The sequence below is a fragment of the Sturnira hondurensis genome, unplaced genomic scaffold (genome assembly GCF_014824575.4).
Source record: "Sturnira hondurensis isolate 20B ecotype Veracruz unplaced genomic scaffold, ASM1482457v3 Scaffold0002039, whole genome shotgun sequence".
NCBI classification, from domain to species: domain Eukaryota; kingdom Metazoa; phylum Chordata; class Mammalia; order Chiroptera; family Phyllostomidae; genus Sturnira; species Sturnira hondurensis.
The window spans coordinates 866,869-984,215 of record NW_028074670.1 but is presented as its reverse complement, the minus strand read 5'-3'; the positions used below and the strand labels follow the sequence as shown (position 1 = coordinate 984,215).

The following is a 117,347-nucleotide window of genomic DNA, read 5'->3' as shown; positions in this document are numbered from 1 at the left end:
TAGGTCCCAACAGAGCCCCTGCGAACAGAGCGCCCTGGGCCGCCCTGACTCTCCTTGTCTGCCCCTCCCTTTGCAGAGCCCTCCGGATGCTGAGGATCCACCCAGGACAATATCCCTGAAGGTTTCCCAAGGTGCTTTGGCCCATGCAGCATTTCCACAGGACTGTGGGTGGATGTCACAGGATGAAATGTGCAACAGGCCTGCACAGCCCCCCCACCACACACACACACTGTGGGCTGGTGAGCTCATGGAGGTCCCCTCGGCCTGTCCCAGGAATGGCCATCAAGCCCCATGCTGTCCTTGTAAAAGAGAAGGTAAATAAAGGCAGCTAGCATGTCAGGGGACCACACAGGGAGGGCCTGGGGAGGTCTCCCAATGTCTCAGAATGGCTGCCTCCTTGTCGATGAAACAGAGGGTGGAAGCAGGTCGTCCCGGCAGTCCACTCTAGCCTGAATCTTAAACATCGCTGTTATGATGCTTTCTGGCTGTGCAGGGAATGGGATTCTGGGAGCTGGGCTGCAGAGAAGCGGCGTCAACTGCTTATTTACAGATCCTTGAGTGCTAGTGTATTGGGTTTTATGGCTGAGATAAGCACCCCAGCAAATTCCATCACACCGCCACTTCCCTAGGAAGCCAGCTACGTGCGAGGCACTCTACCAGGGGCTCTGAAAGAAGTGCAGAAGTAAAGTGGAAATCTTACGTCCACGTCGAGCACCATGTGAGACAGGAATGCTGGGCCACACTGGGTCTGACACTAAGCTGTCTGCGACTTATGCCTTTGCCGTTGCTGCCTTGAGGGTCTCAGCCAACAGAGGCAGGTGCAGCCCAGACTCCCCCTGGCTGCAGCAGCCTATGCCTGAAGATGAGGCCACAGCAACGGCGACAAGGCCCATCTCACTGGGTTCCACCTGCTCTTGTGGGTGCCTGTCCAGTTTCAAAGTGCCACGGTATTTCTGGACTTCTGTGTGCGCATGCACGTGTGTGCGCGTGCACGTGTGCTACAATTGAGATATGTTACCTTTGAGGCTCTTCTGTGGTTTCCAAGTGGCAATGCTCACCTTGAGCTTGGGAGACAGGCAAGCTAGAAAGAGGTATTTGTTATGTACTCAGACAACAGCACTGAAGCGTGGAGGTTGGGAGTTGGCCAGAGGAGAGGGTGTTGGAAGCAGAGAACATGAGCAAGTCCCCAGGATTCAGAATCACCTTAGACTAGAGATGGGGGGAGAAGGAAAAGTCGGAGCAGAAGGCACACCTGGAATAATCTGGGAGATGGAAGAACAGCGGGTGTGCAATGACCTGGATGTCAGGTTAGCCGAGGGAAGGAGGGAAGAGGTGACCATGGCAAACACTGCAGGGCAGACACAAGGATAGAGACTGAGAAAAGCCACTGAATTTGGCAGCAAGCTGTGGACAGAAACCTGGCTACAAGAAGCCAGGGAATGAACCAGCAGTAAGAACATTTACACAGCGTTGTGGGCTGAATTGTGTCCCCCAAAAGCTGTGTTGAAGTCCTAATCCCTGCTACCCCTGAGTGTGACCTTATTAGGAAATGGAGTATTTACAGATGGAATCAGTTAGGTGCAGTCCTTAGGATGAGCCACTGATGTGATAATTTCAGAGCTGGTTACTGGAAGTCACTTTCCTGAGCCTTTCACTGTAAAGGTGAGGCAAAAAAGGCCCGCAGAGGAATTAGGGATGAGCAACAAATTTACAACACTGGTTAGTGGAGGAGTCCTCTCTCAGGAGTTAGTATTTTGTGATTTGTGTGTGTGTGTGTGTGTGTCTTTAGGAACAGTGTAAGCATGAGGGCAAAACCCTGTCTTTGTTACCCTTATCCTTGGGAAATCACCTGAGTGCAAGGTGAACACTTCTCCCCCTGGTGGCCCCTACCTGAATTACAGGCAGAGTCCTGCCACGGAAAGAACCCAGGAGACACTGGGGAGTGGAGAACAAGTGCCCCCACCTCCTCCACTGGCCCGAACCAGCTATTCAGCGACTGGTTTGTTCTTTGTCTTAGTCCTCAGGGACTTGGGATGTTAGGTGCCCGTTCCCCTCCCCATATCCCATTCTGTGCTCCCCCGCTCCCCCAGCTCTCTTTCCTGTGACAAGTATAGTAACTAGGAAAAAAGTTACAAGCAAAACTTGTGAAACTTGACCAGTACTGGTTCTGGCCTCCACTTCTTTGAAGACTGTGAGTGGAAGGACTGGCCCACAGACATGAAATGCAGGACCAACTTTTTCTTTGACTTGGAGAGGTGAGTCTCCCCAGCCTCACTTGCTGCTGCCCCCACCTCCGCCATTCTTCCTGGCTCTTCTTTCCCTGTGACTTCTTCCCCAGGGTGGCCACTTGTCTTGGCCAGAATGTCAGCCAAAGCAGAATAAAGCATCGACTGGACTCCGAGGAACGTCCTGTTGTCCCCAGGCCAACTGCCGGGAGGATCCCCTCTGGGAATTGATCACAGTCACGTCTGCGATGCCAAGAAGGAATTGATGTGTCCTCACCAAGTCTCCGTGTCAGTGTTAGAGGCAGGTTTAAAGCTTGAAGAAGTCAGTTTAGGACAAAAAACAAAGAAGAAATTCTACTCTCTGCTCCAGTGATGAAAACATTCTTCAAGCAGTCTGCTGACAAAGCATTCTTACGGCCAAGACTAGAACTTCTCAGAGCCGACAGGAGACTGAGTCTAATACCGGTTACCAGTTGCCCTGGGGCAAACTACCACAACCTCAGCACTGAGAACAGCAGACATGTGATGTCCAGCACAGTTGCTGAAGGTCAGGGATCCAGGAGCTCCATTGCTGGTGGTTCTGGCTCAGGGGTGGTTCTCACAAAGTCACAGGCAGCTGTCAGCCAGACCTGTGGTCATCTGAAGGCTTGACTGTGACTGGACAATCCACATCCGAAATGTCTCCCTCATGCATTTGTTGACTGGAGGCCTCTCAGATCTTTGTCATGTGGGCTTCTCCGTGGGGGTGACTTGAGTGTCCTCATGACATGGCAGCTGGCTTCCTCCAGGACAAGTAACCCACAAGGCAGCAGGACAGGAGCCTTGTCTTATAACCTAGCCTTGAAAGTGATACGTCACTTCCGCCGTACTCCAGTGGTCACATAAGCCAACCCTGATGTCCTGCGGGAGGCGACTACACAGCGGCATGACGATCAGGAGGCAGGGGTCATCTGGGCACCAACTTTGAGGCTGACTACGTTTCAGGTGGTGAACTGATTGGAACCTGTCACTCCAGTGTAAGGACTAGAACTAAAACTAGAATTACCAATGAATACTGTTCACCAGTCGTTCATCAAAATTCTCCTCTAATTAAGGCACTGAAACTCTGTGATTTTTAAAGCAAATGCTTTTTCTGGGAAGAGTATGATGGCATCAACCCAAAGGCCCATCACCATCAGAAAACACCGGACAATCTCCAGGAGAGCAAAGCCTGGTGGTGCAGCGGTCTTGGCCAGGCTTCACTTGCCTTTCAGGTGGCCTGCCCCAACCCTGCTAGTCTCTGGAATCGGAGGGTCTGGGTTTCAATCCTGGGNAGTCGTTCATCAAAATTCTCCTCTAATTAAGGCACTGCAACTCTGTGATTTTTAAAGCAAATGCTTTTTCTGGGAAGAGTATGATGGCATCAACCCAAAGGCCCATCACCATCAGAAAACACCGGACAATCTCCAGGAGAGCAAAGCCTGGTGGTGCAGCGGTCTTGGCCAGGCTTCACTTGCCTTTCAGGTGGCCTGCCTCAACCCTGCTAGTCTCTGGAATTGGAGGGTCTGGATTTCAATCCTGGGTTCCAATCCCAACCCCAACACGCAGTAGTTCAGGGACCTCGGGTATATTACTTAGCCCATCAGAGCCTCACTTTGCTCTGATGAAACAGATCATCTATGAAACAGATCAACCCTAACCTTATCAATTGCTCATGAGGATGATGGAGATAGTGCTATTGAAAAGTATTCTGCGGGTGCTAGTTACTGCTACTGTCCATGGCTGTCTCTGACCTCCCTCCATCCTGCAGAGCACCCGTGCGTGGCAAAGGACATGGAGAAGGGAGGGCTCACTTCACTCCGGGGTTTGTGGCTGAGAAAATGCGAATGAAAGGCTTCCATTCTCCATTTGGCAGGAAAGGGAATGAGCTACTAAAAACACTTCTCTCCCTGGCTGGTGTGGCTCAGTGGATTGAGTGCTGGCCTGTGGAACCGAGGGCTTATTGGTTTGATTCCATTCAGGGCACACGCCTGGGTTGCAGGCCAGGTCCCCGCTTGGGGTCCTGAGAGAGGCAGCTGATTGGTGTTTCTCTTGCACATTGATGTTTCTCGCCCTCTCTTTCTCCCTCCTTTCCTTCTCTCTAAAAATAAATAAATAACATCTTTAAAAAAACACACATCTCAACACAAGTCCTGAGCTTGCTTATCCTCTCCTGGGCCTACAATAGTGTTAACTGAATGTCTGGACCCTAGGGGGTCCTAGTTCTAGAGGCTTCACATAATCAGCTGAGAGGGGGTGTTGTCTGCTTTCCCCTGTAGTTTTGCAGGAGGGGCTGACTCCACACAACCCTAGTGCTGATACTTGGGAAGAACACAGGACACGGCAGTGAATAAGGGGTCTGAACCCCTTCCATATTGGGTCTATATCTCTTTCCTCCTCTGTCTTTAACACGAAAGGCTGAGTCTAGTTCTGAGCCCATTCATATATTCATCGTTCATTCTTTCATTCTTTATCGGTTGTCCACTCTGCACCAGACACGGCATGGATGAAACCACAGTAACCCTAGTACCCACCCCATGGAGCCCATCTCCCAGTGGAAGGATATGAACAGGAGTTTAGAGGCAGGAAGAGTTAAACTGGTTCATAGAGATCTGGAGGTGGGCCTTCAGAATCAACCTGGGAAAAGGGGCAACGTAAGCAGAGATAAAGCTCTTTCTGCACCTCCTCTTCCTCACCTGTAAGAACTAGGCTATTGGTTTTGTTCTGGTCTCCTTGGCCTTGAGACACTGGGCGGCTGGTGGGGTGGGTATTGGCCTGGTGATGGGTGGGTGGGGCACTAAGCAGGCTTCGGAAGGTCCTGGAGAGAACTCCAGGTCTGCTGAGGAGGGCAGACCCAGGAGATTGAGGTGAATGTGGGGTCAGAAACCAAGGTCCTACTCTAGAGTCTCCAGGTCTGTCTCATCCTCTAGCTAGACCATGAGCACCTGGAAGGGAAGGAGTCTGTTCTCGCCAAGGTGCACCCTTCCTCTCCTTCTGAGCAAGGCTGGGTGGGCCCCGGAGACCAGATGGCCTGTGTTTAGAACATCCTTACGACCTTTGGGAATCTGCCTGATTTTTCAAGCATCAGAATTTTTTTTAACACTAACAAGGGTCTGGTATGATTGGCAGTTTGCGTCCTGCCTTCCTGTGAACCCCTTCAGGTGAATTCTTACTGACATCACAGTTCTTTGTGTACTCGCCAACACGCAACACTGTTTCTCCAGTCAGGCCTTAGTTCTTTCTGGGCGGGACTTGTGACTCATTCTGAGATACCACAGGAACTCAGTCCGGTGGACGGCAAACAAAGGTCATGGGAAAACATCCACTATCCTCATGGATTCAGATGCTTGTGGAAGACTGGCTTTGCAGGACCAATGGAGATGTGTCTGTAACATGCTTCCTAAAGGGGGCCTGGGGGCTCAAGGAGGGTCGGGGAGGTAGGGCAGAGAGACTCGAGACCCGGTGGCTTGACCACAGCTCAGGGACGGAGTGGTAGGGATGGAGGGGAGAGAAGCTGGGACGCACAGGGATGTGGCGCTCCAGGACCACAGCGAGGGCTCTGCGGGGCTGTCCTGGGATGCCGCACAGCCACGCTCAGTGAGCCACCTGATTCATTCTGAAATGAGGCTGTCTAAGGAAAAGAATCCCATGCAAATGAAGACTAAATGCTTTTAATTAAAGGAAGGAGCCTGGAGACCAGCTGGTGTGAGGAGGGAACTGGAGCAGGTCAAGCTGTGCTGCCAGGAGAGAGGAAGCCGCTGGACCGCAGGGCTCACCCTTTCCTCCTGGCCCTAATGAGACACCAGTCCTCCTGCCCACCCGCCATCATGGTGGGGGTGAAGCCTAGTGCAGGGAGAAAGGAAGGCCCTTCTGTGCTTTGGAATAGCTCCGACTCGGCAGATTGGCCCAGTGCCCGGTGGCCCAACTCCCAAGGTAACAGCTAGGGGAATCTTTTAGAATCCAAATTACTTTATCTTATCATCAGAGCCCATAACAAGCCCTGTGCCCTGCGCTTTGATTATCTTATGTCATTTAATCCTCATGCAGCCCCAGAAATTATCTCCCTTTCACAGGTGAGGCAAGTGAGGCCCCAAGGCTAAGTCTAATGGCAGAGCAGAGCCTCCACGACCATCCGACTCCGCAGCTCAAGGTCTCGGGCCTTTTGTTCAGACATACGGGCACCAGGATGGCGCCTGGTGGAAATGGGGTGCATGCAGCCCTGGGACAGCGCGTGTAAGGGTGCTCAATACTTGTCAAGGCCCTCCCTGGCCCAGACTCCCCTTCACTTGGTGGTGGTGGAGGATGGTTCCCCTGGAGGACGACTCTGAGAAGACAAAACTCTGGGCACAGAAATCCCCTGTTGGGCCCCAAAGGCCAGGCTAACAGGCAAGAGCATCTGGGTGTCTGGGTCCTGGCTTCCTGACCAGCTTTTCTGCGACAGATGAGGTGGAGAAGGTGAGTGCTGTTTACCATCTCCCTGGCTCTTGATGGAAAGGTGGAAAGAGGATGGTGGCAAAGCAGAGGCAGGTCTCTGAACCCGTGACAAGTCCCCAGGACCCAGGTGGTCTGCTTTACCTTGAGGTACCACGTCACCTTGAGGTCCGTGATTCAGACGCTCCCCCTCTTCGCGTTCACTGCACACCAGGCACTCGAGACCTTGCAGCGTACCCGGCAAAGGAATGCTCCTTATCCACCTGCCCGTTGAAACCAGGATTGCTGTGGCCAGTAGGCCGAGTGCCACCTCACCGTGTCATCTCCATTAGAGTCACCTGTCATGACCATGTAAGCAACCCAAGCAGGGCAGTCCCTTACAGTCACCGAATGGCCTGTGGAGTGAAGCCCGCCAGTGAGCTTTGCCTGGGGTCTGCCTCGTGCAAAGCCCAATATGACTCTTCACTCCTGAAAGGACAGTGACAGAAGCACTCACGTTGTGTGGGACGCTGTTTCATGTGTGATCATCCACCCTCCGGTATGACAGACATCTTCATCCCTGTTTCACAGATGAGGACACAAGGCTCAGAGAGGTCAGGTGGCCCAGGGCCACTCAGTTTCAGGTGAGAAGGCTGAGATGGTCTCCCCGACACCTTAATCTGACCTCTGCCCCTCTGAGACCTCTGCCCCTCCCCGTGCCCTCTGAGACCAGAAGGGCCACCCAAAGTTCAGTGGCCACATCCGTGCCTCATGGCCTGTGGTGGACCGGCTCCGTGAAGGAAGATCCCCCTCCAGGAGTTCACACTGAGTGCCTGGACCTGGCCGTGCCAGGAGGAGGGCCTTGGATATAAGAATCAGAGTCAGAGACCCACAGCCTTCACCGCCCACAGCAGGTTTGGAGGACAGTGATTAGCGTCCTGGTGTCGCCAACAGTCCAACAGCCGTGCTCTCCTCAGTGTCTGCCCCCTTCATGGGCCTGATGCTGAGAAAGGCTCACCGCCTCTCCGTCTCCGCCCTGCCTGTCCCAGGGTCTCAGAGCAGGCCCCTCCTCCCCGGGGCCACTGCACAGCACCCTCCCCAGTATGGGGCCCCAGTCAGTCAGGGTTCCAAAAAGGTCTGGCAGTGATGGACTGGGGCGTGGCTTGGCCAGGGAACCTGCGTGTTGAGCACAATGACCTGATTGTGCGGCTTGTCCAACTCAGCAGTGCTCAGGTGGTCACATGACCCCCGGCAGCAGGCGCTGTGACCTTTGCCCAGAGTTCTGGGGCCTTCGATGGCAAGACTGAGTGCCAAAAAGGAGAGGGGAGGTCTGGCTGTCTCCCGCTGCCCTGGGACCCGGGCAGCCACTCCCTCTGTACGTCTTCCTGACCCTGGTCAGGACGTGAGCCCGCCTTCCCCCCCAGATCCTGTCAGAGGCTCCTGGGCTGCCCAGAACAAAGAAGAGACATGCAGACACTGTCCCCAGGTAAATGTGAAGGCTACTGAGTTTCTGCTTCAACCACCAGCTACCAGAATCCAACAAGAGGCACACACAGCTGAGACTTTGGCCCAGTGTGTGCCCAGTGCTGGGATGCATGCTGTCACAGTGAGGTCATCGAGTTGTCCCTGCCACTCACATTCTTTCCAACAGACATCTGTCAGGCCCCAGAAGAGTTTCCTGAGCACCTCCAGTGTGCCAGGCATGGCGCTAGGCACAGAGGACACAGCAGTGACCCCTCTACTTGCATGCGGGGAGACAGGTGGTAAACAAGTAAGTGACTCGTATGACATGTCCGATGGTGGAGAGAAATAAGCTGAGTAACAGGAGACAGGGCTGCAGCAGTGTGGCTGGAGGTTCTCTGAAAAGGTGAGTTGAGCCAACACTTGGAGGTGGGGGGCGAGCACCAAGCTAATGGGGAAGGAGCAGCAGCATAAGGGCCCAGAACAGGAACAAGCCTGGTGCATGTGAGGACAGCAGAGGCCAGTGTGGCTGGGGCAGAACAAAGAGGGAAGAGGAGGGAGAGGGGAAGGCACAAGAGAAGAGAGCGGCATGGGTGATGGAGCAGGACTTGGGAGGCAATGTGAGAAATCTCCATGCTCCCAGCATGCATGCCTCCCAGCACTGGGCACACACTGGGCCAAAGTCTCAGCTGTGTGTGCCCCTTGTTGGATTCTGGTAGCTGGTGGTTGAAGCAGAAACTCAGTGCTCTAGGCAGTCTGAGAGTGAATTGGACTATCTTAGAGTTTTGTGCCTGCTCTAACACATAGAATGATGCATTGTATTATACGCACTATTCTGCATTATTATATAGAAGACACAATAGCAATGTGTGGGAATATGCATAGGCTCTGACAAATGCATGAAATGAGATAATGGACAGGACAGCATTTATTCACCGTGAAGAGGTATATCAGTCTACAGTATTGTTTCAACCTATGGGGTTTCAAAGTGCTTTCACAACCAGGAGTGCACAGGAGCCAATCCACAAGGATTAAGAAGGAAGCTGTCCTTCAGCACTTTGTGTGGTAAATGAGAAAACACAGTGTGGAGATGATTTTTGCTGTGCTGTGACCGGAGGGCCAGGGTGCTGTCTGCCTTCTCTGGTCCCACCTGGACAGAGGCAGGGACTCCAAGACCCAGGTGCGGTGCGTGACCTCCTCACGGTCCTGAGCCTGGGACCCCACCTTGCTGACTCTCAGCCAAGACTTTTCAACTGCCCTCTACAGAGGCAGGTATGTCTTGGGTGACTTCCTGCCCCCTCTTCCTTCTGGTCAGCCTTTCTCTGCTGCTCAGCCTCAGGGCTGCAGCGGTGGACAAGTTTAGGCCCCGCCTCCACTGTGGGCAAGTTTAGGCCCCGCCTCCTCCCCACCCTGTCCGCACGGCCCAGCTGTGCCCTCTGGGTCCTGGACGGGCACCTCCCTCCCATTGTCTGGTCTGACACAATCAGACAGGAACTTCTCCTGGGCTACGGGAGAAGAGCCAGACCTGCCTGCTTTGGCTGCCACTTGGGGGGGCCCAAGCTCTGAGCCCTCCAGAGGGCAGAGCAGGGCCAGCGCTTAAACTGGATCTGGTTTACACAGCACTGCGTCCTTTCAATACCAGACTGATGATGACGCTGGCAGTGCATGGCTGGCTCTGACCACCTTCCCACCACCCCATGGCCACCATTGCTTCTCCCACCCCCTGAGGGAATTATGGGAACACAGCCTCCCCGTTGCAACCCATTCTCCACACTGTAGCCAGGAAAACTTTCTAAAGCATAAGTCTGGTCATTCCTTCCTCCTAATAAAATCCTTTTACACACTCCCCTTCGCTTTTTAGGGTAAAGTCCAGATTCCTCAACGTGCCTACAAGAACACTGGGATATAACCCTGCACACTCTCCCAGCCCCAACTCTCCGCCCCCACCATACCCCCCTCCACACACACAGCCTGTAACTGCACTACCGTGAACTCCGTTCCCTAAATGTGCTTGGTGCCCCCTGGCTGCCGGACCGTCACGTGCAGTCTTTCCCCCCATACCAGAGTATTCTGTATTCACCTCCTCCCAGCCCTCTGTCCACCTGGTTGGTTCCACCTTTTCCTTCTGGCCTCTGCTTTGAGGTCCCATCTCAACAGCCACGACTGTGAGGTGCCCTGATCTGTGAGGTCAGGGACACACCTCCTGCTGGCCACTGCAGCCCATCACAGCATGTCACACACACCCCTGCAAAGGCTTGTCTGTTTCAGGATGACATGACTATTTTGGTCACCACTGTGTCCCCAGGTCCTAGCAGAATGCCCAGCACTTAGTAGATGTTCAGCAAATGTTTGTACAGTGACACACACAGAAAAGAAGGGCGGGAAGGTGAGGGAGTGAGGGGGAAGGGGAGAGGAGAGAAGGACTGCCCCAGTGAGGAGACCCTGGCACATGGCATAGTCATAATTGTCCAAATTCATCATCCCTCATGTTTCTCCGTTTCCTAACAGTTTACAAATCCCTTCCATACCACCCTGCTGATAGGTGTGAATAACACGACTTTTTTAAAACCGAGGAACCTGAGGATCAGAGTGGGTGAGTGGCTTTCCTGAGGTCACACAGCTCAGAGCCAGGTCTCTCTGACTTTGAGCTCAAAGCTTCTCAGGTTCTGGAACAGAGACTGAGTCCCAAGCATGGGGGTCCAGCTCTCTCTTGTACCCTGAAGGAGATAGTATAATGCTGGACTCGGTCACCCGATTTGACCTGCGAAGGTCGCCTTGGGTGATCAGGGCTGAGGTCACACTGTCTGCTCCTTGGTTAGCTCTGGGTAGTCAAGGATGGTCTCAGGGTGAAGGGCATTCCCTCACCAAGATGGCTGCCCGAACTTCTGTGCACCAGCGTCATGGCCTGCAGGACTGGGGAACCTCACCAGCTCCCACTTCTTACCTGCTCACCTTCCATCTTCAAAGGTGTATTCGAGAGCAATAAAACAAGAAGGCAGACTAGGCTTGAGGGAGTCCATTTCTGCTATTCAAAGGCGCCCACCCCGTGCTTCCCATTCCGTTTCTCATTTCCGACTTCCCCAGGAAAGCACTCACACATGTGCACAATGAGTTCACTGCAGAACAACTTTTACAAGAAAAAGCCAGAAGGGACATGTGCACGGAAAAGGGGGAGCTTCGGAAACGTCCTGCCCCCACGTGTGGAACTCTGATGTGGAAGCTGGAAGAGCAGGTGGACCCCTGTCCTGACGCAGGAAGACGCTCAGGGCATCGCTAAGGGAGTGAGCGCACCTCGCAGCAGAGCAGGGCTGGCGTGCCACTGCTCCCGTGTGCGCCACAGGCACGCCCCAAAACAGAGGCCCCGTCCCCACAGGAATGGACAGGGGACGGGACAGGAAAGGTCTGCAAGGGCGAATGCCGAATAATAACAGGGTTACCTCAGGCTAGGGCTGAAGGAGGAAGACATTTATCACCACTGTGTGAATTACTCATGATACATTATGTGTATAAGCTAAAAAGAAATAAATGAAAACAGAAAGAAAACTGGGGAAGACTGTGGCTTCTCAATGAATCAGAAAGTGGCAGTTAGGTCCCACGTCGCCCTCCAGGCTGCTGAGCCCACCCGCCCTCCCAGGAAGGATGCCATGTTGTGACCCTGCTCTGTGGAGCTCTGGGGACACTCTCTGGGAGGCGAGGTGTCCAGGCAGAAAGCAGGTGCGGGCCCCGCACACAGTCTGGGGCGCTCTGAGGAGTCTGGGGCGCTCTGAGGAGTCTGGGGGGCTCTGAGGAGTCTGGGGTGCTCTGAGGAGGCCGGGCGGGGTGCACAGCCAGAGTGGGGAGTGGCTCTGTGCTCTGGTCGTCCATGGAACCCACAGGTTCGGTTCTCTCCCTCTCCAGTGGCTTTCCTGGAGCTATTACTACGTCTGGGCCCTGGAAACACCCTCTGGGTGTAGAGAGAATGCTCTGGCTCGGGGTCCAGCTGAGCCTGGGTTCAATCCCAACTCTGCTGGCGCCAGACTGGCCCAGAGCAACCTCTACGGGCCGCTTGCCTCAAATTCAGCCTCACTGGGTGTCGTGGAAAATAAGTGGGGTTATACTTGAGGCACTCGACGTACCTCGTGTTTAATAATACTTAGTAATAGTAGTAGAGATGGCTGCTGTTATCAGAAGGAAGTGAGCGCAGTACGCAGCTTTCCCTCAGGACGAAGGCGTGCCTACTATCCCCAGATGTGGGCCCTGTGGCCCCAAGGGTGGCCCTATGGCTGCGTATGGGGCCCAGAGACAAAACATGGGCGCAAGGCCCTAAATCCTCAGGGCTGCTCCTGCAGGTGCAGGGGGGTGGGGCTGTTTGTCTGCAGCAGGAGGCAAGACGTCTGACTGGGAGGCAGCCTAGGCCCAGGATCACCATGCTCAGATGTGAAGCCTTCCTTGGGGACAGGCAGCCAATCCCACTCCCCAGCCACCAGGATCCCAGTCCCTTCCTCAGGCCCCTGCACACTGCCCAGGGTCAGGGGAGGGCAGGCTCTATTCTGGGGTTCGTGCCAAGAGCAGGGACCTCTGGCATTCCAAGGCCTCGGAGAACAAAGCCAGCCCTGAGTCTGGCGAAGAGCCCTGTGCCTGGGTTTTTCCTTGGCGCCTCCCCAAGAACAGCTGTCGGGAAGGCAGCCCACTCAGGTGGCCAGAGTTGGCTGGGAGAGTCCCCGAGTCCTGCCCCTGGGGGCTGGAGGCAGGGCTGGGCTGCGGGGAGGCGTTCCTGCAGAGTGAGCTGTTCCACTCTCCTGGTGCTGGGCAGTGCTCTAGCCACCAGGGTCTGACCTCACCCTGGCCACTCCCTGGGTTCCAGAACCTTCTTCCTGTAGGGAGGGGCATAGGCACTGGGAAGGGAGAGATTAGGCTGGGAGAACAGAATGCCCAAAGCTTAAGGCCTGGGTCACCAGTGCTCATTAGGACTTTGAGTCAACTACCCACCAGCTAAGAACCTTGGACATTGTCCTTATTTTCCTGGGGCTCTGTTTTCCCATCTGCAAAACAGGTCGAAAAAGGACCTAGCTCATTATCTGTAACTTAAGAAAAAGAAACTATTACTGACCTTTGTTATCTCCTCTCTACATGACCCCTTTCCTCTCCGGTCACCTTCCTCCCTGCTCCCCAGTGAGGGTCTCTCCTGCACAAGCCTGGGAGCAGCAGTCTCCACCTTGCAGCCCAGGTGGCGGCCACCAAGGCACCAAAGGTGGGCAAGGAGCTCAAGACAGGCAGGCCCAGGACACCTCTCCAGCCCGACACCAACTGGACAAATGCCACCAGTGGCTTTTTCCAAAGTGCTCCCCACAACCAGAGGCCCTTTCCTTTCACCTGCCAGGACCTGTATTTCTATTTCTGGGTTTTGAATGCCTGAGGGGAGGAGGGGAGGAGCACAGGATAATTAATGATTGATTCTCTGGCATCACCAGCAGGAGGCCTGGGGGCAGGCTGTGGATGTTTCCTGAGGTGTGGGGACCTGGTGGAAATCTCGTGTGGCTGTGGCACAACTGGGCAGGTCAGAGGGGAGAGGGTGCCCTGAGCCCTTCTGCCCTCTGCAAACCCCTGCCGCCTGAAGGCTCTGCCCTGTGGTGCCCCTTCTGCCTTCGGCTGTGCTCCCTCTTTCTGGGTCCCCTCACAGACACCCCTGCCCCCATGCAGCCCCCACACCCACCCTGCACCTACTCCCACTCACTGGCCCTTTCCCGCCAACAGGAAATCACCTGTCCATCACCTAGGGCTCAGTCGGCTCTTTGAAAAACTCACAGTGCTTTGGGGAAAGGATTAAAGGAACCGACTTCTACTGCAAAATTCGAGAGCAGTTTTAACTCTGCCCTTTTGGAAGTGCTGCCCTGCCTTTGTTGTCTCATAATAATTAACTTTGTGCAGAGCCGCAGCTTCCAAACCGCTTTCGCATCCATAATTCCTTTCACCTCACAGCAAAGCTAGGACAGGCCTGTCCTCGCCACTCCTACCTGCACCCACATCCTAAAGAAGAGGGAATGGGGGCTCCGAGGAAGGCAAGAGCCCATCCCAGGGAGCCAGGGCCCAACCACTCACCTCCCAGCTCAAAGCAGGAGTGGCCATCTCCTGCCCAGAGAGTGCACTGGAGTCCCAGGAGGTGCTCACCTGTGGTGCGGGGCAGGCGGGTGACCCAGAAGGGTTCTTGGGGGCAGAAACCTTCCCCCAAGGCTGGCCTTTCCCCGGGAACCTGGGCCAAGGGGGAGAGGCCCATGGTCCACGCTGGAGTTCGGGGGCCAGGCAGCCGAAGCCAGGAGGCAGGATTCCAGATGCACTGTTGAACGCCGCCCCGTAGTCAGTGTAAACTTCGAGCTGCTTGAAAAAGACGCCCCACCACCTGCTTCCCAGCTCCATCAGCTAGATGACCGGCTCATCCTGGTCTGCCTGGGACGGTCTGTGTTGGCACCCAACTCCCACATCCAGGGAACAATCGCCCTCTGCCTTGCCCCTGACGACCCCTCCCACCAGCTCCGTGGATTTCAGCTGAGCCTCAGAAAAAAGACCATCTTTAGAAGGCTCAGCAGATCAACCTAAAATTAGAAAACCACTGGACTTAGGCCATTTGTTGCCTGGGATGGATATTAAACTCTTTGAATGTTAACCTGGAAAGAATATTCATTTCCACACAGAAACACTCAGATCTGTGGCCAGATCTGTCAAAATTTTAAGGGCAAGCCAGAGTTACTTTCTCTTCTCTATTTATTTTCATATTGACAACTAAATCAATTTTCTGGGAAAAAACACTGGGTTAAAAAATTGTAACTTGACTTTAACCACAGGTTGCTGGTCAACAGTCTCGGCAGCAGAGGCTTACAAGTATCGAGTCTGCAAAGGGCCCGGGAAGGCGTTGATTCTAAGAAGCGTGTTCTGACTTTCCCATCAACCCGAGAGTCTCCTACTCAGGACGCTAAATTTACCTCAAAATTTTAAGTAACGTCAAAGGAAAGCTTGAAATTTTCATTCTTAACTAAGAATCATGGTTCTTTTTTTAAGTTTTGGGGGGGGGAACATGATAAAAGGGATACACACACACCCTCTCTATATATAGTTTTATATATATATAAAATCTCAACCTCGTCATTTTGCAGACAAGGAGGCTGGCCCAAAGCAGGTGGGGTGCTGTTAATAACCAGCACCTTCTTGGCCTTCGTGGAAGAGAACTAGGATAGGCAAAGCCCCCAGGCCTGTTCCCCGCTGAGCCCAGGGAGCAGGGCCAGAGCAGGGCAGTGGGGTCCCTGAGTCCCTCCTGCCTGTGGCTCCAGAAGGACTTCTCTGCTCAGCTGCCCCCTGTCACCTGCAGTCTGGGGAAGGGCTGCTCTCAAGGTGTGTGCAGGTAGCTTTTGTACACTGAAGTTTTCATATTAAAATGACTTTTTAAAGATGAGCTTACAAATGGGATGGGAACAGAACGTTTTGATGACTTGCTGGTTTTTTTGTCCTTTGAGAACCTTTGCCAAAAATGGGGGGGTGGGGTGGGGAAGGAGGAGGCTTGTTTTGTTCAGGGGAGAAGAGCATGAGCAAGACAGAGGCCTGAGTTCCAGCACAGCTGGTACCTCTCAGTCCCTCAATGGGAGACCCCTCTGAGGTTTGCAGAACAATCCACGCTCCACGCTGCCCTACAGAAGCAGGTGGTGGGACCGATGCCGTGCAAGGCCCACTTCCGTCTCAGCGTCCCTCGAGCTGCTCCCTGTGGTCCGACCAGAGAGCAGTCTCTGCACACCTGGAAATACGGAGCCACCGCAAATGACAACGTCAGAGAGACTTTTAAAACAATGAGCACCTACTGCTTTGTTCAGAGACATGCACAAATGTGAAGGATACATTTAGGGTCATATGTATTCTTTTTTTCACAAAATGATTAATTTCTGCTAAATTGAGAAATGAGAAAGTTTGAGTGGGAGGAGCAAGTGGATTAGTCTGAGAGATATAAAGTTTTTTTAATTAAGAAAAATTGTGTGACTTCACACACACACACACACACACAGAGACTGAACAAACTGTCTTCAAGGCCCCTTCGCCTCCCTCTCACTCCAGCGCCTCTGCCCCCCCTGATTCAGAGCGGCCTCTCCAGGCAGCACAGCCCCTGGGGCCAGGGAGCACGGCTGTCCTCTCAGCTATGACCCTGAGCCCAGGAGCCTGGCCTGAGAGCGAGGGGGCATCCAGCCTTGCCTGCCTCTACAGTGTTGCCTGTGCCCCACTTCTCTCCCTGAAAGATCGCCTCCACTGAGCGATCCTCAGCCCCACACGAGAGACCCTTCCTACCCACACCCAGGTCCTCGCCTCCCCAAGGCTGCTGGCTCCTGCAGAGGAGGCCAGAGCTCCGCCGGTCCTGTCCCTTTCTAGCACCCTTCCACACCGAGGTGGAATCTAGACCCTCACTGCCAGTCCTCCGAACACTTCTCCCAAGTTCAAAATCCTCAAGGAGCAAGAAAGAGGGCTGAGAAGGCTGGTGCTGTGTGTGTGTTGGCAGAGAGGGGTACTTGTGAGACGGCTGTGCGACCATTGTCATTAACCTAGCAGTGTGAGTGTGTGGGCCCGGCCTGGTGGTGAGGAGGGAACGGCTCCTCAGGGTCCTGCCCTGGAAGAAGTCCACACCAGTGGTGAGCTGGTGAGCAGGTGAGCAGCTTCTGCCTTAAGAAGCAGACTTAGAAACCAAAGTTCCCTCCTGTGAGAGAAAAGGCCGCTTGCCTGTGAGGAGAAGAGGACGGGGTGTTTATAAAGCAGCTGCGCCTCTCACGTCGCTGGGAGGGCACAGAGACCCTCGTGCCAGGCCCTGAGGTCTCCATCTCCCAATCCTTGAATACCCCCAGGCCTGTTGAGTTAGGACTCGGCTGCCTCCCTCTCCTCTCCGCTGGAAACAGAAGCTCCAGAGAATGTTTCTAACTCCTGAGTCCACTCAGCCATGTCCCCCTTGCAAAATCCTCCCCTTCCCGCACCCCCCTGCACCCAGCCAGCCAATCGGCGGGCCGCGAGCCTCTCCAGACCCTTGTCTCAGGGCCCTGGCGGGATAAAACCGGTGGCGATGCCTGGCGGATGGGAACAAACTTGGGACCGAGGAGAAACGTGGGCCCAGGGCACCCTCGCGGCGGACCCAGGCACTGAGGGCCCGAGGCTGCCGGCCAGGTATGCTGCGGAGGGCTGGCTGAAAGCTGACTACGGGAGAGGGTTGGTTCGAGAAAGAAGGGGTCCCAAGAAGCCTTTTCCCTCCCAAGTTAAACTGGGTGAGGCTGGGGCGGCAGAGGAAGAGGGCACCGGGGCTGGAGTTGGGACTTTGGTGGCAGACCCCCAAGTATGTGCTAGGCCAGGCTGAGGTTGCCCACTCTTCTCCTAAACCCTTCTACTCTGGCCACGCTAGGAAGGCCAGGGGGACAGGGCCTGGGCGGAGGTCTAAGGCAGCAGACATGCTCTCATGCCCCTTTCCCTGGGTCTGCAGGGCAGCGGTGCGGCGGATGCGGCAGGGACCTGCGTGAGGACTCCCTGAGCCCGCCGCGGGCCGCGAGCGATCCTCCGCGATGCCTCACAACTCCATCAGATCCGGTAAGGACGCGCGTGGCCGGACCCCGAGACCCGCGCCGCTGTGCGTCTGTGCGTGCGCTCGGGTCGGCAGGGCTGGGGGCGTGCGCGCCGGGCTCGCGGGTCCCTCCTGCGTGGGGACGCAGCTGGGGCGCCTCGGGCCTGTCTCCCAGCTGCGACCGCCGCGCGGCTCTCCGCCCTGAGCTTCCCTGGGTCTGGCGGAGCTGCCTCCGCAGGCCTTGGTTTCTGCGGACCACACGGAGCACACGGAGAGGAGCTCTTCGTGGGGTCAGAGAGTTGTCCCTCGCGCCCACCCCTGGCTGGCATGAGTGTGGGCCGGGACCTGCCGTGAGTGTGGGCCGGGACCTGCTGGACTTGCAGTTCCCTTGCCTCGACCACTACGCCCTTGTCCGGATGCGCGCAGCTCTCCTAGATCCCCTGGCCGGACTGTGGGCCCCGCGCACCTCTAAACCCAACGGGAAAGTAGCCGGTGGTGGGGCGGGAGAACCATGAGTGAGCTGGGGGTTCGGGCTCCTCCTGGTCGAGCGCGGGCCAGGCGGGGAGCTGCGCGGGGATTTCGGCCTGCAAGGACTGAGCTGCCCGCGGTGCCCAACCCCTTCCTCACCGGCGCCTGGGCCCAGGGCTTTCAAAGGCGCTCGGAGTCCCAGACCAAGGCACCTGCCCTCTCCTTCTCCTGGCCCAGGCCGGGGCGGGGTTCCAGGCGCGGGACTTCGTCCGGAAGGAGCTCTAGGGTCAGGCTAATGGAGGCGCTGGGCACAGCCACTCGGCGCGCATCAAGTGCGGACAGTGGGCAGAGGCGCGGCCCGGCCTCGGTGATGAATGGAGCCGGGTCGGCCGCGGGGAAAGCGATTTATGGGGCCAGGGCGCAGCGCTATCGATTTGGGCCAGCGAAGTGAGAGGAAATCAATATTTCAGATGAATTCTTGGCGAATATGAAGTCCGCTCGGCAAACGGGACATTTGTTATAATAAGGAGGGTCGGATCCGCGCAGCGCGCGGCTGAGATCTCTATTTAGCCAGAGCGCAACGGCCCAGCTTCGCGTGCAGCCTCGGATCTCCGGGCCCAGGCTCCACGGTGTGGGGCGCGGGGAGCCAACGGGGCGCCGGACTGTTCCTCGTTCGGGCTTGTTGCGTGGCGGAGACCGAGTCCACAGTAACCTCTCCCCGCCGTCCCTCCGCGGGCGCGGGTCGGAGACCTCGCGGCCCTTCCCGGAGCTCGGGGGCCGAGCGGGGCTGCCCAGCACCCCTTGCCCAGCCGAGCCCGGGCGCCACGCGCGCTCATGGACCACTTTCTGGGGCCAGAACTGTGTTTTCGCCCCTTAGTCTTCAGCCAAATCGGGTACAATACCGGGCGTCGCCCCGCCTCGGGAGCAGGGCGGTCTTGGAGGCCGAGCGCTCGCCGGGTGCGGGACCACACGCCAGGCCGGTCCAGCGCGTCCACGCCGTCGCCCCGACTTCCCCCTGACCTTTCTGGAGGTGTTAGTGGAGAGTGCTCTCGGATCCCAAATTTACCGCGCTGGACCAGATCCTTTGAGGCATAAGAGAAACTCTCAGTTCCTTGGGCGGGCTTGATTTTGGTTTCGCTACTTATTTTCATTCTACAAGCACTCATTAGAACAAATGGGAATAAAAGATAGAAAGAAAAAGGGCACAATTTATTTTTATTTTAAATCAGCAACAGGCCCAGGTGTTGCGAGGATTTCGAGAGCTCAGAAGCAAATGGCCCTTGGTTTGGGGAGGGAGCGACGCGCCCGGCGGCCGGAGGGCCTTTTTCGGTCTAGGGGAGCCAGGGGGGCTCCCCTCCTTCGAACAAAGAAGTAAAGCTGAGCGGGAAGGAGGATGAGACTCTCTCCTTTAGTTTAACGCAATGCTAACAAAATAAAAGGGAGTTGCCTAAAATGAGGTCCAAAGGGTTCGAGGCCGCCCCTGCTTGATTTCTGGGCCCCGTGTGGGCTAACCCGGTGGCGGACCCCGTCTTTCCGTCGGTTTACTTGACGCCGTTGCCCTGTGTGTAGAGCTCAATTCACAAACTCGCTGCTCCTGTTTTGTAGGCGCTTTTCTCGCTCGGGTGCTAGCGGCTTCTCTCCCCCCGCACTCCCACTCCTAAAGGCCTTCGCCTGGAGACCCCCCATCTACGTTCCCTCTGGGGAAGGACCGGGCGAAGGCTGCGGGGCCGCTCCCGGGAGCAGGGCGGGCGCGCCGCTTCCGAAGACCAGGCCGCTCTTCCCCGAGAGTCCCGAGCGCCTCGGAGCTCCGCCGCCCGCGCGTCCTCGGCTCCCTGTCCGCTGACCTTGCCCCGTGTGCATGTTTTCTGCAGCTTTATTCTGAAGGGATGCGAAGAGCGAGATGTTCTGGGGTGCGCTGGTTAGCTATGGGCTGAACATTCCGTAAAACCACTGGGAATTTTGTAGCATCGGGGACCAAAGATCCTCTAAAGTAAAAACGTTTTTTAAATATTCAGAGAGGTATGGGAAGTGAGAAACGTCACACCAATGTTAACGTGAACAATAGTGTGTCAGTGTGGAAGAGAGTTTAATGAAGCAAGCGGGTTGTCATTAGAAGTTATGTGGAACAACCTGCCTCAGCCCTGTCGCCAGCTCCTGAAAATCAATTGTGCAAGTGGAAAAACGAGACCGCGGACCGCGGAGGGGCCTCCTCTAGCTTCCCAGACCCGAGACGCGGAGCCCTGTGCTCTCCTCCGGGTTGGGAAAGGCGGACAGGGGCCAGAGGCGTTTGGGGAGCGCCTGTTTTCTTCGCAGGTTTCTCGCTTGGGTTGAAAATAAGGTCTTCCTGGGATGGACATGGTCTGAAAGGGCATAAAAGGGCACCGAGGCTCCTCAATTCATCTTTGTTTCTAGATGCTCCTTCCTCCCACCCTCCTCAGTGCAAGTTAATTAGGAGATAATTTAGCTACCTCGTGAATTAGTTCTCAGATAAGTATCTTTTCAAGCTTTGTCACTTTAATTGCCCCACTGATTGATAAGAAGTAATTATTTCTAATTGACACTTTTTGATGTCTATTGGAAGCATTTATTTGGGACTTTTTTTGGAGTGGAAGGAAAGTTAATTAATTTTATCAACCTATACCCAAAAGGACTCTTCTAATTCTGCTGAAGGAGACAAAGGCAGTGAGGGAACACAGCACAAAAATCAGTCTTATAGAATTCTAATTATTAATAGATTTTTTGTTCAAAGGAGAGCATCTACTATTACAATAGTATGTGAAAACTTTGCATTTAGAGCCTCAAATCTCCAATTTTAATGGGAACGTGTTTTATGGGTTTATGTTTCCCATGGACGCGTAGCATTCATAATCCCTTTATATGCTGACTTTATTTTGGAGGTTACTCAGCTTTGTAATTAATTTTTGTGTCAAGTAAAATCAATAGAACTCAATATACTTAGAATAGATGGCACTATTTTTGTAAGAGCTAATCGTAAGAAAGATTTACTAATAGTCACCCTTGTTCTGTAATTATTGATAGAGTTGAGTATAAAGGTGAAACTTTACTTACAGTGACATGTCTTTTCATACTTAAACCTCAGAGTAAACAGTTTAATCATTCACATCCTCCAGAATTTGTTTCTGTGGAAGAGAAAGAAGGGAAAGAATTAACAGAAAGAAAGAAAGACAGACAGAAAAGCTGAAAGTAGGTAGTGTGGGGGCAGGGGAAAGGGTGGCTGGAGAATAAAAATGAGCAAACGTATTTCAGAAATGATGGTGGCCAGGTGCATGGAACCTTAGTCATTCAGTGTANAACTTTACTTACAGTGACATGTCTTTTCATACTTAAACCTCAGAGTAAACAGTTTAATCATTCACATCCTCCAGAATTTGTTTCTGTGGAAGAGAAAGAAGGGAAAGAATTAACAGAAAGAAAGAAAGACAGACAGAAAAGCTGAAAGTAGGTAGTGTGGGGGCAGGGGAAAGGGTGGCTGGAGAATAAAAATGAGCAAAGGTATTTCAGAAATGATGGTGTCCAGGTGCATGGAACCTTGGTCATTCAGTGTAAGAAAGTTGAAGTTTTACTTCAGAACACATCCTTTTGAACATGATTCCCACCAGCTCCCCTAAGCAACCCCTAACCACCACCGGAACCCCTCATTTTTCTAGGAATAAAGGAAGGCACAACCTTTGGGAGCTAGTTGGTCTGGATCTCTGATGTCTAGAAGTCAAAGTCCTGATTTGTGTCCATGAAAAGGGAGTTGGAGCTATGCACTGCGCTCTCAGGACTTATAAAGAGATTGCGTGTTTATTATTAAAGCCCCTGTGGGCTTCGTTCCTGGCTGTGCACCCACAATCTTATCACAGACAGACTTGTGACTCACTGACATAGGAAGATATTGCCACACTAGCCCAGAGTGGAGACACCCTCGTGCTCACGCGCACGCCTGAACCGAGAGCAGCATCGTCAGACAAGGTGCCCTCCTGTCGGGTTAATTCAGCCAGTGCCCTTTTCAATCATTTATGAGTAAAATCTTGTCTGCTTTTAATGACGTTTCTACCAGACTACGTGGAGCTGCAAGAATGAGGAAACATTTTAGATGAAAAAGAAATTTAAGACGCACAAACAGCAGATAATATCACATACCAACCTCACTATTAGTGAAACTGAAAAATATATAAATAATGCAAAAAAAATCAGCAAGGGAGAGTTTAGTAATGGAAAATTCCCCTGCAATTAAATGAAACAGTAATTCAGTGGAGATATGCCTGAATGAATTAGCATTTGTTAATTGGCTCTCATAAAAACAATGTATGTGTGTGTGGTTGAAGGTGTGTTTAAAGTATCTATTTTTCATAGGAAAACTTCCTCAAATATGCATATCAAATTATGTAGTGATCCCTTTCTATTTTGCAAAACGTCCCAGTTGTCTCGCTGGTGAATTTCACCCGCTCGCAAAGTGTGGGGGTAGGGAGAGGAGCCCCCATTAGAGGAGAAGAATAAAGGTGCTCCTCTTATCCTAGGACATTTCCAGTGACATGTTGGCAGAGCTTAGAGACACCCACACCAGGCCCCGAGTGGACTCTGAGGTGGCTCGTCTGCTCTGGGGCACAGCTACCTGAGGCAGAGGGGCTGCTCCGAGGCTGTGCTCCCCCCTCGCCCAGCCTGCACCCGCCGCCCCCCAGCTCAGGCAGCAACCGCAGTCCGTAGTCTCAGGAGGAGCCTGCTCTGTGCGACTGTGCGGGGTGTGTTTGTGCTCTCTCGCCACAGTTGGTCTGTCTTCCGCACTAAGCGTTTTAAAGCTGCCGTATTTACCAGTCCAAGAGGTGCCGAGCTTCCAGTTGCACAGAGAGCTTTGAGCTCTGTGCTTCTGAGAACACAAGGAGCCAAAGGGTAAACGAACTTTGTTTAGGAAGAAAATGATTATTTTAAAAGAAGGGGGCAGGGGAACGCACCCCCATTCAAGGCTGCACTTTGCTTTTGTTTTAGTTGAGACTTGGGGAAAGGCTGAGTCTCTCAGCCCCCACGCCCTTCAGAGATAGAACTTGAGGATGTGAAACGCCCTCTGAAGAGAGAAGAATGAGCCCCGCACTCAGCACTCTTGGGGAGGTGATTCTGGGTCCACAGTGAGCCCAGGTCCTCTGCATGGGGGTGCGCAGGGACCGTGTCCAGCAGAGGGGCTGGGTTTCTCTTTGGGGGGGAAGGGTTCAGAGAGGCCCTGTCCAAGGGTCTCCATTCCCAACCACTCTCCCAGGCCAATCCCAGCTTCCCCAGCCCATGGTCAGAGACCCTGGGTGGAGGCTCTGGGTCAGGGCTAGCCAGAGGCACCCACCCTTCCCTGGGTGTCTGTGTCCACATACTTTTAAGTAGGACTATGAGAGTTTATAACCATTTTCTCCAGTCCTGAGTTGGGGCCAACAAACCTGTTTGGGTTTCTGAAAGCCCCTCCAGAACCCTCCCCCAGCCATGTGGGGACATGATGAGCAGAAGTCTCTTACATGGGACACACCAGAGCAACTTCACAGGACAGTTTCTGTTTCTCATGGGTGGCTCACATCACTGAGTCTGGTCTCCACAGTGACTGCCGGCCCCTGCCTAGGAGTCTCCTTCCTGAGAGACTTTTGGGTTGGGTTTCTGTACTGGTTCCTGTGCATCCTTCCTTCATCACAAATGCCACATCATAAGAAGCCAAGTGTGGCGAAGGCTCAGCACAGCCAGCCCCCAGCTGCTCCAGCTCTGCCGAAGGAACCTTCATGTCTGAAGGAAGAGCTGAGTGCACCCTGGCCCCAGGGAGACAAGTGGAAGTCTCCTTGTTACCTTTGAGGCCGAGGTAGGCATGGGATTCAGGACTCCCGGGCAGGGATTGCTCCTGACACTTTTGCAGAAGAGAAGGGAACTGCTGCTCAGATGTGACTCCAAGTCCCCTTTCCATTGCTCCTGTCCCAGAGCCCAGCTCATCACAGTTCCCTGTGGCACCAGGTGGTCTGCACCTGCAACTGCACTGGGAACTCAGGCCAGAGCCCCGGGAGAGAGGGCACAAGGGCCTGCGTGGTGGCAGTGGCAGCAGGCAGGCCGTTAGTCCCTCAGCGTGCATCCCTTGTCAGTGTCCCCAGCTCTCCAGCTCAGTTAGAACAGCCCCCTTCTCAGTGCAGTTCTCAGTCTGCGAAGTGGGAGAGGTGGTTTCCACCTGCACGGCACTCCTGGAGGTGCCTGTGAGGAGGAAGATGATTGACCGACAGGGAAGGCAGAGAGAGGGGGCTTTCTTTGGGTACATCCCCCCCAGGGCTGCTATCTCGTCCCCGCCAAAAACCAGCTATCCACAGGCATCTTACTAAATCACAGGCTAAAACATAAACTTACTCCTGGGCATCTCCAATCCACACTTGGCCTCCCTGTTGGGTCCATGTCACAAACCAACGGTCCAGTGGATGAGATGGAATCAGTCTCCCAGTTACTGGGAAGACCAGTCCCTGAAGTTGGTGTGGTCACCGGGCCCTGCCCCCTGGACAGGGAGTGGTGGGCACTTGGGGTGCTGGATCCCTGTTCTCCAAGTTTAGACTCAGTCCCTATGCCGCTTCCTCAGGGTCCCTTCACTTGGGTTCGAACCCAGTCATGTGCTCCTAGTGTAACACTGGCAGGGAAGAGATTTAATTTTAACATTTCACTTCTTTGCTGTGCAGATTGGGCTGGTGGCATTTCTCTGATGAAAACCCTTCAAGCAGACAAATTGAGGAAAAAAATTTTTTTCTTTACTCTCTTCTCTTAATTCCTTTCTCTCTCCCATCTTCAGCCACAAAAGCTCATCAGCTTTGTCTTCTGCACTGTCCTCCTAAGTGGCCTTGGAGTGACCTGCGTACTTAGTGCTGATGAGTCCCCTGGGACATATTGCTGCTGTCAGACCAGCACAGCGGACAGGTCAGGGAGCTGCCTGGGCGACGCGTCTGAGAGAGAAACAGCTCGATCTGCTGTCCCCATGGGAGCTGTGCATGTGCACAGACCCGGCGCCCTCCATGTGTTTTGATTCCTCAGCTTCTCCAGGAGGTCAGCAGAACCCGTTATTCCAGGGTAAACTCTGGGTGTGAGGTCTCAAGAGGGGGACTTCTGAAGTCATTGTGAAACAGGCCCAGTGGGCAGCCTCCCCATCTCTGCAGGAGCAAGAAGGGGCTGACTTGGGCAGCCTTGACCTTGACCTGACCTTGCTGCTTTCTCCCCTTGTGACCTAAGACAAGTCAACTGTCTCTCTGGCCTTGAATTTCCTAATCTGTATCAGGGCTTCTAGGCAGTACTGGAAGTTAGACCAGGATCCTCACCTGGCACAGAGCAGCCACTGAAGACATTCGCCCTGTCCGTTCAGTGGTCGTGGGGGTGGTAGTGTGGGGGGGGAACAGTCTCCAAACATCCTCCAGGGCAGATAGATGCCCAAACCTCACGTTTTCGTAATGTTTTCTTTGGAACTTTCCACGAATAACTCAGAACCCAGGCCAAAACTTTGTTTCAGGTAGATTTCAGGGCAGGCTCTTCGATGCTCCCCACGTGGACGCAGTAAAAGGCTGTGCCCGCGTCGAAGGGAAAGGGCGGGGTGGAAGTGCCGCTTCAGAGCCCACGCCCTGCCAGCAGCTGCCCCGCCCTCTGGAAAAGCGCTCCAGCGTCCCTTCACCAGAACGCCCGGTTGTAGGGGAAGCACCGGGCTGGTGGTAGAACGGCTGCCTGTGGACTTCCTGCTGGAATCCGGAACATCCTAGGTTATCAGTGGAGCTGGTCTCACAGGAAAGTTGAGCTGGAGGGGGTGTGTGGGCTCTGTGCGCGGCTCAGGCAGGACCAGAGGAAGACTTGGTCCTAACTGACCTAGAGCCATACATTTATTTTTAATGAACATTCACTAACCTTCTGTCTTCTTCTCTCCCCTCCCTACCCACTGCCTTACATTTTCCTACTTTGTGTAATAATAGCCCGGCTTTGGCACGACAGCAAACCCTAGTTGACCTTTGAAAGTCTGACTAGCTGAGCCCCGGGTCCCTGGGCCCTGCTCTGTTTTGCTCTTCAGCACTGAGAGGGCACCCTCAGCACTGAGCACCCTCAAAAAGGAGGTGGCAGGAATGGGGTGACCCCCTGACTCGCCCTCGGTATCTGGCTGTGCCTTCAAGGTGGGAACCAGGAGGAGGAACGAGGCCATGGGGGGAGTGCCAGAGCAGGAGAGGCACCAAACCCAAGCTCAGAGCCAGCTGGAATCTGAGCCCGAGGTTTAATTCAGTTGAACAGGCCACCTGATGTAGGCAGGTGCCACGCCAGCCCTGGCAGTATCTGCTACCAGGGAGTCAAGGTGGATGACAGGTGAGAGGCTCCCTCAGGGCCGGGAGCTGGAGTCCTGTGGTTTCCTCTCAAGTGGACAGACTACCAGCAAGAGAGGAAAGAATCAAACCAAACAAGTCAGGGCAAGGACAAGAATGGAAGCTAATACCCTGGGTGGTGGACACACCAAAGCCATTTCTCTGAATAGTCACCCAGTTCAAGCACGCCTTCGCCAGTACCAGATAAACCTCATCCAGCCCGAGCCCCCGGATGTTCTGGAAAGGCGGCATGAGCCTGCAGAGTCAGCTGGCTCCACATGGTCTCCACTGGCTCTAGATCCAGGGTGGTGGGCGAGCTCCTGGTGAAACACTGCAGAGCTGTAGGTGCAAACGCCGTGGAGGCAGGCCCACTTCTGCCAATCAAAGGCTTGCTGAACATGCCCATGCTCAACCCCCGTGCCTTCAGAGGCTTGCACTCTGTAGGATGCCCCTCGGGGCCTCCCGTCTCCCTGACAGTGTGACAAGGCCTGGGCCCTTCCAGCCCTTAAATTCTGTGATGCTATGATAGTGTCCATACCAAGAGGATTCCATGTCCCCTGCTCCTGTTGGCCACAGAATTGTCTGAATAGGTGCCCCTAACCGGGCCTCGGGCACACCCCTTTGCAGGTGGGGCCGGCTCTCAGGAGACCTGCCGACAACGACTCACTTGCTGTCCTCAGGGCCTGGCCGGTCCTGTTGGCTGGAAGATGTCCATCTTTCTGAGAGATCTGAGGCCAGGAGCACATCGTGCCTCTGCCCACACTGCTCTCTGTCCACTTCCTGGAAGTCACTGTCCCTACCACTGTGTACATGCAGTTGTATGCAGCCTCCTATCGTTTGTGCCTGTTCACCATTTCTCCATGTCCGTGGCACTGGCCTTCAGGCCAAGTAGCTTACCTGCCCCCTTGTTGGCTGAGCCTTCAGAGCAGGACACACTTAGTTTTGCATCCCCTTCAAACATTTAAGCCTGTATGACCTCACCAGTAGAGTGGACTTGTAGCTTTGGCCTCTGTGGGCTGCTGAGGACTAACTGACCTCATATTTGCGAAATGCTGAGTCACGGGCTCCCCACATCCTGGCATCCTCGAAGCTAAGGCCTTCTGCAGCTTCTTTCATCCTCTCCACTCCCCAAGGCCCCAGCACTTCATTTTTATGGCCTGTTTACCCTCTACTTGGTATAGGAACATTTATCTCTGTAGCTTTCACCTTGTGCACTTGAGGTACTTTAGTGCCCAGGAGGGAGTGCCTCACACCTTGCAGGAGCTTCATGGATTCTTGTTACACCCACAGTCCTAGGCCCAGAGTTGGTCCAGGCTAAAAGGGCCCCCAGATCAGGAAACGGAGACCCAGAGAGACGTGCCTTGCCCAGACCCCACAGGTTTCAGGCAGAGCAGGGGCTCCATGTGACAGGCAGGGCTTCTCAACCTGACTGGTAATGTCTTTCAGAGCGGGCACAGGGTGGAGTGAGGGCTGGCTGAGCTGAGGGAGCGCTGATTGCAGCCTCTTCTGAGTGCACACTGGACTGGTGAAGCTTGTACACACACGTATGGGCATGCACACACGTGCATACATATGCACACATGCACATATAACACAGACACATGCCCACAGCCAGGACTGGGACTAGAGTGGGCACAAAGGAACCCAGGCTGCAAAGTTTAGGAGGCTCTCGCCTGCGAGCTCACGCAAGGGCAGGGCAGGCCCGAGAGTGAGGGCCTCCTTACATTTTGTACCCTGGGTGCCTGTGGGGTTGGCAGTCTGAGCCCTGTTTTATATGACAATTTGAAGGTCAAATGGCCAGTTAGGAGCAGACCTGGGGCTGTGTCTGCATCGGCATCTACATCTTCTTGTGCATCTGATCCACTCCTGCAAATCTTCGGGAAGCGGGGTGCCCTGTAGGGAGAAGGTTTTTCTCCCCGGTGGGCCAGCATGAGAGCTCCGCACAGGAAAGGTCTCTGGCTGGACCTCGGGTGTCTGACTTAGGCCTGTGCTTCTCAGATGCTGACCTAGAGCAGAACTGCCAGGAGCTTGTGAAGGTGCTGATTGCAGGCCCTTGGTTTGCTAACAGAGCCCATCAGAGGTTCTGACGCTGCCCTAGAGGCCACACTAGAAACACCTGTGCAGACACTTAGGCAGCACCTACTACATATCTACTCTGTGCCAGATCTCGTTTGGGGAGTTTTATTCCCAACCTGCTGGTCCTCACAGATGCTCTAAATCCAGCCAACCACCCTGTCAAACTGACACCCAGTGTCCTGCAGAAAGGTCCCACGTTGGGTCAGATTTGCCCAGGCCTGCCAATGTTTGCCACTTCAGTGGGCACCGCTGCCCAACCTCGCCACCCTGCAGCTGAGCCCAGGCCAGCAAGACATCCATCCCCAGGAGCAGGGGATGGAGCAGCTCAGGCCTCTATGGCAGCAGCAAATTCCCCTGAAGGAAACTTTCTTTCCTTAGTCCCGTGGTGGCCACCTATAAAGAAAACAGAAAACTAATCACAGCTCCGTCACGTGAAAGGATCAGTGTGCTTCATGTTAGGAAAACCTCAAAACTTGAATGTACAAGTTAGGCCAACTGGCAAAACAGTAAAGCCTGTTATTGTAGAATTATGTGGACACCACCACCACAGACACTTGTGAAGCCTTCACTGAATTTCGGATTCGTGTAAAGTGCTGGGGAGAGAGAGAGAACCACTGTTCCTACTCTGCCCCCCTCTGAGGTGAGACTTCAGTGTGAGAAGTTAAGCCCCACTGGTGAGTAACTGGACCTGAGTGCCCGGTGAGGGAGCAGACACGGTGAGAGGGAAGTCAGACGGGACGGCTCCTACAGGTGAGGGTATCCGGGAGTGTTGTGGTTAAGGAGGAGGTACTCGCCTGAGCTTTGTCAGGGGGTGGGAGTGGGGAGGGTGTTCCAGGCACTGTCGTTGAATGGGCGAAGGCTGGAGATGGGGATGTACATGGTGTGTCTGGAAGCAAAGACTAGTTGGCTGGAATGTGAGTTTGCATACAGAAATAGTGGGAAATGGGGTCTGGAAGTGAGAAAGGAATCTTCTTGGATTATACACCAGTGGTTTGGCGGCAAATGCCAGTTAATGATTGGATTGAAAGGAAGTACAGTCAGGACTCTGAGAGTATTTTGGAAAATCACTAGGCTGAGATTATCTGGATCAGGGCTGGAAATGGAGAGAAGAAAGAACATTTGATAATGCAAGCTCTCCAGCTCCCACAGGTCATTACCACAGCTGTCCGCTTGATAACGAGGCCACGAACCCCAGGGCAGAGCAATTGGGTGCCTGGCTCTGAAGGGGCAGGGACGTTGACGACCCGGGTAGGATGGACGTTCACGCCCGGAATGCGCACGACCCAGGCTTCCTGATGGCCAATTAGAATCAACGCCTGCCCTCTCTCTCGCCCATGCCCACGGCCTGTGAGACCCCCGCCTGTCTTTCCACTGCTGTCCCCTGCCCAGAGCTGACTCTGGTCCCTGGAGCAGCACACTCTCTGGACCCCGCATTCTGCTCCCACTGGTCCCTCCTGGGGCAGCTGGCAGAGTCCTGCCTCTGACGCAGAGACGCTGGCTGCCCCTCACCGCACCCCCCACCCCCGCACCCCATGCAGCTCAGAGCCCCGCCCTCCCCCACCCACTCAGCATGCCACATCCGTCTGCGCAGAAGCCTTTCCCCTCCTCCAGAATGTCAGCCAAAGCAGAGCATGGTCTTTGGGCTTCTGTAACCCAAAGCCTAACTCCATGCCAGCTGTTCTGAAGGACCCGGTGTATATTTACACACGTACTAAATTTTAGTGTAACGATGCCCTTTGCAGTGATTTAGAGGTAGAACTCCAGGCTGTGTGGCCAGGGGTGCCCGGCTGGCTGAGAGCATGTTGTAGGAACGGGGTGACTGAGAGTTGATGCCAGTGCCTCGAACAATGGCACACAGCCCTGGGGCATTGCAGGCAAGTGCTGGGACCAGAGGCGGGGACTGAGGGACGCCAGGTGCTTCTTTAGGAGCTGCTGTGAAACCGTGAAACCGGCTGTGACCCAGGCACAGGGTCCACACTGAGCACCCACTCGGGGAGAACTAGGCCAGCAGGAGAGGAGAGCAGGTAGCAGTGTCTCTGGGTAGTGGACCAAGAAGGAAAAATTTAATCATGATTTCTGTGGGTGATGTCACGTGCTGAATGTTTGTGTGCCCCCCAAACTCCCATGTTGAAGCCCTTAACCCCCCCCACAGGACAGTGTTTGGAGGCAGGGCCTTTGGGAGGTAATAGGGGTTAGACGAGGTCCCGGGGGTGGGGTCCTGTGAGAGGAGAGACAGCAGAACTCTCTGTCTCCGGGGCAGGGCACTTACTGAGGGAAGACCCTGTGAGGACACAGGGGGAGGAGGTCCTGACCACACTGGCACCCTGCTCTCGGGGTGCCAGCCTCCAGAACTGTGAGAAATAAATGTCTGTCGTGTAAGCCATCGGTCTGTGGTGGTTTGTAGTGACATGCCGAGCTAAGATAGGTGGCTGGAAAAGGGGCTTCGGGGTAACAGGGTCTTCAGAGGAAATCTTGAACAGAGGTGTCATGGCTCCAGGTTTGTACCAGGGAAGCCGAAAGTGAGCAGAGCAACTGCTTGAGGTGTGACGGGCAGGGAACCCTGAATCATAGGAGGCCTGGGTCCAGCAGCCCACCTTTCCTGCGTGTGTCCTTGTAATACCACAAAGCCACTGGGTTCCTTAAGGGGCCGACACATGTGCCACGTACCATGCGTGTCTTTCTTGGATGATGCAATGTGAGCACCCCTGACAGAAGTGCTTGGGCTGCTCCGAAGCAGGCGTGTGGATCCCATCATTTCACAGAGCTGGGCACTACGGCCACTCTGGACATCAGGCCATGCCAGCCTCACCCAGCACCAGCTGTGCGGACACTGGTCAGGAGATAGGCTGCTGGAAGGTGAGGCACAGTGCTCTGCAAAGAGCCCCTCAGAAAGGCAGCTTGACACGGCAGGAACTGCAGCGTGCTGCTCAGTCGGGTCCGAGGTCCTAAGGAATGTATCGGGTTGTGGCCACTAAATAAACAACACTACACCTTTAAACCCCCCCCCCCCCCCCCGAGGATACGCTGATGGATTTTAGAGAGAGAGAAACATCAATGAGANATGATGCAATGTGAGCACCCCTGACAGAAGTGCTTGGGCTGCTCCGAAGCAGGCGTGTGGATCCCATCATTTCACAGAGCTGGGCACTACGGCCACTCTGGACATCAGGCCATGCCAGCCTCACCCAGCACCAGCTGTGCGGACACTGGTCAGGAGATAGGCTGCTGGAAGGTGAGGCACAGTGCTCTGCAAAGAGCCCCTCAGAAAGGCAGCTTGACACGGCGGGAACTGCAGCGTGCTGCTCAGTCGGGTCTGAGGTCCTAAGGAATGTATCGGGTTGTGGCCACTAAATAAACAACACTACACCTTTAACCCCCCNCCTTTAACCCCCCCCCCCCCCCCCCGAGGATACGCTGATGGATTTTAGAGAGAGAGAAACATCAATGAGAGAGAAACATTGATCAGTTGCCCCCACTCCCCTGGCCCCATACGTGCCCTGATTGGGAATTGAACCCACAACCTTTTTGGTGTATGGGATGACATTTCAACCAACTGATCCAACTGGCCAGGGCACACAATTACACCCTTATCTCCAAACTTTCTCAGTCCACACACGTACCTTTTCCTGCCACTATTGTTCAGTTCTGTTACATCAACAATCGTCTCTGCCCACTCTGCAAAAACACTGGTAGTCACTGCCTGATGCAATTGACATAAATACTTGTTGATCAGATGTACAAACCATTTGTGATAACACCATGTAGTTTGTACTAATCAGCCCGTTGTGCTGCGGCAACTAGCGTGGCATGTGAGCCTCCGAGACAGGTTCACACTCGTGTCCAACAGGACTTTGTGAATGAACAGAGGCAGCTCATACTGGGCCCAGGGAGCTCCCGGGAATCCCAGGCAAAGCAGGATGTTACAGAGCGCCCTCTCACTGTCTGAGTGGAGAAGCCAGCTGGTGGCAGTCCCCAGAACGCCTTCAGTGTTGGCATTTTAGGGGGGCAAGAGGCCAGATTCTAGGAGAGACCAGTCCTGCTGCTGCCTGCCCATCTGATGACTGTCCCCACTTGGAAAGAGCCACCATGAGCCCCATGAAACCGAGCATTGCTAGCAGACTTGTCACTGGCCAGACAAGTGACCTGTGTAAGTGACTGACTGTTCCTGGGCCTCATCTGAAAACAAGGTCTCTGTAGAGGTCCCAGGACCACCCATGTCCTGTGAGTTAAGTGGAAGGCCAGGTCAAGGGGAGGGTGGGGAGGTGTGGCTGCACGTCGGAGTCCCCGTGCTCAGGCTTCCAACCATAGGTTGCATGAAATGGGAGGTCACAGGTCAGTGACCTCATGCCTAAACGAACCAGAGCTGACCCACAGCACAGAGCAGATTCTCTGAAATCTTGCTTTCTCTACGGTGCCCCTTATGGGAGCCTTCTCAGCAGCTGTGGACTCGACGGACTCATCAATTGCTCCTGCAATTTCACGGCCTTGTCTTTTGGGTCTCTGTGAGTGGGGGCTTCTCTGGCTTTTATTACCAACAGAGCTAGAACAGTGTTCTGCACACACATGCTTTGTGAAGGCTTCTTCACAGTGTGTTCACATGTGAGGGCTGAGTATTATGCATGTGTGTGTGTGTGTGTGAACACATGTCCCTATGTGTGTTGGTGTGTGTGTCACACACAGGGGACTAGAGTGAAAGCCAAGGCCCAGTTCACATGTGTTGAATTGAATTAAATTTAAGAAGCACTTACCTGACAGCACTTTGAAAGGGCTCTGCAAATATTGGGTGAGTTTGTTAGCAGCTTTAGACAGGGGTCTGTAAATACTCCCTGATGGGAGGAGGAGCCTGGAAGTCTCGAGGCCTTGGGGAGCCCAGCCTGGTGGGAGTCTTCGCCGTGCTGCCATGCGCGTGCTCTTGCATCAAAGCAGAATCTGCCACCTAACTGGGGGGGAGTGGCTGGTCAGGAATGGACACCAGGTAGCTCTGCGGGTAGGTAGTGGAATCAGAGAAGCAGGCAAACTTGGGTTAGAAAGCATTTGCTCTTGGCCTGGCTGCCTGAGCCTGCCTTACACTGAAGAGTCACTGGAGAGGTAGACAGATACCCCAAGCGAGGAGCCCAGGGGCTCCCCAAACCTGCTGTGTCCAATTCAGAGGTAGAACCCTGTTTATCTGCACATCAGTGTCCTGGGGCTGCCATAACAAAATACCACAAACTGAGGGTTTGAACACCAGAAATGTATTGTCTCATGGTTCTGAAGGCTGGAAGTCTGAGATCAGGGTTGTTCCACCTGAGGCTGCGAGGGGGAATCTGTTCCACGCTGTCTCCTGCAGCTTCTGGTGGTTTGCTGATGCCTTGATCCTTGACTGTGGCAGTAAACTCCAATCTTCACTTGGCATTCTCCATCTCTCCCTCTCTACTTCTCTCTCTCTCTCCAAATTTACCTTTTCATAAGGACACAGTCACATGGGATTAATTGGGTTAGAGCCCATTCTAATAGCTTCATGTCAACTTGATCATCTGCAAGGACCCTATTTGCAAACAAGGTCACATTCTGATGTGTTGTGGGCTAGGATTTCAACCTATGAGATCTGGGGACACAGTTCAACCTACAGAAGTCTGAGTGTTGCACGTTCTTGGTTTAGCTGAGCTCACCACCCAGCCCTGACCCAGACTCTCAGCGGTCTGGGTCCCAGTGATACTAGCTATAGAAGCCCCAGTTTGGAACTTACAGAGAAAGGAGGAGAAGTTGACACAGGGTCTTCAGAGCCTTCCTCATTGTGCCCACCTCAGTGCTCCCACAGAGGAGGAGACCTGCTTCCCAAACCCAGGACCCAGCAGAAGAGAGCCTCGTGTCTGGGTTTACCACCTAAGATAATAAAAATGACAAGCAAACAAGCTGGTAAGAGGGCCAGAAATCTCAGGGCATGCCATGGTCTAGAAGCCATTCTGCCCAATCCCCACCGCCTTCTTCCTGCACTAGCTGCCAAGTTGGCCCCAGCCAAGATGGTGCTAGGGTCGCAAAGGGCCTCCTGGGATGAGGAGTGAACAGGGACTTAGGTCAGAAAGTACGAGTGCCATCCTGGTTCTGCCGGGGGGTGGGGTTCTGTGACAGTCGATGGGAGTCCCTGCCTCTCCTCCTGGCTGGGGACGCCCTCAGATGTGTCCCAGAACTCCGGTGCATGTGTCAGCCAGAGCACCATGCAGCTTGTGTGGCTGCCCACGGGCTCCCACGAGTGAGCTCAAGCCACTCCTGGCGGTTATCTGTGTGGAGAAATTGCCCAAGGTCCCCCCCCAGAGCTCTGTGCACTCTCTCTGCCCCTGGCCTGAGGGCGGCCCTGCCTTTACTGTCCTGCAGTCCTACAGATGTTAGGGCTGGAGCACAGTAAAGGCCACCTGCTCCCCTTTGGCCAGATGTGGAAACTGAAGCACAGACAGGCAAAGTCAGCATGGGCGGAAGCCCCGCCACCGAGCTCTCAGCACCCCAGTTTCCTCCCCTGAACCACAGCCTGCAGTCTGTGTCTGTTCCCCTTTGTTCCCTCTAGTTTCCTTAGGCAGTGGCGAGTGGCTTACAGAGTATAATCCACTTTGCTACGGTTCTGGGAACGGGCCATCGACAGGTGTGAAACCACAGATACGCAGTTCGTCACAGATTTTGCTCAGTATGTCAACTCGGAACGGCGGTTCTTCTTCATTTGTTCCTAGTGGCTTCACTCCTCAGGACGGCCAGCCCCAGCCCTGCTCTGAGGGCTCCACACCTCACACACACACATGGACATGCGCACACACGCGCACACACATGCACCACAGGTATTCCTCGGGGTTGTAGAAAGAACTGCAGGATGCGGTGCATGTGAGTGGATTTAGAAACTCTCAGGTTCTACAACACGTCGGGGGTTATTAACGTGCATGTTTCTCAAGGGCAAGGACCATGTCTTCTACTCAGAAGCTGCCTCCCCCCACCCCGCACAGCCTGGAATATTATTAGACACAGAGTGGGTGCTCATTGAATTGAAATCTAATGAACTGAAAATTGCTTTAACAAAGACCATTTTTTTTTTTTAGAAAACAGCATTAATATCCACAGGCTCCTGACCCCAGAGGGTGTGAACTTACAGACTCCTGGCGCCCCGGTGCTGGCACACCTGCCCACTCACCTCCAGCTCTCCCACACACAGGGGCCTGACCCTCTTACTGAGGTCCCAGCTGTGGGGCCTGGAGTCTGGGGCCATCGAGGAGCTTGGGGGGGATGAGCCAAGGCGAATGACCTCTAGTGGATCTCTAGTGAGCACTGGAAGTTCATGTTTACTCAATTAATTAGTGCTTTCAGTATATTGACCATCTACTGAGTGACTGTAAACTCAGCAATACCAAAGTAACTTTTTAAAACTACATATTCGGGGATGCCATGTCTAGAGATTCTGGTTGATCTGACCAGAGGTGGAAAGTGGCTGGAACACCCTGGGTGGTTTGGGCAGCAGTTAGGGTAGAACAGGACTGGCCCTCCTCCCTGCAAGACAAGTGTATGCAGCCAGACTAGATCCTGCCCCTGCCTTCAAGGAGCCAGGCGTCTAGAAGACAGGCAGAGCGCTGGCGGGCTGGACAGGGCCATCCCCGGAGAGGTAGTGGAAATGGTGCAGATCCCTGCAAGCTGGCCCCAGAGGGCTTCTGCTCTGGGGAACACGCAGACGAGAGTGCAGGGTGAGGAGTAGCCACCCCGCAGCCACATCCACCTCTGCTGCATGGGGAGGGGTATGTCTCCAGTTTGGGAAACGGGGATAGAGGAGAGACGGTGTCTACTTTTAGTCGTAGGGAGTAAGCGGCCATGTCTAATTTATACAACCTGGAAAAGCTTGCCGGGGCCTCCAGAAATCTTTGAGACAGCCCCAAACGGGAACCTAGTGAAGGAACCTTCGGCCTTGGTGACCCTTCAGGGATCAGGGCAGCCATGTGTGGCCACCCATGTGTGTCCCACTTGCCTTGAGCTCTCTCCGCCTGTGTCTCTGAGGCATCCGCCCAAGGCAGGGCCTCTCTCTCCCCAAGCAGGGTGATTCTTAGGGAGCCTACAGGCCTACTGACGCGTGCAGCAGCCCCGTCCTCAGCAATCCACTGGGCATGGGACGTCCTGAGAGGGAGGGGACAGGGTTAACCTAAGGGCTAGGGGAGGCAGAGAAAGGCCTTGAAACCAAGCAGTGAAGCCAACCAGATTAATAGAGGAAGAGAGGGGGGTAGACCATTAGGAAGACAAAGAGAAAATCATGCTGGAGCAATAGAAAGGGAAATCTAATATCAACTAGGGAAAAATAAATGGAGATTAGGGCAAACAAATTAGCTTTAATGGGTTCAATGCTAATACAAGAATAACAGCGAGCTGTGAATGCCTTTGAGGGGAAGATGGGATAAGGAACCTGAGCAGTCATGCGGGCAATCAAGACGATGCAGGGAGGGGACAGGCCAAAGGAGCAGCGGCAGAGAGAAGGGGGCTCTGAAGGTGAGGGGGTGGGAGACGTGGTGGGAGGGGCTGCCACGTTGGCCAGAGGCAGGGACTAGGGCAGGGAAGGGGCTCGGAGGAGATGAGAAGTGGGAGCAGGGCCATCAGCAGGGATGGAAATAAAGGCAAAAGCAAGGCACCTGGGAGAAACTGAGGACTGAAGAATAAAACCCAGAGCCAAGGCTTGGGGGCAGGGGGGTGGAGAATAAGAGTGGAGGGGCATAAACTGACCAGGAAGGGGGGAAATATAAAGGAACCAGGTTTGTTCTCTGACTAAAGAAAATCATAAAGTCATAAAATCAGGACCCAACAAAATGAAAACCTGGCGAGAATTTTGAAGCGGGTTTTGGAGCGTTCCTTCATGCCCATGCGTGGTGGTAGCATGAAGTCACACTCAGTCGCAGAGAAGGGCTGACTGTCCTGGGGCAGTCACACTGCCGGGGCGGGGCCGTGGAAGGAGCTCAACCCAGCCTCAGCCTCGTCTCCACCTGCCCCTCAGGGACAGGCAGCCTCCTCCTCTCATCTCCTCATCTGTAAGGTGGGGATGACGCGCTACCTCCTTAATGCCTATTTGGAGAATTCAAGGAAAAGATGCATTTGTCCTGCTCACCTGGCTCCAGAGTAAGCACCTCCTACCACCTGGCTACGGGTGTTATTCCTAAGCATGACTCATGGAGGAGGGGGTTGAATAATGACAATAGCCTTGTTCCCCTCCTCCTTCCCCTCTTTCCTCTTCTTTTAAGTCCAGAACTTAAGAACCAGCCAAGCTGAGTCCTTTCCCCACCAGGGGCTAATCCAGAGGGGGCCTCTCTGCCCACCTTTGTCCGCCTGCCTCTACCCCCCACTGGCTCGCTCTCCCCATTGGGGAGGGAAGAACAGTGCTAACCCCCCTCCCCCTCTGGGCTGATCTAAGGAAGAGCATCCAAGGAACTAGACTTCTTGCCCTCTTGTCCCCAGGGCCTCAGGGGGCCCTCCGACTGGCCAGGACTTCAGAGTGTGGGTGGCTGGGAGCTGAGCTGGTCCTCGTGGCCACACCACCTGGGGCCTTTGGGCTGCAGTGAAGGGCCCAGCCTGAGGAGCCCATAAGGCTCCCCCCCACGGCTGGAGCCTGACACGTTTAAAGTGGATGTCGAAGGTGTGATGGAAGGGCCAAGAGGAAGGCCTCTGCAGTCATCCCCTTGGCTCCTGCAGGGGGGCAAACATCTCTGTTCCTTGTGGTGATATCTGCACCCCCCCTCTTCAAACAGCTCATGTCTAAGAGTGCCTGGCTTTGGAAGACAGAGTTCTGCTCAGGACAAATAATGTGCAGGCCCCCCTGAGATTGCTTGGGACCTGCTTTCCTCCCTGTTCTTCCTTCCCTCCTTCCTTCACTCCAGTAATTAACTCATTCAGCACTTACTGGGCACCCACTGTGCATTATACTAGATATTAGGGCTTCACAGGTAAAGCAGCCACTTCCCCCATCCAGGGGCACACAAGGTGCAGCAGGACACAGCCAGCATAAGTACACCCCACTGTGCCGGCATGTGTAAAAGAAGGGGCCAGAGACAAAAAGCGGGGGTGGCGGGGGAGGCCTTTTTGTAGGCCATAGCTTCCTGAACTGATTCAGGTACAGGTATGAATTGATCAGGAAAAGGTAGGGAAAGGGCACTCCAGCACGGAAGACAGCATCAATGAGGACACGGGAGGACTCATGCTGTGGAGCGGGAACAGCAGTCCTGTATGGCTAGGGCGCCGGATTCCAGCCTCGGACCCGTAGGAAAGGCGGTAAGCCAGGGTCAGCTCCTGAGGGCACCTTCCTCCAGATGTAGTGACTTGGACTTCACCATGCAGGTGATGGGGATGTGCCTAGTTTTCTTAAACATGGGAGTGACATTGTCAGGCTTGGGTTTTAAAAGTTCTTCTCCCAGCTGAGGGTCACAGGCACAAGGCTGGGCATAGAGACCAGTGAGCCCAGGGGACCAGTTAACCCCTACTCACCTTCGTCCCGAAGTACACATCACTTAGGTTTTCTTTGGTCACCTGGAAAGAACTCCGTCTCTCACCCCCGCCACACTGTTCTTCAGTACTGCGCCCTGCAGTGTCCTCCTTAGCACCCATCCAGGCAAGAGTCGTGCACTCACCTGTGCGTTCCACTCTTCCTACATGGAAGCTTCATGAGTCCCACGGCATCAGTTCTAGCAAAATGCCTGGCAGCTGAGAGACAGAGGCTCAGTAACCATGTGTCAAGTGGATAAGCCAACCCACGGATGTGTTTGTGCCGGGGATGCCTGGACAGCACTGGTTAAGTAAGTATTTAGGAGGGAAAGACATCACCATTTGATGAGCACTTTGCATGGGGGGAACGGAGGCTAAAGGCGGTTCGTCAGTTCACGTGGCACATAGTTACTGAACACAGTTGCTGTAAGTTAGTGATGAACCAAACAGACAGGGTCCTGCCCTCACGAAGCTTTTGGTGGCGGTGGAGGACAGTCACTACTCATACCTAGAGTCATGCAAATGAATGTGAAACTAAAATGTGAGTGATGAAGCCAATCAAGAGGGGTAAGTGGTGTTATGAGAACATCGAAGCAGAAGCCTTACCCGGGCCTGGGGTGGGGGCGCAAAGCAGACGCCCCTGGAGGGGGTGACTCTGCACCGAACTGTTCAGGGTGGGTAGGAGTTGACTAGATACCAGGGATGAGAAGACTCCCAGGTGGAGGGAACACACAAGGCAGCTCGAGAGGAGATTTCCGGCAGGAAATTGGATGCAAAGTGGGGGGCGGGGGATGCGGGCTGGAGGTACCCCGGACGCCCACAGTGTGTCAGAATGTGGGTAGCAGGTCAAACAAGGCGATCGGGCAGGGTCCCTGAAAGGGACTGCGCTGCCGCTGCCGAGTGAACGCAGCACCGGGATTTGAGAGAAACCTGGAAAAAACCAGATACAATGGGGCAGACGAGGGCAGAGAACCTCATTAAAAAGAAACCATAAGCGTGTCTGAAGGTGTAAAGAACCAGGAGACGGCACTGCCGAGGGGAGCTCCTCAAGAGGGAGAACAGCGCCCCCATGTCCACCCCCACATCGTGGGGCGTGCCGAGCCCCGGTTGGGCGTGAGGGGCCGCTGGACAGCAGGGAGCGAACGAAGAAAATGGAAACAGCAAGCGTGAAGACTTTTTGAGAAATCTGGTTGAAGATGACAGGAAGCAAACATTTTATAGTGGAGGGAAGGGTTTTCTTTTTGTGTGTTTGTATGTTGTGCCTGGGGCTGAGGAGATAGCATATGGATGGATTCGATTGCGTTTGTAAGTCCAGGGGAAGACCCCAGTCCAAAGGGAGGGGTAAATGGTATAAAAGGAAGGGAGGAGAGTTTATAGAGTATGGACCCAGAAGAGGCAGAGGGCAAGGGATCAGTAAGAAACAGCTGTGTCTCCACTCAGTTCCCTTCGGAGCCAGAGGACAAGCACAGAGACAAGGCCAAGGGCCACACAGCTGAATGGGGGTGCAGCCAGACGCAGGTGCTGCCCGCAGAGTTCCAGCCCCTTCGTCCTCATGGGAGGGCCTGCGTGCCACCACCTCGTGGGTGTGGGAGTGGTCCCCCGTGTGAACGCAGGGTGGAAGGTTAGAACACTTGGCTTGTTGCAGAAAGGCACCAAGCTGGGGGGAACAGCTGGCAGGCCACAGTGGAGGTCGCAGCCTGCAAGTGAGCCTGCCGGAGAGACAGCACCACCGGGCTGAGAGACTGGGCCGGGCTAGCGTGGGCACCGCCACGCCTCAGTGGAGGGGTGTGTGCACAGCATGATTTAAAGAACACCCCCTCCCACCATAGTCTTGCCAAGGCTCAAACCCTCACCACACACTCTTTGGGGCTAAAGTAAAAACCCTAAGGTAGTTCAATGGAAATGCTCACAGAATAAGACATTGTACCAGTGCCGCTTTAAGACAGGGAAGAGGTATGAGGTACCAGACAGCAGGTACCAAAGGAAAGTAACTGAGTCCGGGGCTTGGAGGCCCAGGTGGGGAATGCATTCCACAACCATCACCACGCCCCTCATACTTGTGAAGCATTCATGTATCACGTGTGTTTTACTAAAGTGTTAGTCAGACTTCTGTGACAAATGCTGGGTGTACAAGCGCAGGGCACCTAAAGCCGTGTAAGCAGGTCTGGCCATTGGAGCGCAGTCAGGGCTGTTTGTGGAAACCACCTGCGTGTTTCGGGCTTGCTGTCAGCGACTGTGACAAGAATTTCAGGCAATGAGCCTCTTTTCCTCCTACCATACCTACTCCTCAGCACCTGGAAGGGGTGAAGAAATTACCAAAGAAAGTCCTAATTTGTACTTCTTAATCTTCAGATTGGTAATTACAGAATAGTCACAGGGATGTAAACTACAGCACAGGGAACGTAGCCAGTAGTATTGTAATAACCATGTATGAGGCCAAGTGAGTGCTTGGAATATCAGGGGGCCACTCTGTAAAGCAGGTGACTGTCTAACCACTGTGCTATACACCTGAAACTAATACAGAGTAATATTGAACATCATAAACTGCAGTTGAAATTAAAAAGAAAAGAAAAGAAAGTCCTGAGACTTTCCCAAATGGTCACTTTTCCAAAGAACACCTGTTTGGACAGCAGGCTTCACCCAGAGCTTTGGGACCTCCAAAAAGCCTCACTGCAGGATGAACCCTCTCCGGACCCAGAAAGTCAGCCTTCCCTTGTCTGAGGGCCTTCACGCCCAGAGCCTGCTGTGTCCGGCCAGGCACCTTGTCTTCCTCCTCCACACTCACCATTCCGTGCCCACGACCCTCCAGACCATGCAAAGGGCCTTTGTTTAGGAAGCTGCAAGCCTCTTCCTGGTCCACAGCTTCCTCTGGGCCCAACCAGGGACTCCCACTCGTTCTTAGCTTCCAGACTCACAGTCCACCTGCCCACAGCCACACAAAAGGTGGTCAGCACAGTGGGTGTCCCAGCCCTTCAGTGCAGGAAGGCTGCACCCACCTCTGGGCATTTGGTGTGACTCACCCAAAGGAGTCCACGCCCCCACACCGGACACAGGAAGGACAAACAACCTTCCATCACAGGGACTCTGCTCCAAACCTCAAACCGGAGGGGCCATCTCTGTCTGCAGCCAGGGCTCCTTCCAGGCGCCCCTTCCGGCCCGTCCCCCAGCTGAGGGGAGTATCTCCTGTCTCGGGAGCAAGAGGACCTTGTGCGTGGACTTTTGTCCTGTGGAAACTTCTTCACCTGGCTACCTCCTGGCCATCCCTCCCTACAGCTTCCTTCCAACCACCCATGGGCCCCGTAGTGCCTGGACTTGCCTCTCTCAAAACACGTCTTCCTTAGACTGCATCGTTCATGGACGGCCTGGTTTCTCCTCTTGTCCAAGGTGGTACCTGATTCATGGTGGGCACTGGGCACATAGGTGTTGAGAAAAAAAGAAATGGAAACTAATATAAAAACAATGGGAATTATTATTCTACAAGGAGGTGGGGCTGGGGTCAGAGGTGTACAAGTAGTTAGTTATTCCCTTAAATTTTCTCTACCAGCCATTGCCCAGTTCACAACACACAGCTCTAGGCCAGCAGCACAACCCCACCCGAACCATCTTAGAAACACAGGTTCTTGGTTCCATCCCAGACCTGCTGGTTCAGAAACTGGAGCCACAGGGCTCCACATTTGTGTTCTGCCAAGCCCCCTAGCTGATTCGGACGCACGTTCAAGTTTGAGCACCACTGGGCCTGTCTTAGGGCTGAGCTTGGGCCATAACCTGCAACCACATCAACATTAAACATTAGAAAACCTTGACACTTACATCAAGATTTGCAGCTAAACACACACTTCTCCATTCTCACCCCTCCCTATCTTTTTACAACTGCTGTTACGGGTTAGCAGCAGACGCAGTAACCGGTTCTATTTAGCTCCCTTCAATGGATGAAAACACTGAGGTTGAAACAAAACCCAACTTTCTCAAATGATAAAATAAAAACAGGCAAAGTCAATGCAGGAATCAGCCCACCTCTCTGAACAGTAACCCAGAGTCACTCAGAAACCGGTAAAATAAACTAAAGCGCCAGAGAATTCAGAATTTGGAGGCATGAACTTCTCTTTCCCTTCATACCCATGCAGGCTGACCCAGTAGTAACCTTTCAGGAGGGGTCCTGGGGGCCTTGGGGTTTTAAGGATCCTGTTTAGCCCTTCAAGAAGATCAAGGACAATAGCCCACACAGCTTCAGCGGAGAAATGGGGTACATTTTTAAGTCAAAATACCCAATTCATGCCATCCTAAAGTGGTGCTTGGCTTTTTTAAATCTGTTGGCTATCTAGGATGAGGAACCCCACCTGTAGGAAGCCTCACGCCCAGGTCTGGAAGCCCTAGCACAAACACCTAAGCCTGGGTACGTGACCCAGGGCCAAGTTTTGGGAAATGGGGACCGAGCTGGTACTCAAAGGCTTGTCTAGGTTTGAGTGGCCATCTGGCGCCCCCTTGTGTTCAGTGTCTGCAACCCAAAGAACCGAAGGCAACCAGGAGGGAATGTGGGTCAATAGGCTGCCGACATTCTCCAGGGACAGGCTGTGGCCAGTGAGGAGCCAGTGGGATGGGCTCAGGAGTGGGCCCAGGCCACTCCTTCACCTTCTGGGAGCCCTGATGCCCCCCAGATTTCTTTCAGCCCTAGTGGAAAAACATCTGAGGGTCACGTTGCCTGGAATGGCAAGGTGGGAAGTGTACCCAGGCTCACCAGGAAGATGGGTCATCATGTCCCTTCTGCCTGGTGTTTGGCCAGCGGGCTCTTCCTCCTGACTTAGTGCTCAGGAGAGAAGCTTTTGGCCTTTTTTTTTTTTTTTTTTAACATTGACTGTTGTGCCAAAGACAGCTTGGGCCCCCAAGGAGACATTGCACAGCAGTTCTGAATGTGCTAAGTCAAGGGGCGGTATGGGCACGATGTGTCCAGCAGAGGCACTTCCTACCTCAGCCGTAAACAGTCCTTAACGAGCTCACCCAGCAGGCCTGGCTCTGCTCTCCTCGAATGCCTCCTCCCCTGACAGCTACCCGGAGGGCTCCACCCTCACCGCTGATCACCACATCCTGCCCTGGAGGGAGAAGACTCCGTACCCAGGCTGTGGCCCCCTCGGCACGAGGCTGCAGGACCAGTCCAGGCCGTGGGCCCCACACCGGGAAGCTTGGCGGGAACCTTAGCCCTTAGTTGTATCTTGGCTCCTCTTTATACAAGCTGAGTCACTTAGGTCATGTGAATCAAGCCACAGAAACTCTCCAAGTCCAGGGTCCTCACCAGAGCACAGGAGCCCACAGCCCTGATGTTAGCCCAGCTCGCTCTAGGGAGCTGATCAGTCTAACAGAAGACCTCCTTTTCACTCCTCCGCCTTTGCCTGGAGTTCCACCACCTGGACTGGGTTCCTCCTTTCTCCCCTTGCGCAGCTAACACTCTCACCTGCAGTCTCAGCTGAGACCTCTCCAGGAGCCCTTCTGTGGTCCCCTGAGCCTAAGGTTGTCCCCCTCCTGTGGTTCCATGCCCCCAGCAGTGGTCATGCAGTGTGTTAATGGGCTGTTGGCAGTCTAGGTCCAACTTTCATACACCTCGTGAGGCAAGGACAGAGGTCACATCTGCCTCATTCACTCGGGCTTCCTTGGGGCCTGGTACTGTGCCTGCCTCATAAGAGGCACATGATACGTTTGTGTGCTTGAATTGGCGGGCGCATCCAGAGTGAATCAGGCTGCCCTACTTGGCCCTGACCACTGTGCTGGGACTATTGTCTTCTCAGGCCACGGAGGGCTGAACCAGCTGGGAGGGGCCTTTGTGAATGGCAGACCCCTGCCCGAAGTGGTGCGGCAGCGCATCGTGGACCTGGCCCACCAGGGCGTGAGGCCCTGCGACATCTCCCGCCAGCTCCGCGTCAGCCATGGCTGTGTCAGCAAGATCCTTGGCAGGTAAGCATGAAATTCACCGCACACCACCTTCCGAAGGGCTGGTCTCCTCACCTGCCAACTTCGCAGCCACCTCCCTTCCCAGGGACCCGGGTCCCAGGACCGGGACAGGGTGTGGTAGTGCCTCTGGGCCCCGAGCCGGTGCGCTTCTGCTGTGCGCCTGCCCTTCCTTTCCCCCTTCTTTAGTTAGTTTTTCTTCTTTCCTTTGTTCCCCCTTCTCCTTCTCTCCTCTCCTCACGTCTCATTTTCTAAGGGCTTCTCCACCCCGCAGCAGGAGTAGAGAGGTCCCCAAAGGTCCTGCTAAGACCGGGGGAGGTAGAGCCACTAGGGAAGGGATGCACTACCAGAGGTGCCTCCCAGGGCGGAACCCCTGCATGAGGGGCTCTGAGTTTGTGCTTCTCAACTGTAGCTTTGTTTGTGCTTCTCTCCGAGCACCTCCACCAGAGGCGCAGGGCTGCTTGGAGAAATGCAGGTCCCTAGGCCTCTGCCCTCTCTAGCAGCCTGGATGCTCTGAGCTCTCTGTGATGACCCGGTGACCCTGCATGTTAGAGTCACCTGGAAACTTCAATTTAAAAAAATCGAGGCCTAGGTACCAGCCCATGGCCATTAAAGCAGAACTTTAGAGGAAGTTCTACCGGGAACAATACCCCGGGTTGGTATTATTCAGGCCCCTCAAATGATTCTCATGTTCAAAAGCCAGAGCCTAGAACTGCCGAGCTAAGGTTCAGGAGAAACCAGGAGCAGCAAAGCCCTGCATCCAGGCTGATGTAGCCGCATAACCTGGTCTGGAAAACCACTCTCTCATCAGAAATGTCCCCAAGGCACACGGTTGGGAGCTTCATGTCAGCTCAGGGTCCCTGCCTCCCTTCCCCAGTAAATTTGTGTTTGAAGTGGTAGGTGGGCAGATTCAGAAGGAGCTCCTGTTTTAAGAGGCAAAGGGCCTATTGCTAAAATGTGGGAACCTCTGGGTCCCCAATGAAAGTTGTCAAGGGAAGAGTGTGGCCGCTTCTAGGGTCAGGAGAGGGGTCCCCAAGATGGGCTGAGTGGACCAGAGAGAAGGTGGTCCCTAGGTAGTGGCAACAGACAGAACTTAAAGAGTGGATGCCATTTCATGGCAGAGGAGACCAGAGAGTTTCCAGAACAAGGAGCCAGCTGGGGATGAAGGGAGGGGAGGGGAGAAGACCCAGGGAGCAAAGTCTCAGCTGAAGGAACTGGACGAGGCCGGAGATGCGGGCAGGGCAGGGATTCCAGACTTTGTGAGGAGTGGCCTCTACTTGAACCAGGTAACCTGGTAGAAAACCAGTGCCCGTCGAGGGAGGGAGTGGGAAAATGGGGAGCAAAGGTGAGCCAGCAGACAGGGCAGAGGGCCCAGTGACCCCAGCTGGTCTCCTGGGGAGGGGTAAACAACCCCGGGATGGCCAAGGAGAAGAGTGAGTCATGTTGCAGCCAAGAGAAGCCGGACAGAGGAAACCGCTACTGTGAACCCATGATTCACAGGGCACCGGCATGAACACTCTCTTTCTTAAAGGGGAATCTTTTATGCCCCCTGAAGTGGGCCCTGTAGATGCTCATACTAGCCAGAGGGAGAGGAAAGGGAGAAGCCAGGGGCCCAGGGGTGAGTGCCTCAGCAGAGGGTCTGGCCAGGCAGCAGCACAAACCTGCTTATGCGGGGGGGTGGGGGGGGGGTGGGGAACAGCACCGGAAGGTCAAGGATTGGAGGCCAGCCCAGGGGGAGCGCATTCTACCCCGAGCTCCTCTCCAGAAGCCTCAGAGGGGATTAGGGCCTGGCTATGAGGGATGACCCCCAAAACACCATAATTGAATATTCTAGGAACCCATCTGAATCAGTGTACCAGCTGGCATTGCTGTGAGAGGCTGCATTTGGCTTCGGTGAATTGTTTTGAAAACTCTTTCAGTGCGTTTGCTCATTTTACAATGGGTGATTTGTGAGTGTACCTGCCCACACGGGGCTGAGTGTTCAGTAGTTTTAGAACAAAATCCACGACCCCGTCCCTCTTCACCTGATCTTACCCCAAGCGACTGCTTTTTGTGTCCTGGATGAGAAAAGTCCTCAAAGGCAAACGTTTTGCCCATGAGGTGGAAGAGGTGAAACAAAAACCAGCAGAAGCACTAAAGGCGTCAAAATTGACGAGCTCAAAACTGCGGTTAGCAGTGGAAGAAAGTCTCGGTAGGTGTGTTGTATCAGATGGAGAGTGCGTCGAAGGTGACCGAAGTTTAAACATGCTAGAATAAGTATACAACTTATTATAAGTAGATTCTGGCCTTGGGGGGACTCCCCCTCGACCACGCCCGGAGCCCCGCCTGCCTACTGGGTGATCTGTGGGCTTTCTATTGGAGCAGGTACTACGAGACGGGCAGCATCCGGCCTGGGGTGATAGGCGGCTCCAAGCCCAAGGTGGCCACCCCCAAGGTGGTGGAGAAGATCGGGGACTACAAGCGACAGAACCCCACCATGTTCGCCTGGGAGATCCGAGACCGGCTCCTGGCGGAGGGCGTCTGTGACAATGACACTGTGCCCAGTGTCAGCTCCATCAACAGGTGAGAGACAGACAGCAGCCAGGGGCCTTGGGGCTCATGAGAGAGACCCGAGGAAGGCCCTGGCTTGTGGGGCAGAGCTGGGAAGGACCGCCTGGAGTCAGGCAGGAAGCCTGCAGGCACAGGGGCCAGCAGCTCACCCCCTTGCCTCCTCAGGGCCACAGGCAGCCCGTTGCCTACCTGGCTACACTTTCTGCAGTTCCCTTCTTTACACACCACATTTTTCATTCAACAAGAGAGTCTTTCCCTTGAATTAACCCTTTCTTTAGCCACAAAACTCTTCATTCAGATATTCACTCAGTTGTTTAGCCATTCAGTTATTCACTCACGACTTTAATTAGTCATTTGCTTACTCGCTTATTCATTTATAAACACGCAATTCATTGTTATATGCTAGGTCCTGGGGACAAAATCTTTGCCCTGGCAGAGCTTACTCGTACAGTTAGTGGGAAGACTCCTGCTACACAAGTATCCACACAAACAGTTGTAAAAATGCAACTCTAGTCCTGCTAAGGAGAGGCACATGAGGGTGAGTGAGCTCGCATGGAGTGACCTGGTTTATGAAAGTTCTGAAAATATGTCCTTGAGTAAGATGTAATGAGTAAGAGCTCACTACCTGATAAGGAGAGTGAGCTCTGAGACAGCCCATGCCAAGGCCCTGTGGCCAACAGGATCTTATACAAGAAGCCGAGAGAAAGCCAGCAAATAAAGAGGAGGGAACAGGAATCAGGCCGAGGTGGCGCTGTCAGCAAAGGCTGCCCTTTGGGGAGAGGGGCCAGGCCGGAGTTCCTGCCTCTGCCCCTGAGCAACAAGAAGCCCTTGGCAGTATTAAGCATAGGCTGACTTTCATTTCTGAAAGTCCAGTCCGCCTGCCAAAGGGAGAAGAGACTAGAAGCTCACCTGTGGGTGGGGTGGCCAGCGATCGACCTGGGGGGAGAGCATGGGTGGCGGTGCGCACTGGGGCACCACAGTGAGAGGCCGAGAGGGGCCGAGGCTGGGGAGGCTCCGGGTCAGAGCGCAGCACCTGGGGGCAGTTTGAGAGCAGAGCTGGGGCAGGCAGGGTTAAGCCCCACCTGTACTTGCTCCTTGAGTGACTGGTGGTACCACCCATGAAATGGAAACACTGGGAGGACCGGGTGTGAGGAGTAAGGTCATGGGTGTGACGTGGACAGGTTGAGTGTGAGGGGCTTTTAAGACCCGCAAGTAGGATTTCAAAAAAGCAACCGGATCTGGGGCAGCCACGGGTCCCGTTTCCCCCTCTGCTCTCTACTGGCCTTCCTTCCTTCCTTCAGAATCATCCGGACCAAAGTGCAGCAGCCATTCAATCTCCCCATGGACAACTGCGTGGCCACCAAGTCCCTGAGCCCAGGACACACACTGAGTAAGTGTTGAGGGCCTGCAGGCACACTCCCCTGCCCACACAGGCCATCTGTGCACATTGTGGAGCCACCCACATGCCCACAGAGTCCACTCCCCATGTGGGCCAAGCTCTTCCATGGGGACAAAGCCCTGCCACACTCCGGGGACCAGTCACTGAGATCTTTAGGAGACACATCCCTCTGCCTTGACTGCAGAACCCCTCCCACTGGCCCCCTGACTCCTCCATGCTGGTGGCCGGGACTCTCAGGCACGGCCCTCCCACAACCTGACCCTGTCCCTTTCGTGCCCTGCAGTCCCCAGCTCGGCTGTGACACCGCCGGAGTCACCCCAGTCCGACTCTCTGGGATCCACATATTCCATCAATGGGCTGCTGGGGATCGCCCAGCCCAGCAGCGACAGCAAGAGGAAGATGGATGACAGTGAGTGTGGGGGGCATGGAGGGCAGGACGGGGTGCAGGAGGGCAGTTCGCTCAGGCTCCGATGGGGCAGAAGCCCCCCATTTGGCCCCGGACTTTGTAGTCTTGGCAACCCCCGGCCTGCAGCACGTGGCCTTTCTCTGAGGCAGCCACAGCCTCCAGGCTCCAAGGCCTAGGACATGGGTCCTTTCCCTCCGTCTGCAGTTCAGTCTGCCTCTCCACCCTGGTCTGGGGATGGGTACCTGGGTCTCCTGAATGCTTTCTCCCTGCGTGGGGGTGCCAGGTGACCAGGACAGCTGCCGGCTGAGCATCGACTCCCAGAGCAGCAGCAGCGGGCCCCGCAAGCACCTCCGCACGGACGCCTTCAGCCAGCACCACCTCGAGCCCCTCGAGTGCCCCTTTGAGCGGCAGCACTACTCCGAGGCCTATGCCTCCCCCAGCCACACCAAAGGCGAGCAGGTGAGAAGCAGGGGGTGGAGGTGGGCTGCGGCGGGCCGGGCTGAGCAAGGCATGGTCTCTGAAGACCCCTGAACTGCCTGCAGTCCTGCCACCAAAGCAGCCAGAAGTTGCTTCGGTGGCTGGGGTACCAGTTTCATGCAGCTCCAAGCCCAAAACATCTGCTGTTGAACCAGACACTGGTGCCTCCTTCTTCTCCCCCAGCCCTCTTGCCTTCCCTCACTCATACTGAGCTCAGCACTTTCACGGGGAGCCACACAGCCAGGTCGTGCTGTCCCCCCGCCCCCAGCGCCTCCCTAGACCACAGGGGCAGGTCCCACAGCCTTAAGCTGCAGCCTAAAGCCTCTGCACCATGGCCGCAAGCAGCGCTTCCAGTCCCACCTCCAGCCACTCACACCTGCACACCCCAGGACCCTGCATTACTCATGTCCTGAGCATGCACTCTTGTTCACACCTCTGTGCTCTGGCACACTGTGTGCCTCCGTGCAGAATGCCTTTCCTCCCACTTCTCTGCCTGGAAAAGTACCACCCAGCCATTATGACTCAGTTCAAGCATCCCTTTGCCCATGAGTCCTCCCCCCACTCCCCCCTCCCCCGAGGTGTGTGTGCCCTCTCCCTCCTGTGCTTCTGCACGTCAGCCTGCCACTCCTTGCCACTTCTCATGCAGGATCGAAGCTGTCCTGTGGACACAGGTGTAATGACACAGTGGGCAGCATCTTGGAGCACCTTTTTAAAATCTCTACCATCAAGTGCCCTGTTATAATAGACACTCAGTGCAAGTGGGCTGAGTGAACCAGTTGAGAAATCCAGGCAATAGATTGCAAGTTCCGAGGGCATTCTCATTTCCGGTGCTCAAGACAGGTGACAGTGTGTATTAGGCCGGCTCCTAAGAAAGTGGCAGAGACAGCAGACACCTCCCCTGGGCCCAGTGAGTGCTGCCTCTCTGACAGAACTTCCAGGAGGCTGCCTCTGGTCAATACTACCAGTCAACAGCCACGTGTCCTCCCCACCCCCCAACTCCCCCCCAGCCAGTCGGCCAGCTGAGGAGTCTTAGGGCCATGTCTGCTTCCCCTCTTTGCTCACACTGTCATTGTCCAGGAGTGAGACAAGCACTTATACCTTTAAGAACTGAGTAGGACGATGGTGATGAGGCTACCAATCAGCTGAACCATTGCCAGCGGCCATCTGGGCAGCTGGGCTCATGCCAGTGCCTGCAGCTGGGCAGGCGATCTGCGTCAGCGATTTTATCAGCCTGGGCGGTGGCAGCCACAAGGGGTGCAGAGAAAGCTGTCTGTCAGCAGACCTGGGGACAGGGCTGGGTGCTCATCAGGAGTCAGCGCATGGCTCTGGAGGGAGTGGGGTGCCCCTGTGGGAGCCCACCCTGTTCAAGGAGCTTGCACAACCCAGCGTGCAAGCACCGGCCGTCCTGGCGGAGTGGAAGAGCCCCGTCGCTGAGGCCCTGGGCACCTGCTGGGCTGCAGAGCCATCCCCTGGCTCCATTCCTGAGCCCCTCGAGGGACCCTGCTCGGTCTCGAAACTGAGAGTCTGTACCACGAGGGCACATCTGCATAGGGAATTGTGGAGTGAGGGAGTCAGAACTAGAGGGACCTTGGGATCACAAAGCCCAGGGTCTTCATTTGTGTGGAGATGAGAGAGGGCAGGGAGGGCCCTAGCAAGCTGTGGAGGGGCTCAGGCCTGAGGCGCCAGCATCACTGAGACTGGCTGACCTACTAGGTGGGGTTCTTCGCCGAAGACTGGAAAAGGGAGTTTGAAGGCATGGAACTGCTCCACCCCCTCATCCTCCAGGCAAGGACACTAGGCCCGGCATGTCCATCCATGACGTCTCACTCCCCCAGTGAGTCGCCTGCTGGCCATCATTCACCCGGCTTCTGGAGGGGCAGGGACAGCCCAGCCCAGCGTGGTGACTTTCCCACCCTTGCTGACCTACAATGCTGCCAAAGGAACACCTGTGTCCTCTCCCCTGGCACGGCAAGACCCTGTGGTCTGGGCAGCTGAGAGAAGCACAGGTCCTCACACCTGACCTCAGTGTGGGGCAAAGACATGCTATCTTTTCTGTAAAGTCAAAAAGAGGGAGAGGGTGCCAAAGAAGCGTCACGTGGCCTCGTCTCTGCCCCCGATTCACTACCAGGCTTGGGGGTCTCTGCAGCTCCTGGTCCTGTTTTTCAAGTGCACTGAGAAGCAGATCAGCAGGAGTGAATGGTAGAGTGACAGAGACCGAGAACTTGGCAGCTCCTGACTCCTCTGATCACCGAGACAGCAATGCCTGCGGTAACTGTTTATAGAGCACACGATGTTCCGGGCACTCTGTGCTGGCTGCTCCGTACGCGTGTGCAACTTCCAGCAGCCCCATGAAACAGACCCCACTGCCCCTGTTACACGGGTGAGGAAATCAGGCTCTGAGAGGTCAGAACACGACAGCTTCTTGGCTGGCAGTGCAGAACCAGAGCTCACCCTAGTTCTGATGCATCGTGCCACCCTGCACCCCAATTCAAGTCCAGTTCCCGTGAGAAACCCAGTCACTACTGAGCTGTGCAAGCCATTCTGTGCAACATCACCAACACATCTGGCTGTACAGGTTTGGGGTTTTTTTCACAGAATTTCCTGGATTTCGGAGCAGCTGTAGGATTTCAATAGGTATTTTGGTATGGAAACCACACATTCACAAGGCATTTTAAACTTGCCTTACCCTCTAGAAATTAGGTATTTTGCCCAATTTCTAAGTTGTGCTGTGAGCATCTCCGCCCTGCCTCGGAGCCATGAACCTCGGTGTCGCTAAGTCGGTAATCGCTCTGCACGATAACGGCGCCCTGGTGGCCCCCAGAACTGATTGAGGTGCCAGAAGTGCCAGACTCGGAACCGGAAAGGGCTGCATCTCCTTAGAGAGCCAGCTCGGTGGAAGTTACTGGAAGCAACTGTGTCCAGGAAGCATTCTCTGAGTTCAGTGTTGCACAGTTTCACAGAGCGAGTTGGTGACCTGCACGGCCCTCACACAGGGGACAGGTGTGCACTGTGTGTGCTGCCTCGTCCTGTGGTGGGAGGGTGACGGGGAGGAGTAATGTGTGCCCCTTGGAACTGAACAACTCCTTTCTGGAGGGAGCACCTTCGGAGGCGGCCCCCTTGTGCAGTGGAGGCCAGGAGAGCCTACTATGAAGTCTTAATAAAGAAAACCCCAGCTACTTGATAAAGAGTTTTTCAAACAAAACCCAAATACCATCTTCAAGCTGAACCTGAACATTTCTGTTTGCTTACACATGGAGAGAGAGAGAGGAAATCCACCTGTTCTGGTGGAGAACTGAGTCTGCCGAGCTACTGCAGGAGAGAATGCCCGACTGTAGCCCCTGCTTCACAGAGGCCTCGGGCTTTGGGTCTCCGTAGAGACAACAGGCAACAGCGCCTGCCCACATCACAGGGCTGCCGGGGGCAGATCAGGAGAATGAAGGCAGAGCTCTCCGCAGGTGCGAGTGTAGATGATGTCAGCCAGTTTAGGGCAGCGGCTGGGAGCATGGCCCAGGAGCCAGGTACCCGGTGTTTAATCCTGGCTCTGCCCCATATGAAAGAGTAACACATTTCTTGACCTTTCTGTGCCCGCATTTCCTATTTGGGGGAAAGTACATGACTGAGTGAAACACTGTGCAGAGTCCTTTGGGCCAAAGGCCTGACCTCGTATCTTGTCCTTGGTGGGTTCACACTGTGGGAGCAGACAGGAGGGGCACCTGCAGTCCAGCTGGGGTAAGGGCCTCGGAGGGAGACGCCCCATCCTGTGTCTGCTCAACAGATCACCAGCTGGCTGCAGAGGGGGAACTTTGAGTCTGGGATTAAGAGAAGCACGGTGGGGCTGTAAGTCAGAGAATAAGAATAAATTAAGCACACTGAATGGAGCCAAGAATGAGCAGAAGAAAGGGACAATGTGGGAGTGTTTTCTGATGTTGGCTGCAGGTAAGGCTTGCTCCAGGGGCCTCTATGTTGACTTCTCTTTTTTCCTCAGGGCCTTTACCCACTGCCTCTGCTCAACAGTGCCCTGGACGATGGAAAGGCCACCCTGACCACTTCCAACACACCCTTGGGGCGCAACCTCTCAACTCACCAGACTTACCCCGTGGTGACAGGTAGGATGCTCAGAATCTCCTGGGCCGTGTGGCCAGGCTGCCAAATGAGCTAGAAAGCAGATGAAGCCAGGGCATGGCTGGTGTGAAGAGGAAGATACTAAGGCCCTGGACCTGGAGAGAAGAGAGGGCTGTGCTGGCTGGGCCGCCTAGTGGGTCACGAGCATCTGGCCCTCTCAGTTTGGCCCCTCCTCTGCAGGTGACCCCACTGCCGGAGAGGCGGGCACAGCAGTGCTCTGTATGCACTGGCAGAGGCAAAACAGAGGTTGAGCTGCTCCTGGTCCCGCCCCCCGCGTGAGGAGCACGCAGCCCAGCCCCCCTCAGACAGGTTTCCCGCTGCCTTGAGCCCCGCACCCCCCATTTCATGGCTTGGTTGTGCATGCTCCCACCATCATCTCACCCTCTCTCCTTGTCTCCCTCCCTGGCAGATCCTCACTCACCCTTCGCCATAAAGCAGGAAAGCCCTGAGGTGTCCAGTTCTAGCTCCACCCCTTCCTCTTTATCTAGCTCCGCCTTTTTGGACCTGCAGCAAGTCGGCTCTGGGGTCCCAGCGGGAGCCTCGGTCCCGCCCTTCAATGCCTTTCCCCACGCTGCCTCCGTGTATGGGCAGCTCACGGGCCAGGCCCTCCTCTCAGGTACGACAGGGAGGTCTGGGCCTGCAGCCTACATGGGGGTGGGAGGGTCATCAGGGCCAATTCCCTGGTTCCAAGGGGTCCAGTCCCCTCTCTGGCCCTCAATTCTGTTAATAATCAGCATCTTCCCTAATTCTTCTGGCAACTGTTGGAGGTGCCAAAATATGGCCCAAGCAACAAAATCAAGCCATGGGGGGCAGACACTCGGGGGGTGCCTGGAGTGGGCGCTTGCATGGTAGATTTCCAGAACCTCACCCCGAGGCCCCATGGAAGAGCAGGGACCTGAGGCCAGGGGCCAGGTGCTATGAAGTGGTGAACACTTGGTCTGCATAAAAACATTTAAAAAGAAAGAAAAACTTGACAAAACTTCCGAGTAAAATGGGCATTGCATTTTGGAGGCAATTTCTAGATCAAATTCCTGAAGAAGACAGTGTGGCAGTCACAGCTGGGTCTCCACAGTGTAGCTCCCACTGTGCACGCTTCACAGCCTCACCCTTGAAGGACACTCAGCAGAGCAACTCACCCACCTGAGAGTCTCGGCTCCTCAAAGCATTCAAGCTGGAAGCACCTTAGGGGCGTCTAGAGCAAAGCCCTTGTCCTGAGGGGAGGCAGGCTCAGGGAGAAGGGGCCGGCTGGGGCCTGAGTGGGAAAGGGTGAGGACGGGCGAGGGCTCGGCCCAGTGTGTCCTGTGCGTCCGACCCTGGCACGGCTGGGTCTCCCTGGCAGAAGGCCATCAGCCATCCAGCCAGGGCCCGAGCAGCGGCTGAGAGAATGAGGTATATGGCTTGGGCAGAGAAGGCTTGCAGGGGAGTAAAGGTGAAAGGCAGAGTCCCATAACGGTTCTCAGATATCGGGAGGACCCCCACAGCGATGGGCTGTTTCAGGTGTGCACTCAGGCATTAAACCAGGACCTATGGGGGAGGCAGAAGGGGGATAGCCCTTCTTTTAAAATTTTTTTTTTAAGATTTTATTTATTTAGAGAGAGGGGAAGGGAGGGAGGAAGAGAGGGAGAGAAACATCCATGTATGGTCACTTCTTTCCTGCTCCCCATGGGGACCTGGCCTGCAACCCAGGCATGTGACCCTCCTGGGAATTGAACCTGCAACCCTTCGGTTCACAGGCTGGCACTCAATCCACTGAGCACACCAGCCAGTGTGGGGGACAGCCCTTCTGACCAGTGGTTTTCAAACATGCTGGGGACCTCGAAGCTCTCTCTTGAAATGAATGCTTTATGGAAGTCAGGTCCCAAGCCAAACAAATGATGACTGGCGCTGCCCCCTGGGAGTCCCGGAATTTGAAAACCACTGCCTCAGAAGAGCAAGATCTCCGCCCACCCGAGGGACCACGGGTCATGTAGCCTGAGTTCATCCACCCTCTGTTATAATGACTCTACACCTCCATCGGGCACCTGGAAGTTTTCCTCGGTGCACCCCCACATCCGATGTGGAAGGTCATCTTAGCAGAGGAGGGCACAGAGGTAAAGGGTTAATAAAGGGAGCCCAGTGTGCAGGCAGCGAGAAAGAAAATGTTGACTCAGAGTTCAGAATTTCAAGAGAGGGTGAAGTCAGCAGAGATGGGTCATTTGTTTTGACCAAAGTGATGAAAGGAGAAAAATCTGAGAGCTGGGTGGAGTGATGTCAGCCAGAGAAAATGGGACAGGGCAGGGAGGAGACAGGGGGAGCATGAGAGGCCCTGTCCCCTGTGCATGGACTGGCCACCACTGGACAGGCTGCCTGCCTCTTGTGAATGGCAGGCCAAGGTCAGGTGGACCCAAGTGAGACCAGTAAAGAATAAGGGTGTGGACGAAGCATGTGAGTGTGGGGACCAGGACCATCCAAGTGAGGGGAAAGGACAGACGTCTCAGAGCACAGCCTGGATATTGGTACAAAGTGTAGCTGGAACAGCCTGGGGCAAACTCAGTGCCCTGCAGCCCCACAACTTCCCCCGACCCTGCCGTCCTGTCGAGGCTTCGAGTGCTCCCAGGAGCATGCAGTCAAATCAGGGGATGATTCCAACCTCTGTCAGCTCTTAGTTTAGTGACACGCCCCATCTCCAGACCAGCTTCGGGACGTGCACCACGAAGCAGAGCGGCTCGCGGCAGAGCGGCTCTCGGCAGATGCCCGGGAGTCATTCAGGCAGCAAATGCACAGCTTGGGTGTGTCCTTGAGGTGGGTGGCCCGACTCAGGCCCAGGTGATGACAAGGCACAGGGCGTGTGTGACCCCTGGGAAGGCTGATGGCCAGCTGAGGGTCCATCGGACACGGAGTCAGGGGCTCCAAGGACAGCGAGCAGAGCCCAGGCTCAGGGACTGGGTCCAGGCAGGTTGCCAAGAGTGGGAAGCAAGTCAGGGCAGCAGTTATAAAACTGGGCCAGCCCTGTGGGGGTTGAACCCAGGGCGCTGTCCTGGAGCTCCTTAAAGAATGTCCACATGCAGCCCTGGTCAAGACTGGACCTAAACACCGACCATGTGGCTAAAACATGATGAGCGGACTGGGAGGCCACACAGGGAGAAGGAAGGGTAGGAGGTTCGCAGGGGAGGGACCTCAAGGGTAGGGGGACTAGAAACCTAGTCGATGGAGGAAGAGGTGAATTTAAAAGAAAGGAAAGGAGGCCAGGACCCAGGGGAGAGGAGGGAGGTGGTGAGTGTGCGTTCCATGACCAGCTCAGCCCCCACCTCCATGGACCCTCCTCCTCTGAGGCTTCCTGAGGGCCCTGCTGCTGCCTCTTGTAACCCCTGCCCTCCTCGCTCTCCCCGGGTCACTCCCTTTCCCACCCAGGGGCTCTGGCTGTCCTTCCGACTCTCAGCTTCTCCCTAAACCAGCCGAGAGTGAAGCAGCATCAGGCTTTGGAGAACTCAGTGTTGCCAGCCATTCCTCCCAGTTCCCTTCAGATGCCCAGTCTGAGGTCCCAACACATCTGCCAGGAACGGTCTGGAGGCGCCTGGTCCTGACTGCTCCAGGGCTCACTCCAGCTCAGCCGGTCAGAAGCCTCTGAGTCCGGTTTTATCATCAAAGAGTCTATTACCCGCCTCCATCCTTTGGTGCAAAATTATATTTAGTCCTGCCAGAGGGATTTCTGGATTGCCATAAATTCTCCTTGCTATCAGAACAAGATAAGGAATTGAAAAGGGTCATGTAGAGGGCGGACATCAAAGGGGCAAATAAAGTTGTCTGAAACCACCTCTTCCCTCTGAATTCCTCCCCACGGCGGTTCTGACCCTCCTATTTACCAATATTGCGCTATTACCGCTGTATCCAGGTGCCCGTGTTTTCTTCTAGAGCCCCCTTCATGACAACTCAGTTTGGATCTGTGTCTACACCAGCTCTTGTAAGACCATGCTGGAAGTATGTTTGAGTAGAGAGGAGATAGAACTACAAGCCAAAGATAAATTTATGGTGAAGAGCCTTAAAATAAGTAAGTCGATAAAAGGGCATGGTTAGCCCGTGATGGAGGGCCTCTGCCTCACGGCTTCTGCGCTTTCATTTCCAAGAAGGTTGAAAGGTTCTTGCCTTTTGGGGAAGAAACCATGTATTTAAGGAATTGAAGCAATGAGTTTTGTGGGACTGAAAGGAAAGTTTATGGAACTACAGTCGGAGACAGGGCTGAAGGGAGTCACACCGGCCTGTCCAGGAGGCCAAGGTCACGGGAGGAGGCCATCAGGGCCTTCTCCGGCATTTGGTTCAGAAACCTCAGCTCTGCTGGGAGGAAATTAGGTGACCAAGGAGAGACGAGGATCAAAGTCTCAAAATACAGGGGAATGAGACTGATGAATTCAATTTCCAGGAGCAATTTGGAGGCTAATTCTCATGGGATGGGGCCCAGGGGGCAACGGTGACTGAAGAAAATTGTGGCTTACGGGGAGTATGTGCCCTGGAGCTCTGCCCACTGGGCTGCTCAAGCAGCGGCAGGGTCAGGAGACAGAAAGGACAGGACAAGGGCAGGAGGAAGGGCAGCCCTGGACAGTCCCTAGGCCAGTCCTGCAAAGAGGCCACCTGAGCACTGAGACCGACCTCCTCACCCCCAGCCCTCTCGCGGTAGACACAGACACAGCCTCAGAAGGCCTCAGGAGGCCCCCAGCAATTGATCAAGAAGCAAGGTGAATCCACTTCACCATCTCCCATCCAACCTAGCTTCTCATGAGACAGATGGGCAGGACGATACGGTTCAAAGAAATGAAGTAATGTGTTCCTCAGCCTGGCCTGGACCTAGGTCCCACCCTCCCACCTCCAGAGGAGGAAGTAGGGAGAGAGGAAGAGAGGAGTCAGCGGGTCTCAATCCAACACCGCCTCTCCCATCACTCTCCTGCTTGGGCCGCCTGCCCGCCTTCTGTGCTCCCCCCGCCCTTAAAGCCACCATGTTACTCAGTCCTTGTTTGTCGTGGGCTCCTGGCCAGGCGCTGGGTCTAAGGGCTGAGGAGGGCCAAGTCCGAGAACTGACCACACTGCAGTCATCTTTGAAGAAAGATAAGTTTGTACCCCAGTATACCTTCTGCACACTTTTCCTGCTACTTCTAAACACACTAAAATTCCTTTTTCCTCACCAACATTTCCAGCCCCTTGCTTGCTTGGACCCTGGGTCCGTGCACGACACCCACCTGCAGAATCCCAGCGGGTTCCATTCCGCTTGGTCCAGCACCCTTCCCAGCTGGCTAGACACCACACCAAAGGTAAAACAAATTAGGGTGGTGTCTATTTGTATCCACACATTCCTGCAGTTTCACTGATGCCTCACTTCAGATACGATTCATTTTAAAAGGCTCCTCTGACGTGTAACAATTCGTAGAATGTGTTCGTTGTGCTGATGAATGTTCACTTGTTGCCCAAAACCCTGGCTCTGGATTTCGCTGATAGCATCACAGCAATAGAGAGGAGACAGTAATAGTGATACCATGGATACGCTTCCCTTCTTTTTTCCCCACTTTGCATGTGAAGGAACCGAGGCTTGGGCAAGTAGGCAGCTGGTCCAAAGGCACTAGGGATGTGAGCTGGACGGGAACTGAGGTCCTCGGATTCCCAGATGCTTCCCTCCAAAGGAAGGGCACAAGTCCGGTGGGCCTGGTGCCGTCTGTTGATCCCCTACGCTTGGCTCCCAGCGCCCATCGTAGTCTATGCCCCATCTTGACCTAGCACCTTGCTTCCTGCTGTGTCCGCAAGTGGTCAGAAAAGTGCCTAGTATATGGTACTCATTTATAAGTATCTGTTGAATGAAGAACTTGCCTTCAGGGATTGCCCTGAAGGAGAGGTAGAGAGGAGTTAGTCAGTGTGGTTTAGACAGTTTATGGCTTTCCACGGACATACCTTCTCTTTATCACTACCAGGCACCCCCTGGAAGGCTGGGGTATGAAGGACCTACAGGGACCGATGGGAGGGAAGTGGACAGGCAGTGCCGTAGAGGGGATGGACTTGGTAGGCTGGCTGCCAGGGGCTCAGAGGGGCCCATATGAGCCCTAGGAGAAATAGCAGCCCCCCGGTGTGGAAGAGGCGGAAGGTCTTAGGTGAAAGGATCACAGTCTAACACAGTGGTTCTTGACCAGGGACAATTTTGTAACCAGGGGACACATGGCAATATTTGGAGACATCTGGTTGTCACACTGGGTGGGAACTGCTACTGGCATCCAGTGGGCAGAGGCCAGGGATGGCCCTGAACACCCTGCAATGCAGGGCCCACGCAGAGGCCAATCCAACCCCATTACTTCAGTAGTGCCGAGCTTGAGAAACCCAGGACATCACCAAGAGCTCAGACGACCAAATAATTCGTCCTTCAAACTGGGGCCTTTTGAGCATGAAATGGGCATTATTAATAAATACGCTGGGACAGTGGTCATAACCTGGGCAGGCCACCATGTGTTGTCACCTTGCTAAGAACCCTTGATGAGGGAGCTACTTTGGGCCTGCAGATTTTAAGGAGGAGAAACGGGTGGAGGGACATGTGGCTGTTGGCACAGGGTGAGGTGGACAGAAACTCACCAGCTCATGAGGGCTCTCCTGAATGGGAAGGCTTGACTTCCTGATATGGAGGACAGGTGGAACCAGGGACATGGGGACCTCACAGAGCTGACTCAATGTCACCAGGGCAAGAACGTCACCCACAAATGTAGATTAACAAAGAGATGGGCATCGGCTATGCTGAAAATGTTTGTTTCAGGAATGGAATGGACGGATGTGGGGGTTGTGGGCACGTGTAAACACGTGTGTTGGCACACGTCTCCTTTCCAGGTCAGGACAGCTGGTTGGCCCCATGTAATTCTGGTGGCTGGTATCCACACGTCAGGCCGGGAGGAACGCCCCTGGCTCAGTGAGAAAAAAAGCACAGTGATTGATTAGCAATGTCTGCCATGGGTCCAAAACAGGACAGCAGGGGGCTAGCAGGCCACAACCATGTCACCCCAAGTAGGGCCTGGTTCTTGGTCCTGCTCAGAGCTTGGGCTGGGAGGGTGTGAGCTCTGAGTCCAGTGACCTGTCATGTACTCATTTAGGCCAGCTGTGCCCACTGCTGTGCTTGACGCAGTGGGGGGTTGGCAGTAATGAGGACCCAGAAGACATAGCCCCAACCTCCTGCCAATACCCCATACATTTTATGGATGAATAAGATTCACTTGAAAAAATCACCGGAGAGCAGGGAACAATGCTTGACTGCGACAGCCGCGCCCCCTCGTGGTGGAGTTGGTGCGCTGCACAGCAGGGGGCGGTGCCGTGAAGTTGGCTTGGGATGGAGCTTCGCAGGAGGGAAGGCCTGCTCACCCTCCAGGAAGAAAGACAGTAAGTCCAGGGGTTTCCTCTGGCCCCATTGATGACGCCTTGTTGTGTTTTTCCAGGGCGAGAGATGGTGGGGCCCACACTGCCCGGATACCCACCCCACATCCCCACCAGTGGACAGGGCAGCTATGCCTCTTCCGCCATCGCAGGCATGGTGGCAGGTAAGGGGACAGGCTGTGCAGGGGTTGGGGGAGCATTGCGAAGAGGGAGTGTTGGCCAAAGGTGGAGCAAGAGGAGGGGTGTGTCCCACGCATAGACTTCCTGAAGGGCACTGAAGGATGGACTGAAAGGTGTATCTCTCCTTTTGGTCAATATTTTATTTATTTATTTTTAGAGAGAGTGGGAGGGAGGGAGAAAGAGGGAGAGAAACATTGATGTGAGAGAGAAACATCACTTGGTTGCCCTGACTGGGGACTGAACCTGCAACCCAGGCATGTTCCCTGAGCAGGAATTGAACTAGTGACCTTTTGCTTTGAGGGACAACACCCGACCAACTGAGCCACACTGGTCAGGGCAAGTGCATCTCTTTGTAAATGTCTGGAGGACAGACTTCAGTGCAGCCCTGGCTCCTGAATCTCCCCAGCTTGGCTTTCTTCTTCCCAGGTACTCCCACGTCACCCACAGTGGTGAAAAGGGAGCGGCCGAGGCAGACCAGCGCTCTGATTGGAGCCCAGCTGCTTCTTGCATCCATTCAGGGGTCCCTCCCTGAGGGAGGGTTCTTGGGGCTGAAAACACTGGCGGGCAAACAAGCCCAGCCTTTAAGTAACCCATGGTCTCCCAGTTATTTAACTGGTGAATCTCAGTTTACCTTTCTGTGACACTTAAATATGAATGGTACAGGTGATGATGATGACGATGGTGGTGGAAATATAGCCCCCTTCACACCCCACATTCACTCAGCCCTGCATGGGAGGGACCCGCGTTCTAGATACTCCAGCGGTACTGCAGAGTGTGAGAAGAGCTGGGGACATTTCTCCACCGCCATTGGGCTGTCTTGGAGTCCTGCCTGCCAGTCCTTTAGGCTTCTTTGTCCACCACAGTGGTCACCACCACCCAGGGTGTCAAGGTCTGGACACATGAGGAGAAAGAACAAGGAGAGTGTCTCTGGACAAGTGTCTCTCTCAGGAACCATATAGGAAGGAAGGATGGGAGGATAAGATCAAACCGTTTCCACTGCCCGGGGGCCTGAGGACCTGGAGCTTTTAGAAGGGGCTGAATCAGGGCCCCTGTGACCCCCATGCCAGCCCTGGGCCAGGTGCCCTGGCCTGGCACCTGGGTGAAACTTCTTCCTTCACCCAGGCCTGCTTCCCTGTCCCCTGGTAGGGGTTGCCATCGCCACCCACCCACTCTGGTGCCCCGTGTGAGGGCAGGGGACCAGGCTCTCCCGGGCAGAGGGGAGGGAGGGAGGCTGAGGGAGGAAAGAAGGCCCTATGCTCCCTGGGAACCTGCTGAGCTGGCACTTGTTGCTGCCTGGTTACCGTGGCGATGTGCTTAATGCAGCGTTGAAAATACAGAATACTGACTCCTCTCTCCCTCCTGGCCCCGGACTCCCTCCCTCCCTTCCTTCCTCTTCTGGAGCGTGAAATGAGATTGGTCAAGATAAAAAAGGAAAAGATTCGGTTATTTTTTTAAGAGTGTGGATAATGGGGCCTCTCAATCAAAATCCCAGGCTCCAGTTGGCTCCCCCATCCCCCTTCCAACCTCTCCACCTTCCCCTGCCGCCCGCTTAGAGGGGAGGAAGAAACATAAAGCCCAGGGCTTTTCTCTTAATTATGAATCATCTCCAGGGGCAGGCCCAGGGCAAAGGGTTCCTGGGGCCCAGAGTCTGACCTGGGAGGTAGCTGCAAGGCTTGGGCCTCTCATCAAAGGCCTCCAGGTTGTTTCCAGAAAAACCTCATCCTGCGTGGGTGTTGTGGACAAAAAAAAAACCCAGCACGACCACAGCATCCACTGCAAGTGGCTTGCAAAAGGGAGGGGCCCTGCCTTGTGTGGTGGATCGGCTCCGATAAGTTACATGCTAATCTGGTTCTCAGAAAATGTGCTGTTAAATTGTTTCACCTGGTTCCTAGGAACTTCCTGATGCAAATAAGTTCTTAAGGAATTTTTTGTGGAAAAATTATTTGTCCATCTTCTACCAGTGGCTACAATATCCCAGTGACCTTGAGGATCCCTTCCATGAAAATCATTAAACCTTCATTAAGCACCTACTATGTGCTATGTACATAATAAATGCTTCGAGCAAGGCATGGTAATGACAGTCTTCGGTCAGTTGTGGAAGGAAGGAAGAGAGCACTTATTCTCGCTTCTGTGTGCCTGGCCATTCACAGACATTGCTATTTCTCATTTATCCTTACCTTAAGCCTGGGGATCTGGCATGAGCCTGGGTTTATAAGGATAAGGAAACAAGCTTAGAAAAGCGAAGCAGCGTGCTCAGGGTGGTAGCCGTACTAAGCGACGGAGTTGTGCAAAAGCAGGGATTTTAACACTGCCTCCCACCACGCCAGAGATAACGACACGTCAGCTATAGGACAGCGACACAGGAACAGGACAGGACGCAGATTTGTCTTGTTTTGCCTTCTAATTGTTGTCGTTGTTGCTGACCCATTAACATGGTTCATGATGCTCACTCACGCCTGTTCTGGAGCTGAACCCACAGCTTCAGAGATGGTTTGATCTATCCATCTGCCCATCTGTCCATCTTTTCTTCCATGCACGTTTACATACATTTTTCATATGTACAGGCATTTTCTCATCCATTATTTTATCCTTCTATCCATCCATCCATCCATCCATCCATCCATCTTTTCATTTACCCATTCATTCTTTGATACATCCCTCCTTTCATATCTATCCACTTTTTATTATCTATCCTTTCATCATCCACTTTTTCAACCATCCATCCATCCACTGCTTTTTCCCTTAACTAATACCAGGTGAGGATCTGCGCCATAGGATGTTGGGGATATAGCAATGAACCAGACGAGCCTCTCCATTTATGGAGCTTACGACCTACTACTGGAGAAAAAAATCGCAGCAAACAAGTCAATGAGTGAATAGGCAAGATAATTTTAGCAGCAAATGCTGTAAAGAGAACAAAAGACAATGATGTGATACAAAGCCACAGGGAGAGGGTATACTGCTTTAGATCAGGTGACCCAGGAGGCCTCTCTGAGGTGTTCAGTGTGGTCAGCCAAGGGACCCACTGGGGCAGACCATCCCCCACCCCGAAGGACAAGGGTGAAGTTCCCAAGGCAGGAACTAGTTCAGTTGCATACAGACGTCTAGAGGGTGTGAGTGAGCAGGGACAGAACTCGGATGGGAGGTTGGCAGTGCTGGGTCAAATTTAAGAGTACTCAGGCTCCTTTGAAAACTGGTGGTAGGCAGTGGGTAGAGACAGCACAGGGACCAGTTACGGGAGGGGCAACTGCAGATGTTCATACGGTGGCCTTGGGCAAGAGGCCGAAGTGCAGGAGGAGAATAGAGACGCTGAGGACAAATGCTGGTGGTAGAGCCAACAATCCCTGCTGGTGAATGGGTTGTAGGGGTTCAAACACTGGGGAAACAAAGATGACCCCTAGGTTTTGAGCTTGGGAAACTGCATGGATGGTGATGGCGAGTACCCATGGGGGAGACCAGTGGAGGAAAAGAGAGAGTGTGTGGCAGAAGGAAATCTGGAGTTCCGTTGGGCCAGATTAGGGTTGAGACACCTCCTAGGCACACGGTTTAGTAAATCAGTAGGCACAACATGTGTCTGAAGTCAGCAAATCATCCCGATGAGGGCCTACATTTGTTCAGAGCTGTTGTTTAATGCCAAAGATTTGACAGGATCATGGCAAAGAGAAGGTGGGTGGGAATTCACAGAGCGCTCACACATTAAGCCCTAGGAATCTTCAACATTCAGAGTTCTTGCAGAGAAGGAAATAAGAGAGTAAGGTGGAGAGGCCAGCGGGTCAGGACGCACACCCCAAGAGAGGGATGGGTGGGTGAGTCACGGTCGGCTGAGAGTTTACGGGGTGGTGGACTCAGAGTGACCACTGGAATGGCTGTGTAGAGGCTGGGGAGATGAGGGGCCAACCTGATTGGAGGGGAGTGCAAAGGTGAAGGTGGGGACAGTGGGGCAGAGAGAAGGCCTGGGACCCGAGGAGGGATGTGGGACAGGAAGTGCATGTTTAAAAGAGAAGGTAACAAAGCATGTTTGCTGGCTAAAGGAAGAGATGAGTGAGAAAGGGAGAACCAATGAGTCAGAAGAGGGAAGGCTTCCATTGTAGTGGCCACGGCCTTCCCACGGTGAGTGGGGCGGGATGCAGAGCAAAGAGGACACCTGGCCTTTTGTGGGTGCGGGGACATGGACAGGTCTGGTGGTGGGAGGACGCTGCATCGCCTCCCTAGTCCCGTTCCTACTGCAGCTTCTTTGTAACTGAAGCAGACAGAGGCTAGCAGAGGTGAGTTCAGTAGGGGACAGACTATGTGTGTGAATGAATGAATGCACGAGTAAGTGACAACAGGAGAGGGCAGACACATTGCGTTTCCCATCTCTCTTCCTGTCCCGTACAGCCAGCAGTGTCTGCACTGGGTGGGGGTGGGGGGCGTGGAGGCACCGGGGCCCTTGTGCAGCCAGCGTTGACGTGGCTTCCTCCCTGGGGGCAGTGACACCAGAGGGGTCTGCCTACAGCAGCAGCAAACAGGGCAGGTTGTTGCGTGGTAGGGCGTGAAAAACAGCTGGAGTGGGAGCTGGGGCCGGGCCTGGTGCAAGCTCCCACTGCGCAGGTGGCACTGGGCTACGTAAAGTCTTTCTCTGGGTAGCAGTTTCTTCATGTGGGAAATGAATGGTCGGAGTAGATTATCTTTTAGTTTCTTCCTTTCTCTTTTTCTTTGCTTTTTTCCTGCTTCCCTACTCCCTCCCTCTCTCCCTCTCTCTCCCCCTTTGCTTGTATGTTTTGAGCCTGATTTGAGTTGGACCTACTCTCCCTGCTAAGTAACCTGCTCTGTTTCTGCCCGAGGCCAGTCCGCCAGCTGACTCCCTCAGCTTCCTCCTCCTGCCCCTCCTCCTCGCTTCCATCCCTCCTGTACCGGTGCCTCCTCCTTCTCTGGCAGGGCAGCAGCCAGGCCAGAGCCCAACCAGGGCTGTGGAGCTTTATTTTAGCATGTGCTTAATTAATGGGGAGAGAATAAAAGCTGGCTTTCCTTGAGAGTTCCTTACACACCAAAGATGGTACTAAGCATTTCATATAGTGCATTATCTAACTCAATCCTCATGAAAACCGCAGGAGATAAGGACAACAACATGCCCCATTTTACAGATGGGGAAAGCAAGGCTCATAGAAGTTATGTGACTTGCCCAAAGTGACACAGCCAGGAAGTGGCTGAGGCGGGGGCACGGATTTGACCCAAGGCTCAGAGTTTCAAGCCTCCCTTTCAGAGTCTGGGAAGGATACGGGAAGCCACTGAGGCACTCAGCTCCCAACAGCAATGAGTTTCAGAAAGACAGTGTGGATGCTGACGGGACCTCAGGTTTGGCAGGAACCCGGCTTTGTCGTGGGAATTCTAACTGCAGAAAGGGATTGCCTGAAGTGCAGAATGGAGAGCCCTGCGGTCAAGTTCTGCTCTGCCCCTTACCGAGGTGTGATCTGAGCAGCCATTTCTCGGTGCCCCACCCTCCACCTGAGAATGGGCAGCGTGAGGAGTGCTGTGGGCGTCAGGGGCCTGCGTGTGCGGAAGAACCGATGGGTGTGTCTGCTTGACTTTGTGGTTGTTCGAGGGCATTCTTAAGTAATTTCTTTGGTAAATAATCCTTTTGTAAAGCCAAGAATGCACTTGCAGAAAGAAGTGATCTGATTACTTTGTGTAAATTCATGCACCAAGTTTGCTTTAAGTAGCAGTGTTGGGATGGGACAACAAGACCCTCAGAGCAGCTCCCAGGACAGATTTTGCCAGAGGCCGGTGCCTCCAGGGCGTCTCCTGCCTCTCCTTCCCTAGTTTCCAACATCAACCCCCCAACACACACACACACACACACACACACACACAGACACCCCTTCCTGACGAATGTGCCCGGGAGGGTGAGCCGCTTCTGCACACCGACTGACTTGTCAGTGGAACCTCCTTTGCCCCCTGACCCCACTGACCCCTCCTGGACTCCTGCACAGAAGGTCACGGCAGCAGTGGAAGGGGTTCGAACCTGGACCCCGGAGTCACAGTTCCCAAACTCCACCAATCCCTCCTGCTCTGTGAGCACATGCAAGTCCCTAGGCTTTAGTTCTTTACCTGGAAAATGGGCATAGTAAGAACATCTGCCTCCTGAGGTTCTTGTGAGGGACAAGCTTGTTAGGGTAGGGGGCCAGTATCTGGTGGGAAGGAACCTGCTCAAAATGATGCTGGCTGAGGGCCACCTAAGGGAAGGGCCTTCTGAGCTCCCACTGTCCTGCCCTGGCTCCACCTGTGCCCCAGGGCTCACCCAGTGCCAGCCCTGCACACCCTTCTCTGCGACCCCAGCCCCACATCCGTGCTCCACCTCACGTCTCACCTGTGTGCCTCCAACAGGAAGCGAATATTCTGGCAATGCCTATGGCCACACCCCCTACTCCTCCTACGGCGAGGCCTGGCGCTTCCCGAACTCCAGCTTGCTGAGTAAGTCCTTCTGGGCCTCAGGCCCTCTGCTGAGCAGGGCCTGTGGGGTGCAAATCTGGGTCAGGGTCATCTCAGATGTGGGAGGCCCAGGTTAGACCAGGGCCTGGGGAGACAGGTGTTACTCATAATTCCAGCAGGAAGGCGGTGTGCCAGGTTGTGGCCAGGTGGTTTGGGGAAGAAGGCAGACAGAAGGAAGACTTCCCCGCACCATTCTCTCTCTCACCACCCAAGGCCATGTCTATGAGATCCTTCTTTTGAGTAGAATCCAGGGTTTAGGAAGGACCAGGGTGGATTAAGGAGTCTCAGAGTAGATGCCCCACCTCCAGGGGCTCCCAGTCGGCCTCGGCAGACACTGGCGGGTGCCGTGCGGAGTGCCTGCTGCCCCCGCCTGGGAGCGTGCGGATGGCGCTGAGGGCTGCCCTGCTGCCCACACCACCCGTCCGAGTGGCTCACAGGTGCTCGTGTGGCAGCAGCACAACCCCGCACGGAAGTCCTCTGTTCCCCTGCACTCCCGAAAGTTGGCTTGAGATGTGGGTGGCCTTCAGAATCCGGGTCCAGAGAGTGACCTGCGGGCTGCTCTGCACCCCTCTTGCCTTGGGGCCTGGGCTGCGTAGGAAAGCTTTTCAGAAAACCAGGTCCCATAAATGGGGAACTTAAGGAATCCCACTCAGTCTCCCTGAGTGGTGAGTTGGAACCATCTGGGCCCGAGCGAGGCAGCGGCACATGTATGGCTGGCCCTGCGACACCGTCGAAGGCCTGGCAGGACCGTCTGTTCCCCAAGACACCCCTCTGCTGGCATTCCAGAAATGGCTGCGAGGGTGGCTGACCAGGGCTTTCTCTGTTTACCAGGTGACTTCTCCAGCCACCTTCTGTTCCGTTTAGCCAGAAAGACTAAGGATACTGAGATGTGTGGGGGCAGGGGAGGTGTCACTCACCTCCCTGCAGAGCCTCCCACAAGGAGGCTGTCAATGTACAGCCCCCACCGACCAGTCAGGATTCGAATCCCTCTGGTTTGGAGGAGGAAGTTTCTGTGACCTCGCAGTTTGGGCGAAGCAGGCGAAACCCCTGTGGTCTCCCTGTGTGCATGTCCTCAGACTTCCAGGTGTGACTGCTCCCTGTTGCCCTCTCTCTGAAACAAGGGCGTTGAAGGTCACAGGAATCATAGGGGGAGGGACAAGAAGCCACCTCCTCATTCCGGCCAGAAACTCAAAGCTGAGGTCAGAGAAGGAGGAAGCAGGCTGAGAGGAGTTAATCTTTGATGATCAGATAGGCTGGGGGGATAAATGATTAACCTGTGCTGTCTTAAAGGTTAGCAGATGCCAGGAGGCTGTGGTACAATTGCCCCCTCTGACCAGCAGTGTTGTTATTTTTTGGCACGCCCAGGTTCCCCGTATTATTACAGTTCCACATCAAGGCCGAGCGCACCGCCCACCACCGCCACGGCCTTCGACCACCTGTAGTCGCCACGGGGACAGTGGGAGCGCAGGAGCCGCAGGAGGACCAGGTCTGGGACGGGACCCAGAGAGTCACAGAAAGGAATCTTTATTTATTACATGAAAATAACCACAAGTCCAGCCTCGGGGGTCACACTCCCTGTGTGGTTGACCTAATGAACCATGAAAGACAGGACGACTTTGGAGAATGTGTCCTCCAAGATTCCTCCGTGAGCGCGGGGGTCCCAGGGAGAGACCTGCCATCCTGAAAGACACGGACCTGGAGAAATGTGGAGAGAAAGGGGAGCGGCAGGGTGCCCGAGAGGGGGCCAGGCGGGGCCACAGTGGGATTGGCGGCCCAGGGGGCCTCTGTGGCTCTGCCATCAACACACTCGAGTGTTCCTGGGTTGTTAGCACTTCCGTCCAGCCCACAGGTCCCAGCTGGTGCAAAGGCTGTCCCACAGTCACCCTCAGGGTCATTCCCAGTGAGCCGCCTCAGAGTTGGGTCCTGCCGTCCACCCCCCACCCGGCCTGCTCTGCTCCTCCTGCAACTCCCTCTTGGCCAGGGGCTGAGGGCTGGGTCCAGTCACCCAGAAAGAAGCTCCACCTGGTGGTCAAGGGGCCTTCCCTCTGCCCGCTGCTGTGATGCACCAGCGCACCCGACTTCTCCTCCTGCAGCTCATCCCAGAGAGCAGCCTCTTACAGCTGGACACAGACTTTCCGAAGGGCCCGCTCAGAGCAGGCAGAGCTGCTGGGGACCCGGCCCAAGCCCCCCCACCCCCCCACTGGAGGAGGCCTGCTGCCTCCCGAGCCGGTGATGCAGGTTCCCTCTGCACCCGCAGCTCCTGCCCCAAGGCCTGACTGTAAATACTATAAGTGCAGCTCTGCGTGGTCTGGTTTCCTTCTGTCCACCCAGACTGTGGCCTCTCAGTGAATTGTCTCCCTGCCATGTTGGGCTTCTCTCCCTAATGCTTCTTTCTTTTTTAACGACCACCACCGTTGCCACTCGACTCAATAAAGCATTACTCCGTTTCAGGCTCCAGGGTTGACTGGGGAGGAGGCAGCGGGACTAGGCTCCGTCCCGAGAACCTCAGGCCCAGTGAACAGTGAGCGCACTTTGGGGCTGGGGGCTCTAAGGGCCATCTGAGGCCCAGGAGCCTGACTTAGCCTTCTCCCTCCGCCTGAACGTGTTTAGCACGGGGCACACCGCCTACCCCACACTTGACTTCTCCAGCTCTGGGTGAAGGAGGGAGTAAAGGAAGCACAGGGCACAGTCCCGGGCCGGTCGCAGACGTCCCATACGGGGTTGCTGTTGTTCACAGTAACCAGCAGCCGGTGGGGAGGCTGGTGACCACGCCGAGAGTGGGTGTCCACAGAAGCAGCCCTGTGGCCTCGTGGTGTGAATGAAAGAGGGAAGTGGGAAGACATTTACTGGGCCACTGGGCACAGGATGGAGGCCTCGACTCAGGGGAGGTGGGATTAGGCCCATGTTACATGTGGAAAAGCTGACGCTCAGAAAAAAAACCCAAGGGGGGAGGCCATAGGTTCAGGCCTGTGTGGCTGCCAGAGGGTCCTAGATGCAGGGGAGGCACAGAGAGGCGTGGGGTGGCCACGCCAAGAAGTAGGGAGGGAGCCTGCAGGGACACCCCCTTACTAATAAATGTCGGAGAACAAGGGGCACACCCTGTGGTGGCTATAGCAGTCCCGTCGCCAACACGGAGCTTGGTCCCAGGGGCTCCCTGCTGCCCACATGGACCCTTTCCGTGGGGGACTCTGGGATAAGCAGGACTGTGTGGTGCATTCGATGTCTGGGCACCAGCCACTGGGGTTGTGTCAGACGAAAGAGGGACCCTCACCCCCAACAGCCAGTATCCTGGGACTCCGGGGCTGGGAGGGCAGAGCCTGAGAAACAGGAGGGGCAGGGGATGCTCCCATGGGAGAAGCCGGTCCCCCTCTCTTCCCAGGGGATCTGAGATGACATTTGTCCTTCAGTAACAGGGTTTCCCTTTGGCTATAAGACTGGTGGTGGGATTGAACCCCATATACTTGAGACTTTCGTGATCCTGAACTCTGGGTTCCTGAGCTCCCGAGACAGCCCCCACCTGGTTCTGGGCCCCCATCCAAAATCACTTTGAGACGCATGGCCCCCCAGGGGGGCCTGCCAAGTGTCACAACACTGGGTGCGTCTGGCCGGACCTATCCCACCCTTGAGTGACAAAGGGACTTGGGTATGCTTGTGCTGCAGGTGACTTTCCCTGAGGTGGCCCGTGCACCCAGGACACTGCTCAGACAGTACTGATGAGTGTGCTGGGGCCAAGTGCGGCGGTGCCCCCAGTCAGACCGCAGGTCCCTTTCAGGACTCAGGAAAATCCTTCACCTGTCTGTTGGGGGAGAAGGATGATTCGAGGTTCTGATGGGACAAGCTGAGGTGGCACATGTGGGCACAGCAGAGAAGGGTGTGAGAAGCCGGGGAGACTGCAGAGCCTCAGCTGGATGCCACTTTTTCGGGGGTGTGGGAGGGTGGGAAGCCTCGAGGCAGCTTTGTGGGGAGGGGGCTGGTTGCCCTGGAGCCCGCAGAGACGACGTGTGGGCCAGACAACGGCCCACCAGGGGGAGACAGAGCAGCTCGAACCCTGCCTGGGCCCCATGGGTGGGGCAGAGCTTATCTTTCTAAGGTGGCCTGGAGCTGCTGAGACCCCCTGTGCTGCAGGTGGGGACAGGGCAGCTGTGAGCCCTGCCTGCAAGGCCAGCCGGCCCCTGGGCTGAGTCCAACCCTCCCTCAGCTTCTCCAATATTCCTGCTGTACGGCATTGCTAAAGAACATGACTTTCCTGCCCCCTCTTGCCAGGGACATGCTCAATGGTTGCATAACCTCAGGCAGGGGAGTTAGTTCGGCAGCCCACAGGCGGGGGCTCCCCTCTCCTACTTCCTCCTCTCACACACGCCTTTCACACACATCCGCCTGAGTCTCCCCACGCTGTCCTGGTGTCCTTGTCCTGGAGTGGGTGCAGGAAGAGGGGGCTGACCCCTGTGGCTTGGGGGCTCCCTCCTGGCCCTCTTTCACTGGCCCCCCACTTAACTGCTCCTGTTCTGTCTTCCCTCACCCTCAGAAGTGATGACAACCCTTCACTCAATGTCTTTCTGTTTGTAAAACTTGTCCACATCCATTCATTTTCCTCTCTGATTCAGGACACTAGCCCCATTGTGCACTTGGGGAAACTGAGAACAAGAGATGGCCTTTTCAAGGCCATTCGGAGGAATTGGGGCCATAGCTGAGTCTGCACCCTCATGTAAGTCCTCTAAGGCCACATCCGGGTGTGGCCTGGCTTCTGCAGAGGCCTCAGACTACCCTTTTGCTTTGGGGAGCAGGGCGGGTCTGGGGATGGGGGGGCCTGGGCAGAATTTCTGGCTCCCATCAGGCAGAGTAGTCCTGGGTGGAAGGCCCAGAGGCCAGGCTTCAGGTGGAAGAGGAGAGCCAGGCTGACCCCATTTCCACTCCACCCTTGGCCCCAAGCCTCTGCTCTCGAGCCCTCAGCACCACAGGGCACGTCCTCCACCCTAAGGAGCTCCTGACATGCCGGTGCCCCAGGCTGTCACCTTCCAACAGGAGTGACCAGCTAAGGTGGTCATGGCTGTCATTCTGGTGAAAGCGAAGGTCCCCCATCCCACAAAGGGGACTTACTGCCTCTCCTTCACCTCCTTCTCTTTCCTTCCTTTTTCCTCTTTTAGCTTCCTATTCCAGCCCCTCTTTTGCCATGTCCAAAGCAATCATTTCTTTCCCGCCACCATTTAAGAGACCTTTGCATCTCCAGGATGTGGGAAGGGCTCAGAGGCCACACACAGGATCAGGAGATACCCTCTCCATCCCCTTCTCTCTGGCTTCTCATTCTTCTCATTGTCTTCTTCTCTTCCTCTGGGTCCTTGGGGGGGGCTGCAGACACCGCACTGGGGACCATTGCCTCCTGATGGCAGACACCCACCCTCTCCTCTCCCCTCACACATGTGCATACTACCATCAGGTCCCTCCAGGCTCTGAGCCCCTCAAACAGAGCTGGTGCCCTGCTCCTTGGAAGAAGACGCTGGAGGAGGCAGGCAAGGCCAGGGCCTCCGGTCAGCATCCTCTGTGCACAGCAGCCTTTCCCCTCCCCTTTCTGGGCAGCAGAGGCCAGGTCCCAGCCGAGGAGAGGCTTCCTGGAGATGTGGGGCAGGGGCTCAGGTCTCCTGCGGGTGGGAAGTGGGGAGCTGGGTCGGGGAGGGAGGTGGCCCAGCTCCTCCATCTGTGCCCATGGCAGCCGGCCAGGCCGGGGAGTGAGGCGCTGCCTGCGGCTCTCCCAGGGAAATGTGATTTCCCGGGAGTGAAGCGGACTGTGCAGCGTGGAAATTGGCTCTTTTCTGAGTGAGCAGCGGCTGCTGCGGAGTCTGTGGGCTGGGCCGCGGGAGCCGCGCTGGCCCCTGGAGTGCGCTGGGAGCAGCCATGTGCTGAGAACTCATTAGGGATAAATCAAACCGGCAGCAGCATGGAGCCAACACTGTGCCCCCTCCATGCCCAAGACCCCCACTGCCCCCAGTTCCTCCCCAGCCAAGCTACTGCCCCTGTTGGAGAGCCCAGGCCCACACACCAGTCAGACACAAGCCACCCCAAACCCAGGAGCTAGCTTGGAGGAGAGATGTATGTATTTACAAACAAATGTTTGTTTGCTTTATGTTTGTTTGCTTTTGGGGGGTGGTGCCATGGGTAGCAAGCTCAACTGACAACAAGGACCTTCCTTGCTAGGAGCCTGGACTGGGAACTCACCTTCCCACCGCCTCATCTTTCCACCACGCTCCAGCTGCCTTTCACACCTGCCCCTGCCTCCTGGGCACGTGAGGGGAGGCCCTAGCCGTGGCCCGCGTGGATCCCCCCCTCCCCACTGAGGAGGACCTCACTGCCACCGCACAGAAAGTGTCTGCAAGGGAGGAGCTGGGTCTGAATGGAAACTCAGCTCCCACCAAAGGGAAAGAGACGGGGTAGAAAGAAGGGACAACTCCTGGCAAAACGGGTCGGGGAGGGGCTGCTCCACCAGCCATTTCAGGGACAGGGCGGTGGGGGTCCTCAGAGCCTGTTCATCACAATCATTGTATCCAGCCGCTGTCACTAGGTCCTCACCTTCGTCCCCCATCCCCCTGCTAAAGAGCCTGGGCCTGGACCTGGCACCCTCCCCACTGGAGCCTCCTGGGGCCCCGAGTTTCCTCAGCTGTGAAATGCGAGGCTCTGGTCAGGATGCCGCGAAGCCCAGCACTGGGCCTCCACAGTCACCTGGGTCAGTGGAAGGCAATGCAGCCTCGTCTGACTGGTTCAGGTATGAGGCCCTCCTTCTCCCAAATTCCCCAGGTAATTTTCCGCTAAACCATAGGCAAAAACCACATTCTCACACTTGGAATCCCGTCTCTGTTTAGGGTGGGGTGAGGGCCCGAGGGTGCCGCTTCAGCTGGCTGAGTTACAGCCAGGCGACGAAAGCCTTCCAGCCTGGGGCAGACAACAGAGCCCACTGGCCACAGTTACTCTAGGCTGGGCTGGAAAAGTCACACTCATTCATTTGGAAGTCTCGAGTAAACCACCTACTGTGTGCCGGATCCAGTAGGCAGCCAGAAGAAAGCAAGATGAATCCAGCTGGGTTAGTATATCCCCCTCAAATACAGTAAACCAAAGACAAAATGAAAAAGCCCTTGGAATTTAAAAACGAGACTTTCATGAAAGTCACTCACAGAGCAAGGTGGGACAGTGATGACAGGCATGAGAGGCGTGACAGGAAGTACTGTCGGGGGTCAGGTGGTATTTGCAAAGCCCCTCAGGCCCGGGCCTTTCTCTGCCATTCCCAGCTTCTCCAAGGAGCAGCCACTGGGAGCCGACCACAGACTCTGAGCCTCAGGCCTAAAGTCCTCCTGGGAAAGGGCTTCCCCCTGTTTCGGGGTCTCAGGGAGGGCGGTGGACAAGAAGCACGTGTCCTTTCCCAAATACCCGCTGCCTTCACCGTGGCCACCAGCTCAGCCTGGCCCCAGCCTGGGCACCCAGACGGGGGCTGCACTGGAGGGCTTGGGCCTTTCTCAGACAGTGCGCAGGGAAAGCGGAGAGCTTCCCCGGGCCTTAAAACAGGGCAGAAGTTGCCCCTTCCTACGTGATCTTGACCGGTCCCCTTCTTCCCACCACAATACCCTCCTCGTGAGGCTGGGACCAGCTCAGCCATGTGGCCACAGGTCCAAGATGCTGAAGGGAAGAGGACAAAGGTCCTGGGTGGGAAAGAGGCACAGGAGGGGGGCCCAGTGCATGGAGGTGGAAACTCAACTGGCTGTGGGTTCTGGTCTTGGCTCTTCCTCCTCATAAGCTCCAGCTCAGGGGTGGTGACAGTGATACTGGCCTTGGGGACAGGCCTCACCTCCTTGGTCCCTTCCTCCGTCTGCATTTCCTCCAACTCTACTTGGAGGCTGGAGGGAGGGCCCGGGGACTTCGATACCGTGGGGTGAGCGGGTGCCCCTCCCACAGCAGCCAGCCCAGGGTGGGAGCTGGGGGTGGCCCAGACCAGGCCCGAGGCTCAGGACCCATCTGGGCATGTCTCCCGCTAAGGAGGGGCTGAGGTGGGGGAGGGGAGGGCGGGGAGGTGAATAAATAATAGGAAATAAAACTTCATGAAGCAGAAAATAAAAGGCAGATTATACAGATGTGGCAATTTGAAGGATCATTGCCTCTGTCCTCTTTTTAACTGCTGCATCTGGAGTTTTGAAGCTGCTTATCCTCGCCCTCCCTCCTCCAGGTCCCCGCCTGGCCGGAGGCCCCCACAGGGCCAAGGCACACTTGGGGACAGCACCTCCAATGGCTCAGCTGCTGGCATCTCTGAGCACCACGAGAGAGAGCCAGGCCCTGGGTGCGCCCTTGGGGCCAGGCAGTGGAGGAAGGTGGGCGGGGTGAAGCCCTGAGAGAGGGTGGCTGAGTGAGGAAGGGGAGCATCTCGGATCGTAGGGTGTGGGCGAGGATGAGGGTGGTTACGGGGGCTGTGGACAGGGCAGGGGGACAGAAAGAAGCCCGGTGATCAGAAACAGGGTGAAGATTGGGGTTGGCAGGACCAAGGGTCCCCCTTGCTAAGGGGGTTTGGAGGAGGCTTAGTTGGACAGAGCTGTCTAGACCTGCGTGTCTCAGTGCAGGCAGCTTCTTTCTCGTCTTCATCAAAATTCATTTGTTAAGCCCCAGTTTGACACTGTGCCAGGTGCTATATAAACAGACATGGTCCTTGCCCTTAAGGAATTTCCAGCCTAAGACACACACACACTGACGTTTTGTTTGTCTTATTTTAAATATTAATGTATTCTCCACTTGCTCCAGAGAGGGCCTGAGACAGCTCACAGGAAGTACATGCAGTAAACCAGCAAAACACTACTGAGAAACGAAGCCCCAGAACCACAGGATGCACGCGGGGAGGGGTCTGGTGAGCCTGAGTGGCCTCAGGGGTGCTGACCCTGGGCCTGAGTCTCCTTCTCCGTGGCTGCTCGGTCACTTAGCTGATTCATTTGCTGGACAAAGGAGTTACTGCTTCTTTGTGCATGTTCCTTCCAACCCTGTCCCTGTCGCACCAGATAGGCACAAAGTGATCAGGGAACAGAAGCTGCTGCCCCACACCAGAGGTGAGGTGGAGGCCTCTCTGGCTGCAGCCTCCTACCATCCTGGAGGGCTGTCCTTCAACGCAGTGGGCAAATGGTGATCACAGAACCATGCCTACGAACAGGGAGTCGGGGGGACATGACACTTAGTTCAGACTCAGGTATAACAAGTAACATCTGCACAGAAACTGACTACTTCCACGTCCTGCAGCCAGAATTGCAGGTCTGATGTTCAGAGCAGAGATGGGGCGGCAGGCTTAGACAAGGACGGTCCCCAGAAGTTCCCCGAGGCCCTAAGGACAGCAGCCCCAGTGGGAAGGCTGAGTTCAGGAGGAGTGAGGAAGAAAGGCAGAGACCAACGTGCGAGCACAATAGAACATGCAAAGTGCTAGGGCCAGGGAGGGCAGAGCCTGAGGCCCAGGGTGGAGCCCAGGGTTTTCCACCCGGGGTGGCACGCCCTTGAGGGGAGGGCTTGGGGACGCAGCAGATGCAGACTGCAGAGTTCCCACCCTCAAGAAGCTGTGTTCTCCTGGGAGCAGAGAGGGCAAAGGTTGGGAGGGGCAGGGGGGCGGGTAGAGAGCCACAGACTTGGTGTGGTGGAGAGTGGCTGGGGAGCAGGGCTTGAGCAAGGCTCCTGCAGGAGCTTGCATCGGGATGTCAGTGGGCTTCTCCTCTTCCCTCTCCTGGGAGGACCTGGAATTTCTCCACAGCAAGTCCTAGCCCCTATCCTTTTGGGAATTACCTGAAGTTCCTTAGCCTAGTGATTGGCTCAGAAAGGGGCCATGGCCCAGGGTAGGTTGTTCAAAGAAACTACTCCTGGACTCTAGTTTGCGCCCTCCAAAGAGCAGATATTCTCTGTGGGCTGGACTTGCTCCCAGAAGAGGGGGTCCTGGGTCTGGGCCATCTCGGTACCACCAGGGGGCCATTCCTGCCTCCTAAGCCTGGGAGATGGAGCCCGAGGAGCCCCAGAGTAGGCCTCACCCAGCCTGGATACAGACCTTCTAATTATTGGAGCCAATCACTGTCCTTTCCTGCTAAAGCCCAACCGAGTGTTGTGACTTGTAGCACCCAGGCAGGCAGAGTCGTGTGCAGAGGCCCAGCTTCAATCAGGATCACATGTGTGCGGGCACAGCCCCAGCCCGAGCCCAGAGGTGAGGTGAGGACTACAGGGCTGAGAACTAATAGCTAACCCTCCTGGCCAGGCATTGTTCTCAGGTGTTTATTGCATAACTTCACTTAATCCTCCAAGGGCTGTGTGAGGTAAGCAGTGCTATTATCTCCTTTTATAGGGAAGGAAATGGGAGCAGAGGAGGCTAAGGCACTGGCCCCTGGGCTGACATGAGGGACAGCTGGACTTGCTCCCAGGCAGTTGACTCCAGGGTCTGTAGGTCAGACAGGCCACGTGGCCGACAGGCCAAAGGTCGCCGAGGGGGGGAGGAAGATGAATGTTGAGAAGACATTGGAGTTGATGATGGAGGGTCATCAGTTGGCCCCTCTTGGCCACCCAAGAGGTGGCATTTTAGGGAGGGGTGGCGTGGAAGCCAACTTGCAAGGTGTGAATGGGAGCCAGGAGCCAAATGAGGGAGAGAAACAGCTAGAAAGACCATCTTTTTCTTCATGATGGTGATACTTAAGGTGTTTGCAAGGCAAGGTAGTGAAGGGGTGAAGATTAGGCCCGAGGACCTAGCCAGGACCCCCAAGGGAGACAGGCTGGGGGCGTGCAGAGAAGTGGGTGGGCTGTGTGAGGAGGGCTCAGGGCGGGGTCAGTTAGAGGAGTCGGAGAGCACTCCTTTCTCCAGAGAGGGAAGAGGAAGGGACAGGTAAAGGGGTGAGCCACGGTTAAAGGTGAGGGACACCAGCACCCAGAAGAGCTGGAGGCAGAGGTGTTGGCAGAGGCGCGGCGGGGAGAGCAGGGCCTTCAGGAAACCTGGAAGTATGCGGGAGCACACGGGGTTGGGGAGGAGGGGCAGGGGTGGGGCCGCTACATTGTCGCAAGACTCCAGGCTGCTGTTTTCCTCTCCCCCTTTTATCTCTGACCTTGGACTTTCGGGAGAGCTGCACTGATAGCACAGGGCATCTCCAGCCATTTTCGGATTCTGCCGGCTGGCCGGACACTCTCAGGTCATCTTGCCTTCTCAAAGCAAGGCTCCTCCCAGCGCTGAGCGCGCCCTCTACCGGTGGAGAACTGCACTCCCGGGCTTCAGGTGAGGGCCCTTAGGATCTGGCCTCAACCCCCTTACCCCGCGCGTCCCTCAACCTGCCTCCCCACACCCCAGCCCAGCTCCTTCCAACTCAACACACCCCCTTGTCTCCATCTGAGTCTGGGCCCCCAGAGAAAGGACCCAGGCTGAGGCCTTAGTGACATTTTGTTCTTCCCTGGTGCCCGGCAAACAGCAGACTAAGGAGGTCATCAACGGGAAGCCAGATGGAACAGAGATGCAGAGAGACAGGGAAGAGTTTATGTCAGGGTTCCCACCCAGGTCACGGCAGCTCAGGGCTCTGGAGCCTGTGCTCCCCTGGGTGGGAAGGAGGAACTGAAGACACACTGCCACCAGCCTGCAGAGGCCGAGCTCCCCTCTAAGAAACTGTTCCCCCCCCTCCTGCAGAGATGGACCAACCCGCAGCCCGTGGGAGAGTGTGGAGGCTAGGTCAGACATACGTAGGCTTGTGGGCCTGACCTGCCCCACACCCAGGACTGGGGTTGTTTCCACTTCTGGAGGTTACCTGGGACAGTTCTATGGGGAGCTCTGGGCTGTCCTCCTAAGGCCCCAGACGTTTTTTCCCTCTCATCTGCAGGATGATGTTGAACAGCCATGATGTTGTCTTGCCCTTTGCAGGGTAGAGGTATCTGCGGGATGCAGGAGGCCTGGCCTGGGCCACTCCTGGTTCTGGCTATGGCAAGACAGACTGACTTCCTGCTGTCGGTGAGCCAGGTGCCGCAGCAGACACTTGGGCCCAGGAGCCAGGAAGATGCAAGCCTGCCTCCCAGTGGCCACCTGCTATAACTGCAGCCCAATACCCAAGTCTCCACCCCGCTGGCAGCACTGGCCCAGGGCCTGGGCACCATCTGCTGGCTCTGCAGGCCTCACGTGCCCAGGTAAAAGGAAAGTGCCAGTTCTGTATGAGCAGAGAAGCATGAAATGTTACACACGTGCACACATGCAGACGAACCTCTGCCTTTTATGCTGGTTTCAGAAATAAAGATACATGCTCGGTGAGGTCAGATAACTCATCCGAGGCCATTTAGCTTAAGTGTCAGTCCTGGCTCAAGTCATGTTCACCCGACACCCAGCCTCCGCCTCAGTAACACGAAACAACTGAGCTCTGCTGTGCGGTTACCTGCCCCGCACGTCAGAGTTACCCAGGGCCCGTGGGAGTGCACATCCACACCCCGGGACTAACCCTACTGAACCAGAACCCCTGGGCACAGGCAGGAAGGTGCTGCAGCTCACCTTCACAGCAAGGTGATTGCTTCTGGGCCACCAGCAGGGAACCAGAGGGCAGGATTGTTGCTTCCGGGGAAGTCAGGGACATGCTCAATCATTTTTGAGTTCCTTAGCACGGGCCCCTGAATTGGTCAGTATTACTTGGGAAATGAATGAACGCGTGGGTGAGGTCCCCTCCAGTGACAGCAGATGTGCTGCACACAAACACATGGCGCTCTACGCACAGGCACAGGCATACGCACACACAGAGACACTCACTGACATCCTGTGCCCGCCACGCAGAGGGGGTCCGGCCTGACAAACTCCAGGTGGCCTCAGATGCCCAGCCCTCCCATCCCCACACACTTGTGCACACCTTTCTTCACTGACCTGTATTTATTGCACACCCATTGGGTGTATGGCTCAGCCCCAGGCCCTGGTCAGATGCCTCTGACCCCCAAGGGCCAGCCCCACTTGGGGGAGTTGCAGGCCCCAGGGCTGGTTACAAGCACGGACATGAAGGGGAGAAGGAGGCCCAGCAGGGAGGCTGGAGAGGCAGCGCGCCAGCCAGCAGGCAGCAGGCGGGCAGCAGAGCGGCCCCTTTTGGCGGCAGCCTGTGGGCACACTTGGCTGAACAGAGACAATGGTGGCTGTTCCTCCAGCCCAGCCTCCTTCCCACAGGCACAGCCTCAGGTCCCTGAGTGTCCGGAACTCCCACCTGCCCCCTGCCCCAGAGAACAGGCTCAGCTGGGAGCAGCCAGAGGGCAGCTCAAGGGGACTTCTCAGGGAGGGCAGGGGTGGGGGGGCGTGGTGGCCCTGGGGAATGAAGCTTTAAGGAATGAGGTGTGTGGGAGGGGTCTGGTCCTCACACTCTCCTCAGCTGCATCTCCTTCCAAGACAGCCCCCAGGGGGTGGGTCACCACCTCTTATGCTCAGCCTCCCCAGGGAGCTGAACTCTTTCCTGGCCTTAGGGACACAATGATCCCTCGTCCAGGGGTCCCCTAGGACCCCCACCACTTTGGGGCCATCGGCCCCATTCCATTGACTGGCATTTGGGCATGGGAGGTGGGACACTCTCAGTTGCTCTGGTGCAGGGCCCACTGTAGGGAAGGGGAGACAGAGGAGCAACTCCAGCGTCAGTCAGCTTCCCTGTGCCCTGAGGCCTGCCTGCCTGCTTAAATGCTGTCCCCTCCCAGGGCAGGGCCAGAGTGACCCTGCTCCCTCAGTCACCGGAGAATGGCTGGGGTCTTCCAGGGCCTCTTCCAGTAGGTCACCTGATTCCCAGAGCAAGACCACCCCCAGGACGTAACTGCCCAGAGGCCTCCGCTGCCCCGGCCTCTCCAGGAAGCTCAGGGCCCATCCTGCTCTGCTTCTCGAATGAGTGCTAAGATGCTCCCAGGCTCAGGAAACACAGCCACTCTGGATTTTGGAGGAGTGGAGAGTGACGTGGGACAAACTCCAAGGGTGGGGCCAAATCTTTGGCTTCCCTCCTCCTTCAGGAGGGCCAGGGACAGGGACAGCGAAGGACCTGCCACAGTGGGGCAGGCGGAGCAATCCTGGCAAAGCTCAGAGAGGGAGACGGGCTGCCCTTCAGCAGGGAAGGGAGGGGCCTCACCCTGGCCATGGGGCCACCGACAGGGGCTTCCCAGAGGGTTCCACCCCAGGTCCACCTCAGAGCAGGGGCCAAAGTCTGTGAGGTGACACTGCTTCACAGCTGATGGCGGTTCCGCTTGGGGATAATCTTCCTGTAGGTTCTTCGCTCTGAGATGTTGCGCTTCACTTTGGCCGTGGTGGGGGCCTCATCCTGGTGCAGAGAGGGGCTTGAGTGGGACTTCTTCAGGCTGGGCTTGGGCTCCTGGGCATCTCCAGCCTCTCTCCCCAACTGCTCCTCCCACAGGTCCAGGTCATCTGAGGGGCAGTGCAGACGGGTCACCAGCAGGTGCATGTACATCTCATAGCGGGTTTTCTGCAACACACAGGTACCCCCACCTTAGCATCGCCTGGCTCCAGGTGGGTCGGAGGCTGGGGCCACGAGGGGCAGACAGTTCACATGTGTATAATGCTATGGTAACACAAACTTCTGCAGAAAGAGGACTGGACTGACAGCTAGCATCTGTGTTGTACCTACAACCAGTGTTATCTGCACAGTATTATAGTAACGCCGATGAGCCAAGCCTTTACTAACAGCCAATACCATGTGGTGCTGTAACTGACATCTCCCAGACACTGAAAGATCTGTGATCCACCAGGCAGGCCTCAGATCTGCACAGCACTGCACGCAAACAGCGTGCACTGAACCCTTGTTGAGTCTGAACAGCATTTTAACATTGGCATTTGGAGAACATGATGCCAATGGCTCTCATCTGCTCCACTCTCCCAAGGCCCCTGTAACTAGAACCTCCAGATATGGTTCCCAGTTTTCTCAGTGCTTTCCCACCCTCCATTCCACCAGGTCATCATCCCAGCCTGGGAGGTTGGGTGGGGCACACACCACTGACCCTGCTTATAAAGAAGGATAGGAAGCTTCAGCTACTAAAGATCCTGCTGGTCAGTGGCGAGGTGGGGCTAGAATTCTGCAGGCAGACCTAGGTCCTGTCAGAGAACTACCCCGGGGGCCTCTGGGAGGTGATATGCTCACGGCCATGGATGCGACAAGCCAGAGGGACGGCTGGGCCAGGCTGGGAGAGGGCAGCACTGGGGCCCAGTGTACAGCCAGCAGGGGACACTAGCTTCCCTGGACTCTGCCTTTGGATCACCTCTGACCCCTCCGTTGTCACAGTGCCCCTTGCCTGTCCTTGCTTCTTATGTCCTAGGATGTGTGCACCAAGGACACCTAGGATGTCAGGCCAAAGGAGAAATTGGGTAGGAGGTTGGGGGTTAAAACATTTTGAATTGGTCATTTCAGACAGGCGGCTGGTCTGTGGTCCCAGAACACGAGGACACACACCCCGCACAAGCACCTATATGCAGACATTGCACAGGAGCACTTCACGGGCCCTGAGAGACAGGGGTGCGGGGGCTGCAGTTCCGGATGCAACCACGAGGGGGAGGGCGTGAGCCGCCGTCTCACCTCGTGCTCCAGGTACTCCTTCCGAAGGCGGTATTCCTCCAGCTCCCGGCTGCGACCCCGCCGCTCAGGTAATTTCCTTTGCAAATCTAGCAGATCGTCGGAGGCGGCGTCCAGGCAGTTCTCATGGGATCGATGCTGCTCCTCCTTGTAGTAGGAGCCAGCAGGGGAAGCAATTCTGAACTTCCCGCTCCTTCCCGTTGCACAGCTCACCCCGCCCATTCCGTTCCCAGAGCTAGACCTGCAGCTTCATCCCCTTCCCGGGTCCACGTGTTCAGCAGCCCCTCCCGCTTCCCAGGGCAGGTGCTAGCCCCGCGCCCCTATCATCTCTGATCTAGTCCTCCTGTCCGTATACCCCCTTCCCTCACTGTCCTAATCCCTCCCGCGGACGTACCAGGGAGCTCTGGGCCGGAACCACGGGCAGAATGGGCCTCACAAACCGGCGCTGGGAGCCCACGGCCGCGGGGAAGGGCGGTGCGGAGTGCACCGCAGCGGCCAGGTTAATGCGCGAGATCCAGGAACTCATCTCCTTGGCGGTGCTGAGGACAGAAAGGCCGAGCATGGGTCCTGTGGCCTGTCACGCCCTCACCTCCCGTGTGATCACCGCAGTCCAGCAGCAGAGGCAGGACTCAGAGCCTCACAAAGCCAGAAGCCCTGCAGCCAGCAGAATGGTTGACCTCTTGCTGGCGGTTTTTCATTCATCAAAGAGGAAAGTCCAGGAAGGCAACAGATTTTATATCAAATGCCAAAAACACCATGTTAGTGACTTCCTGAAATCCTTTTCAGAACTGGGAGTCGGCTCTGGACTTACAATGAACAGATGCACAAGTACATTGGCAATGTGGGCCGTGGCCGCAGGGCAGGGAAGCAGGAGCCCCAGACCCCTTCCAACTGTGCCAAGTTGCTGATCAAGATGGCAGCTCCCACAAGGGCTGGGCCAGCAGCCACCAGAGGCGGCCAGGCTCAGAGGACAGGGAGCTGGGGCCCTGCTGCTTGCCATCCATCCCAGACTCACGGTGCCTGGAAGAGGTAGAGGCGCCAGTCAGCAGTCCGCAGCTGGAAGACGTATGGCTTCTTGGTGTAGTGGGTGGCCGGCGTGGCCAGAGAGTGGTGCACCCCCACAGGCTCGTCCACCAACTGCCCCATCAAATTCTCCCCCTCGAGGGCATGGTCCTCTTCCTGCCACAGGGCACAGAGGCTCAGAAAAAAGGGTTTCATAAGCTGCCCACCATTGCAGTCATTCTGGGCCCTTCCAACCCTCTCCGCCCGTCAGAGTGTGGAAACCCTTCCTACCTTCAGGAAGTAGAGGACCATCCCTCGAAGCAAAGTGTGGAACACCTTCCAGCCACGCTTGCCCCATGGCGCTGCTCCAGGAGCAGAACACACAGGTGGGTGTGTGCACCCCACCCAGACACACCCAGGCCCCCTCTCCTCACCCCTCACACCGGCTCCAGTACATTGCCAATGTACTCCCCCCCCCAACCCCCAGGTGCATGTAAGCACGCAGAAGCATACACACACAAACCACACAGTCACAAACAGGCACATACCCATGTCACACACAGGCAGTCACACATAGACACCAAAACAGATCGGAACTATTGACAACAAATTTGACGTTTGGACAGAACATCACCTCTCCTGATATACCCACCCACAAGCACAGCCTTAACTCAGACATCTTTCTGGTCCCTGCAAGGTGATCTCGACTTCAGGAACCCTTCCAGACAGGCACAGGGTTCATTCAAGCCCCTGGGCAGGAGGGAGCCTGCTTCCCTGTGGTCCCCCTGGCTTCGCACAGGGCCTGTGGAGTGCTGGAACCCTGGCCGGCGCCTACCTGACCTGGAGTTCCTGCTCTGGTTATGTTGCTGCCCTGCCCCAAAGCCCCAACCACCTGGAAAAGCTGCCCAGATGCAGAACTGGGCGATTTTGCCCAAATGTATCTCCCACCAATCTCTTCCACACACCCCATGTTTGGAAGAGACTATGCCAGCTCCTTTCTTGGGGGAAGGGCACCGTCTGACCAACTTCAAATATCCAGACCCTCAGGGTTCAGCTCGACGTCATCATTTCCCAGGAGCTGTACCCCTGCTGCCTCCTGCATCCCACCCACAAAACAAAACTCCAGACCTCGCTTTCCACCACACCCTGTACTGGATCCAGCCCTCCCTGCACCTCTCCGACACTGACAGGCTTGTCTGCTGTCTGCCTTAGCACAGGGGCTCTGGGGCAGGAGTGTTCGGTCCCTTCTGTGTCTTACACAGCGTCCAGCACACAGTCACCGTCGAGACTCTGTGCACACGTCGGCACGTGTCCCCGAGCGGAGCTGCTCAGCACCCCACACAGACAGGCCCACACAGCAGCAGCAGACACCCACTCTTCTTGCCGTCCACGTCGTGATGCATCTTTCGAGCCAGGATGCCCTGCTTATAGGTGGGCACCGTGGGGTCCTGGAGCAGCTGGAGGAAGGGGTTGTTCATCTTGCCGACTGTGGGCGACGGCCGGGCCTTCTCAGGTCTGGCTGTGTCTTCCTCATCCCTGAACAGAGAACCAGGCGGAGGTGCTCTCCGGGCAGAGGCCACCAGGCAGCACCCAGTGCCTCAGCACCCCCACCCTTTCTCTCTCATGGGGAGCCACGCCTCAGGACACCCCAAAAGAAATTCTTTAAAGCCAACCCACTAGTTCCTGTCATCCTCAAATCCCCTGCCTCTGGTTCCTCCAAGTCTTATCTGGGTGTGTCCACCATCTCAGACTGGCCCTGGGCTCTGAAGTTGTCCCTCTTTCAGGTAGGCCGGGGCTGGAGGAAGGACAGGCCCAGAGGTAAAGCAGGGGTGCGGGGAGGGGAAGGTGCTTTCACTTACACGGCCCACTCAAGCTTCTCGCTTCGGATAGACCAGTACAGGGCCTGGAACAGAGGCACACAGGTGGCAGGGTAGCCTCGGGCTGCAAGACCCGAACTCCACCTGGCCGAGGTCGGGTGGGTGCACGCTGCAGCCTGCCTTTCCCACCCCAGCACAGCTGCCCTCCTTCCTTGAATGGGAAGGAGCTCATCCACGCATCTAGCACGCACAGACACGCAACCACTAGAAACTGAGACAAGGTGACCACAGCTGTCCCAGTCCCTGCCTGAGCTCACTGAGGCCCGAGCTTGTTCTCTCCACGGGAAACAAATCATCCACACGCCATCCTGCCCAGAGGGAGCTGGCAGAGCAGGACTGGCTGCCTGATACCAGGGCCAAGAACTGTGGTGAATGAGTAAGTGAGGTGCCAAACTTTGGAATGACGCCATGAAGAGTACTCATGCAGACGCAGCCCATCAGCTTTGTGTAGCCCTGGGCACAGCTACGGGTGCCTGGCACGTAGTAAGTGCTCAATGAACGTTCACTGACTAGACAAAGGGACAAACGCTGTACTTGCTGATGAAAAGTGCAGTGTGTGCCCGGCCCTGCGCCGAGCACCTGACACCCTTCCTGTCATCATGATGACGACACTGTAAGTGGTTCTACCCGGGTGGGAACTCGAGTTGGCTGGGGGCTAGGTTGTCCACAACAAGAATTCAAACCCTGGAGCACCACGCTCCTGGCTCTAGACTTTTTCTTCTTGATGTTTTGCCTTTGTTCACTTGCAGAACCAAAACCCAGTGCTTCTCAGATTTCCCAGGACTAGGAATCACCTGTAAGCTTAATGACCACTTCGGGGGCCCCCAGCAGTTCAGGGGCCCTTGACCGTTCAGTAGGTCTGGGCTGGGGGCTGGGAATTTGCATAAGCTAACAAATCCCACGATGACCCTTCAGTCCCTTTAGGCCCCATCCTCTGGAAAGTGTGTGGGCAGAGCCAGGCCCGAGGGAACCAGGCGCCAGGCCCCAGGCCCCAGGCCCCAAGCAGGGAACCGTCCCATGAACAGTCCCTTGTACTGCACCTTCAGCAGCTCCTTGGGGAAGTTTCCGCCGTCCTGCAGGCCGTTCAGGTTGGTAATGAATTCCTGGCAGCTCATGCTCTTCCCAATGTTCTGTGGCCACGGGGAGAGGAGGGACAGCTGGCACCTCCCCGCAAAAGGAGAACGCCCAGCCAGCCACTCTGGACCCTTCTCCACTTGCTCAGGGCCTTTCCTGGCCCTGCCCCAGACCTCTGGTCTCAACTGCCCTTGTCTACGCCCTGCCTTGGGTCCCACAGGTGCGCTCCCCAGCCGCTCACCTGTCCGTGGAGGTCCGTGTTCAGGAGCATGATAGCACAGGTCAAGGTGTGTATGGAATCTGCCTCAGAGAGGGGAGAGTGGAGAGAAAGCACTAAAACGGAACTCTGCTTTTCCCCTGCCCCAACTGGGTGGGTGACTCCCAAATGCTTGTTTCTCCACAGCTTCTCCCACTCCCCCCGGCTACCACCCAGGGAACTCCCAAGTAGGCCTGGGGTCATGCCATGCCACCCTCCCCCACACCCCAGAGGCCCCTGCCCTCCTACCCACTGAGGAGAAGAGCCCAGGGTTGCACTGATGGAAGCGTCTGGAGAACTGGTAGAGGACTCGTTCCCGCTCCTGGGTCTCCCCGCTGAGCACCAGGGCCTGGAGGAAGCCCCTGGGAGGAGGGCCAGAATCAGGACAGCGCCCGGGCAGGATGGCCCACAGGCCCCAGGGCTCGGCCTGATTCCAGCCCCTGCCATCCCTCCTCCCCAGAACAGGCCCAAGGCATTACCGGAGGGCGCGGTCCAGGCTCTGGCCACCAAACTGGAAGAAGGACAGGTACTCCTGAGCCACAGCCCTGCTGAAGTCGTCGCTGAGGAGGGAAGTGGAGATAAAGTCCGGGCTGGGGCTCTGGGCAGGGCCGTAGGCACAGAGGGAGCCCAGGGCCTGCACACATCCTGGGACCCAAGAAGTGGGGCTGGGGGCCCCGAGCAAGGCAAAGGCCCAGCCAGCTGGACCTGGGGTCCAGAGAGGGCAAGGGGTGGCCAGGGTCTGGTCTGTACAGGCACCCGACCTCAGGCTGGGTGGGAGGGACCGTGCAGTCAGGGCAGGGAGGCAAAGGGCCGGTCCAGTGGCTCTAAACTGGGTCAAAGGTGTGGAGGCAATGACGCCAGTGTGACAGAGGAAGAGGCGGGCGTGGAGAGAGTACAGGGGAGGGGGCACGATGGGGAACAATGGGGGCAGAGGTCGGCAGTGGGGCAGAAGACCCAGGGACGGCTGGGGGCGGCCGGTGGAATGAGCCTGTGCTGCCTCACCCTGAAGCCCCCTCTCGCAGGCTCAGAGCCCCTTACTTCTTCCGCAGGTGCGCAGCGACTTCGGACTTCCGGAAGCCCTCCAGGCGGTAGAGGCGGGAGGCCAGGTCCCAGGCCAGCTTCTCTGTCCTGACGCCATTAGCCAGCTTGTCTGCAGCTTGCGGCCTCTGGCTCTCCTCTGGGGACTTCTCCAGAGGCACAGGGTCCTCAGGAAACCTAGAAAAGTCCATCCATGTGCTCAGACTCTGGAGGGGCCCTCAGAGAGCCTGCCCCTACTCCAGCTCCGGCTTCACAGCTAGATGCCCCAGAACCGAAAAAGGTGCAAGGATAAGTCAACAATAGGCAGCTAGACCGACTTCAGGAATGGTGAAGGCTGGGGAGTCAGGCGGTTTTGTCCCTCCCTGGCACCGTGATAACGAATGCTTTACCGTGGGAGATGGCCTGCTCTGAGTGAGCGCAGGCTGGCAGCCCCCCTAGCCTCAGAGGGGCTCTCAGAACTGCAGAAGCCACCACGCCCCACCTCTGCCTGACTGTCCCTCCACAGCCTGGTGCAGGGCACCCTCCGCGTGTGCATGCTCGTTACCCAGGTTCCCACGGTGAGGGACTGCGCAGGGAAGTGGCACTCATCATTACGTGAAAATTCCCCGATAAACTACCCCTTCTGGCCTGACTGGGTCAGCATTTTCGCTGGTAACTTCTCACGGCATCCCGAGGCTCACACATCCCCAGCAGGGCAGGTCGGACACAATGGAAACCAACCGAAAAGTAAAATTACAAATCTTCATAAAAAAAACAACCCTAGGATTTCACGAAGTCAGCGGCAGGAACGACGAGAGGGGCTGGGACAGCTGGGTCAGTGAACAGCTGAAGAACAGGGAAGAAAAGGGACACGCTCGTCCCATCTAAAGGGGACTGTTCGGAGAGTCAGCTGACAAAGCCCAAGAATACTTTACAAAATGCCCTCATCGGTCATTCCTCAAATGGTACCTAGACAGAGAGACACTTTACAAATACATACGGGCATGGGATTGGATACTGGGAATGACTGAATTGTATCTTAATAGAGCTGTTAATGCAACAAAAATAAACAAAACAAACCTCTTCGATCCCACTGTGAAAGTCAGGTGTGAATGAAAGACATGTATTGGGCCGGCAAGCTTGTGCCGGGGGAATTAAACCTCTTCTATTGTACTAAATATAAGATTATACAAACTTACTTATGGAATACTTACTATTGCTTGTCAAGAAAAGCCCCAATTAAACCTTTCGTCATTCACTATGAAAGTGTGGCTTCCGTTTCGGTGGATTTGCTTATCTTGTTTTGGGCTGAAGTGACCTTAAATTCGGCACAGTGCACTCTCCCTTAGCCGCCGAGAGGCCCCCCAGATTGCCCAGCCTCTGAGCACCTCCAGGGGTGGCAGAATCTTCCAGATGCACGAGGGGCTGGCTGTTTGACCCTGATACTGACTGATGGGCTCCGTAGCCGTCCCCCGGGGACACAGAGATGGGAGTGGGGTTGACCCTGCTGTCAGTACAACTTCGGGTCCATGACCTGAACCGTCGCTGGTCTCTTCAACAGGACCCCTCGTTAGCTCTCCGGAGAACAGAGCCCTTTCCTGAGCGGAGACCCCAGGGGCTGACGTCTTCACGCACCAGCCAGAGGGGCAGAACTAGGCTGGCTTCCCGCCTGGCCTGTTCGCACCTCTGGCCACAGGTCTGGGGTTGCTCCATCCTGCTCAGGGCCCAGGCCGTTCCCTTGGTCCCACTCAAACCTCGCCTGGCGGCTCCAGCTTTCCCTGAGATCTGAGCCAGCTCCCCGGGCCCAGGTTCTTAGACCAGTTTCTCCCAGATGCCTCCTCAAATTCAAAGCCTGTGAAAACCACATCACGTGCTCTGACCTCCCGCACCCCAAACCTACCTAGCACAGCTCCCATCTCTCTGGGCACTTGGCCCTGGTCAGGTTTCCTGGACACCACCCTGCCACTCCTGCTGTCTAGTTCTAACCAGGTCTTCTGGGGCGCTGATCAACACACTGAAATCCTCCCCATGTGGGTGACTCTCTGCTCTTTGGTTTCCGGTGCATTCAAACCCTCCTCAAAACCCAGCTAGTGCCTGGGCGTATAGCCCTGGCTTAGCTGACATTAGTGTGTTAAATCCCAGGAGGCACTCCTCCCGCTCCCAGACCAAGGCCTTCCAGCTCGCCAGGCCCACACTTACCCTACTGAAGAAGTCAGGTGCACAGTGGGCTGGACAGCTGTGGCATCTGTGGTGCCAGCGGGGCCCTCACTCTTCACTTCCTCCCCTGGGGCTGGGCCTTCTCTGGCCTCCTCTCTCTCCAAGGAACCAGGCTTTGCCCTATCTGTCTCCAGGAGTGAAGGGCAGGAAGTCTCCAGGGTCCACATGGGGAAGACGCTGCTGAGGTGGCTGCTCTGGGGCTGAGGTCTGTCCTCCTGGGAGGACACAGGGCTGGGCCTGGGGCTGGGGCCTCTATCCTCAGACTCAGGGCTGCTGGGCTCTGGCGCGGCATCTGGGCCCCACCAGGGGCCAGGGGCTGGGGTGCAGGGAGCAGGCTCCTGGGAACACTCAGCATCTCTATCGTCTGAGAAAGAGCAGGAGTGAACTGGCAGGGGTGAGCAGAGCAGCAGGCTGAGGGCCAGGGGGCCTGGCAGCGCCAGGACAGCTGTCCGCCTCCTCCCCAGGCTCCCTCCCTCCAGCTGTGCAGCACATCCCATCCCTCCTGTGGGCAGTGACCTCTCACATGCAGAGGCAGAGGGCATGGGGCTCCCATGACCCCAGCCCCAGGGCTCAGGAGTGATTAACCACTAAGAAAGATTCAGGCATCAAAAGTGCTGGGTCTCTTCATGTGTTCTATGAGATGGATATTTAAAACCCATGGTCCTGATGATGTCACAGAGGCAGCGGCAGGATTTAGCTCAGTCTGACTGGCTCCAACATGGCACAAGAGGACCCTTAATGACAGCCATGGACCCAGGAGTGACCTTTGTCCCACTCCGGATCCAAAGTCTCCCGCCACCCAATGTCCCAGACCCCACACTGGGTCTCACCTCTGTCCTGGGAGATAAGAGGCACCCAGGGCCAGGGAGGACCCTGTTCAGTCTGCCAGCCCTCAGCACCGGACAGGGCCTGTTGAGAGGCACAGGGCAGTCGTGAGCCCTGGAGGCCCTGAGAGGTGAAGGTGGGGTCCCAGCAGGGAGTGGGGTCGAGGAGAATGGCTGAGTTACAGGGCCCGCCCTCCCTGCTGCTCTCCCACCCAGCCTAGGCCCTGCATTCAGAGGAGGAGCCCCAGGCGGAAGAAGACCCGCGTCCTAGGGGTGCTGGGACGGAGCCCTGGAAACCACTGGGTTCCCACTCCACCTTTGCAGATGGAGAAGGTGAGGCCCAGAGAGGGGAAGTTACTTGCCGAAGGCTGCACAGGATGGGTAGCAGGGCCAGGGCCAGATCTGATATATCTTGTTTCCCAGGTCAGTGCTCTGTCCACGCAGGATGCTGCAGGATTGAAACTGCCCGCTAGAGAAATCTTAGAGGAGAAAAGGGGAGGAGAACGGTTTGACCCGGAAACAGTTCCCAAGGCCTTCCCACACCCACGAGGCCTCCAGGGCCTCAGGTCCATGCCCACTGATTTCTAGTCTTCCCTGCCCAGCATCCTCCCTCCCCGGCCCCCCTGAAGCAGCCCTGCAAGCTCTGAGGAGGACGAGGACAGGTCCCTCAGTCTTTTCTCTGACGGCCCCAAGGGCCCCAGAGCCAGAAGACCCGCCCACACTGGGACCCCAGATTGCGGGGGAGGGTTGACACCCTGCAGCACCTCTACTCTCCTGGTGACAGGTCCCCCGCTCTCTGGGACCAGGAGATTAGGGAGTCACAGCCCTGCTGGGCCATCTGGAATTTCCTTATCTCTTCAGCAGGGGCCTCCCTGGGAAAACTGTGCTCCCTATTGTCCCACACACTTGTCCGCATGACTCCTCTTAGCTGCTATCAAGGACCTCTGCCATTGTCATATGAGCTTGATCTACTGACACTGGGCAGGGAGGAGAAATGAAAGAAGGTGAGCTAAAAGTAACGAAATGCTGAAATCTCTAAGAAAAGAGAAGACAAGACTCTAATAGGACTCTCCTGCCAGGTGCAGGGGTCCCCTGGCAGCTGACCCCTGAAGCTACAGTTAGCAATGTGCTGGAGGTGGGAGGGGCAGAGTCTGAGAAGGGCCGGGAACAGGCTGCACCTGGAGGAGCCGCCAGACGCCACCCTCTGAGCTGGGGGGCTGGAGACACTGGAGGCAACGGCCATCACATTCAGGTGACATTGTGGCACTGGTAACATTTCCCATAATTCTGAAGGCTCCACTGACCCTGCCTTCCTCTTATGTTACCCCAGGTTCCCAAAGGGTCTGGCATCTGAAGAGTGTTCTGGGCCCAGTGACGGCAGAATAAGGCCGTCCTCCTGTGTCCCAACGCACAGCTCTGGGTTGGTTCAGTTCCCGGGGCCCAGCTTACCTCACTCTCGCCCAGGCCAGGCGGAACTGCTGGAGCCTGGTGGGTGGTGCCCAGTGCTGCCCGGAAGGAGGAGTGCAGTTTGTAGGTGGGCACAGGGAACGGAGGGGTGCTGTGCCCGCTAGAACCAGCCATGTGATCCCCTGAGTCTGGCTCATCTCCCAGTCCCCCTGGCTCACTGCCTCCCAGCGGAGGAGGCTCCAGCGTCTGTGGGCTCTCAGGCTTCACATCAGTGCAGGAGTCAGGGAACCTCCAGGAAAAGTGCTGTCTGGGAGCAGTGATGTCTGAGCAAGGGCTCCCCAGGAAGAGGGGGTTGTCGTGGAAGGCGCTCTCCTCCTCAGCACCCCACTCTGGGGAGGAGCCTGGAGTCTCCTCCCCTGGGCTTCCCAAGGCCAGGTTCACTTCCTCAGCTCTGCGGCTGCCTTCCCCGGAGGCCGCCTCCTCCGGTGGCCTGGGGTGGAGGCCTGAGTCCAGGGGGCTGGCCAGGTTGGAGGAGAAAGGGGGACAGTCGGCAGGGGCCCTGGGGATGCAGGATCTTAGCCCTGCCCTGAGCTCCTCAGTCTTCTCCAGCTCCTCCTCCAGGTCCAGGACGCACATCTGGGCCTGCAGGATACCTGCCCAGAACACCACTTGGGTCGACGAACTCTGGCTCTGCCGTGGGCCCCCTTGGGGAGACTTGCTCCCCGGGCCCTCGGGCTCTGCGCCACAGCCCCTGGGAGGAGCATCTTGCCTCGTGGAATCAGAAAGGTCGGATGCCCAGGTCTGTTCCGGGAAAGGGTTGGGCGGGTCCAGATGGCTGTGTGTTTCCCTCAGGTGCACTTGGCGGGGCTGCAGATTGTCTCCCAAACAGACACTGAGAACTTCCACAGGATTGGGGTGTTCGCAGAGTCTTTCGTCACCCATCATCCACAGAGAGCAAGTGTGCAGGAACCCCCAGAAGTGTCCACCTTCACAGTCTCATTTTGTGGATTGGGGGAGCACTGGCCACAAAGGCATCAGGAATCCACTCTGCCCTGGAAGCGCCCAAAGCAAATGCAGGTCAGCAAAGGGCTTCCAGCTCCTGTCTAGTGAGTCAGCAGTGTGGGAGTCCCTGGGCCCGGCTGAGGCGCATCGCCCTCCACAGCGGCGTGCTGCAGAAGTGCACCGTGTATGCATGCCCCCTGACCCTGCCATCTCGGCCACCTGCTCCAAACACACCCATCTGTGGGCTGAAGGTGGCCCGAGTGGCTTCGCTGAAAAAAGATGGACTGGCCAAACCAGACCCTCTCAGGGATCTAGACTGGAGAGTGGAGAGGGGGTTGGCAGCAGAAGGTGGAAATGCCTCAAAATAGCACAAAATCAGTGGCAAGCCAAAAACAACACATAAACCAAAGCACGTGGCAGCCAGAGACACAGACTAGAGTCAAAAAGGATGGAACAGAATCTCTCATGGAAGAAGTAGGCACCTAAGAAAGGCCACATATCTTTAGGGCCTGCATCCTTTGCAAGACTGGCCAGCTGGTCCGTACTTACAGCTGTGCAGCTCAGCCAGGAGGAAGCAGGTCCAGGTGCCCACTAAGCTCTAGGCTGGGCCTGGTCTCCTGGAGAGTGGATGCTTCCTGCAGGGAGGGGGAGGCTGGGGATGTGTGGCACCGGGGCAGCACCACACGGGCTCAGTGCTGCCCTGTGCACCTGCCGCAGCAGCTGCACCAGAGCTAGAGCTAGAGCTCGAGGCAGGGCCTTATCTGCTGCGGCCTATCTTGCAGGGCAGTTCTGGGGGAGGACTGCTTCTTCAGAACAACTGACCAGTTTTGCTCTCCTGGCCACTGTGCAACTCGCAACTGGACTGCCTCCAACTTGTACCAACTCTCAGGAAGTGTGAGATTAAGCAGACAGGCCCGTAGGACACGCCATTCCAGTCTGGAATGCACCCCTCGCCTCATCTCATCTTCTCTTATTTTCCCTTTGCCTCAAACCCCTCACTCATATATTTCTATCTTGAAGATTGTGTGTGCCTGTCATCTGTATGAAATATTTGGTAGAACAAGCGTATAAATACACTCAAATACACGCTGACAACCTGCGACTGTATGACTCACCCACCCGATGTCCCACCTTACACACTCAGTAAATGGGAGCCCAGAGCAGAAACCGAGGCCAGACAAGCCCTGTTGCTGAAGGCCCGGGCAGCCACAGCCTGGGCTGTGCCCCTGGCAGGAGGGCGCCTGCGGGAGGTGGAACAGGACCACCACGAACTGCAGCTTCTTATTCCTCTTGAAACTGTCCTCCCTCCAAACCCAACCATCCTCAAAAACAGAGTTCATTTCTGGGTTTCCATCTCTCCCTCAGTCCAACCTCACACACTTCACTTTTAGCAAGAACAGGCCATTGAGGGCTGATGGCCTCAGAGTTCTGAAGTTTCAGCCCCGGGAAAGGCCCTCATCCAGCCTTAGGACCCATTTATCGCTGGGTTCTCGGTCAACCCCTGCCCCCAGCAAACTGTGACCCCCATTTCTCATTCTCACTTGTGTATTTGATGCTCCGATTCAAACTCGTTGGAACTGTCTTTGCCTTTCCCTTGTCTCCCGGGGGTCTCCCAATCTCTTCGCTCAGCCCTCAGTGGTCATTCCAGGCCTTTCTCTCTACCCCACACCCCTCTCCTGAGCTACCGGCTGGGCATTCCGTGGGCTGCCCCCTAGCCTGGCTCCCTGCTCCCCAAGAAGTGGTCTGTTTTCTGCTCTCTGTCCTGTCCTGCTGAGAGACCTGCTGTGATCCTGTTTCCAAGGGGGTGGGAGGAGTGAGCTATACTTGGGCAATCCCTCTGGACTCCCTGCCCAGGCCCACCTGGTCGGGAGTGACTAAGAGGGAGCAGGAGGTGGAACAGCCTCACTGCAGCCTCCTGAGCACTGGAAACTCTAAGAAGACACATCTAAACTAGGGGAGGGGTGGGCAGAGGGGAAGGGAAGAGAGAAAAGCACCTGGTTTACAGGGACCTGAACACGGGCACTCCCAGCACTTTTCCCAGACCCCCGGGCCCTCCCTCCCTTCTGAGCCCTATTTGTGTAAGCTGCCCGCTCCGGGACCCTTCTCCAGTGTGTCCTCGCTCCTCCACCCCCCTGACCCCCCCGGAATGCATGCAGCTTTAGGAGTTCCTGTGGACCCCGGCTTGCCTCAGTGGCACCGCACCTCTGCTGTTGCTAGTGAATTCGCTTGACAGGAAAAGTTCAAAAGCCAGTAACGCAACAGAGATGTGGGCAGGGGGAGTGAAAGGGTGTCCTGTGACTTTCATACGTTCATTTTTGCGAACAGGTACTTATAAATAACTGTGTATATGACACAAAGCAGCCACACAGGTCAATGGTAATTCTACGCTGGACGCTGGCTTTGCGGCCCCAGAAGAAACCAGATGTTCCTTACAGGTTTTCAAGTGAAAAGGTCCTGAGAATAAAGAGCAGGGACAGTGCCCGAGAGATCTTCAGGGCTTGGAAGAGATGGGGGAGTCTGCGGAGGGGGGCCCGACGCCACAAGAGGACAAACAGAGAAACAGACCGAGAGACTGACTGACAGCAGTTGGTGGTGGCCCAGTACGCAGGTCGATGGGGTCATGACTCTGAACCAGTGAATTCAGCCTGCTGCACTGCACCCCTCACAGAGCACTCACCCAAGTCTCGTTCCCCCTCTCCCAGAACACACGCGCCACGGAGGCAGGCTCTCCCTCCAGGGGACCCACTAGAGACAGGCTGGGTGGCTGAATGACTTCAGCGACTGCTGACACCGTGCTCACTCCCACCTACACAGTTCAGGGCAGGGTATTTTGTTGTGCTTCCGTTCAGATTGGAAAAGTAACATTTGGTGTCAACTAAGAAGTGCAGGACCACCTGTGAGACGCAGGCTTACGGAGCTCGGCGGCGGGGTCCTGGCTCCATGTGGGAGCCGCAGCCGCGTGGCTGGGCTGCTGTGTTCTGCAAATAAATACACAGGATGCCCACCCCCATTCCCGACACTGGGGACACACTTGTGCTTAAAAGTTGTTCATTGTTAATCTGAAATGCACAGTGGGCATCCTGTGTCTCACGCGGCAGCCCTGCCCCACGGGCGTGGCCCAGGGCCACGTGGGGCCATGCACACGCCCCCGCCCCCCCCCCAGCCCCACTGCACACTCCCTCAGCCACTCCATGGGCAAGACAAGCCGTTCCATCTTCTCTTCCCACTAGTGGAGAAGCCGAGGCCCCAGTTTGAGAAACACGTGGGGAGCTCAGCAGGGAAGTAGGGTGGGGCCCTTAGCATCACTGTCTTCCCACCACCAACCAACCCCAGGGCATTCACAAATCCCTGCAGGCAGTCACTCATTCATCTGTTCCCACTGTCCAGGGCAAGGCCTGCTGGACTCAGGCACACTCCAGAGGCATTTGTGAGACCGAGGCTGAGGGACGGCAGGGTGGCCAGGAGGGACAGATCCTCAACAAGGTCACTGGAGGCCTGGGGAGCAGGAGTTGGGAGAAGAGTTGGCATCATGTGACCTTATGACCTGAGGGCCAGGCTGCCCAGGAGCCAACACTATCCTCCCTTGAAGCCCAGCACCCCGGGTTTGGGGAGACCTGTCCCCGGGTGCTCCTGCTTGGCCAGCGACCACCATGCTCGTGTGTGCTCCTGGCTCCCAGGGGCAGCTGGGCAGAGGAGACTGGAGAACCCACAGTGTCCTTGTTTGTGCCCTCTGCCCACAGAGTTCTGAGACCCTGCAACTGAGGGTGTAAGAAATATCTATCATCTACCTATTACCTGTTATCTATCTATCTATCTATCTACCTATCTCAGTCTTTATCTCTCTCCACCCCACCATCCTTTCCCTGCCTGTCCTCTCCTCCTCACGTTTGAGGACAAGTTCTGGGAAAAGTGGAATGGTTGTCTGGAATACAAGAAAATGCTTAAGCCCTGGAGACAGTGAGGGAAGGGCACAGAGGTGGAAAGTGGAGATCACTGTCTCCTGGGGCCATCGCTGTGGCCCCAGGCCCCCCTACCCCTCTGAGCCCAGGTGGCTGAATTCATTTCATGGAATTCCCATCTCGAGGGGTCTCTTTAGAAGAACTCTGCAGGGGCTACACCTGTGCCCAGCTGATGGGGTAAAGGACACAGAAACTGAGCTGGGGGACCAAGTGGATGCAATGCCCCCCACTCACTGCTGGCTCCACACCACTCTGGGAATCGAAGTAGTTTCCTTTTGACGTCAGGACGGGAGGGAACCCAGTTGGCACTGGGGCCCTGGTTTGGGGGAGTGGGTTTGCTCTTCCCCGTTGCGTGGTCACACAGCGTGTGCTCTGCCTGCGGGAGGCTGGGCACAGCCTGTCCCCAGGGAGAGGCGACAGCCTGGGCATTCTGCAAGCCTCACGCCCGAGGTTCACAGACTGCACTGAAATCCTAACTACAGCTGATCAGCCATTGGCTGGGTCAGAAACTCCACCTGGTTCCTCATCTGTCAAATACGGAAATAAGGTGCAGTAGGCAGGCTACCCCACTGGTCTGTTATAAAGTGGAGATGGGTCTGAGCGACCTGCTGGGCCTGGGCCTTGGTTGGCGCTCAGAAACACCAAGCCTTGCCCGTTGAACTCTGCTACTTTGAAAGTCCACTCAGAGAAGCAAAAATTAACAGCCTCCCAGAAAGCACAGGCAGTCCGGTGGGCACGCTCACTCGGCCGCCCCCAAGCCAGCCCCGAGTCTCCTTCAGGACTGTGTGTGTGTCTCTCCCTCCAAGCTTCCACTCAGCACATGCTCCTTCCTTTTGCTCTGAAATTTTTTCCCTTCCTATGGAAAAAGTAAAGGCTCCTCGCCTGTCCAGGGATGGAGGAAGTGACCAGTGTTGTCCCTGTGCAGCCCGGGCAGTAGGGGCCCCGAAGTGCTGTCCCTCGGGAGCCAAGCATGGAGCCCTCTGTCTGGGGCTGCAGGACTGAGGCCCGGCCCGAACCTGGAGACTGAGCACCGTGAGACCAGTGTAGGGCCGCCCCACTTCCTGCCCACACAGGAGCAAGCATGCAAATGTGCCGAGGAAGGGGGAGGCTCCAGGGGTGCTGAGGGGCCCAGTGGTGGGTGGGCTAGGACTGGGGCAGGAGGAAGGGTGAAAAGGGCAAAGAGGATGAGGCAAAGCACCGGCAGGTCTCAGAGCAGCTGCTGCCTGGGAGGGGCAGGGCACACGGGGAGGGCTCAGGCCTGGCTGTCTCCACACCCCTTCTTGGACCCCCCCCCCCCCTCCATACACAGCTCAGCAGCCAGGCTTGAGTCCTGAGCTGGTTCCTTATTTGTAGATGTCCTGGGAGGCTGGGGAGACAGGCCCATTTGAGGCCCATCCTTCAAACCCACCCCCACCCCCCCTCAGCAAAGGCCCCCAGCTCTGAGGGGACTAGTACTGGCTGATGACAGGTTGCCCACTCTAGCCTGTTGGCAGAGGAGCCTCCAACCACAGCACCTCCGGCTCTAGAACCAGGAGCAGTGTGAGAGGTGTTCCTCCAGGAGGCCGGCTTCGCCTTCAGGGCGCAGCTACAGCAGGAAGCCTCAGAGCGCCTCACAGGGACAGACAGTGACACGGCTTCTGCTGTCCATCAGGTCAACAGGGATAAAGAGAGCTGACCTGGCAAACTGGCAAGTCAGGTCTCTGCCTCTCACTGGCCTCTCTGGGAGCCCCCAAACAGCTGAGTCTGAGCTCCTGCAGTGACCACACCCAAAGCTCCCCCCCACCGCCCCCGCACCCCCCCCCACCTCACCCACTCTAAACCCAGTCTGTCTGGCCTCTTTCCCTTAAAGGTCGAGGGTTAAGGCTTACTTGAGCCCTAGCCCCTCCTTACAAGGGCGCCCGCTGAGCTCCCAGCCATAGCAATCGCCATGTACCCCAGAAACTTTCTGGGCCCCAACATTCGCTACTGCAGACCCAAAGGGCTGCAGCAAAAGGCAGAGAAAGGGCCAGATGAGGTGGGAGGGGTGAGAGAGGAGGGGGATGAAGAGAGGGAAGGGGCAGGTTGGGTACGACCCGGGCCAGGCGCACAGCTGGTGCACGGCAGGGCTCACAGGGCCTTTCTTTCTGCCCACCTGCTCGAGCCACTGCCCCAGGGCACACAGGACTCTCCCTGCCCTACTCTCCCAGCTCCGGCCCAGGCCCACCCCAAGCAGGCCCACCTCACTCACCTCCAAAGACCCAGGAAAGGACCAGTGAGCCTGGCCCCAGGGAGCAGTTCCTGCTGCACAGCCTGTCCGCCCCGTGAGTAGTGAATGTGGTGGCTGGAGCTTCCGACTTCCGTTCCCCGCACCCCCAGACACTCTTACCCCTCCCACTCCGCTCCCCTGGCCTCCCCAGGGCTCCCCAGCTGCTGTGCACCTCACACTTCCTGCCCACAAGACAGGAGCCTCCACTCCCAGGCCCAGCACCTCATGGGCCCTTACCCGCACCACCCCCCACACCTCAGCAATGGTCCAGAGAGAATCACGCCCTTCTTCCCCCAGGGCTTGGGGGAGAGAAAGGGGAAGGTGCAGGCCCTGGACTGTGAACAGGCCCCTCCCCTTCCTGCCTGTGGTTCTGTCACCAGGTTCTCATCTCTGCCCAGCTTGCAGTTCCCTGCAGGGCACACGGTGGGGCAGAGGAGGCCCTATGGGCAACTGTAATTTTTTGTTTTTAATAACAGACATTTCGATCTCTGTCACCTTATACAACTGTCCAGTCACCACAGTGCTCCCCAGTAGTGCCTCAGCCACTCCTTGCATCTATTTAAGAAGCATCACTGTAACCATTACACGGGACGCAGGTTCTGGGTGACAAAGCCACTGCCCAGGGCTGTGCAGTAGGGAAGTCACAGAGCTGGGGTTGGAGCTCCGTCTCTGACCACAGGAGCCACGTACTGTCCATTCCCCACGCTGAGTTCCAGATGTATTTCTGCCGAACACAGGCCACAGGTGTCCACAAGTGTGAGAGAGGTAGGGCGTGGGGAGTGCAGGCCATTCATTGTACCCACCTCGTTTCTCGACACAGCCTCCCTCTCCAGCTCTACTACCACCAACTTGTCTGCTGAGGATCCTGAGATGCCTGCGCCACCCCAGCTCCAGTCTCGTAAATCTAACTGCTCAGGAGACTCCTCCACTCCTTTCGCCTTCAGGCCTGGCTGCACAGCCTGCCGTCCAGAGGGCAGGGCGGAGGCTGCAGCCCTCCCCCAGCTGAGTCCCCCAGGGTGAGCATCCATAGAGACATGCCTACCGGACCTTTCTCCACCACACTCCAGGCACCAGGGGCCTGGACCTTTTTCACCCCGCAGGCCCGCATGGCCTCTTCCTGCCACAGAGGCATTGCTTCGATGCTCCATGCAGCCCTAGCCCTGGGGTGGGGGCAGACAGGACCTGGACCTCTGGGCAAGGAGGGTAACAGGAAGAAAAGCAGGCTGTGGCAGGGGCTGAAGGTGGAGGGCCGAGGATCCTGATTCATGGTTAAGGTGGGAGGTGGGAGAACACTGTAAGTGACAGTTTGTCAGCTGTGGTTATGACCTGGACATATGCCCCACGTCAGATGGGGCCTCCACTGTGCTTTTGGGGATGGAAACTATTAGGGGCACCTCAAACTCAGTGGAACAAACCTGGTTCTTTACTGTCCCCATCCCCCAGCTGCTCTTCCTTCTGTATCTGGGCCTTGCCCAATGTGTAAGCCAGACACCTAGTGACCTAAGCCAAACCTCAAGCCCTCCCTTCTGGCCTGCAGCCTCACTGGGCCTCTGGAATATGGCCACCGGCTCAGCCTGCACCTCCTCCACACGGTCACCAATGGGAAACGCTGCTGAATTATCAGGAAAAAAGCACAAACCGTGCTCTCAGGGTGCTTCCAGTTCTGCAGCAGAGACAAAGTAAGTAAGCAAGCAGGTAACTAAATCAATGTCTGACTGTAAACTGTGAAATGCTGGGGAGGAAAGGGGCAGGGAGAAATGAGACAGCAGGGGAGGTCAGAAAGGCCTGGGAACAGCCAGCATGCAAAGAGCACAGGGCCAAGGGAACTGCCCATCTGCTTCCTCACCTGGGGCCACATGGGTCTCCCTGAGTTAAGGGAACAGAAGCAGGCCAGTTTGGTCAGAGCTCCTGGCCTGGGGACCTGGGGACCTGGGGGCCTGGGGGGAAGATAGGACTAGAGTGGCAGGGCACAAAGTCGGCAGGAAAGTGACAGGACAGAGAGTGTTTCTGCACGGTGGTTGCGATGTCTGGCGGCTGGATGGAGGAGACAGTCAGAGGCTCAGTGAGAGCAGGGGCACCGGGAGGGGGCTCCGAGGCTGGCCAGGGCAGTGGGATGGTAGCTTTAAGGGCAAGGATATGGCAGAGGAGGGGACACAGAGGACTTGGGGTGTATACTGGATGACTGGTGGAATCTGCCACTTAAGCAGATGAGAGGTGGAGAGGACAGGGGAGTCGGGTAACTTCTGGGCTTCTGGCTGGAGCTACTCAATGAGAGGTAATGGCACCTGCTGGAAGGAGACAGAACCAGGGAGTTGAGGCTTAGGGGAGAAAATCAGTGATTTTTTAAATATTAGGTTTGTGATATCGGTGAGATACTCAAGCAGACAACTGAAAACCGCACCCGGAGTGGACGGGAAGGGCTGGGCTGGAGAAACTGGTGTGTGTGTGACCAGCAGAAAGGGGTCTGTGCTGGAGGCTTGGGGTGGGTGCCCATCAGAGGGCTTCACTGTCAAGGCGAAAGAAACTCAAATGGGGTTGTCACCGAAGACAAGAGAGGAGATAACTTTAGAGAAGGAAGTGGTTGGCTCTAGCAGACGCTACTGCAAAGTTAGAGGCATACACAGTAAAAGTGACCACAAAATGCGGCCACAGGGAGATTATAGACAAGCAGGGCGAAGGGTAGGGAGTGGGGGGAGCAGGAGCCAGGTGGCTATGAAGTGAGGATGGGGTCAGCCTCCCGCCCCCTCCGCTCCAGCCTCTCCACTAGCCCAGTGGTCCTCAGGTCCCTGTGGCTACGATGGGACCAGGCAGGAGAGGCCCAGGGATCCACCTCCTCCCTTTACTGAGAACATCTCAAAGGCCAGGCTGACTGGCCCACTGTACATGCCCAGGCTGAGTGGTGGCTGGCTCACAGCGCTCCATAAGCACGTGGTGAGTGAGAATGCGCTCTCGTCCCTGACCACTTCCGGACCAGCCCCTGGGAAGGGGAACCTGCCTCTCCCTCTCCTCCAAGTGATGGGCCTGGGATGTGAAGGAGGTGTGTTTGGGGCTTATGGGACCTGGCTAGGGGTGGTTCCTGCAGATAGCAAACTTTAAGATGAGATTCCCAGACTCCTGCAACCAGCAGCTCCATTCCTCTTCCTAGAACTTTCATCTCCTCCCCAAGTCTGCAAGGAGCAGAGCCCTGGCTGGAAGACCCCAGGGTGCCAGTGAGGACAGAGGGTGAGGGCACAGAGGGGAAGCTGGCTCTTGCCCCAGAGGCCCTGCCAGCATTGACCTTTGACCTCCTGCATTCTCCCCCTCATTCCTGGGGCTCCTTACCCAGCCAACGTCCCCCTCCCGAGGGCCTAGGGGACACAAAGTCTCTGGACCTGACTGTAGCTGTGGGCAAGCAGCCCTGCCAGGCAGCCCTTCCTGCCTTCCCCAAGACTAGCGACTTCCTGTTTGCCCACAGAGGAAGCCACCCAGCACAGGTGGGGAGGTGGTATCTCAGAACCGAAAGCACAGGAGAGCGGAGCCCACCCCCTAGAAGAGGAGCTCTGGGTATTTCAGCACAAGGTCTGACTTCCAAGAGGCAACAAAGGATGGGCACAGGTACGTGGCTTACCACTGCCTTTACCGGGGCCCCCATGTGTTGACTGATGTGCCCCATGCCTTTTATAGGCAGCACCTCCAATCCCATGAGTCTGGGTGGGTGTGGGTGTCATTATCACCATTTATAGAATGGGCGAGGAGACTGAGGGCCAGAGCGTTACTGAGGCTGCACTTGAACCCAGCACTGCCGAACCCCAGCAAGTACACTCAGGTGTTCTGCTTCACCCGTTGACTCTGCAGCCTACGGGGATGAAGAAGCAGGCCTTTCCGTGCGCGCTGCTGTCAGTGCAGCCTGAACTCATCTCTCCCAGCACAAAGCTTAAAACGCTGGAGCGGATGGAGCTCACTACGGTCCTTCCCAGGCCACCAGCTCCTGGGCAGGAGCACCTCAGTGGGCTTCCGTGTCCCTGAATAGACAGGAGACCTCGGAGCAGCGCAGCCCCGTGCTGCTTCCTCCAGAAAAGGCCCCTCCCTTCCAGCTCTCCAGCCTCAGGGAGGTCAGATGGGAGGATGCTTGCCTCCCAACACTCCTCTGCCAGGTCAGAGGCTGCGGTCCAACTTGACTGCGGACTCCCTGGGGATGGAGCAGAGCCGGAGGTAGAGCCAAGTGAGGGTGTCCAGTGACTGAGCCATGGCCTTGGGTCAAAGGTGCCCCAATACCTATGATCTTAGACTGGGAGGGCAACATGTCTCAGCAGCAGGGCAAGAAGAGGCACCGGCCCAGTGGGAATACCGTCACCAGCCTCCCAGGACAGGGTCGGTGCCTGTGTGGCCCTGGGTTTCCCAGAGCAGGCAGAAAGTGACTGTGGAAGTGAACGACACACTTCTATTTTGGGGGCCCAGTTGCCCAATCCCGGGTGGGCACAATAACCTTCCAGAGCTATCCCTTCTCTGCTTCAGACAGACACACGGGCCACAGCTCCCCGGCCCAGCCTCTCTCCCAGGCGCCCTTCTCAGGCCCCTCCCAACTCAGTGAGCCCCAGACCAGCACCTTGCCTGCAGCCCTCTGTCATGGGTCTGCCTTCATGCAGCAGTGACTAGGACCCCATAGTCGTTCACCTCTGTCCCCAAGTTCCCCTGACACCCTGAAGACACTTGCAAAACATCTGCTGAAACAGATGTGCATGCAGGTACTGATACAGTGAGAACACTCACCTGTCAATATCACCATCCAGGGACTGGATGAGCAGGCGGTGGCCACACCGTAGGACCACGCGATGAATCTCGGCGGCCTGCGGCCACCTCGTCGCTGCAGAGTATTTAATGAAGTAGACAGATGCTCAGAGTATATCATTAAGCAAGAAAACTGTCTGCCATGGCTGGATAGCTCAGCTGGTTAGAGCATTATCCTGCTACGCCAAGGTTGTGTGTTTGACCCCCGGGCCACGACACAGGCAAGAAATCAACCAGTGCGTGCATAAGTAAGTGGGACAGCAAGCCAGGGTTCCTCCCTCTTCCCTCCCCTCACTCTAAAATTAATTTAAAAAACTTAAAAACTTTATAAGTTTTGAGATTGTATTCAGTCTAGTCTCAATTTTTTAAAACGTGTCTGTGTATTTAGACAATAGAACGCCGAAATGTAGGTTGATGGCGGCTGTCTGTGTATTTGGTGACAGTGCACATGGTTAAGTTCTTTATGCTCTTTGGGATGCATCTAGCTTCTAAAAATGAATGTTAGCCATCAGCAAAAATAACGAAGGTATTAGAAAATGAAATTCGTTGAATTAAATAATGAATGAATGTTTCCACTCACTGTACAGGCAGAGGCTCTCTGCAGCCTCCATCCTGGGCCCGGGTGGCAGGGCGCCCGTGGGGGTGACCAGGCGAGCACCACGGCCACTGTCGTAAGCCCTCACCGTGACCACCTCTCAGGTGGCTGCCAGTGTGACCTGGTTCACACTGGTGTGGGGACCCACTTGGAACTCCATGGTTGGTACAAAGATTAGTTTAGGGTAAAGACATTTGAGATTTCACAGATACAAAAAACAGCCTTCTCAGAGCTTCCCTTAGGGGATAAAAACATCGACTTCTGGAAACCGGGCTGCCATGAACCCCTTCTCCAGGCGGCTCGGACCTGTGAACTCACTGAAGCCACTGAACCCCTTCTCTAGGGCAGTGACAGCCCCAAAGGCTGAAACACCACTCAGACCTGTGAACTCAAGCATTAATGCAGATCTCATCTCCATTTGCTCTACAAAACCCAGTGCCCTACAAGAGCCTGTTTGTCTTGCCACAGAAGCCTTTTCTCTCCCCTCCATCTGCCTACTAGGGACATGAGCCTTTAACTTTCACAACATACCAAGCCAGCCACTCCTTTGATTGGTCCCGAGTGCATGCCAGTAAACCCCTCTCCACTGATAAGCTGTCTCTTGTCAGGCCCCCACCACTAAATCAAAGAGGGCAAAGCAAAAGAGAGCAGCGGCCACTGTTTTTCCCTCCCCTGCACAGTAGAGATGACCTCTTCCACGCCTCCACGATCCTGAGGCTGGGTTTGCCTACACGAGTGTGTGGGACACAGGATGAGAATTTTTAAACAGTCAAGGATTTATGTGAATTGCATGAAAAATAATTGATACAGCAAATGACTCCATAGGTGCTACACTAGGATTATGCCAAAGTAATAATATCATGCCTATTTTATATTGTTTTTTCAAGTTATGTGTATTCAAGGGAAAATATGAAATAAAATAGTACAAGTGGAAAAAAACTTGTCAAAAACTGTGCCCTGGCTGGTGTAGCTCAGTGGACTGACCGCGGGTCTGCAAATCAGAGGATCGAGGTTCGATTCCTGGTCAGGGCACATGCCTGGGTTGTGGGCCAGTTCCCAGTGGGGTACACACCAGGGGCAACCATACATGTTTCTCTCCCTCTCTCCTTCCCTTCCCATCTAAAGATAAATAAATAAAATCTTTAGAAAATTCTTGTTTAAAAAAAAAACTGTAACAAGCACTTTCTCCTTTGGAGGAAAAATTGAGTTTTCTTAAGAGTAATGCTCATTAGCTGTAATCTGCCACTAAGTGCCGAACAGGACGTCAGGCTCCCACTTAGCAGGGAAGCAAGGCTCAGGTGCTGCGTAAGGCAGAGAGCAGGTATGCTGGCTGACATGGAGACACAGAGGAAGACAGAACTCAGAGCAGGGCATTTCCTGGGTCGCCCGAAGGGTTGCTATTCCCCTAGGGGGCGCCCACGCTTCCCCTGCCTGTAGCAGCAAAGCCCTGGGCCCAGTGCCCTGTCTGTGCCACCAGGAGCCATCGGTACTCCATACCCTATAAACAGTCACCAGGAGTTACTGGGGTGGTGGGGAGTGGAGAGGCCTAGCACAGCGGCCTGGGAGCTCATCCTAAAAAAGCAAAGCCCCTCACAGCTGCCTGTGCTTCTGGAGCCCTTTCCCCTCCTGCCTGTCTCAGCACCGCTGTGCATTCTCCAAGGCCCCACCGAGAGACGGCAGGAAGGCAGGGACCCCTTCTTGGACGTCCTTGCTTATAACTGTCCCCCACCTCTGCCCAGGATGTTTTTATGGCTGTCTGGCCAGGAAAGGACAGAGTTCGAAAGTGCACCCAGCCTCCCTGGCTGGTCGGGCCTGTCCATCCACTTAACCCTGCCAACCAGCCCAGGGCTCTGTCCTACAGGGCCCTTCCTGCCTTTCTACACCCTCTCCCTGGGCAACCTCCCCCTCGCTCACGCAACTTCACCTCCTATCTGCTCACAGAACTGTTCACAAAACCCTCCCCAGCCTAGAGGGCTCTAACTGTGACAGGGGCCTCGTCACCATCCTCTTGAGCAGGACTCCAGATTTGGTGACAGCATGGGCATGTGTCCGTGAGTACACTCCCCATCCCTGGCCCAGCCTGCCCCTCCTGCGTCTGGTCCTGTCGGTGGTACCACAGCCGCCCAGTTTCCCAAGTCAGCAGCTTCGACGCTAGCCTAGACCACTCGTGCCTCCTGCCCCTCACATCCCCACCCACAGTCCACTCCAGTTCTCCTCCTAGACATCACTTCTGCCCTTGTAAACCGTTACCAACTGATCCCAGCCCCCTGCCTCACCCTGGTGCCTTTAGGGAAAACCCGGCCCTGGCATCTGACGCCCAGCCCCTCCTGGAGCCACACCCCGCCCCTCCCTGTGTGGGACCCCAGCAGCCTAGGGAGCTTGCTCGAAGGTTCCCAGTACTTTCGCACGTCAGCATGTCCTTATGCTGCCTCTTGCTCAGCTCTGTCCTCTTCCCTATCCTCCTTTTCATCTGTCAGCTCCTCTTCATCCTCCAAGGCACACACCCAAAATGCCATTTCTCCAAACAACCTTCCAAGACCAAGTCAATAAGCATCAACTGTTATGATGATAGCGTAATAAATTCTAAGCATGGAACACTGTGCAGTGTTCACACAGCAGTCAGAGACATTTCTCAAAACAGTACCAGGTTTAAAAAGTAAGAAGATCACTCTGGCTGGTATGGCTCAGTGGATTGAGCACCAGCCTGCGAACCAAAGGGTCACTGGTTCAATCCTCAGTCAGGGCACATGCCTGGGTTGCAGGCCAGGTCCCCAGTTGAGGGCGCGTGAGAGGCAACCACACTTTGATGTTTCTCTACCTCTCTTTCCCTCTGTCTAAAACGAAATTAAAAAAATCTTTAAAAAAAAAGTAAGAAGATCATCATTTGTGGCACAGTGCAATATACGTAGTTTAAAATACATGTATATATAAATCAACATTGTATATTTCTCTAAAATACATCCAGATCTGCGGATAAATGTATCATAAATGTGTCACAGTGGCCGCTGCTCTCGAGTGTAGGAGAAGGTGGTGGGAGGCAGTCAGTGGGACTGGAGATGAGGGATGACTATAATTCAATAACAAAAAATAAGGAACAATCCAATTTAAACCATAGGCCAAGGACATGAACAGTTCACGGAAAGAGAAAGGCAAACAGCTTAAAACATATGCGAGACTCAGAACGAAACTCACAAGAAACACCTATTAAACCACAACGTGATGCCATTTTTTTCTGTCAGGTTGGCAAGAACAGGAAGTTGATAACACACCAACTGATGGAGCCAAGAGGAAACAGTCTCACATACGTTTTATGTGAGAGTCTCATGTGAGACTAAGTCTTATGTGAGTCTTATCTTATGTGAGACTAAGTCTCCCAAGCTGGAGGCATTGTCCGATATCTAAAATACATGTGCTTTTTAAATCAGTGAGTCCAGGTGTTACGAATTTCTTCTAAAACAGACACAGAGGTGAGCAAATATGTAGGTACCCGCATGCTTCACGCATTCCTGTCTGTCACGACAGACAGACAGACAGACAGACACAGAGAAAACAACCCAGAAAGCCAGAGAGAACCAGTAGGTAAATGTGAGACCGCCCACAGTTACCTGCTTACTCCGTGAAATATTGCACGTTCACTCAACAAGGATGGAAACCATCTGCATGTCCTGACTCAGAATGGGAAGTATATTCTTGTGTAAGTTTAAAAGTATAGACCTGACCTGACTGGTGTAGCTCAGTGGATTGAGCGCGGGCCGGCCAATCAGACGATCTCGGTTCGATTCCCAGTCAGGGCACATGCCTGGGTTGCAGGCCAGTTCCCTGCAGGCTAACTCCCAGCAGGGGACGCACGAAAGGCAAACATACATTGATGTTTCTCTCCCTCTCTCCTTCCCTTCCCCTCTAAAGATAAATAAATAAAATCTTTAAAAAAATAAAACAAAAATAAAATAAAAGTATAGACCTGAGCACTATTACAATATGTGTAAAAACAGAAAGGGGGAGAGAGAGAAAGGGGAGGTACACACAGACACTCATGTGTTCACGAGTGGACGTTCTCTCTAGGCGCAGCCTGAAGAGACTGAAGAGAACTGGTCATCAGAGGGCAGCAGAGAGAGGGCGCTGTTTCACTGAGTGCCCGGGGCGGGGGGGGCCTGTTTGAATTAACATTTATAAAAATAAAGTTAAAGTATTAACTTTAAAAATATTTTCTGAGAAAATTTACCCATGCAAATATTACCTTATGAAGAACAGAAGCGGAGGGGGCTCACAGGCCCCACCGACCCTCTCCAACCCCCTGGCTGGGACGACCTTACCCGAGACAGCCATGTGGTCGGCCAAACCTCTCTCAAAGCACTCAGCTCTGAAACTGCATCACCTAATTGCAACCCCAACCTGCACACTCGCCAGCTAGGTAAAGACGGGCAGCTGTCGTACTGCCTGGGCCTCAGTTTTCTCATCTGTGAAACGGGGCAGTGACAGAGCGCCCTGTGCAGACTCACTGTGAGGGCAATGTGTGCTTGCACACAGGCGAGGGAAGGAGAGCCTGGGACACACTGCGTGCTCCATATATGTCCATTAGTGTATACTCTCCCATTTGGCTTTTAAGTCAACTAATGAGATTGCCTAATTAGTTTAACAATGAAAGGTTATCGGAATTTTCCTAGAAGGCAGCAGTTCTTCCCCCCATTTCCAGCTTCCAGAGTCTTTACTGATTTGAAAAACCCAGTCCGCTCCCAGTTTAGCTCCCTCTGTGTGGACCATAATGTTTGGGTAAAAGCTGCATGTGGGAAAACCAAGTAACTCGTCTCCTGCCCAGACACACACTCTCCCTCTCTGGTGGTCTGCTGTCCCCTGCTTGGGTGAAACAACAAGGCCTGACCCCGAGTTTGCCTGGAAACAACATCTGCTTTCTGGGGTGCCTCTGGCCATCAGGCTGACCCCGCCCCACGCCTTGCCCTCTAAAGAAAGGCTCTGAGAGGCCTCCTGGCCTCTGTCCAGTTTCCGCAGCACAGTCAGCACGCCCAGCAGGCTCACGCCTCCTTCACACCTCAGGGGCCTCTGCATGCGCTAGTCCCTCTGCCTGGAATTTTCTTCCCCCAGAGTCACACAGCTGTGCCTTGTGTACATTCCGGTCTCCATTCAAATTCCATCCTCTCCACACTGCCTGTCCTGACGTCTCTGCTAAACGCAGCAGCCCCCATCACCCTTAGGCTGCGCTGCCTTTCTTCATAGCATTCATTTGACCTGACATTAAAATTGCTGTTCTTATTTGTCATTTCTCCCCAACCAGAAAATAAGCTCTGTGAGGGCAAGGACCGTCCAGCTCACTGCTGTATCCTTAACACCTGGAGTAGTGCTGGAATATAGGGGCTGGAACAGATCCATCTGTTCCAGCACTACTGTTCCAGCCCCCATTACCCAGAACATAGGGTAATGCCTGAATGATGAACAAACAAATGAGGAGCCACAGAGCATGTTTTCTGGGGTAGCTTGAACCTCTTCCTCAGATGAAGCTTCCAAACAGGAAATGAGCTCTCAGGACTCAGAGAGGGACAGCTCACCACTCACCCACCTCCACTGCTCACTGGTCCTTCACAGGAGGGCTATCCCACCTTTTGGCGTCTCTGGGCCACACTGGAAGAATTGTCTTGGGCCACGCATTAAATACATTGCAACACACAATCATAAAAAAACTCATAGTTTCAAGTAAATGGACAGTTTTGTGTTGGGCTGCATTCATAGCCATCTGGGATGCATGTAGTCCATGGGCGCAGGTTGGACACCCCTGCTTCACAGCAATCCCCTAAATCCTGCTGACAGTAATGTCCCACCCTGTGCCCAGAGCTTTGGGCCTGAAACAGCGCTGTGTTCTCCCTCATTCAGCAGGTCTGCCGGCTGCCTTCTCCAGCCGAGGGCCAAGTTCCCACCTGCTCCACTGTTGTGCCCTCCACCACCCCGTTTTGTTTTGTTTTGACAACACTTATCACTCTGAAATAATGGGTCATCTGCATTTTTGCAGTCGATATTTGTTGGATGAATGAATGACTCTTTCTCCGTACCCTCTGCCCAGAAGAAATACCATCCACACTATCCACTATCTACACTTGATCTTGGTGTTTCTTATGTAGAGAGGCTAACAGACACCCAATTAGTTACTAGTTATATTCAATCAGCTCTGGGCCCAGTAGCTCAGGCCTTCACTTTGATGTTGGCCTCCTGACCTAGACTTGCAGGTCATAGGCACAGGGGCCTAGGTGAGTTCACTGACCAGAACAGCAAAACCCATCTTTTGGTTTGGAAAAATTGCAGGGAACTCAAATTGCTGCCTCATGGTTCTCTTGACAGGTCAAGCTAGACTCAGTTCTAGGAACAGAAAGGAACCCTGAAGGGCATGTGAGTTTGTCAGCTGAGCAGACACTGTTTACTTTCCCAGGAATCTCGCCAATGCCTCTGGCCAGATACGTTGAGAAGGGTTAAGGAAAGCTAGATTCTTCTCCGTTCAGGGCTTTCCTGGGGTGCTGGCTGCCTGTAAGGACAGGCCCCCACGAGGCAGGGACCCTCAGAGGGGAGGGCTGCCTGGTCACAGCCCACAGGGGCCACAGAGACACCAGACAGTACAACGGAGGCAACAGGGGCAATGGGACCTGAAGGAAAGCCCTCAGGGTCACCCAGTTTTATCTAACTCTGGATCGCTGGGCTGCCTGACGCCTGCTCCTGCTCAGCCCAGCTCCACCGGCCCAGCTGGAAGAGCCAGTGGAGGCACCGCACCCAGGCCCCGCCGACTTTCCCAGCTGGGTGCAGCAGAGTATTCTTTTGCTGTCCCCAACCCTGTCACCGGACCAGGTCAGATTTTGAAAGAACCCACCCGCTCTCGACACCCCCGCAGCCTCTTCCAACTGTCCCGGGTCCGGTCCCCACGCCCTCCCTCAGCAGCCCCGCCCTGCCGCGAGCAGATGCTCCCCGATAGGCGTTGAGCGCAGCGCGCACAGACACCGTCGGGGGCGACCAGACCCCCAGCCTGGCCTCTCTGCGGCTCTTACCCATCTCCCGCCAGGTTCCTGCTCCGGCCTCCCGCCGGCCCGAGCGTCCCATGGCCAGGTGCCCGGGTGCCTAGGTGCCCAGGTGCCCAGGTATCGGGGCAGCGAGGGCTGCCAGTGGCGGCTGCGTGGGCTGGGCTGTCCAGGGCTGCAGTGCACTCAGGGGAGCGACTGGTTCCCGGGCTCAGCGGTGGGGGCGGTGAGGGAAAGGGAGGGGAGGGCAGGGTGTGAGACGGGGCGGGGCGTGGGGCGGGAAGGGCAGCCGGAGGCGTAGCAGTAGGACTGGTTTTGACTGCTGCGGTGTGGGCGGGACTAGTCCAGGCGGGCTCGGCCCTCGCTCTCGCTCTGCGCGCTCCCTGGCGCCCGCCGAGTCCCCGGAGCCCCACCGCGCGCGCGCCCCCACCCAAGGCCGGCCAGTTGGACAGGCCGGACTCAGAGGCCGTATTTGTTCACCACCAGGCACTGTTGCTTTGTCTTTGTTAGATGGGGCCCTGGTGCTGCTAGGTCAGCAATCCTATTCATAATTCATCTGTTCACGCTACGAGCATTCATTTTGCGCTTACTGTATGTGTGTCAGGCACTGACTGAGCACTGTGGGGTAGGATGAGCCAAATATCCCAGAAGATTGCATCCTGGCACGGAGGTGAGCAGTAGTTTGATCTAAAGTGGGAGAGCGGGCTCCTCAAGGAAAACCCTAGGAGGGAGGAAGCCACAATGGGAAGAGGCCCTCCCACACTGACCCCAGGTCCTCGGTTACCACCTGAGTGAATGCACGTGGGGTGAGAGTCTGAACAACCCAAACAAAAACAGTAGCTGAGTACACATTTGAGCAGTAAGTTGCCTGCTGCTAGGGAATTTGGGGTTCAAGTCCTGTTATTTTAGAGGGGCTTGATAAACACTTTGTATTGTCCACTGAGACCCCAGAATTGCCACATTAAAAGAGTAAAGACTACATCCCAGGATTAAAAGATGTACCCTAGAGTTAGAGACAAAACAAAAAAAAAATCTATGTAGAATCTAAAACTTGGCCTCTACAAAGCCACGGTGAGGTTCTAGTAATTTCACTTCCTGCTGGAACATATTTGACACTCTTCAGAGGAACATAACAGAACCCAGAGCATCTATAGTGTATCAGTCACTCCATCCACTCTAGAACAAAAACCGACGAAACAAAAGATGCTCCCATCACTCTATCACTCAGGAAATTTAATTTTTTTTTTTTTAGGAGCTTTGTGTCAGGGACCAAAGCTATATTTCTTATACCATAGTATCAGAACTGTAGACAAGATGTTGGAATCAGAGAATAAAGAATTAAAAATGGAAATTATGACAAAGATGTTAAAGAATCTATAGCAAAAGATGAATATAATGGGCAAAGAGATGGGAAATGTCAGCCAAGATATGCTTGCCGTTATTTTAAAATTAAACAGCCAAGTGAAGTATGGATAAATCTGCTCCAGGGAGGGGAATGTCTGTCTTTCTTACCCTGGAATGAAGATGCACCTCAACCTTTTCCTGCCAGACAAGAGATGAATTAGTTTCTCAGCTTTGCTTAGGTGAGACCAGGACCCTCCCAACATTGGGGTTCCTCTGCCATAACATGGCCCACTGCCTGTGCGGGCAACATCTGGCCCTTATCATGTTACCCTGTGGGGCTGGAGGCAGCACCGTTGCTACTCGGTGCTATGAGATGACTCTGCTCTTACTGAGTCATCAACTGTCTCATCTTCTGCCAGTAACTATAAAAACCATGGCATGCCAACTTGCTGGCTTGCTAGCAGAGAAAAATCAAATCTCAGTTTCTTTCACAGTTCCTGACTTCACACAGATAAAGAGAAAACGGGAGAAAATGCACACTGCACACAAGGACCCAGTGACAGGAATGATGGCTAACTTCTCCTCAGACACACTGGCCAGAAGACAACGGGACATTTATTTAAAGTGCCAACAGAAAAAAAAAGCTGCCAATTTATAGTTCTGTATCCAGTTATAAACGTATTTGAAATAGCCAAATAAGGACATTTTCAAATAAACAAAACCCCAACATAGCCAGACTGTAGGAAAAGTGAAGAAATGCTTTGTGCTGAAGGGAATGAAACAAGATGAGAATTAGAATCTTCAGAAAGGAACGAAGAGGGCTGAAAATGATAAACATAGCAGTAAATACAAAAGACCATTTTCTTTCTTGTGTTAAATGACTTAAAAGTCAACTGACCATTAGAAAACAACAACACCCTGGGTCTGTACATACATGTGAGCAAGGTACACACATATGAGCAGGAGCACACCAAGCACAGGAAGGAAAAGCACACGCAAGGACACTGTCCTGAGCTTCAGAGCAACGCATGGTCTGGGACATACAAATGATTACTGGAAAAAAGTTCAGAAGAGTAAAAAAATTTAATAAAAATCAGAGAGGACATTTAAAACAAATAGCAAAATTGAAAAATTATCAGTAATTATATTAAACATTCCAATTAAAAGGCAGAACTTATCAATATTATTAAGAAAAGAAGACTCCGCCATATGTTTTGAAGAGACACACTTTAAATATAAAAACACATATTGAAAAGGATGGGAAAATATACTATGTAAAACACTAAGCCTGAGAAAGCTTGGTGTGGTTATATTAATTTTGAACACAGTGGACTTCAATACAATGAGTGGTCCCCCAGATAAAAAGCTTCATTTAAAAAATAAAAGAACCGGCAATTCAAGAAGACTCAATAATCCCAAATATGTCTGAATTCAACAGCAGAACTTCCAAATCATCAAGCAGAAATTGACGGAACCAAAGGTAGAAATGTGAAGTCCACAAGCTTAGCTGGATATTGTAAGATTTCTCTCTCAGTAATTAATGACAAGTACACACGAAATGAGTAAGAATGGTGTAGGAGATTTAAACATTGTCATTCATCTTTACCAAAAATGACACTGTAAAACACATCACCAATAGCAGGCGTCGTATTCTTTTCAAGTGCACACGGAACACTGAGCAGGCCAGCCGTGCAGACTGACTGAAAAGGGCCTGTAAGTGTTAGCGGTTGAAATCACACAGATGGTATCTTCTTGACACCATGAAGTCAAATTAGAAGTCAACACGAGTACTTTATCCAGAAATGCCCAAATATTTGGAAACTAAGCAAGACATCTCACAAGAACCCACAAGTCAAAGAAAAAGTCACAAGGAGAGTTAGGATGGAAATACTTCAATCTGAAATGGCATAACGATAGATAAGCAGGTCGATGTAACGGAGTTCGAGTCCAATGCAGACCCACACATCTACGGCCAACTGGCATCTTCTGATGAAGGTGTCAAGGCAGCTCAACGGAGGAAAGAAAGCTTTTCCACGCGTGGGTCTGGAACACCTAGAAACCTGTGTGGTTAAAAAAAGAACCCGCGACTTATATCTAAATGTATAAAGAAATGTTACAGCTCAATCACAGATAACCCAACTGAAAAAATGGGTAAAGGATCTGGATAGGTAATTTATCCAAGTGAGAGACACAAATGAGCAATAAAGGCAGGAAAAGACGCTCGCCATCATTAGCCCTCAGAGAAAGGTTGTAGACAGGCCACAATAAAAAAGACACCAGCACGTGTTGGGGAGGGTATGGAGAAATGGAAACCCTCATGCACTGTTGGTGGGGTTTTCTAGCAGGTTTGGGAGTTTGGCAGTTTCTCAAAGGTAAACCTAAAAGTATCATATCACTGCTCAGTGTGGCTCAGAGCATTGTCCCGCAGACCAGAGGGTCTCAGGTTTGATGCCTGGTCAGGGCACATACCCGGGTTATGGGTTCGGACCCAGGTGGAGCAAGAGGCAACGGATCAATGTTTCTCCCTCACGTAGATGCTTTCCTCCCTCTCCTCCTCCCTTCCCCTCTCACTGACATCAATAACTACGTTTTCAGGTGAGGATAAAAAATATCATATGACCCAGCAGTTGTACTGTTTGGTATGTACCCAAGAGAAATGAAAATAGATGCCCACATAAAAAATCTGTACATGAATTTTCATAGCAGCATTTTTAATAAGAGCCCCACACGGCTACAGCCCAAATGCTCATTAACTGATAAATTGATAAACAGCATGTGGTACATCCATACGATGAAATGTTGCTTTGTCCACACAGTGGTGATACTACAACATGGATTAACTTCAAGAACATTATGCTGAGTGAAAGAACTCCGCCAAATAGAAAGAGCATTTCCTCTCACTTACAGGAGGAAGCCGGAAAGTGGGCACAGCCAAGCTATGGGGGTAGAATGAAAGCGGTAGTTACTAACTTCTGGGGAGGAGTGGTTAGAAAGAGATGAAAACTTTCAGGAGTTATGGAAACATTCTGCATTTTCGGAGAGGTAGCAGTTACAGAAGTATCTGCATTTGCCAAAGTTCACAGACCAAATGTTTAAAAGTCATGAGGTATAATTTATAACAATATTATTTGTAAATTACACCTCAACGGAAAGTGGTAGCCAAATCCTTTCATCTTTTAGCTTAAAAATCCTTTAATAGCTTTTGATGGCTCAGCATCTAACTCCCTGCCATACTTAGAGGCCACGAGTGGTTCACACTTATGTGAGCTGGATGATGCTAACTAAATGAATTTATACGAAAAGAAAGAAAAA

At 55.1% G+C, this 117,347-nt stretch overlaps 2 protein-coding genes and 2 long non-coding RNA genes across 10 annotated transcripts; 3 read left to right on the top strand and 1 right to left on the bottom strand.

Annotated features, from left to right (window-relative positions):
• The first annotated feature begins 7,968 nt into the window (after window positions 1-7,968).
• On the top strand, window positions 7,969-10,077 carry LOC118982714 (uncharacterized). Its single transcript, XR_005065588.1, has 4 exons — window positions 7,969-8,139; window positions 8,305-8,424; window positions 9,119-9,386; window positions 9,976-10,077. It is a non-coding gene; the product is annotated as an uncharacterized LOC118982714 (long non-coding RNA).
• Window positions 10,078-17,199: 7,122 nt separating this feature from the next.
• Window positions 17,200-70,346, top strand: PAX8 (paired box 8). 6 transcript variants are annotated; one of them, XM_037038824.1, is made up of 12 exons: window positions 17,200-17,276; window positions 17,587-17,690; window positions 44,777-44,942; window positions 47,301-47,498; window positions 48,788-48,876; window positions 49,169-49,294; window positions 49,575-49,750; window positions 53,754-53,874; window positions 54,379-54,506; window positions 61,318-61,419; window positions 67,799-67,885; window positions 69,269-69,359. In XM_037038824.1, the coding sequence occupies exons 2-11, from the start codon at window positions 17,666-17,668 to the stop codon at window positions 67,883-67,885; spliced, it is 1,218 nt and encodes a 405-aa protein (XP_036894719.1). In that variant the 5' UTR covers window positions 17,200-17,276; window positions 17,587-17,665; the 3' UTR covers window positions 69,269-69,359. The 6 variants fall into 6 exon arrangements, with proteins under 6 accessions (XP_036894719.1, XP_036894710.1, XP_036894703.1 ...); XM_037038815.1 differs by having other exon boundaries at window positions 47,298-47,498; XM_037038808.1 differs by having other exon boundaries at window positions 17,201-17,276; window positions 54,300-54,506; window positions 69,269-70,346.
• A 7,344-nt stretch (window positions 70,347-77,690) lies between these two features.
• On the top strand, window positions 77,691-80,638 carry LOC118981921 (uncharacterized). Its single transcript, XR_005065434.1, has 3 exons — window positions 77,691-78,207; window positions 79,001-79,151; window positions 79,744-80,638. It is a non-coding gene; the product is annotated as an uncharacterized LOC118981921 (long non-coding RNA).
• A 115-nt stretch (window positions 80,639-80,753) lies between these two features.
• Window positions 80,754-112,907, bottom strand: PSD4 (pleckstrin and Sec7 domain containing 4). 2 transcript variants are annotated; one of them, XM_037038788.1, is made up of 17 exons: window positions 112,722-112,907; window positions 93,156-94,165; window positions 92,069-92,185; window positions 91,713-91,791; window positions 90,865-91,246; window positions 88,687-88,863; window positions 88,128-88,208; window positions 87,898-88,010; window positions 87,634-87,692; window positions 87,359-87,448; window positions 86,301-86,344; window positions 85,817-85,977; window positions 84,733-84,803; window positions 84,455-84,618; window positions 83,834-83,978; window positions 83,443-83,586; window positions 80,754-82,338 (listed from the first exon to the last, which is right to left on the bottom strand). In XM_037038788.1, exons 2-17 carry the CDS (start codon window positions 94,056-94,058, stop codon window positions 82,081-82,083), a joined length of 2,988 nt encoding a protein of 995 aa, XP_036894683.1. In that variant the 5' UTR covers window positions 94,059-94,165; window positions 112,722-112,907; the 3' UTR covers window positions 80,754-82,080. The 2 variants fall into 2 exon arrangements, with proteins under 2 accessions (XP_036894683.1, XP_036894673.1); XM_037038778.1 differs by lacking the exon at window positions 112,722-112,907 and adding an exon at window positions 100,302-100,441.
• Window positions 112,908-117,347: the final 4,440 nt, after the last annotated feature.

Excerpts from the sequence above, each read along its gene's own strand:
- PAX8 (XM_037038802.1), top strand. The coding sequence starts at position 17,666 with ATGCCTCACAACTCCATCAGATCCG. Across the intron at positions 47,499-48,787 it reads AGTGTCAGCTCCATCAACAG|AATCATCCGGACCAAAGTGC; the intron begins GTGAGAGACAGA and ends TCCTTCCTTCAG. Across the intron at positions 48,877-49,168 it reads GAGCCCAGGACACACACTGA|TCCCCAGCTCGGCTGTGACA; the intron begins GTAAGTGTTGAG and ends CGTGCCCTGCAG.
- PSD4 (XM_037038788.1), bottom strand. The coding sequence starts at position 94,058 with ATGATGGGTGACGAAAGACTCTGCGAACACCCCAATCCTGTGGAAGTT. Across the intron at positions 87,693-87,897 it reads TGGGCTCTTCTCCTCAGTGG|ATTCCATACACACCTTGACC; the intron begins GTAGGAGGGCAG and ends TCTCTGAGGCAG. Across the intron at positions 83,587-83,833 it reads TTCCGGCCCAGAGCTCCCTG|GAGGAGCAGCATCGATCCCA; the intron begins GTACGTCCGCGG and ends TCCTACTACAAG.